We start from the raw sequence: 127,476 nt of genomic DNA, 5'->3' as shown, positions 1-127,476 counted from the left end.
CTTCCCCCCCCCCAGTCGCTCTCTCTCTTCCCCCCCCAGTCGCTCTCTCTCTTCCCCCCCCGTCGCTCTCTCTCTTCCCCCCCCGTCGCTCGCTCTCTTTCCCCCCCCAGTCGCTCTCTCTCTTCCCCCCCCAGTCGCTCTCTCTCTTTCCCCCCCCCGTCGCTCTCTCTCTTCCCCCCCGTCGCTCTCTCTCTTTCCCCCCCGTTCGCTCTCTCTTCCCCCCGTCGCTCTCTCTTCCCCCCCCAGTCGCGCTCTCTTCCCTCAGTCGCGCTCTCTTCCCCCCCCAGTCGCTCTCTCTCTTCCCCCCCAGTCGCTCTCTCTCTTCCCCCCCAAGTCGCTCTCTCTTCCCCCCCCAGTCGCTCTCTCTCTTCCCCCCCCAGTCGCTCTCTCTCTTCCCCCCCAGTCGCTCTCTCTCTTCCCCCCCAGTCGCTCTCTCTCTTCCCCCCCAGTCGCTCTCTCTCTTCCCCCCCCAGTCGCTCTCCCTCTCTTCCCCCCCGTCGCTCTCTCTCTTCCCCCCGTCGCTCTCTCTTCCCCCCCAGTCGCTCTCTCTCTTCCCCCCCAGTCGCTCTCTCTCTCTTCCCCCCCAGTCGCTCTCTCTCTCTTCCCCCCCCAGTCGCTCTCTCTCTTCCCCCCCAGTCGCTCTCTCTCTTCCCCCCCAGTCGCTCTCTCTTCCCCCCCAGTCGCTCTCTCTCTTCCCCTCCCAGTCGCTCTCTCTCTTCCCCCCCCAGTCGCTCTCTCTCTTCCCCCCCAGTCGCTCTCTCTCTTCCCCCCCAGTCGCTCTCTCTCTCTCTCTCTCTTCCAACAACATGCCCTCGAAATAGCCTCGGCACCGCCGGGGCACTCCAGCTAGTATATATACTTCTGTCTGTCTGTCATTTCCGTCTGTCTGTATTTAATAAACTCGAAAGTTATGGAGTGTACCTACACGTGTGTTACATCGCAAGAAAGCTTACGATTCCAGAACCGTCATAAGCGTATTTACTTTTCGGTCGGACTAAAATTGTTCGCTGCGTTATGCAAAAAACCTTCAAAATTAAACTCATTATCTGCTAATTAGCATTGATTGACTGACGTCAAGGTCGACCAATCCTGTGCCGTCACGATTGACCAATCCTTCAGTTCAGTCACCTGATGGTTGGCCAATCGCTGCGTCTGTGGGCGGGACTAATCGTTTTCATCTCAGGGATCTGGCAGCCATTGCCTCAAGCTAACAACCCCATTTACTTCCAGCTCAAAATCTGCTAATCCAGCTTCGAAAAAGCTAGTATCTCTTAAAAATAACATCACATTTACCAAAAACGTTTTATAAGTACTTTCACTTTCATTTTTCAAGGTATTAAAAGGTAGAAATGTTGCCCGGCGGCAGCAGATTGAGAGAGGAACACAGAGACAGGGCCCAAAAGCCTGGGACTCGATTTAAAATGTTGCCCAGCAGCAGATTCACAGAGGGACACAGAGAGGCCCCAAAGCCTGGGACTCTATTTAAACCGCCCGGCCCAAAACAGCCCTGGCAAAGCCGGGCTCCCCCAGCTAGTAGATAGATATAGATAGATAGATGGGCCGGTGAAAAAAAGCTACCTTCTAAAGCATGGACTTTAAAATCGGTTTGAATTCTATAGGGCTCGGGGCCACAAAAATCAGACACAATCTCACTCCACAATCTGGCTCAGCATGTAGTAAAACCAGGGCTAAGGTTCCTGTAACAACTGCAACTCACAGAAACATCAGAGTGCGCAAAGCATAGCACACCGAGGAATTAGAAGCAAATGCCAAAATACACCTGCCTCTGTTCCCCTCCAATGATATCCAGTTGCAGAAAGCGGGGCAGATTAACGCACAGGTCCGCGCTGAGGGGCCCCAGACTTGCGTTTTAATGGACTGGGAGGGCTGGGTGGAAGGATGTTCTTGGTGCCCAGGGCCACAAAAATTCTTAATCCGGCCCGGACATACATGCAGATTGGCAGCTTCAGGTTCTCGAACCGTTTTCAAGTGTCCAGTACAGTATTCCGCTTTTGTCGAATCATATGTCCATTCCGAATACCAACACAAATCCGGAAAGTTGATCTGCACTTATAGGGAATGCAAGATACATTTCAGAGCTGGCTTCGAGACCCAGCCCAGCTCTGAGAGGGTCACGGCGTGCAAATGGGCTCCGTTCTCAAACTTTGAGCCCTCCGATTTCTACGCAAGTCTCCAATCCTCCCATTTCTCTTCTCCGTACCTTGCCATTAACTCACTCTGAAAATAATTCCCACCCCCACAACAGCTCCCTTTGCAGGGTTTGTTGTGATATGGAGCTCCAACACTACTTAACCTGGAGCCCTCTCAAATACAGCCACACCCTCTGCAACCCTGCTACAGCAATGCAAAAGCAATTGACTGATACAAGTCAAACCATAGTTTTATTTACTTCTAATGGCAATTCGCCATTTTTTCTGCATCAATAGCAGCTCTGCCCTCGAGTGAACAGCAACCTACAAGATGGCAAACTCCATGCATCTGGCTCCAGACAGAATCTGCATTCTTGTGGGTCCCACAAGCTACTGCTCGAGCAGGTGCAAAACAAAAGCCACTATTCTAGTGACTCTCCAACAGGAGCTAATATAACCACGTACTCTCTTAGCCATGGCTCAGTGGGCAGCGCTCTCGCCTGAGTCAGAAGGTCGTGGGTTCAAGTCCCACTCCAGAGACTTGAGCACAGAATCCAGGCTGACACTTCAGTGCAGTACTGAGGAAGTGTTGCAATGTCGGAAGTGCCGTCTTTCGGATGAGACGTTAAACCGAGGATCTTGCCTAAGGAAGGCTGTACTTGGCTTAGAGGCGGTGCAACAAAGGTACACTAGCTTGATTCCTGGGATGAGAGGGTTGTCCTATGAGGAGAGATTGAGCCTATGTCCTCTGGAGTTTAGAAGAATGAGAGGTGATCTCATTGAAACATAAAATTCTGAAGGAGTTCGACAGGGTAGACACAGAGGCTGTTTCCCCTGGCTGGAGTCTAGAACTAGGGGGGCATAATCTCAGGTTAAGGGGTCAGCCATTTCAGACGAGATGAAGAGAAATTTCTTCACCAGAGGGCTGTGGATGCTCAGTCTATGAGTAAGACTGAGATCAATAGATTTTTGGGCACTAAGGTCATCAAGGGATATGGGGCTGGGGTGGGAAAGTGGAATTGATGTAGATGATCAGCCATGATCTTACTGGATGGCAGAGCAGGCTTGATGGACCATATGGCTCCTGCTCCTATTTCTTGTGTTTTTATATGATGTAAAGGATTTCATGGCGCTGTTCGAAGAGGAGCAGGGGTGTTTTCCCCGGTGTGCTGACCAATATTTACCCCTCAACCAACATCACAACAACAGATCCGAAACAGAAAATGCTGGAAAAACCACGATAGGGTTCCCCTTGTCCTCACCTTTCACCCCACCAGCCTCCACATTCAACTGATCATCCTCCACCATTTCCGCCACCTCCAACGTGATCCCGCCACCAAGCGCATCTTCCCCTCCACTCCCAGCATTCCGTAGGGACCGCTCCCTCCGAGACACCCTAGTCCACTCCTCTATGACCTCCAGCACCCCTTCCCCTTCGCCTGGCACCTTCCCGTGCAAGCGCAGGAGACAACACCTGCCCTTATACCTCCCCCCTTTCCACTGTCCAGGGCCCCAAACACCCCTTCCAGGTGAAACAGCGATTTACTTGTACTTCTTGCAATCTAGTATACTGTATTCGCTGCTCACGATGCGGTCTCCTCTACATTGGGGAGACCAAACGCAGATTGGGTGACCGCTTTGCGGAACACCTCCGTTCAGTCCGCAAGGGTGACCCCGAGCTTCCGGTCACCTGTCATTTTAAGTCACCGCCCCATTCCCACTCGGACCTTACCGTACTCGGGCTCTTGCATTGTTTCACGGAAACCCAGCGTAAGCTCGAGGAACAGCACCTCATCTTCCGATTAGGCACTTTACAGCCTTCCAGACTCAATATCGAGTTCAACAATTTCAGATCATAACCTCAGCCCCTATTACATTTTTACATATATTTTTTATCCACACCTGTGTTTTGGCCCTCCCCCCTTTTTTTCTCTCCCACATGGCAGCTGTCTCTCTTTCTGCCAGCGCATTTCACACCTAATCTAGAGCGGTCTTTTGTCTCTCCACTAGTCCTGTCACCATCTCATCTCATTTTGAATACCTCTTAATGTCTCTTCACTTCTCTTTTGTTCTCTCATCCCCATTTCCCAGCCCCCAAACTGGCCTTTTAATCGGTTTCATTTCCTGTGTTTTTTCAGTCCTAACCAAGGGTTTTGACCTGAAACGTTGACTATTTATCTCTCCACGAATGTTGCCTGGCCTGAGTTTTTCCAGCATTTTCTGTTGTTGTTTTGGATTTCCAGCATCTGCAGTATTTTGCTATCGTCACTACAACAGATTATCTGGTCATTATCACGTTGCTGTTTGTGGGATCCTGCTGTGTGCAAATTGTCTGCCACGTTTCTTACTTTACAGCAGCGCCTCCAAAAGTGCTTAATTGGCCGTGAAGCACTTTGGGATGCCCTGAGGTTGTGAAAGGCACGATATAAATGCAAGTTCTTTCTTACTTGCTTATTGCAAGAGTATAAGGGGCATCATGGCGCTCAGAGCCCGAGTCTCTGCACATGCACTGCTCCGTTGGCACTCTGCCGACAGAGAACCGCCAATCTGAAGAGGCATTCAAGAGATCAGTCTTGGGATTGGGTACTGGCAACTGCATCAGCATTTGTTTCCCGCTCCAGCGAGGCACTTTCAAAAAATTTAAAATAGCAACCAAACTTTACGGAGCTACCTGCAAAACCAGCAGGGTCACAGGGTGTTGGTGATTTGTATAATGCCACAACATTTCTGGCTGCGGGGACTTAACAGCAGGGATACCAGGGATGAGGGGCTTCAGTTATGTGGAGATACTAGAGAAACTGGGATTGTTCTCTTTAGAGCAGAGAAGGTTAAGAGAGGTGTTCAAACTCTTGAAGGGTTTTGATAGTGTTAATAAGGAGAACCTGTTTCCATGAGTAGGAGGGTTATAACCAGAGAACATAGATTTAAGGTATAAAAGCAAAATACTGCGGATGCTGGAAATCTGAAATAAAAACAGAAAATGCTGGAAATACTCAGGTCAGGCAGCATCTGTGGAAAAAGAGTCAACGTTTCTGACCCTTCGTCAGAACTGGAAAAAGTTATAGATGTAACAGATTTTTAAGCAAGTACAGGGGCAGGGAAAGCGATGAGGGGAGGAAAGAGCAAAAGGGAAGGTCTGTGATAGGATGGAAGGCAGGAGAGATTAAAAGACAAAAGAGATGATGGTGCAAGGCAAAAGAAGATGGTAATGGGACAAGTTAAGAAACAAAAGATGGGTCTAAATGAAGTGTAAATGGGAATGGCAAAATCATCAACAGCTGCCATGTGGAAAAAAATAGGGGCAGAGGTTATGTTCTGAAATTGTTGAATTCAAACTCTGAAACTGGCAATGAACCAGAGGGGCGAGGAGGAGAATTTATTTTTATGCAGCGAGTTACGGTGATCTGGAACGCACTGCCTAAAAGGGTGGTGGAAGCAGATTCCATAGTAACTTTCAAAAGGGAAATGGATAGATACTAGAAAAGGAAAAATATGCAGGGCTATGGGGTAAGAAAAGGGGAGTGGAACTAATTGAACAGCTCTTTCAAAGAGCCAGCACAGGCACGATGGACTGAAAGACTCATACAGCACAGAAGGAGGCCAAGCAACTGAGCCTCAAGGACTCTACAGGGCATTGAGTGTTTGAGAGAGAATTCCTACTAAATCATTCACTGGGCGAAAACACCAGGGCACACATCTAAGCTTACTGTAATTTGTGGATGGCATTGTCTGATACTCTGCAGGTGAGCAAATCCAGTCAACACTCAATTTAAAATTCATCCAGGCCTGCTGCACATAAACTAAATGTGAAGATTCAAAATTTCCCAGGCAACAAAACTTCACCGGTACTTCACAGTACCAGCATAGTTCAGTCCCACACCAAACAGCAAATTCAAGGAGACAAGTGCCTTTCCTTGCTGAGCATCTAGTGTGCCGGGAAGGAGCGTCAGAGAGTCCGTTCACAGATGCCCGCTCCCATGCTCATCTCAATTTTGTTCCTTTTGATGTTTCGCGAGAAAAGCACAGCAGTTGATGGCTGTCCAATAAGCCCGTGTTTCGGGCCTGACTCTTTTTACTTTGAGTTGCCTGGAGGAGAGGAATGAAGTTTTCGGTCCTGTGCAGAGGGCATGCATTTAAAACCTCAGTGGCTGCATCTTCCGAGCAAGCATAGCGTTTTAAACTGCGCGTTCAAGTCTCTGCAATGTCCGCAGTGCAGCATTTTTACCACAAAAACAACTTTGCTGTTGGGAGACAACATTTGAAAGATCAGAGCATGATGCAGTAATTTCAGTTTGCTTGGCGGTGCAGTAAACTGATCTGAGCAAAGCTCTCTAATTTGGTCTGAAGGGCAGTGCTCACTCACTCATTACCTTTGGTATGATGGGATCTTCCTGCTCATGCCTGTGCTGCTCTGGGAGGAGAGGAAGTCATCCTCATACGTAGCCACGTCTTCAGGGCTTGCTACAGATACCAGGGGCTGCAGTGTTGGCGAGCCTCTGTCAGACTCCTCCTCCAAACCTCCTGTCAACAGAAAGCACGGTGTTATAAGGGTCACGTTGAGATTTCCATCAGGCCTTTTCAAGAAACTCTCGAAACACAGGCCCTTCGCACACCACCGACTCTTCCTTCACTGCGAGGAGATAATGGCACTCAAGCCAATGAACAGGTTGGTCAGACTAACTAATCTCTCATGGTTCCAGGTCTGCCCATCACCCCCAACATCCCCCTCCCAAGCCCCTCTTTCATCAGCCCCCAGCTCTTCCCCACAGCTCGTGTCAGACCCCAGCACACTCCCCCCCCCCCCACCCGCATCAGCCCCACCCCTCCACCGCGCTCGCGTCAGCCTTCAGCCCCAGCTCCCCACCCCAGACCACCCAACCTCACTCGCGTCAGATCCAAAAGGTTCACACACCCGATTCGCTATCCAGTTACTTCTGCTGGAATCTGTGCATGTGGACACCGGTTGAGAACAGGATCCTGCTTGGCTGTGATGCCCACCACAGTCAAATAGCTGCTAACGTTCCCCTACCTAGACATGCAGAAGAACAATGAGCACCTGGCTGAGGTAGCAGAGGATACACATTCCAAACCCCGGTATGAGTCAGAAAAGGAAAATAGATCGGGGGTGGGGGGAGGAAATAGTGTACCAGTAGTGTTACAGCCACAGACATGATGAAAAACGAGTAGCCCCTTACCTTTCCCAAAGAACTGGTAACTCTTTGTAAAGATGTTAATCACACTGTGAGGGCTTCCCTTGGCTAGCTCTTCCCAAGGTGCTCGGCTCTTGCGCCCCTCTGACTGCAGTTGCAGAGGCTGGTACCTCTCTGCTTCTTTCTGAAACTCGGCAACTGGCCTGAAGGGGCTTGACGCTCCCGCACAGAAATCCTTGTCCCTTAACCGTTCTGTTAATTTGATCGGGTCCCTGTAGCTGGGCAGACCATCCTCCTCAGAGAGACTTCCTTCACTCAGCAGTGGCCCTTCGCTGATTGAGCCCCCACTAGAATTGGGGGAATTAAACTGATTCCTCTCCCTGCTGAGCTTCTGTAGGTTTTGCTCCAGGGCCTCAAGTGACCTCTTGTACGTGTTTTCCCAGCTCACTTCCTGGCACCTGTTGGCCCCTGAAGTCCTGGCCTCTGTGCCCACTGCTGCGGTGGCTTGGCACCAGGGCAGCTCGCCAAGCTTTTTATACTCGTACAGATTGCCAACTCCCGGCAGCCGATCCTCGTAGGTTGTGTGGCCCGCGTTGCCACCTCGGATTCGACGAATTCTGGGCGAAATGTCGTCCTCGCCACCGTCGCGGACAGGCGGGCTGGCGGGCTTTGCCCAGTGCCCGTCATCCCACACAGTCTGGAGCACGTCATGCTCTGAGCTCTGCCCGACTCCGTAGTTGATGCCTGCGCCCGCCAGCTTTTTGGCTTCGTTCTCGATGCGGTTGGAGAGGGAGGTCGCTGTCGCCTTCAGTGCCTCGATGCGGTCCAGTTTGCTTTTGTACGGGGCTGTGGGCTTTTGTGCCCCTGCTGTGTAGTGGTACGGCGAGGCACTGGAGGGTGGGTATTGCAGGGAAGGCACCTGCCCTTTCGATGGAGCATCCTTCCGCTTTGTTGCTGTTTCAAAATCCCTGGGCAGCAAACTTAGAGGTTCCAGGTTTAGCAGGTGCGAGAAGAGGTTGCCCCCAGGGTGAGGGTGGGCAGGCTGGCCTGCAGGGTTAAGCCGATGAGCCAACATCCAGGAGGACTCCAAACAGTCAGGTCTGGAAAAGAAAAACACCATTTCGGAAGCAAAAATTAAAGGGTCTGAACAAAGGCAAGGCTTTGATTGCTACAAGCTAGCGTGTCAGCTGTGGCTCTCCTCGGGAGTCAGAAGGTTGTGGGTTCCAGTCCCACTCCAGAGACGAACACACAATCCAGGTTGGCACTCCCAGTGCAGTAATGAGGGAGTGCTACACTGTCAGAGGTGCCGTCTTACGGATTTTCTCTGAGGTGGATGTAAAAAGATTCCACGGCACTATTCCAAGAAGAGCAGGCGAGTTCTCCCCAGTGTCCTGGCCAGTATTTATCTCGCAATCAACAGCACTAAAAAACACATCTGGTCATTATCTCATTGCTGTTTGTGGGATCTTGCATTGTGCAGATTGGCTGCCGCACTTCCTACATTACAACAGTAACTACACTTCAAAAGTACTTCATTGGCTATGAAGCGCTTTGGGACGTCCGGAGGTCGTAAAAGGCACTATATAAATGCAAGTCTTTATTTTTAGACCTGTGTTCCCAGAGTTGGCCAAAACTGAACAATGTTCACACAATCACTCCTTCAGCATGTTTTTGGGAAAGCTGCGAGAGGAAGTGGGAAAGGGGGGGGGGGGGGGGGGGGAGGGGGCAGCGAGAAAATATACAAGTGAAAGGGACTTTTGAGAAGGAAGCAGTTGCGCTTTCACTCTCCTCTATTGTGAAGAAGCTCAGACTATTGAGGAAACCACAAGCAGATCACGCTCTTCTGGTGGTAGTTCAGGTTCAGACTCTGCAGCTTATCAGTCCTAGCGGTAACCCATTTATTTCAAATGGGTTACCACGGGTGTGAAACCAACCTAGGCCCACCTGTAACTGGAGACTAGCAGCAATTTACTTAAGATGACTCTAGGGGTAAAGGCCGAAGGAAGTATGGGTGCTAATTACTTCCCCAAGGATTCCTGTGTAAACTTCTGTATTTCCTCACTGAACATGTGCAAGTCTCCAGTCACAAGAGCTGCAACAAGGCCACTACTTAACAGTGCAGAAAATTACCTAAAAATGGCAACACACCCAACCCTCCGCAACTGAACCGTAACCTTTCAAAACAATGGTGACTCATTCACCTCAGGTTTTGCTTACTCTGTGAGGAAAGTAAAAAATATAGGTCAGGAATTCTCCTCTCTCAAAGACACACTTACCTTTTACAAGGTGTGCCTTTACAGGCCATCGAGGAAGCACTTTTACTTAGCACTCACCTAGCAACCAGTTGTGACTGCTGCAGTCTTTATGGGACCTGAAGTTTGATACTTTCCCTTACTTCTGCTTTCAAAGACTAACAATTAATGCACAGGGCACAGCAAAAGTGACATTTAACAACAGAACTGCACGCGAGCTGGAGTTACAAATTTAAACAAGTCCGACGCCATTTATCGGGAACAGCCATTCATTCGTCACATCTCAAGGTTGGTGCTGTGATTGAGCGCTGAATTGTGCGTGTCAGCTGTGGTTCAGTTGGTAGCACCTTAGCCTCTGAGTCAGAAGGTTGTGGGTTCAAGTCCCACTCTACTGATTTGGACACAATCTAGACTGACACTCCAGTGCTGTCCTGAGGGAGTGCTGCACTGTCGGAGGTGCCATCTTTTGGATGAGATGTTGAACTGAGGCCCTCAGTCTGCTTTCTCAGGTGGATGTAAAAGGTCCCATGGCACTATTTCGAAAAAGAGCAGAGAAATTATCCCCAGTGTCCTGGCCAATATTCATCCCTCAATCAACATCACTAAAAGAGATGATCTGGTCATTTGTGGGAGCTTGCTGTGTGCAAATTGATTGCCGCGTTTCCTACATTACAACAGTGCTCAAAGTACAATAGCAAAATACTGCGGATGCTGGAAATCCAAAACAACAGAAAATGCTGGAAAAATTCTGCAGGCCAGGCAGCATCCATGGAGAGAGAAGACCTTTCGTCAGAACTGGAAAAAAAGCAGGAAATGGAATAGATTTTAAAGCAAGTTTAGGGGCTGGGAAAAGGGGGAGGGGATGAAAGAACAAAAGGGAAGGTCAGTGATAGGATAGAAAGCAGGAGAGATTAAGAGACATTAAGAGATATCCAAGGCAAGAGGTGGTGGTAATGGGACAGGTTAAGGAACAAAGGAAGTGCTCAGAAAGTACTTCATTGGCTGTAAAGCATTTTGGGATGGCCAGCTATATAAACACAAGTCTTTGTGTGTTTTGAAAATATACAGCCGGCTATGTTGGCCACACGCTGCTCAGTGTACAATGCAAATCATTGCTGAAAGGGAGCAACTCACTGGAACACGCAGTAACGCTTTCGATGAACACACTAAATAAATGGCATATGCGGTTTTGAAAAAAAAATCATACACAAAGATACCCTTCGTAATAGTGTTTAAAAATATATAGATTGAGAAGGGTTAGCATTGCATTCCCCAACCCAGTCTCTGAGTCAGATACAGTGAGCAAATCGCCACTTCCCCACACCAACTGCTGCCTGATAAACAGTGTCAGAATGTAGATGGGTAACAGCATAAACTTGCACTCCTGTATAACCGTTAATGTAGCAAAACGCCCAAGGCGCTCTACAGGAGTGTTACCAAACAAAATTTGACAGAGCTACAAAAGGAGATATTAGGACATGTGACCACAAGCTTGGTTGAAAAGATAGGTTTAAGTAGTGTCTCAAGGAGGAGAGAGGGGTGGAGAGGCAGAGGTTTAGGGAGGGAATTCCAGAGCTTAGGGTCTTGGCAGCTGAAGGCACGGCCGCCAATGGTTCAGTGATGATCATCAGGGATGTGCAAAAGGCCAGAATTAGAGGAGCGCAGAGATCTTGGAGGAATGTAGGGCTGGAGGAGAGTACAGATATAAGGAGGGGTGAGGCCAGAGAGAGATTTGAAAACAAGGATGAGAATTCTTAAATCGAGGACAGAGGGCCAATATCAGTCAGCAAGCACAGGAGTGATGGGCGAACGGGACTTGGTGAGAGTTTTGGATGATCTGAAGTTTAAAGGGTGCAAAGTGGGAGGCTGGCCAAGAGAGCACTCGAATAGTTAAGTCTGGAGGTGACAAAGGCATGGGAGGGCTACAGCAACAGGTGAGCCAAGGCAGAGGTGGAGACGGGCGATGTTACGGAGGGTACGAAGAACATGCAGCCACAGGTCCCTCAGCCCAAGTATGAAGATGACAGCCACGAAAGCGTAACAGGAGCCTACAAATGTACAGGAAAGATGCTGAGTACTAGAATAGGAGTCCTCCTCCACACTGTCAGGCACCATCCTGTACTCAGGTCTCAATGTTTAGCGCCCGAAGGAGGAAGTCAGCATGCTGATTCATACAGGCAAGCTGGTAACATTACAAAAAAAGTCATGTCAAAGGACTTCTATTTTGGGGCATTTATTTATACTCTTGGTATAATTCCAGTATTATATAATTATGACAGTGGTGTCTGAGCACAGCGACCGCACTTAGCTCAGATTTTAGTTTTCACTTTGCAGCCCGAACTTCCTACTGAAAATCCTTACATCACTATTTATATACAATAAACATGAAACTGACGAAAAGCCAAGCAATTGCCTTTGAACTCTTGCCAGTAAATACAGCTGCAGTGCCATTTATTGAAAGAGCAAAGGTCCTTTATGGTGCTGTGTATTGTCAAACATTGGCAGTTTCCTAGAAACAGTGTTGGAGAAATTAAGCAACGGTGTGACTAATATACAAAGGCTGGCAACTAGACATGTCCCCTAGCAGCTGAGTGAGTGAAGTCCAGAGTTTGCTAATCTCAGGCGAGGCAGCAGTTGGCCTTAGCACCCCTGGCTATTGAGTGAAAAGAGAACTAGTCGGAATTCCTGCCTCTGAACCTTGTCCAGTGACCACTGCCGCAAAGTGCAAATAAATGGGGCGGGGACACGATAAGATTCAGCTGTGACACTCCACAGGGTCAAACAGACTACCAACATCTTCAGCAGAAATTTGGGAACAGTACAGCAACCAGAAATCCTTCAAGTATAAACACAGGACATCCCCAAGCCCCCTGTCCCTCTAATTGAAAGCTAACGTGTGGGGAGTTTATTTCTCACGCCTTCTGCCTACACTTCATTTCCCACACTTGGTTCACACCGCACATTCTCGTAGGCATTTGGAACTGCTATCGTTAGGGATTGACTGCTGGCACAGAGACTTGAATAAGCACAGGTTACATGCCTGCAATGTCACCTCCAGAGATGACATGGGATATTCAATACCTGCCACATTCTCTTGGTTTGCAGACTCAGACATGCCTATAGTCATCTGTGTCTGCACTAATTGTATTCACATAAATGCCAACATTCTGTCCAGATCATATAGTTTTGTAAGCATTCAGCTGAATTATACATTACCACCGTTTGTCTGGATGCCCTCCGTAAACCTCTACGCCTCTCTACTTCTCCTACCTTTAAAATCCTCCTAAAAACCTACCTGTTTGCCCAAGCTTTTAGTCACCTATCCTAATATCTCATGAGGCTCTGTCAAATTTTGTCTGATAATGCTCCCATGAAGCGCCTTGGGATATTTTACTACTTTAAAGGCGCTATACAAATGCAAGTTGTTCATTGATTAATAATCCTTGCACATTACTTTGCTGAGAAACTTTCATTACAATGGTACAACAGAAAGTTCCCCTGCATTTACAAATGTAAAGCACTGCACAGCAGGAGAAAGAATGAGCAACCTGGCTGTACAAGTGGAACAGAATTAACAAGATGACTTCAAGAGAGACGAGTCATTTTCACTGTTTAGACCAAGTGGAGAAGCAATTACAAAAGCAAAGAAAACTTTACAGGGGTTCTGCTGAGGCTTTATAATGTACCACTCAGAGAAAAGCAAGCAGAATAAACCCAAGGGAAAAGGAGATGACCTAGGAGTAAAAGAGACAAGGCAGGAGATATGTGAAGTGGAGATGGCCATTTTGAGGGAGTTCTGGAAATAAATACCAAGGCATACGTGAGCTAGCGTTTTGATCACTGCAGTCCAAGAAAGTACAGAAAAGAGCAATGAGTCTGATGTCAGAATAAAAGTTACGAGGATGACACAAACTAGGGGTCTTCACCTCAAAGACAGGTGTCACAGAAGGGACGTTGTAGAAGGGACCTTATACTTAAGTAAACATAAAATATTTTATACCCCATAACAGCAGGCGCAAGATCAGGGAAAATTCAAGAGACACGCCGGGCGATGTTTATTTACACACAGGCTGATCAACGGCTAGAGCAGACTGCTGGCAAAGGCATGTTAAGGCCAGGGTACTGGGCTCATTCAATAAATAGGGAGTTACTGTAACAGGAAGCAGGGTGCCGAGACCAAATGGCACTATTTTATGAAATTATACAGATATGGCGAACTCAAAACATTTGGCCAGTAGGGCAAGAGAACGTTAAAATTTATTAAGTAGATATTCGTTTAGTTTTATAAATATTTGGAATAATGCAAAGTTGTAGAATTAAAGACATTAGGAATGCTCAGAAAGCAACGGAACGCTAGATGGGGTGAGCAAGAGTACTTGATGGGATGTTTCTCATCTTGACTTTTTTTCAATACATGTCTCGATTGTACATATTTATGACTTCACACTAATTATTTGAGTGGATTTACAGATGATATCCATTTGAAAAAAGACTGCGTGGCGTTCAGTTCTGGGGCAGTTTTTGCTGCCATGGGATGCATTGGTTGAAATACGCTCAGCTAGTTAAAACGTGTCTTCTTACCTGCCTGGAGGCTGCGGCGGTTCGGAGAGAGACATGTCACTGCTCGACGAGGCGCTGAGGGGCCGCTCCTGACCTTTGTTCTCTTTGTCAGATTCTCCTGAAGGTTGGTAGACTGTCCTTGGCTGAACAAGGTCAACAGAAAACATTTCTTTATTACAGAGACCAAACAGTACTGTATGTCAAAGGCCAACTCTTAATAGCATGTGGCTCATCATGTGACAAAGACTTGAACGTATCTTGCACACAACTGGTTTAGCCATCCATCGCCAGATGTGGCTGGACCACATTGAGCACCATCAGATCCTGCTCTCCTCTATCAAAACTGCTCACTACTCCAGGATCATCCTGGAATGTAAAGATAACCCCGATTTCTTTTCTCCACTACCAACCATCTCCTTAAACCCTTCTCATCTGCTCCCTCTACCCTCAACTACAAGTGCGAGGAGCTCCTGGACCAAGCCAAATGTTGCTAAGGCTCCCCCTGCCCTGGCCCCTCGGCTTTCTCTAGTTTCTCTCCCATCTCCCCTCATGCCCTCTCTGAACTCATTGAGACCCACCTCCTGCTCCATCAACCCAAACCCAACTAAACTGCTAGCCACTCAATTTTCTTTCCTGGGACCCATGTTAGCTGACATTGTAAAAGTTTCCCTTTCTGCCCCATCTCCAACCTCCCTTTCTCTACAAAGTTCTTGAACGCGTCCATCCTTCCTGCAACTCCATGCTTGAACCTCTCCAACTGAGTTTCTGTCCCTGCCACAGCACTGAAACGACCCTAATCAAAGTCACAAATGGCATCCTCTAACTGTGACCGTGGTGTTCTCTCTCCTCGTCCTCCTTGACCTCTGTCGATAAGCTTTGGAATTCCCTCCACCTCTCTCTCCTCCTTTAAGATGCTCCTTAAAACCTACCTCTTTGACCAAGGTGTCAAATTTTGCCTGATTACACTTTTGTGAAGCACCTTGGGACGTTTTTCTGCATTAAAGGCACTGTATAAATGCAAATTTTTCTTATATCAATCAGCAGCAACACAGCTGCTGAAACAACACCTCACACCTGCTGCCTGACGGCAACAAATTTAATAAAGATACATTAAATTTACACTTATCCAAAGCCTTCGACAGGATCTGGCACTGTGCACTCCTACATCTTGTTACATTGCCTTGCATGAAAACTTAGTTCATAGCTCTGTGATATCCTTTCAAATCACTGTCTGTGCTGCATTCTCCCACTTTCCACCAGCTCAGGAATCCTCCACCGCGTTCCTTTGCGACCTCTTCCACTCATCACTGTCGGCTGAATTTAAGGAGATTCTTAATTAGAGCAACATGAAACAGCACAGCTCTACGCAAAAAGAAAATGATCACCTGTCTCTCCTCCAGGGCTGGCTGGTGAGGCGGCTCATCGAACCTCGCCGGCTCAGACACGTATTTTGAGAACGTCTCCTGTAAACGTTTCTGGCACACTGGTTCCAACCTGGGCTTCGAGAAGGCTTCTTTTTGTTTCCTGTAGAGCTCTTGCAGGCGTTTGTTCTTTTGTTCCATTGCTTCCTTCTGGGCTTTCTTCTCCTCCGTCTGCCTCTTCTTCCTCTCTACCTGTTGCCGGGCTATGTATTGCCGCACCTCCTCTGCATCATAATGCCGCAACCGTTTCAGTTGCATTTCCGCACTCAGGTTGGGCTTCTCCTGCTTCCTTTTAACCGGACTCACGCTTCTCGAGGAGGCCCGGACTCCCGTGGTCTTCTTGCCATCTTCCAAACCCGCCTTTTCTTCTGGGTCTTGACGGGATACCTCGAGCTGAAGGTCGTCGAGGATCCCTCGTACTTCCGCCGGCAGCACGTGCGTATTCAGCACATCCAGCTCGTTCTGCTCCTCTTCCTTTCTCCGGTCAGTCTCTGGATGCTGCTCGGTTCTCCGCCGCTCAGAACTTCTGGGCCTCGATTTTCTGGAAGCTTCGAGCCTGGTGTCAGATTCTGCTCTTGCGGTATTTCCTGCAGAGAGGGCGCAAATGGAACCATTACCTTTAAGGGAGATGGGGAGGCAATTACTACCTTTATGAATAGGAGGTGGACAGCTTTACACAGATCACATTATTCAATCCCTGTATCACGCGCATGAGATTTTACTATGGCAACATGCTAGAAAACCATCAAAGAGCTACAGAATTAGGTCTGGCTGGGAACAATAAAGCTTAGTATAATTGAGAGGTTCAAATATCTGAGCACAAGCGTGGAGCAGAAGTGACTTTGATATGAGATTTAATTACAGCCTTTCACTCGCTCATTACCATCTGATGCAACACAACTTTTAAAGCTAAATCTATGACAGTGATAATCAGCCGCAGTGCTGAGACTGCATTGAATCAAAACAGAAGGGCTACTGCCAACATAAAATGTTGTTCCATTCAATTCACGCCATCATTTTGCTCTGTAACAAATTAGGTTTCAGACAATATCATACAACTATTACCTGGAAAAGGTAGAGCAGAAATATTTCTTGATTTAAAGTACTCCCTGTTTTACAGCAAAACAAGTACTAAAAAAAATTACTTCTTCCCCCAACCACCCCATTCATTTTCCTACTGGCAGGAGGACACAGGGTTGTGCCTCCTTTGCTGCTCTGTGACATTAGATAGGGAGTTGCTCACAGTGGTTCTAATGGAAACAACAGAGGCACTCAATCCCATAACAGCCAAACACTAATCGAAAAAAAGACAGGGACAGAATGATATGGACTCGCTACCTGTAGGGGTCCAAGGGACGCAGATTACCCATTGGGTGGTGTGGGTTATTGAGGGTCAGGCTGCTCTCAGACCAGCCTGAGGTCATGGGCATAAGAACTAGGAGCAGGAATAGGCCATACGGCCCCTCGAGCCTGCTCCACCATTCAATGAGATCATGGCTGATCTTTGACTTCAACTCCACTTTCCCACCCGATCCCCACATCCCTCGATTCTCCCAGAGTCCAAAAATCTCTCTCTCAGGCTTGAATATACTCAACGACTCAGCATCCACAACCCTCAGTGAAGAAATTCCTCCTCATCAGTCTTAAAAGGCCAACCCCACACACTTACCAACTCCAGGATGCACTGGGACACTCCATGTCATGGCATCGTAGAGGGGAATAAGCAGGGAATCAGGTCTGACCTTCAACCTTCCATTATGTTAAAACAAACCCCTCCCCACCCATCTCCAACACTTATCATCCCTTTTTAATTCATCGGAGTTGGACTGCAGGATCTTCAAACTATCAACACTGTCTAAATCTGCTCATTCTACTGACAGAAAAGTGCAACACTCCAATGAAGTAGATGACATTGGGCCATAACTTGGTGTGGCAGGGCATTTAACGCCATCTGTCGTTAGTTAGACTTGCCCTTGCAAGTATAGGTTTTTAAAGTTTTTGCACAGCAAGTTACTGGAAGTGTGAGCTAATAACAGGGGGGCAGCAAGGGAAACAGGACATCTGGGACCCGAGTGAAGAGGGAAGGAAACCATGGGTTGAGTTACAAAAGGATGGGGTTTGTTGGAATTCATGGCCTTTTTCCAATACTAAAACCCAAACAGAACTGCTTACTATTTAGAAATGTCAATAAAATGTCTTTAGTGCTGCACTAACCTAGATCTTTGCAACTTAGGGAACTGCATGTTTGTAGTACCAGACACCTGAAGTGCTAAGACTTTAACCAAGCCCTTAAATGATCAAATGCAGGCTACCTCTAACATCAAAGGCTTTGTATGTTGTTCAGAGTATTATTTTTTTTGGGGGGGGGCAGGGAAGAGAGAGAGAGGAGAATGTTGTAGAAAAGAACTTAAGGACCATAAACAATGAATTGTAGGACAGGTTGTGGCAAACAATGTTAGAGAGTCGGCATGTTGCTCATTTTGGTTCAAACTTATTTTGAATGCGTCTCAGTCCTAAAACCAAAACAGCGCTAAACAAGGTCATCTGTACCCCATGTAGGTTTATGCACTATTGACAAGGCCAATCACAGCAGTCACTGCACACGGATTAATAACCACTTAAGTATTTAGTGTTACCAGATCCGGTTCCATTTATGGGCACTGGTCAACATATTCAAGAGCATCAGCTGAGAACAGAAGGTTTGAGCATTGGTCAGCTACTCACTTGGCCTGGCATTCCTCTCTCTCCCGGCTCTTGGGCTGGGGGCTACCTCGTTTTCCTTCACCGTCTTAGGTGCAGGTCCCAGAACCATCTTCACCAACTTCTGGCCTTCACGCCAGGAGGCTGTGTTGATAACATGGGCACCTGAAAAAAAGAACGGCAGCATCTACAAATTGAACTCCTGAGAAGTCAATCTTTGAATAATTTAACAGTGACTTGGCAATCACAAACTGCTCATTCTGCAAAGTCGACACAAATCTTCATCAAAGCACATTCCCTTGGGGCAGTGCACAAATTATCAAAATCCAACTCCATAAATTGTGACAGCCAACAAGGTCCTCCCAGCAATAGATATATAACCTGAAGCTTTCTGCAGTTTCATCACATCCAACCACCTGTAAAGGCTGGTGTTTGTGAGCCAAAGACATCAGCGGGGGTATATTCAAGACAGGCTGTTTTATTTTCTTTCCAGTTTTGAAGAAGGGTTCGACCCGAAACGTCAACTCAAATTTCTCTCCACGGATGTTGCCTGACCTGCTGAGTTTTTCCAGCATTTTCTGTTGTTATAACTGAAGTTCCTGTTCCTCACAGGTATCTACCAATTCCCTCCAGCTTCTACACTCCCAAACAAGCCCTGCTACTATTCTCCCAGAAATCCTCTCTTCCCATTCCCCATCATGCTCACTGTGCCTTCACTTCAATTCCCAGTTATCCAACATCAAGGCACAGATGAGCTGAAATGTCCTTCAGTTCAATGATGCCGAAACCAAAGTCACCCTTTTCGATTCCTACCAACACCTACACGCCTCTGATTCTATTAGCTTCAGCTGTTCACTCAGGCTGACCAAGAAGCACGCAACTGCGCTAATCTGGTTCACCCTACGCTGTCACTCCTACACTATATCCAACCAGCTACCAAGATTGCATTTTTCCACCTCCAGAACACTGCCCACTTAGTCCTGTGCATCTCCCTCCTCTACCAAAACTCTAATGCATCAGCTGTGGCTCAGTGGGTAGCACTCACTTCTGAGGCAGAAATTTGTGGGTTCAAGTCCCACTTAAGGGACTTAAGGACATAATCTAGGCTGATACTCGAGTGCAATTCCGAAGGAGTGCTGCACTGGCAGAGGTGCCGTCTTTCGGATGAGACCAAGCTGAGACAGAGCCTCTCAGGTGAACGTAAACGATCCCAAGGCACTATTGGAAGCAGAGCAGGGGGGTCTCCTGGTGACCTAACCAATATTTATCCCCAACCAACATCACAAACAGATTATCTGTTTGTGGGACCTTGCTCTGTACAAATTGGCTGCCTCATTTCCTAAATTACAACAGTGACTACACTTCAAAAGTACTTATTGGCTGTGACGCACTTTGGGACATCCTGAGGTCATGAAAGGTACTATATAAATGCCAATTCTTAGAACATAAGAACATAAGAAATAGGAGCAGGAGTAGGCCAATCGGCCCCTCGAGCCTGCTCTGCCATTCAATAAGATCATGGCTGATCTGATCCTAACCGCCAATCCACTATCACAGAACCATCTCCTGAATCTAACAGAATTAGACACATGAAATAGGAGCAGGATCAGGCTACACGGCCCCTGGGCCCGCTCCGCTACCCACAGGGCCATGACCGATCCGAACCTAGACTCATGTCCAAATTCCTGCCCGCTCCCCGTAACCCTTAATTCCCTTTACTTCTAGGAAACTGTCTATTTCTGTTTTAAATTTATGTAATGAGAATCATTTTAAATGCCCTCACCAGCCTCTCCCCCGTTTATTCAGAAGTCTGTGGCCGGAATCCCCTCTCTCAGTCACCCATCATCCTTGCTCTCCCCATTCTCCATGGCACCCTGTCCCCTGGCACAATGACTTCAAGGTTCTCGTTTTCAAATCCTTCCAGTCTCCCTTTCTTCATCCAAATGATCTTCTCCAGTATTCTGTCCGTCAGCATTCTCCACCTCTCCCCAACCGCCCCCACCCCATTACTGCTCATTCTGCACAGCCACTATACCCCTACTCTTTGGAACACCCCCTCAAACCACTGTGCATTACTATCCACCTCCTTTCTTTGAAAAGCCTCCTAACCTTACAATTTTCCATTTCACCTTTCTCATCTCCTGATTGCCCTCTCAGGCCCAGATGATGGAAGCTGTCTAATTGTCAGTTGTTGATATTGGGGAATCAACAGTTCGCTCTGTGAACGGAAAGTAAGCAAATAAACCCTACGAAAGACAAAGCTATGCCAGCATCCATAACACAAAGAGACTCCAATACTTCGAGAACAAACTTGCATTTCTATAGTGTGGTAAACCACTTTTATCGTTCACTATCGTTACACTATAGTTATCACTGTTGTATTGTTATCACTGTTCTCACTGTTGTATCACTATACGAGGTCGCCTCTTGTCGCGCTGTTATACCTGGGCTGACCACCTCCGACTCCGCCCATGGCTCCACCTACCTGCCCAGGTATAAAGGTAGTCGACTGGCTGGTATTCCTCCTTGTTGGACCCGATCACCCACGAGGGTGGGCTCTGTTATTTAGTCAATAAAAACCTTTAGTTACGTTCCTAACTCGTCGCTTTTTATTGGACGAATTGATGGGTATATCAATTTTATTGACTAAATTTTAAAGATGTCTACTACTGGCCAGCCAGAAGCCCTCCCAGAAGCACAGCCACAGCAGCTTTCAGACACCGGGCTACACCAGCCGGCTTGGCTGCAAGCCCTCAAACCACCGTACCTGGATCTAAACCCACAGGCAGCAAACTCAGCCCTCAACTTCAAACACTGGCTGGACTGCTTCGAATCCTACCTGGAAGAATCCGGCGTCCCTCAGAGATCCAAACTAAGAGTTCTGAACGCCCAAGCGAGCCCGAGAGTATACGCACTCATCCAGGACACGACTACATACAAGGCCGCTATCAACCTACTGAAACAGCAGTACCGGAGCCCGGTAAATTACATGTACACCAGGCACCTCCTAAGATCCCGCCCGCAACAGCCAGGAGAGTCTGTAGCTGAATTTTTACGGGCGCTAAGAGCACTCGGCAGGAACTGTGACTTTAAAGCGGTGACGGCTGTTGAAAATACGGAAGATAATATCCGCGATGCCTTTGTGAAAGGCCTACGGTCCGACTACTCACGGCAAAGACTGCTTGAAGCTAAAGACCTCGACCTGGACAAAGCTGAAGCCCTCGCTCTCTCCCTAGAGGTGGCCCATCAGGACCAGGAGGCGTTTTCCAGGTACTGCTCGCGACCCTGGGACTCGGGCCTGACCCCTACCGCAATACCCTTCGCAGCGCCGCCCCCGGTACCTACCTCAGCGTCGGCGTCCCGGACCCGACCGGGACCGCCACCCCCGGTACCGGCTCCGACATCGGGCACCCGCGATCGGGCCGCCGGCTGCTTCTTTTGCGGCCAGGAGAAGCACCCGAGGTCGCGCTGCCCAGCCAGGAACTCTACCTGCTCAACCTGCAGGAAGAAAGGCCACTTCTCTAAGGCCTGCAGGAGCGGATCTTCAGAGGCCAGCAGTGCCTCATGCGAACTGTGGGGGCGGCCATCTTCTTTCAAGGCAACTGAGGCCAGCATCCCCACACGTGAGTCATGGGGGCGGCCATCTTTGATCAAGGCAACCGACCCCAATAGTGCCTCATGTGAGTTATGGGGGCAGCCATCTTCTTCGCCATTTTGTCCTACCTCGTGGGAGACGCCATTTTACCCACCACGCCCGACTGCCACCGGGCCCCCGGACCAGACGACCGCCTCGCCCGCAGACGACAACGACTCGCTTACCTACACACTAGCCTCCGTCACTCTGGATCAAGCCCGCCCACACCACCTGTCCAAGTCGATGATGGACATCAAAAGTAAACGGCCACGCCACGACCTGCCTGTTCGACAGCGGAAGCACGGAGAGCTTCATCCACCCAGACACGGTGAGCCACTACTCCCTCCCTGTCCTGCCAACGCGCAACCGAATCTCGATGGCATCGAGGTCCCACGCCACGGACATTAGCGGCTACTGTGTTGTGACCTTGTCGGTTAAGGGTACGGAGTATAAAAATGTTAAACTCCTCGTCCTCCCCCAGCTCTGCGCTGCCGTCCTACTAGGGCTGGACTACCAATCCCACCTCCAAAGTGTAACCCGAGCATACGGTGGACCCCTCCCCCCACTCACAGTCGACAACCAGCGAATGTTAAACCGCCCACCGCGTAACACCTGCAGCCTATCCACCCTCAAGGTGCCGCCACCTTCCCTGTTCGCTAACCTCACCCCCGACTGCAAACCCGTCGCTACCAAGAGCAGGCGGTACAGCGCTGGGGACAGAGCCTTCATTAGCTCTGAGGTGCGGCGCCTCCTGAAAGAGGGGCATTATCGAGGGGAGCAACAGCCCCTGGCGTGCCCAGGTCGTGGTCGTTAAGACCGGCGATAAAAATCGCCTGGTCATCGACTACAGCCAGACCATAAACAGATACACCCAGCTGGACGCATACCCCCTTCCCCGCATATCTGACATGGTCAATCAGATTGCACAATACCGCGTATTCTCGACCATCGACCTTAAGTCGGCCTACCACCAACTCCCTATCCACCCCGAGGACCGCCAGTACACCGCCTTCGAGGCGAATGGGCGCCTATACCACTTCCTTAGGGTCCCCTTCAGTGTCACCAACGGGGTCTCGGTCTTCCAAAGGGAGATGGACCGGATGGTTGACCAGAACGGACTGCAGGCCACATTCCCCTATCTAGATAACGTCACCATCTGCGGCCGCGACTGGCAGGACCATGACGTGAATCTGGAGAAATTCCTCCGTACGGCCCAACGGCTGAACCTCACCTACAATAAGGAGAAATGTGTGTTTAACACCTCGCGCCTTGCCATCCTTGGCTGTGTAGTAGAGAACGGACTCATCGGCCCCGACCCCGAAAGAATGCGCCCCCTCATGGAGCTACCCCTCCCCCACTGCCCTAAGGCACTTAAGAGAACCCTGGGGCTCTTCGCCTACTATGCCCAATGGGTGCCCAATTATGCGGACAAAGCCAGACCCCTCATGAAGTCCACATCCTTCCCCCTCACGGAGGAAGCGTGCGCGGCCTTCTCCCTCATCAAGGGAGACATAGCCAAGGCCACAATGCACGCAGTGGATGAGTCCATCCCCTTCCAAGTGGAGAGCGATGCATCCGACTTCGCCCTAGCCGCTACCCTTAACCAGGAGGGGAGGCCGGTGGCCTTCTTCTCAAGGACCCTACAGGGCCCCGAGATCCGACACTCGTCGGTCGAGAAGGAAGCCCAGGCAATTGTGGAGGCGGTACGGCGCTGGAGGCATTACCTGGCAGGCAAACGATTTACCCTCCTCACCGACCAACGTTCGGTTGCTTTCATGTTTAATAACAAGCTGAGGGGCAAAATCAAGAATGACAAGATCTTGAGGTGGAGAATCGAGCTATCCACCTACGATTATGATATCTTGTACCGGCCAGGTAAGCTGAACGAACCCCCTGATGCTCTTTCACAAATTACATGCGCCAGCGCGCATATTGATAGACTTCAGACCCTCCACAACGACCTCTGCCACCCCGGGGTCACCAGACTTTACCATTTCATTAAGGCCCGCAACCTGACCTACTCCATCGAGGAGGTCAGGACCATGACCAGGAACTGCCAGACCTGCGCCGAGTGCAAACCGCACTTCTATAGGCCGGACAGAGCAAGCCTGATCAAGGCCACCCGCCCCTTCGAGCGCCTGAGCATCGACTTTAAGGGGCCTCTACCGTCATCTGACCGCAATGTGTACTTCCTCAACATCGTTGATGAGTACTCCCGCTTCCCTTTTGCATTCCCCTGCCCAGACATGACCAGTACCACGGTCATCAAGTGCCTGAACGACCTCTTCGCCTTGTTCGGGTTCCCGAACTATATACATAGTGACCGGGGCTCCTCCTTCATGAGCGAGGAACTCCGTCAGTTCCTACTAGCGAGAGGTATTGCAGCAAGTAGGACCACCAGCTACAACCCCCGAGGGAACGGCCAGGTGGAAAGAGAGAACGCGACGGTATGGAAGGCCGTCCTCTTAGCCTTAAAGTCTAAGGGCCTCCCAACCTCCCGCTGGCAGGAAGTCCTCCCGACAGCGCTGCACTCCATCCGGTCACCACTTTGCACTGCCGTTAACGCCACCCCCCATGAACGAATGTTTGTTTTCCCCAGGAAGTCGACTACGGGAACCACTCTACCAACCTGGCTGACCTCTCCGGGGCCCGTCTTGCTGCGAAAGCACGTGAGGGCCCATAAAACGGACCCCCTGGTCGAGAGGGTGAACCTCCTGCACGCCAACCCCCAGTACGCCTACGTGGCTTACCCAGACGGGCGGGAGGACACTGTCTCCTTACGAGACCTCGCACCCTCGGGCACTCCGGAGACACCACCTTTACTACCCCCCCCCCCCCACCCCACCACCCCCCCAATTCCAGCCCAGGTAGACGGCATGCCGGAACCCCACGAGCCTTCGCCGACCACGCAGACACCAGCATTAACACCGGATAATGCAGCACCGCCGCTGCGACGATCGGAGAGGCTTACGAGGCCTCCGGACAGACTGACGTACCAGAACTGGTAGTACACTTCACCCCGCCAGACTCAAATCTAAACAAGGGGTGAATGTGGTAAACCACTTTTATCGTTCACTATCGTTACACTATAGTTATCACTGTTGTATTGTTCTCACTGTTGTATCACTATACGAGGTCGCCTCTTGTCGCGCTGTTATACCTGGGCTGACCACCTCCGACTCCGCCCATGGCTCCACCTACCTGCCCAGGTATAAAGGTAGTCGACTGGCTGGTATTCCTCCTTGTTGGACCCGATCACCCATGAGGGTGGGCTCTGTTATTTAGTCAATAAAAACCTTTAGTTACGTTCCTAACTCGTCGCTTTTTATTGGACGAATTGATAGGTATATCATATAGCACCTGTCACACAGAATCACAGAAACCCCACAGTGCAGATAGAGGCCATTTCGGCCCATCGAGCCTGCACCGACACATATCCCACCCGATCCCCGTAACCCCTACACCAACACATATCCCACCCTATCCCCGTAACCCCACGTATTTAATCCCCCTAACACTAAGGGTCAATTTATCATAGCCAATCAACCTAACTCATTGTTATGTAGGCAAGGGCAGCAGCTAATTTGAGCACAGCAAGGTCCAAAGAGTAGTGAGATGGATGGATTATCAGTTAATCTGTTTTTGCGTAGCGTATTGAAGGAGCAATGTTGGTCAGGACACCGGACGAACACCCCTTTTCTTCAAATAGTGCAGCGAGATCTTCTACGTCTACCTGAACAGGCAAACAGGGCCGCAGGTTAATGTTGTGTTTGACAGCTGCCATCTGCACTCCTCAGCAAAATAGTTAAGGGCCAGCCTACATTATGTGCTTATGTCCTGGGCCTGAACCAACAATCTTCTGACTCAGAGGCGAGTGTGTGTTACCGGTGAGCCAAGCAGAGACTTAATTCACCCAAGTGCAGTACCCCGACACTTGGCCCATCAATGCAGAGTTAGCCCCCAACAGTGCTCTGTCACATTTTCTCCCAAGAAACCAGGGTGTTAAATTTTGTGAACAGCAAGACCAGGAACCAGGCAGGCTGGGTTGTGCTGAGAACTGAGGTAGAGGGGCTGGCGAACGGCAGGCAGGTACAGGTTGGGGTCATTCTGCCCCACTCCACCGATTTTTTTCTGGCAAGTATAATTAGATGGGATGGGGGCAGAGGTGTCTGTAAAGAAATTCCGTGTGTGTGAAATCAGATGGTCACAGTAGGTAATTGTTAGCGAGCGTCCTACATATAATTAGCAGAGGAATGACCTAATTACTATCAATGAGTGACTGAATTGCTTGAGAAAATGATCTCCAGAGCTCAGCCCAAAAGCAAGAAGCCATTAAAAGCAGAGCCTGCTGCTTGCTTTCTTTCAGCTGTGAGGCTATTTATAGGAAGTGATGAGCCATCCATAACTAGTGTCAGGCAGTGCAGCAAATCCCCTCCCCCCACCTCTTTGCTCTCCCCAGCGGCTGCACAAAGGCAAGACATCAGAAGACTCCAGCTCACTGCTGCAGCCCTGCTATATTTAGCACACAGACTGCACGCCATGCAGGTTTGCCTGAGAGAGGTTACTTTAAGAGACCCTGTGTGACATGGAAGGAACAAACACAGGGATCAGGGGCAGCTCCCAGACGGATGCTGCTCCATACTTAACAAGTACATTAATAACCTTAATTTGAAAAAAAAACAATACTGTGCAGGTAGAGGGGTGATTTAGTATATTGCTTCCTCAATGCTCTGAAGAGCTAAGCATTAGGACACAGGTTTATACCAAATTTCCCATGCAGTGTGCTCCCAAAAGCAGCTATACTCATATTGACAGTCACCGGAGGTCAGAGAGGCTGGCATGATGGACTGAAGTCATCACTGCTGGTCCTGTGCAGCACGGTGGCATAGTGGTTAGCACTGTTGCCTCACAGCGCCAGGGACCCGGGTTCGAATCCGGCCTCGGGCGACTGTCTGTGTGGAGTTTGCACATTCTCCCCGTGTTTGCGTGGGTTTACTCCGGGTGCTCCGGTTTCCTCCCACAGTCCAAAAGATGTGCAGGTTAGGTTGATTGGCTATGATAAATTGACCCTTAGTGTTAGGGGGATTAAATACGTGGGGTTACAGGGATAGGGTGGGATATGTGTTGGTGTAGGGGTTACGGGGATCAGGTGGGATATGTGTTGGTGCAGGCTCGATGGGCCGAAATGGCTTCTATCTGCACTGTGGGGTTTCTGTGATTCTGTGATTCTGTGATTCCTACTAGGGCCGACCGCCCTCTGCACCACCCACCAGCCAGGGCCACCCGACCCACTGCCTGGGGCTACCATCCTCACCACCCGGGGCTACCATCCTCACCACCCACCTATCAGTTACACAGTTATATTGTCAAAGGCCAAGCACCATTGTTCCAACGATTTTTCATATGCCCACTAAAGCTGCTGGCAGAATCTGATGACTTAAAGCTCCATCTGAACACAATTTCCCCAACAAAGGTTCATCGGCATCTTAAATTAGACAAGTGGGCTCAGAATGAGGAACTTTCTCAAAAGAAGTTTTTAAAAGGATGTTGGTTCTGAAGAAATGGAACCTTCTCAATTGTAGGAACCCAAGTGTTAGCACCATGCAGCCAAGGTCAGGTACAGCACAGCCAAATTTAGAGCAATCGTCCCTCTGCTTTCCCTTAACAATGTGCTTCAGCCCCAATCGAAGAACGACCCCTACTGCAGCAGTGTGACATTCTTCATTTCCCACCCCAGCCCACATGGCCTAGTACTGAATTAGGGGCAGTTTTTCTACCCGTGTCCACTTGGAACTGGATACAGACTGTCCCAAATTAATTCCCTATTGAACACTTACAGCCAGCAGGCAGAAGAGGCTTTCGTATTAATCTGGGCTGGGTTTGGACCCAGATCCCAGAGGTCCATTCCTACTAGGGGGAAGGGCAGGGCAACTAAAGTCAGGGCTCCCTGGATGACGAAAGAGATAGAGAATATGATGAAGCAGAAAAAGAGTGCGTATGACAGATTTCAGGTTGCAAATACATGAGAGAATCAGGCTATATATAGAAAGGTCAGAGGAGAAGTGAAAAAGAAAATAAGAGGGGCAAAGAGAGGGTATGAGAATAGAATTTCTGACGAAAGGTCATCGACCTGAAATGTTAACTTGGTTTCTCTCTCCACAGATGCTGCCTGGCCGGCTGAGTATTTCCAGCATTGTCTGTTTTTATTTCAGATTTCCAGCATCCGCAGTATTTTGCTTTTTTATGAGAACAGACGATCCAAAAGTCTTCTATAGGCATAGAAATAGTAAAAGGGTAGCAAGAGGAGGGGTGGGGCCCATTAGGGACCAAAAAAAGAGACCTATGTGTGGAGGCAGAGGGTATAGCTGAGGTATTAAATGATTACTTTGCATCTGTCTTCACCAAGAGGATGCTGCCATAGACATAGTAAAGGAGGAGGTAATGGAGATACAGGAAACTGTGTGTTATCCAGAGGCTAACTGTCCGGAATGCTCGAGCCACCGGCAAAAATCAGGAGCCGTTTTCGTTAGGTTTTTTTTCTTCTCATTGCTTTTTTCCTCTCATTGCTTTTTTCCTCAACAGTCAAGCTCTGCAAGGTCTGCTGAAGCTGTTGCTAAGCTACAGAGACGCTTGGACTGTAAGCAACAGGGTTTGTTGACAGATACGGAGCTCTAAAGCTTCCGTATCTTTCAACATTAACGCTGGTGTGTCCGGCAGTTTTGAGGGAACGGCAACAGCTCGGTCCCGTCGGTGCCGGATAGCACAAAGTTTCCTGTGCTTGATAGGATAAAAATTGATAAAGAGGAGGTATTAGAAAGGCTGGCTGTACTTAAAGTAGATAAATCACCAGGAGCGGATGGGATGTATCCTAGGATGCTGAGGAAATTGAGGGCAGAAATCACAAAGGTACTGGCCATAATATTCCAATCCTCCTTAGATACTGGGGTGGTGCCAGAGGACTGGAGAATTGCAAATGTTACACCATTGTTCAAAAAAGGGTGTAAAGATAAACCCAGCAACTACAGGCCAGTCAGTTTAACCTCGGTAGTGGGGAAGCTTTTACAAACAGTAATCAGGGACACAATTAAAAGTCACTTAGACAAGTGTGGACTAATTAAGGGAAGCCAGCACGGATTTGTTAAAAGCAAAGTGTTTAACTAACTTGATTGAGTTCTTTGATAAGTTAACAGAGGGGGGTTGATGTGGGTAATGCAGTTGACGTAGTGTACATGGATTTCCAAAAGGCATTCGACAAAGTGCCACATAAGTGCCAGCAAAGTTGAAACCCATGGAATAAAACGGACAGTGGTAGCATGGGTACGGAATTGGCTGAGTGATAAGAAACAGGGAGTAGTGGTGAACGGTTGTTTTTCGGACTGGAGGAAGGTATACAGTGGTGTTCCCCGGGGTCGGTACACGGACCACTGCTTTTCTGGATATATATTAATGACTTGGACGTGGGTGCACAGGGCACAATTTCAAAATTTGCAGATGACACAAAACTTGTAAGTACAATGAACAGTGAGGAGGAGAGTGAACAGACTTCAGGAAGACAGAAAGGCTGGTGAAATGGGCAGACACGTGGCAGATGAAATTTAACGCAGAAAAGTGTGAAGTGATACATTTTGGTAGAAAGAATGAGGAGAGGACATGTAAACTAAATGGTGCAATCCTGAAGGGGATGCATGAACAGAGTCGTGGGGGTATGTGTGCACAAATCATTGAAGGTGGCAGGGCAGGTTGAAAAAGCAGTTAAAGGGGCTTACGGGATCCTGGACTTCATAAATAGAGGTATAGAGTACAAAAGTGTGGAAATTATGATGAACCTGTATAAAACACTGGTTCGGCCCCAACTGGAGTACTGTGTCCAATTCTGGGCACCGCACTTTAGGAAGGATGTGAAGGCCTTAGAGCAGGTGCAGAAAAGATTTACAAGAATGATTCCAGGAATGAGGGACTTCAGTTACATTGCTAGACTGGAGAAGCTGGGGTTGTTCTCCTTGGAGCAGAAGATTGAGAAGAGATTTGATAGAGGTGTTCAAAATCATGAGGGGTGTGGACAGAGTAGATAGAGAGAAACTGCTCCCATTGGCAGAAGGGTCGAAAACCAGAGGACACAGATTTAAGGTGATTGGCAAAAGAACCAAAGGCGACGTAAGAAAAAACTGTGGTTAAGATCTGGAATGCACTGCCTGAATGGATGGTGGCGGCAGATTCAATCACAGCTTTCAAAGGGGAGTTGGATAAGTATCTGAAGGAAAGAAATTTGCAGGGCTACGAGGGAAAGGGCGGGAGAGTGGAACTAGCTGAAGTGCTCTTGCAGAGAGCCGGCACGGGCTCGACGGGCCGAATGGCCTTCTTCCGTGCTGTAACCGGTCTATGATTCTATGCTGAACCCACCATACCACCCAGTCCAGAGAATAAACCTCTTTCAAACAAAAGTCTTAGACAATATAAGTAAAGCAATGGTGGATGGGTTGAAAGCATAAAGGGAAGGAATACAATGGATGCACAAACATGGCAGGTAACTTAAAAAAGGAAACAATTCTCAACGAGTATATGGATGAAATCCACAACAGAATTTTACAATGCTGCACATGCAACTCTGACTGGCTGGATAATTTAAAAGACATCTGCAAAAAAAGGATTTGCTTGTCGGAATCCCCGATAAAAAAAAATTCAAATACCATCACAATCACTCTGTGCGTGTGCCATGTGCACATGGATGTGTCTCCCTGCCAGAAGTGATCACTTGAGATCGAAATGTCAAATTTGTCTACGTTAACTGTTGTGTCACTAGAACATCAAGTGAACTGTGCAGGTAGGTGAGCAGAATGTTCACCCTTTGCCTGAACTACGAGAAACATCCAGAAGTCAGATTGCAATTGGTTGTTCCAAACGTGACTCAGAACTACACAAGGTAACAAGTTATCTCAGAGGTGTACAAACAAATTATGGAGTATTGGTTGAAGTGTGTTTTTTTTTTTTGAGCCTATTGGTGCAAATATACCATACAACCCAAGAAACAAGGCTGCCCTGAAAGGTCACGTGTCTGTATTTTAGAGCACTCGAACGTTTTATTGGAAGGATAAAGATATTAAAGGATCACACAGCAAATTGCTGCACCCACTACACGTCTTTAAAAGACTTCAATAGCAAAGAGTTGCATATCACGTGTGACTAATGCAGGCTCCTTCCTGCCTCATGCTTTAAGGTATTTATTCTATCTTTTCATATGAATTTTAATCAAGCGAAGTGTGAAATTTAAACCGGTGTCTGTTAAGTGCTTTCTAGCCGAGGTTTGTGTATGATATATAAAATATATGAAAGAGGGAGCAGATACACAATTCTATCTGAAGCCATTATAATTGAAGTGCAACAGGCATTCTGTCCTAACCGAAACTTTGAATGCCCCAGTAACTTGTGAACAATGTTCCCTTTAAGCTGCGCGGTCACGCAGTGCACGGTAGCTCCCGCGTAGCAGGCTCATTGGCTTTTAAATAGGAAAAATAACATATGCGCGGTATTTTAAAGGGGCTGCGCACCCAAAAAAAATTAAAGGGAACATTGCTTGAGAACGATAGAAAAACAAATTAAGGAACCTCTAGTGGACCATATTTATCTTATTTGTTGATTCAAATCAGGCAGGTGTCCAAGAACACAAGCTTTCAGTGAACATTAATGGCTATGGGTGGGCCATCAAAAGCTGGCTGGTACAACATTAGCAGTTCCTGGGTTGTCAATGCTCATGAACATAGAATGTGAGCACCCCCCTCCATTGTGTCTTTGATAAATCTAGCCAGGGCGCCGTGGTCAAGAGGGTCTGACATTAACGGCGTCGACCTCTGAAGAATTTGGTAGCTCCAAAGTCTGCTTCCAATGGACTGTAGTGCTCAAGAGCAAGTTCCCAAACACATGGAGAGCACTCAGGATCCTGCTGACCATGCCCGTATCGGTGACGCACAGCAAACTGAGCTTCTCGAAGTTGAAGCTCATAAAAATATATTTGCGATCGACCATGGGAGACAACAGGCTATCTTCGGTGGCCATCCTGACGATCGAGAATGACGTGGCACAAAATATTGTGAACAAAGTTTTTTTTTATTTGTTATTGTTATTTATTACATTAGTGTTTAATTTAATGTTTAGTTTATCACAGCTACAGGTAGACTACCCTTTATCCGGGCTTCTGAAAACCGAAACCCTCTAAAAACCGAAGGTTTTTTCGTTCAGCGTAAGTCGTGCGTACGACTTACGCTGAACGAAAAAACCTTCGGTTTTTAGAGGGTTCCGGTTTCGGAAGTTCGGATAAAGGGTAAGTCGTGCGCACGACCCCCCGCCGACCCCGCCGGCCCCGACAACCGCCGACCCCGCCAGCCCCGACAACCGCCGACCCCCCCACGGACCCCGCCGGCCCCGACAACCGCCGACCCTGCCAGCCCCGCCAACCGCCGACTCCCCCCCCGCGGACCCCGCCGGCCCCCGACAACCGCCGACCCCGCCGCGGACCCCGACAACCGCCGACCCCGCCAGCAGGACTTGGTGTTCTGATTTTGAATTTTGCGGATTATGCAACCCCACTAATCTCAGATCCTTTGCAGAAATGTATTTACTCACTGAGTCACTCCAATCACTTTTCATCTCTAACACTGTTTGTGATGAGGACAAGAATTTGCAAGATCAGCGTACAGTTTTGAATGCACCACGGCCTCTCGGACAGTCAATTTCTCACATCAGGCATGACGTGCACTCCAAAGCTCAAGACTAATAGGATCCACCTTCCACAAAGATTTTACATTTAAACCAGATCTCCAGGACCACGGGCAAGTCATATACTCACAGTGTGTCAGAATGCTAGATTAAAAGGAAACCAACCGCCGGCCCCGACCCCCGCCGACCCCGACTGACTTACGCTGAGCGTCAGCGTAAGTCGTGCGCACGACCCCCCGCCGCCCCACCCCGCGGACCCCCCTTCCGAAATCCGAAATTCTCCTTTATCCGAAACTCGGCTGGTCCCGAGGTTTTCGGATAAAGGATAGTCTACCTGTATAATATTTTATGACATATCGTTTATTATTTAAATTATAATTTTTTGCGATTACAGCTTTATTTCTGAAACTTTCACTGGTAGTACTACATACAGTACTTAAACTCTAAGAAAGGGCATTAAAATAAAAGTTTGCCCAGGGCACCATTTTCCCCAAGGCCGGCCCGGGATCTACACTTACAATGCTGTTCAAGCTGGGATAAAAATAACATGGTTTTGGCCTTATTTTTAGTTCACTCAGTGGAATCGGAGTTACTTCTCAGTGGTGAGGCAAAATTCCATGGAGCTGACACACATTTTAAGCTACACAAGATTCAGTTAAAAGACTCTGTAAAAGGATTAAGAATTCTGATTTATCTTGGTTTCTGAAAAGATTACAGGTATCCGTGCAAGTTACGGCTGCATTGCTTCTCCATATTGCTTCTGTGTAAATGTATGGCTCAGAAGATTACAATTTGTACTTTACTCTGATATATATGCTGTGCAAAGAGCACAAAAGTTAGTTACTGCCCTGGAACAGAAAATCTGGTTTACTCACTCGGTTTAGTGTCAGGGCTTGGCGATCGAGCTATTTTCTGCACTTTCCGCACAGGTTTAGTGATTCTCTTCTCTTTGGTTTTTTCACATACAGTTTCCTTCATCTTACTGCTCTCTGTCAAAAGTGGAAAGTAAAACAAGAGTTCACCACTGTAGGCACCATATGTGGCATATTACACTTTCATTTAACCGCAACTTAATTCAAGTAAGCTGCATAATTGGCACACAAGTATAAATTTACAATTTACAATTTAATTAGAATCAATAATTGTTTTAAAGCATCTTTTACAATCGGGATCAATTGATATTGCTCCATGAAGGCTCTGGAGGGTACAGAAGAGATTTACTAGAATGGTTCCAGGGATGAGGGGCTGCAGTGACGTGGATAGACTGGAGAGGCTGGGGTTGTTCTCCTTGGAGCAGAGAAGGCTAAGAGCAGATTTGAGAGAGGTGTTTAAAATCATGAAGGGTTTAAATCGAGTAAATAAAGAGAAACTGTTTCCAATGGCTGAAGGGTCAATAACCAGAGGGCACAAATTTAAGATGATTGGCAAAAGAACCAGAGGCGACAGAGGAAAAACTTTACGTAATGAGTGGTTAGGATTTGGAATGCACTGTCTGATAGGGCGGTGGATACAGATTCAATAGTAGCCTTCAAAAGGGAATTGGATAAATACTTGAAGGAGAAAAAAACTGCAGGGATATGGGGAAAGAGCAGGGAAGTGGAACTAACTGGATTGCTCGAAGGAGCCAGCACAGACTCGATGAGCCGAATGGCCTTCTTCCGTGCTGTACTATTCTATGATTCTATGAGACAGCTTACAATGGACCAGTGATAACAAGAGTGTAACCGGTTTGATGTAACTGTGGATGCTGAATTTTCACTGCTCCCACATATGGGCAGCTTGTAGACTCCTTAAAGACCATTTCAATCCCCTACGTGCATAAACAATAAAACTCAGCAGATTTTTAAAAATCTTCTATTGTACTTCTTTATATTACATGATTGCATCCAACAGCCAAAGCACTCCCGAATCAGTTAGTGTAATGGACTCGACCAACGCTCTGATCTGGAGGCACCAAAACCTACAAGAGGCAGTTTTGCTCGGTGCCTGATTAAAAGTGTCACCGGTGCAAAGCTGAAATAACTCTGGGCAGCTGCAGTTACCATTGGGCCATCATCATGTGACTGGCCATGGCAATCTGACCTCTGAGCCCATACAGGACAAGAATGCATGTGCAACATGGGCAGCTGCTTTAAGTGCATCTGTCTTGTCATTGCCAAATCCACCCCAGTGTAAATAGGATGACCCGGTACTATGAACTATTATACAACATTGGTGACTTTGCTGGGAGATTTGGGGAGGGGGATTTCCTACTTGCTAATATTCTCCGTCTCCCTTTCCCCCTCCAGCCAAAGATGTCAACTCAGCTGGCGTACAGTTGTACAGGTGCTAATCGTCCTCCAGTCCTCCGAGTGAGCAGGCCCTTCAACCATGAGGAACACCATAATCGTCTCCTCACTTGAAGTGCATACGTAGAAACTTCCCACTGGATAGCAATCAGCTGATTTTTTCCTGTCTAGCCCAGGGACGCCAAGGTCATTTCAAACCCCCTTCCCCCCCAGACCTTCCCAGCTAACTCAGCAAAGACCAAGGATTAAACCTGGGGCTGCCTTGTTCAGCTATGGAAACATGCTGAGCCATCAGAGGAGCCCAACTGGTGGCTTTTGATAATACTGTGGCTCGACTGCCTTAATTGAGACCTGGTGAGACTAGTTCTCCTGGACTAACAGGGCATTGCAACAGTGAATCTTTAAAGCCTCCATGTAAACTAATGATGCTTGCAGAAAAACAATGAAATTAGCACAGAAACTGCAGCCATCAAATGTTCCTTGACCCACTTTCATTCTCAAAGCCTCAGTCTAATTCCACGAGCCAATGTGTGCGTTGTTGTTGAACACGAGTTTGGAAAATGTTATTTTTAGCCTCTCCCTTAAGACTCTGATGAAAGCTGCACAAAGAAAGGAGGAATGCACAATGAACCAGAGTGTAAAATAACATGCTGAAATGTGAAGAGTTAATACAATTGTTTAAGGGAGACTGTAAGTCAAGTATTTACAGTCTATTAAAATTATAGTCTTGCATTATTTTTCCATAAATGACTTTGGTATGTTTGTTGTACGGCAGTGGGGACTCCCTCCCTGCTGGCTGCTTCCAGTGGCATGAAATTACAGGCAACATCCCCCTGACTCCAGGGCAGCTCCATTGCAAACAGTGGGGTGCAACTTCAAAGCAGCGTGACCACAGGAAGCCAAGCCACCTATTCTGAATAATGCTCCCCCAACCACACCATCTCCAGCCCCCAAGACATTGCTGCCCCCGCTAACGCAAGCAGCCGCTGAATCCAAGTGACAAACACTGACATTTCATGTCAGATGTGAGCCCATGGCTGATTTGCAGTATAACACGTACTAGACTAGTTAAGCTGCAGGATCCACTTACAGCTACTAACAAGTCCAGCTCTTACTGCAAATCACAGTCCTTACGGAAAATTGCAAAGCAGTGATGGTAACATTTCAAAATGAACGGGCAAAAATTCTGCCAACCTTAAATGGGAGTACTTAATCCAGTGTGTGAACATAAGGACATAAGAAATAGAAACAGGAGTAATTCATATGGCCCTTCAAGCCTGCGCCTCCATTCAATAAGATCATCGCTGGTCTCCGACCACTTTCCCGCCCAATCCCCATATCCCTTGATTCCCTTAGAGTTCAAAAAATGTCACCCTCCCTCTCCCCCAATGACCCCTCTCTATATCTCTTCCCCCCCCCCCCCCACACCTTACCAATGTCCCCCTTACTCCCTACCACCCACCCTAGTCCCTTCCCTGTCCACCACGCTTCAAGTGCAGTACTTCCTGCCTCTGGCACAATCTTCTAGTCAAAGTTTAACCCAGCCATATCTCAATCTGTACAATCCAGACTCAATCACACAATCATCCGCAAGAAAAGGCCTCTAATCTCCCCAGGTTGTTGTCTCCATTACACTACCCACAAAACCGTGGCATTTGTTGATCCTTCGGTGAAGAATTTGTTTTATTTGCCAGCTTAAAGCTGCGCCCAGTTGCCCTACTGCTGCACTGTAGTTTGAAGCAGTGCTCCAGATTTACTCTTGGCAGACCTTAAATCAGAAAATTTGAAAAGTCCTCTTAAAGTTGCTCACACCTTCAAAAACAATGGAAGCAGGGAGGCAGAGGAAAGCAAGAAAATAGAACAGTGAAGGAGCTGGAACAGGTAAGAGTGAAATGAAAGCTAAAATATAAAGATAGAATATCAAGCAAAAGGAATAAACCAAGTAAACACTGGTAAAGGCTTATATAGTGTTTTAGGTGTTTAAAGAAAGGAAGACTTGTATTTATAGAACGCCTTAAATGACCTCAGGATGTCCCAAAGCGCTTTACAGCCAATGAAGTACTTAGTCACTGTTGTAATGTAGGAAACTGTTTTATGCGGTTTAGGGTTAAATACGTGAGTAATTTTAGGGTTAATAATTTATTTTATCACAGTGCCCAAATGAAGAACAAAAATTGGTTGCTGCAGAAGGACAGGCGTTTACTTGAATTTTTAAGGACACTTTCACACCATGTGAGTGAGTTACCAGAGACCACCCCCCCAACCCCATCCGCCCCTTTCATCAGCTGTACGCCACAGGACAAGTAAGTCCAGCTCCAAAAATAAGGATCTATGACCACACTGGCAGTGAAAGGGAGCCATTTTCAGTTCCGTAACCATGGGGAGCCATGCTCTCGGTGGGGTTCTGTATAAAAGAGGAACCCAATGCGCCTACAAAGACAGATGCCCCAATGTGAAAGTTTGCCCACCAATTAAGATTTTTCAAAATGCATCACAAAACAGTAACCTGTGGCAAGCCAAGATACAAAGTACCAGATTTGAATAATGGTTAAAACAAATACCCTACATGAGAAACAGAATTGGACCACTCAGGATTAGGAAGCACCATTGTAACTGTAACTTTAAAACTCCAGGGGGGGGTAAAATTCGGTATCGCCCCATTTGGGGCGCCATTATCGGCCGTGCGTAAAGTTTAGCGCCTGGCGCTAATTATTGCCTCCGACAGCAAACTTGGCTTTTCTCGCCCCTGGAGGTGATTGGAGCGCCATATCGGGCGCTTCACACCTGTCTTAAGGCGCAAAGGCCGAGGAGCGAGGCGCTACCTCAGAGCGCTGGCGAAGCAAGGAAGGGCAAATCAAAATAAACCTGCAGAGTGCTGCTCAGTACTCAAAACTCCTTCACAGCGTTGAATCTCTCCAGAAGTTTCAGTCTCTCTCTCTCTCAGAATGCGTGGTGCAAAAATGTCACCAACAAAAAAAGGCAGGAAGCGGTCGCCTTTAAATAGCGCTCCCCTAGTCCGTTTCTGACAGCATAACGCTCCCCTCAACCGGTCGTTGTTAGCGGCAGGCGGTAAGGCAGGGGGCGCCACTCAATATCCTGTCTGGGGCGCTAACGGGGCATTGCGCACTTGACTGACGTCACAATCTGCTGGCGCAGGAGATCGTGGCAGTAGTGTTTAGCGCTGCCGCAAAATGTCTAGTTAATTTCGCGAGCGGCGCAAACATCACCGCACCCGGGCGCGAGTTGCTTTGCGCCCCATTCGTGCCCTCTTAAGGCGCTAACGGGAGGCGCAAACCAACTGAATTTTTCCCCCCAGGAATAATTCTGTCCAGTCTTCTTTCCAATGAAAATCATATGTAGATGATTTAACTGTCCTGACCCATTAATGAAGAACTGTTGTATGAAGTGTATGTGTGTCAGTCAACTAGTTTCAAGAAAGCACAAAAGTGGGACAGTTCCTGTGCAGAAATGGAGCAGCGAAGGGTCACTATTGTACAGATTATGAAAGAAGTTCTGTCCCTTTGCCCACCCTAGATATACAGACTCTTACTGGGGTACAATTCCATGGCACCAGCAGCCTTGCAGTGCCTTCCCAAACAACTATTTTTCTTGTATGAGCTTGGGCGGTGAATGTCAATGGGTTATTTCACTGGGGGAACAATCTTATTTTCAAACAATGCCCAGCAGGAGAATAGCGATTGGGAATAACAATCAGGAGCAGGACTCCAAAACTTTTCCCTCCAACGCCCAGAGTCACCGAGGCCAGCTGGCTGCAAAAAGTCCTCTGTGCACCGCATACCGCAGTGGTGTATCATGATTCACCAGCATGCTGACTTCTAGATCTTAGCTATTCTGTGGCAAGCAGGTGCTTCCCTGCAAGGGGGTGGGAAGAAGCAAGGGTCCCCAGGCTCTGATGTACTGCCTAGGGACCAGTGTCAGAGCCACATTGAAAAGAGGACTTGGAGCTCACCTGGGGAACACCAAGAGACCTGAAATGGGGCAATGCAAAATGAATACATCAACTAAAGTGTCGGCAGGGGCCAGAATAAAAGCTAAACACTCTGGTTTTACGATGCACAGTGGCATTCTCGACAGTTGCATTACAGGTATGTGGCTTAACGTACAGGAAAGGATTTCTCCTTTTGTTAAATGGTTTGGGGTTATTTAACCATTTCGCCATTTGTCTAAGGAAGCAATACACTATATTGATATACATTCAAAACTACCAGGGAGTGACAGAAGATCACGTGGTAAATAATAGGGCTTTTGCAATATAGCACTAAACTGATCCCTAAATTGCATATACTACACAACTAATGTTGATTTGCACATCCACTGTACACCAAGCCAGAGACTCAGAGCCACATAAGGGTGCTGCAGTCGCTGACTGAAGAGCAGGTTCGCTGATATATTACAACAGGGTTAACACCTCCAGAAACTGGGAGATGAAAACAATCACCTGTAAAAGGAAAGGACTGGACTGCTCTATGCTCCATTTACTCTGTCAGGGTCCAAAGCACAGAATTAGCAACAGGTGAAAGGTCCCCAAAATGGCCCATCGTGTAATAACACCAGCGTTGCTCCAAGCTGTACAGGCCAGACGGTTCCATGTCTACACAGAGTTACTGGATCTTAGCCAGGACTGCACTAACTGCTCTCTAATTGACCTTTGCACAGTGAAGTTAGGGAGGGGGGAAAAAAAAGCAATCAGCCGGAATTCCTGCGATACCTGCTGGAAATTGATATCTCTCTGATATCAGGTGAAGACAAGTTCACTGAAATACGTGCAAGTTACAACAAGGAAAGAGGCCATTCGGCCCAACCAGTCCACCATGTCTGTGATAACTCTCCACGTGAACAAATAATCCTAATCACATTTATCTCTCTCTCTCTACCCACCTCCCACCCCGTTCCCATATCCTTTCAACCCCTTTTCCTTCATCCACCTATCCGATCTAATCCCGAATATTGACATCGTTTCTGCCTCAACCACTAACCCTGGCAGTGAATTCCACAGCCTCAGCTCTGTGTGAAGAAGTTTCTCCTGCTCTCTGTCCTAAATCTCTTGCATTTAATCTTGTATCTATGGCCACTCATTCTTCACCCGACTACTGAAAACAGTCGGATTCTATCCATCCTGTCCCAGCCTTTCACAATTTTAAACACGTGTCATATCGGCCAGTTGTGGTAAACCACTGTTTGTATTCCTGTTTGTCCTGTTTGTATTCCACTGTGTACATGCCTGGACATGCCTCGGCTGACTCCTCCCACAGGTCCTAGTATAAAAGGTGACTGCTCCCCAGCCCTTAGTATCATGGACCGGTCGACCACGCGAGGCAGACCTCCATTCTGTTGTTAATAAAAGCCTTTAGTTACTCTTCTAACTCTCAGTCTTTTATGAGTAATTGATAGCGCATCAATTTTATTAACAACATTTTTATAATGGAGAAGATCCTCACACCAGCATGCCTGGACTTAGATCATCGGGAGGCGGACTCATCCACCAAGTTTACTCACTGGCTTAAGTGTTTCGAAAAATTCCTGACCGCCTCCGAAGCAATCAAATCGGACGAGGACAAACTGGATGTCCTGACCTCCAAAGTGAACCACCGAGTGTACTCGGTCATCCAAGACGCGACCTCGTACGCGGACGCTATCAAGCTCCTCAAGGACCAGTACACGCGCCCAGTGAACGAAGTGTACGCCAGGCACCTCCTGGGGAGTCGTAAACAACAACCTGGGGAATCGACCGTGGAATACCTTCAGGCACTGTCTGTGCTTGGCCGGGCCTGTGGTTGTAAGGATGTAAAGGCCGCCGTGTACACAGAGGAACTTATCCGGGACGCTTTTGTAGCGGGCCACAGATCCAATTACACCCGACAGCGACTGTTGGAGCAGAGTAACCTCGACCTCAACAAGGCCTCTGAACTCGCACTATCGTTGGATGCAGCCTACCGGGGCATGGATGCCTACTCCTCTGCACCGTGGACGCCGCGGGGAATGACAGCCTGGGACACGGTAGGACCGCCTCATAGCGCCGTGCCACCCCAGCCATACCCCAACAACGGCCCAACTACCGCAGCAGTGTCCCAAGGCCAGACAGCAGTGCCCCAAGGCCAGAAATGCTACTTCTGTGGCCAGGCAAAACACCCCAGAGCGCGCTGCCCGGCGAAAAACGCGATCTGCTCGGGCTGCGGGAAGAAGGGACACTACGCTAGCGTCTGCAGGGCCAAAGCCACCCCGAACCCCAGCAGCGCCGCGTGTGGGCCATGCGAGCCGCCATCTTGGACCTCCCCGGCCATGTGCGAATCACCGGTACAGCAGCCATTTTGGACACCTCCAGCCACATGGGGATCATGGACGCCGCCATCTTGGACGACAGCCGGGACGCAGCAGGCCCCCGACACCGCCTCATCTGATACCCGCAGCGACACACCGACCCCTACGCTGGCATCCGTTACACTGGACCAAGCGAGACCGCACCAACTGGCCAGTTCCACAATGGACATTAAGGTAAATGGTCACGATACAATCTGCCTTTTTGACTCTGGGAGCACGGAGAGCTTCATCCACCCCGACACGGTGCGGCGTTGCTCTCTCCCAGTCCTGCCTGCGCAACAGCGGATTTCTATGGCCTCCGAGTCCCAGTCGGCGGACATCGGCGGCTACTGCGTGGTGACACTCATAGTAGACGGGACCGTGTACGATCATTTTAAACTTCTGGTCCTGCCTGACCTCTGCGCTGCCGTCCTGCTGGGGTTAGATTTTCAGTGCCACCTTAAAAGTGTTACGATGGCGTACGGTGGACCCCTACCCCCACTCACAGTCCGCAGCCAGCAGCTTCCAAACTGCCCGCCGCGCACCAGGTGCAACCTCTCCACACTCAGAGTCACCCCCCCCCAACTGTTTGCTAACCTCACCCCCGACTGTAAGCCCATCGCCACAAAGAGCAGGCGATACAGTGCCGGGGACAGGGTTTTCATTAAAACCGAAGTGGAGCGGCTCCTGAAAGAAGGGATTATTGAGGGCAGCACCAGCCCCTGGCGAGCCCAGGTTGTGGTCGTTAAGACCGGCGAGAAGCAGCGCCTGGTCATCGACTACAGCCAGACAATAAATCGCTACACCCTGCTGGACGCCTACCCACTCCCCCGTATAGCTGATATGGTCAACCAGATCGCGCAGTACCGCGTCTTCTCGACCATTGACCTGAAATCAGCGTACCACCAGCTCCCCATCCGCCCTGAGGACCGCCAGTACACTGCCTTTGAGGCAAACGGCCGCCTCTATCACTTCCTTAGGGTTCCCTTTGGCGTCACCAAAGGGAGATGGACCGGATGGTAGATCAAAATGCGTTGCAGGCCACTTTCCCATATCTGGACAATGTGACCATCTGCGGCCGTGACTTGCAGGACCATGACGCAAACCTCGAAAAATTCCTCCGCACCGCCCAACTCCTAAACCTGACATATAACAAGGAGAAGTGCATATTCCGCACAAACCGCCTCGCCATCCTTGGCTGTGTTGTGGAACACGGAGTCATCGGCCCCGACCCCGACCGGATGCGTCCCCTTATGGAACTCCCACTGCCCCACTGCCTCAAGGCCCTGAAGAGGTGCCTAGGGTTTTTCTCCTATTACGCCCAGTGGGTCCCCTACTATGCGGACAAGGCCCGTCCGCTGATCAAGTCCACCTCTTTTCCCTTGACGGCAGAGGCCCGCTTAGCCTTCCACCGTATCAAGGAGGACATTGCCAAAGCCACCATGCACACAGTGGACGAATCCATCCCCTTCCAGGTGGAAAGCGACGCGTCTGACTTTGCCCTGGCCGCTACCCTCAATCAGGCGGGGAGACCCGTGGCCTTCTTTTCACGAACCCTCCAAGGCCCGGAGACCAGACACTCCGCTGTTGAGAAGGAGGCCCAGGCGATTGTGGAGGCTGTGCGTCATTGGAGGCACTACCTGGCCGGAAAACGATTTACCCTGCTCACTGACCAGCGTTCAGTTGCTTTTATGTTTAACAACAAGCAGAGGGGCAAAATCAAAAATGACAAGATCTTGAGGTGGAGAATCGAACTTTCCACCTACAACTACTAGATCTTGTACCGGCCCGGGAAGCTAAATGAACCCCCGGATGCGCTATCGCGTGGCACCTGCGCCAGCGCGCAGATCGATAGACTGCGGGCCCTCCACAATGACCTCTGCCACCCGGGGGTCACCAGGTTCTTCCACTTCATCAAGGCCCGCAACCTGCCTTACTCTATTGAGGAGGCCAGGACCATGACCAGGAACTGCCAAGTCTGCGCTGAGTGCAAACCGCACTTTTATAGACCAGACAGGGCCCACTGATAAAAGCCACTCGCCCCTTCGAGCGCCTGAGCGTCGATTTTAAAGGGCCTCTCCCCTCCTCCGACCGCAATGTGTACTTCCTCAATATTATTGATGAGTACTCCCGTTTCCCGTTCGCCTTCCCCTGCCCGGACATGACCAGTGCCACGGTCATTAAATGTCTGAACAACCTCTTCACCCTGTTCGGCTTCCCCAGCTATATCCATAGCGACCGGGGCTCATCGTTTATGAGCGACGAACTCCGTCAGTACCTGCTAACTAGGGGTATTGCCACAAGCAGGACCACCAGTTACAACCCCCGGGGGAACGGACAGGTGGAAAGAGAAAATGCGACAGTTTGGAAGGCCGTCCTGCTAGCCTTAAAGTCTAGGGGCCTTCCAACCTCCCGCTGGCAGGATGTGCTCCCCGATGCGCTCCACTCTATTCGGTCACTGCTCTGCACTGCCACTAACGCCACCCCTCATGAGAAAATGTTTGTCTTCCCAAGGAAGTCCACATCGGGGACATCGCTACCGCCATGGCTGACGTCCCCAGGGCCGGTCCTACTGAGAAGACACGTGAGGACCCATAAAACGGACCCCCTGGTCGAGAGGGTCGACCTCCTCCACGCCAACCCCCAGTATGCTTACATCGCATACCCGGACAGGCGGGAGGACACAGTCTCCATAAGAGACCTTGCACCCTCGGGGGCCGCAGTAACCCACTACCCACTACCACCCCCCCCCCACGATCCGATATCCAGCCCCAGCAGACGGCAGGCCTGGGCCCCGCGACCCGCTCGACATCTACGAGGACGACACGCCTGTGCCACAGCCTACGCTGGACTCGACGCCGGAAACTTCACTACCCCTGCCGTCGCCACGCAGATCACAGCGGCAGACAAGACCTCCGGAGAGACTCCAATACACTAACTTTTAATACACTTCACCCCGCCGGACTCAATTTTAAACAAGGGGTGAATGTGGTAAACCACTGTTTGTATTCCTGTTTGTCCTGTTTGTATTCCACTGTGTACATGCCTGGACATGCCTCGGCTGACTCCTCCCACAGGTCCTAGTATAAAGGTGACTGCTCCCCAGCCCTTAGTATCATGGACCGGTCGACCACGCGAGGCAGACCTCCATTCTGTTGTTAATAAAAGCCTTTAGTTACTCTTCTAACTCTCAGTCTTTTATGAGTAATTGATAGCGCATCACCAGTAATCCGCATTCTTCTGAAGATAAAAGTCCCCACTTTTTCAAGTCTTAGTATTTCTATTTCCTCAGACCTTTCTATTCCTTCCCCAGTGAATCTGCATTGTACCCTCGCTAAAGCCTCAATATCCTTCTTATAGTGTGGAGTCCAATATTGCACATAGTACTCCAACTGAGGTCTTAGGTTTAACATAGGCTCATCATTACCTCTTGGCTTTTATATTCTATACCTCGTGATAAAACCTTAAATTCCATGATCCCTTTTTTACAACCTTATCAACCCGAGGTGCTGCCTTTAATGTTTTGTGAACCTGTCCCCACCCCCAAATCCCTCTGCTCTTCACACCAAGCCTGCTTCCACTCAGAGCATAATTTGTTTTAACAAAATGCATCACCTTACAATTACTGACGTTGAATTCCACCTGCCACTTTCAAGCTCATTTTCCCTCCCATCTTATCAATATCCCTTTGCGGCTTCCTTTGGTCTTAGTAATAGTTTCAGCCAGGAGACTGCCTTCAGTCCATCTAGCTCATCTATCCACAGTATGCTCATGTACATTTCTAATAACCCCAAAACTTTTGTTGACAAGAACCTGTCCAATTCTTTTTTACAACCCATTCTTACCTCACTTATGGCAAAAGAAAGGTTTGTCTTGCATTTCCTACTTTCTTTTTATAGAATCAGAGCCATTCGGCTCAATGTGCCTGGCTGGCTCTTCAAAAATCTATCCAATTAGTCCCACACCCTGCTCTTTCCTCATAGTCCTGAAAATGTTTCCTTTTCAAGTATATACCTCTGGTTTTGACAATTATCTTAAATCTGTGTTCTCTGGTTACCGACCCTCTGAGTTCTCTATTTACTCTATCAAGGCAGTTAATAATTTGAACACATTAAATTTGCCCTTAACCTTCTCTGCTCCGAGAGCAATCCCAACTTCTCCACATAACTGTAATCCCTGGGTCACCCAACCTCACTGGGAATAAAATGGCTAAACACAGCACCTTAAAGGCAGACCCACCAGCAGGAAATGGCAAAGCTGATCCTGGACTCCTGGCAAGCCTCCCACTCCTTAAAACTTGAGCTCATCCAAAACTCTGCTGCCCATATCCCAACTTGCACCAAGCCCCATTCACCCATCACCCCTGTGCTCGCTAACCAACATTAGTTCGCTGTCTAGCAATGTCTCGATTTTAAAATTCTCATCCTTGTGTTCAAATCCCTCCGTGGCCTCGCCCCTCCCAATCTCTGTAACCTCCTTAGCCCGACAACCCTCAGAACTCTGCACTCCTCCAATTATGGCCTCTTGCTAATCACCGATTTCCTTCACCTCTCCACTGACTGCCGTGCCTCAGCTGCCTTGGCCCCACTCTCTGCAATTCCCTCCCTAAACCTCTCCGCATCGGTCTCCTCTTTAAGACACTCCTTAAAACCTTCCTCCATGACCAACCTGATCCAATATTGCCATATGTGGCTGTCAGATTTTGTCCGAGAACGCTGCTGTGAAGCAGCTTGGGTGGTTTACTACGTTAAAGGTGCTGGATAAATGCAAGCTGTTGTAGTCAGGTCAGGCACAGAAATCCCAACAACACTCTTACAGGAGCCCAATCTGAAGAAATGTATTCTGCCTGTAAACACAATAATCTCCACCTAGGTTATTTTCCTGATCAGCTGAACCATCTGAAGATAGCCAATACCAGAGAAAGTTCATCCATAGCTTGTGTTTAGGTCCCTTCTGTTCTTCATTGATGTTGGGGAGTGTAACATCTTTTGTGATCCATGTCAGTGCTGAGCTCCGACTCTACTCTACCGATGTGCTTCCGACACCATCCCAAAACCACATCACCTATTGCTGTCTACATTTTCACCATCTTGCCTTTAGCTTGAAGGGGGAGGGGACTCAAACTCACTCAGAACCCAGTCATTTCATTCAAAAACCGTAACAGTCAAAGAGTGTGTGGGCCGTCATCTCAATGTGCATTGAAATTTAACAGACTCAAATTTGACAGAACAGCACACTAACCATCAGAACTCCCCTGTTCCACCACTGCTCAAAATCTCATAATTAGAGCTAGGCCATTTAGAAGTGCTATCAGGAAGCACTTTTTGACACTAAGGAAAGTGAAAATCTGGTACACCCCCCCCCCCCCGCCGTAAGGTTGTGGATGCTGGGGGTCCATTGGAGCTTTCAAGACAGAGATTGGTTGATTTTTGTTAGGTAAGGGTATCAAGGGATATGGAACAAAGGCAGGTAAATGGAGTCGAGATACAGATTAGCCATGATCTGACTGAATGGTGAACAGGCTCTGGGGCAGAATGGTTTGCTCATGTTCCTATATTGGTAAGCAGAGGTAGTGTTTCCTACCCGCTAACTGGAGCGTGAAGTCCTGATACAGGTCTCTGCTGATATTGTGCAATTCATCCGCACGCCACACTTTGCCATCAGGAGTTCGAATTTTTGTCTCCATTGGGTTGAAACCTGGAATGAAAAAGACCAGAGGCATCAGAATGCTGAATATGAGACAATGATCTTCCTGTAGGAATACATCTCGTCCACAAACAAGGCCAGGAACATCTTGGTTTAAAAACAAAAAGACAAGTTCTCAGAAAAAGAATCAACATAACAACATCTCCCTTCTGGGTGGGGGCCTAACGCAACAGGTCTGGCTACAACACAGCTGAAAATTTAGATTTTCATCTCCAGAAAGTAGAAGAAACTTGGGATTCTTTTTCTCAAGGTAGCAGGTACAGTAGCGCAGTGGTTATGCTACTGGACTAGTAATCCAGAGGCCTGGATTTATAATCCAGAGAACATGAGTTTAAATCTCACCAGGGCAGTTTGAGAATTTGAATTCAGTTTTAAAGGTGATTAAGCTGTCGGATTGTCGTAAGAACCAAGCCGGTTCACGTAGGTCCTTTAGAGAAGAAAACCTGCCTTCCTTACCTGTTCTGGCCAAATGTGACTTCAGTCCCATACCAACGTGGTTGACTGAATATGAGACAATGATCTTTCTGCAAGAACACATCTCATCCACAAACTAGGCCTGGAACACCTTGGTTTAAAAACAAAAGCCAAGTTCTCAGAACAAGGCAAAATGTGTTTGACTAACTTGATTGACTTCTTTGACGAAGTAATGGAGAGGGTTGATGAGGGTAGTGCGGTTTGTAGGATTAATTGGATAGCTCGACCAATGAGCCGGCACAGGCACAATGGACTGAATAGCCTCCTTTTGTGCTGTATCATTCTATGATTCTTAACTGCCGTCTGAAGTGGCCGAGCAAGCCATTTATTTGTAGCAAACCGCTACAAAGAACCCACACGGACTGCAGCGGTTCAAGGCGGCTCACCACAAACTACTACGGTAGGCTAGGAATGGGCAATAAATGCCAGCCTTGTCCGCATCCCAAGAAAGGAGAAAAAACGTTTAGGGTATTTTGGGGTGGTGGGGGAAAGAGGAGATGGGGAAAAAGTTATCTCTGTGCATAGAATATTGCAATGATCTGCTCCCACCCACGTACATAAACTTTGAAAAGCACTGCTTTAGTGCAACAACCAACCACATTACTGTATAGACCTCAAGCTTAAAAAGCATATCTTGTGTATGGCAATACCTCAAAGCAGGGCGCTGCAAAACAATGAAATAGAAGAGTCTTCAATGACAAACTAAATCTCCTGAACTAATTTTTTTTTAAACTCGGAATGCAAAAACCCAGAAAGCAATTATAAAAATTTCCCAAGGGCTCGGTTAGTGTTGCATCAGATTTTGAAACACTGGTCCATCACAAATGCCGATCAACCTGTGCTACAGTTCCAGCATTTTGTTTTTATTTCCAGTTTCAAGTGTCACTAGTTTGTCTTTTTAATCTGTTTACTAGAGGTCTAGTGTTCTGCTGAAGCTCAAAGTGCAGACCATCAGATTTAAAACAAAGCGATGGGTTGCACGCTGTGACTGTACCTCAATTATTGTTACAGTGACTCCACATTCACTGGCCAAAAAAATTAGTACAGGTGTGAACTCAACCAAAAAACCTATTTTCAAATGGAGAAAGCTTGGAGGCAGCCTGCGGGAGCTCTAACATCGTGCCACAGCGGTAGGATGCAAATTTGCACCAACTGTTGCCAACGCACTTCTAATCTCAACAAGATCATTCTGTGGAAGTACTGTGTGGAGGTCACGCACTTTACTACGGTGCCCGTTGGTAGCACTCTTACCCGAGTCTGAAGGCTGTGGGTCCATGGCCCACTCCAGAGACTTGAGGCCACAATCCAGGCTGACACTCCAGTGCAGTACTGAGGGTGCGCTGCACTGTTGGAGGTGCCGTCTTTTGGATGAGACATTATACCAAGGCCCCATCTGCCCTCTCAAGTCGAAATAAAAGATCCCGTAGCACTATTTGAAAAGCAGGGGAGTTCTCCCCGGTATCCTGGCCAATATTTATTCATCAACAAACATCTCCAAAAGCAGATTATCTGGTCATTATCACATTACTGTTTGTGGGACCTTGCTGTGCACAAATTGGCTGCCGCATTTCCTACATTACAACAGTGACTACACTTCAAAAGTACTTAATTGGTTGTAAAGCTCGTTGGGATGTCCTAAGGTTGTGAAAGGTGCTAAATAAATGCAAGTCTTTATTTCTAGGTGTGGTGCAAGGGTCCCCCTGAAATTACTGGGAGACACACTGGCAGGATCCTGGGAGCAAGGCTGACTATTCCACTCATGTGCCCAAGACTTGACCCTTACACTGGGGCGGCCAGAAATTAGAAAGGAAGAAGGAAAGGAGCACAAACCATACATTCCCGGCAGTCGTACCTTTGTATGATGGAGCAGGCGGTGCTGCAGCAACTTTCCTCACTTTGGTGGTGGGAGCTGCAGTGTCTACGTTGAGCGCGACAGGCAGCTCGGAGAAGTTCAGCAGCCGGTCTCTCTCGGCAGACTCCTCTGACTGCTCCCGCTGCTTCCTGATCCGCTCCTTCAGTTTCTCCAACTTGTCGTCGTGCTGCTTCCTGCGCATGATCTCCAGTCTCTGCATCACCGACTCGGACGTGGAACTCGGGGAGGACAGCTGGGACTGCTCAGAAGGCCGATCGCTCTTTGCGTCAGACTCATAGCTCACGGGCTTGGCGTGGGGGCCTTTGGTGGTGCCACCCTTCTGCCCCAGCGTGCCTCGGCTCAGAGTTTTGTAAAGTGCATCGGAGTTGTGCAGGGCATCGAGTGCTGAGCGGTCGTTGAGATATTTCACCACAGTGTCGTCCACTGCAGTCGAACGTGTGCTATCGTCGTCCAAACAGTGGTAACTCCGGTTGTCTCGCTCATATATCATGCAGCTGGCTTCACTCTCCTTCCCTCGCACTTCACTGGAGTTCACTTCAGAAAGGAGACGCTGAGCTTCCAGCTGGCTAGCGGTCAGATAGGATGGGACTCTGACATCCACGTCCCTGATAATGGGAGACACAAATTAATATTACTCATTCTTCTCTGTACTTTTTACATCAAGTCCAGGAAACTTGGGGACTATTTCACGAAAAGATTACATAAATCACTTTTGAGTAGTGGCCAAGAACAGCAAAAATGGAAACAAATAGCATCAGCCTACATAAGAGACTACATGTCAACAGCAATTCATTGGCTGTAAAGCACTTTGGGATGTTCAGAGGACGCGAAAGATGCTACATAAATGCAAGTTCTTATTTTAGAGAAAGAATCAGTTTCCTCCAAAATGACTCTCCTTCTCTAATATTCACACTTATTTTCTCTCTTTTCCCCTCTCCAAGATGAACACAGCCTGGGGTACGGTTCCACTGCTGGCAGCAGCCTACCAGCACCTCACCCAAGTGAGGATTCTTCCTGGAAATGAACAGGCACTGAGCGTCACCAGGCCGCTCAATCCTAACCCTGTCCACACGTACCGGTTTCCCAGCTGGGATCATTGGCAAGCGATCACAAGGGGACCTGTGGCTGACGCCATCCCTTCCAGCACTGCCACCACCCTTAACCTATGGACACAGTCACCCAAGATAGGACAGACCCTCTACTCGTCTCCCAGCTGGGATCAACCAACTCAGCAGACCAGAGATCAAACCTGGAACCTTCATGCCCTGTATGGCTATGCCCCGTTACACAGTGAATTTAAAGGCTTGGCTCCATCACAGTTATTTTCATGAAATACAACTTTTGTGCATGTTTAAAATGATGTGCCTGCGATGGATGTGCAGGGCAGAAGGGAGAGTACAGCCAGCTGTACCATTACGCACAATGATATGTCATGCAGTGTGCCTCAGTGCCACAGAGTGATAAAAATCAGATCAAGAGTGCTGATGTCATTTAAACAATAGAGGGGCAGCATAATGAATCAAAACATTTCCCATTTCAGCCAGGAAAGGAGCGGGCTTCTTAGACAGAGAATGCTTGGAAGGATTGTTTGGGATCTAATGTTGAAATCCACAGCAGTTCCCTGGAGCATTAAGTTAAATACGAAAGGACACAGACACTGGTCTGTTAAGTCTGTGTGTTATATTGAGAATTACTACACAGACCACAAGAGTAAACTTTAACAGGTCTTTACTAGTTGAAGGTCAGGGCGGAACTGCCCAATAAATCATTACACAGCACTTATATACCGGTGTGGTCACCACCAGTATTACAGTATACAACAGCCAAGATAAAGTAGTGCAACCCTTAAAATAGTTCTCTTAAAGGTGGAACGGTTACATACACTACAATCCTCCCTTTTTAGGTTAACAGTATATATTCCCATTAAACATAACATCATAACATATATACACAACTTCATGTAAAAACAGTTCACAGATTCAGTCTCTCTGGAGGCTTCCTGACTCGGTCCGGATAACGCCTCGGTGGTGTAGTAGTTTTCGGTGGTGTAGTAGGTTCTTTTGGCGAGGTCGATTCGGCTTGAATGTCAGTGTCGGGTTCATCTGGTTCCAGTATCACCGGATCGGAGGTAGATACTATGGGTATCTCTGCTTCATCATTAGGCGTATAGAGTTGTGGTGTAGGTTGTCCCTTTTCGGATGACGCTATGATCTGGTCAGCATGGCGCCTTATTATGCTTTCACCAATGTCCACGGTATACATCAGCGGTCCTAGTCGTGTGCAAATAGTTCCAGGCTGCCATTTCTCGGTACGGTAGTCCCGGGCCAAAACTTGTTGACCTATCTGGAAGGTTCTAGTTGGCCTTTCATTCATGCCTTGAAATTGCCGGTTCTCTACGTCCCTTCTGATGTTTGGCTTGATCAAATCCAGCCGGCATCTTAGTCTTCTATTGAAAAACATCATGGCGGGAGTTTGGTTTGTGACCGCATGTGTTGCATTCCTGTACGCCAACAAGAAGTTATCTACCTTTTGTAGATTTATGTCTTCATTACCCATGGCCTTCTTGAAGGTCTGGACAAACCTTTCAGCTAATCCATTGGTGGCGGGATGGTATGGGGCGGACGTGTAGTGCTTAACCCCATTGTTTTTTTAAGAACTTCCTGAATTCTTCGGACACAAATTGCGGTCCATTATCAGAACAGATCTGTTCCGGCAGCCCATTCCTGGCAAATATGGTCCTTAATACTGTGATGGTTTTTCCGTGGTGGTGGAGGACATCTTTATTACCTCCGGCCACTTGGAGTGTGCATCCACCGCGATTAAGAACATTGAGTCCATAAATGGACCAGCAAAGTCGATATGTACCCTTTGTCATGGAGATGAGAGCCACTCCCATGGATGCAGAGGAGCTTGTGGTGGGGCGTTTTGGACCTTCTGGCATCCTAGACAGCTCTTGGTCATTTCTTCGATGTCTCCATCGATACCTGGCCACCACACGAACGCTCTGGCTAGGTTCTTCATTTTCACTCCACCCAGATGCCCCTCGTGAAGCTCCTTTAGCACTTTATGCTGGAGTTTGGGTGGAATCACCACTCTGGATCCACACATCAAAGTTCCTCGGCACACTGACAGCTGTTCTCTTCTTTGCGAAAATGCTGGCAACAGTGGTTCGCCATGTGCTGGCCATCCCTTCACCGTTAAATCGTAGACTCGAGAGAGAGTCGGGTCATTTCTTGTTTCCTTTTCGATCGTAGAATTTGTTACTGGTAGACATTCCACTATGGTTGAGTGGAACATCTCCACTGGGTCCACTGTCGGCGCCTCTTCTGCCGTTGGCAACGGTAGGCGTGATAAACCGTGAGCATTCCCATGCTGTTGTGATCCTTTGTATTCTATGTCATATTGGTGTGCCCCTAGGAAAAGGGACCACCTCTGTAGCCTTTGCGCTGTCATAATGGAAACGCCCTTTTTAGGGTTGAATATGGATACCAACGGCTGGTGGTCTGTCAGCAGTGTAAACTTCTGGCCCTGCAGGTAATGATTAAACTTCTTTACTCCCCACACCAGGCTGAGAGCCCCTCTATCTATCTGAGCATAGTTGCGCTCAGCGGAGGTCAATGATCTGGATGCAAATGCGACTGGCCTTTCCGAGCCATTTGGCAACTTGTGAGAGAGTACTGCTCCAATACCATAAGGAGAAGCATCACAAGCTAAACGAATAGGTAGCGTTGGGTTGAAGTGAGCCAACACTTCCTCTGAGGTGATCAATGTCTTGCTTTTGCGAAAGGCCTTCTTACAGTCCTCGCTCCACTTCCATGGTACTTCTTTCTGCAAAAGAGCATTCAGCGGGTGCAGCACCGTGGATAGATTTGGCAGAAACTTATGGTAATAGTTAATCAACCCTAGGAACGATCTCAACTGGGATACATTTTCCGGAGCGGGAGCCTTCACAACAGCTTCGATCTTGTCAGGTGACTTGTGCAGCCCCTCCTGGTCAATTACATGACCACAGTACGAGATCCGTTCCTGAAAGAACTCACATTTCTGGCGATTAACTCGAAGGCCATATTCCTTCAACCTGGTGAGCACCAGTTTCAAATTTGCAAGGTGTTCCTCATCGTCATCTCCTGTAATCAGGATATCGTCCAAGTAACATTGAGTGCTTGGAATTCCCTGTAATACCTGCTCCATGGCCCTCTGCCAAATTGCCGGAGCCGAAGCCACTCCAAAAACCAGTCTATTATATCGATACAAGCCTCTGTGCGTGCTGATTGAGAGATACTGGCACGACTCTTCCTCAACTTCCATCTGTAAGTACGCTTGCGCCAGGTCTATCTTGGTGAAGCGTTTCCCGCCAGACAATGAAGCAAAGATATCCTCAATCCGCGGAAGCGGATATTGCACCGTGTGAAGCACCGGATTAACTGTGATCTTGAAGTCTCCACAGATGCGGACCTTCCCCGGTTCCCCTGGCTTGTTACTCGATGAACTCTTCATGACGGGAATGGGCGTGGCCCACTCACTCCAGTCCACCTTAGACAGTACTCCTGAACGTTCCAGCCCTTCCAGCTCAGCTTCCACAGCAGGTCGTATCGCATACGGTACCGGTCTGGCTTTGAAAAATCTTGGGTTTGCATGTTCTGCAATCTTGATTTTTGCCTTAATTCCTCTCAGTGTTCCCAGTCCCTGTTGGAACACCTCTTTAGCCTCATCCAATATTCTGGACAATCGTTCAGGTTTGACATCTTTTTTCCCCGGAATCTACCGTTATTGCGTTTAGGGAGTGCCAGTCCATATTTATTTTTCTGATCCACTCCCGTCCCAGAAGTGGTGGACCTCCCTCAGGTAGCACATATAAGTCCATTCCTTGGTGTTCTTTGCCCTTGTGTATCACCTTGACTTTTATCTTTCTGATGGGGTATACTTTTTGCCCCGTATATGTCTGCAATACTATCTCCGTATCCCGTAGGGGAATATGTTTGAATAACTTTTTGTAATCTTGCTTATTCATGACCGTCAACGCCGATCCGGTGTCCAATTCCATCTTCACTTGGACTCCTGCTATCTGCAGTGTGACCCAGATAGTTTGTCGGTCAGCTTCCTTACTCACGTTGTGAATTCTCAGACTACCCAGTTCCTTGCTGTTGGAGTCTGAATCCGAATTCGAATTCTGTTCATCCGAACTCTTCTCAGCCACCGTATGTACCTTTCTGCACCTTTCTGCACTTTTCCTGCGGTGACTTTTTGTTGCTGGTCTTCTTTCCTGACCGGCATACTTTAGCTATGTGACCAAGCTTGCCACATTTTCTACATTCCTGGTTTTTAAACCAGCATTGGTTCTGATCGTGTGTTGTCTTTCCACAACGATAACATTTCGTTGTACCCAAAGCCATTTGATCTACGCTGAGTACCGCTGCCTTCAGCTGCATTTCCGCAGTGCCTCTCGCTGCGGCTTCGTGCGATGCTGAAATAGTGACAGCCTTATCAAGTGTAAGATCATTCTCTTCAAGTAGCCGCTTTTGTGTTCCTTCTTTCGACAACCCACACACGAATTTGTCTCTCAGTGCCTCTGTCAGGCTTTCCCCAAACTGGCAGTATTTCGCTAGCTTACGCAGTTCAATTAAATACTCCGCGTTGCTTTCCTCTTTCAGTTGCGTTCTCGCATAAAATTTAAATCGTTCCGCTAACATCAGCGGTGTGGGGTTCAAATGATTCTTCAGGACAGCAACAATTTTAGCGAAAGTCTGATCCGCCGGTTTAGCTGGTGATAGAAGATGCTTCAATAGCCCGTATGTCTTCGCACCCATTGAGTTTAGTAAGGTTAGCGCTTTATCTTCATCTGATATTTTGTTTGCCTTACAATATATCTCTATGCGTTCTACATACGTGGCCCAATCTTCCACATCGGGATCGAAATCGTTGATGTTACCACGCTTAGGCATCCTCGCGATCTTCTTGAGAAACAAAAGAATTATTTTTTTTTCTTTTACAAGATGGTGGTTTCCCGTGCTTGTCTTCTTCCTCCGCCTCCGAAAATGGCGGCTTCCCGCGTTTGCCTTTCTCCCCCGCTGGCTGTAATGGCGATTGCCGTATTGCTGCGTTCGCCCTCCAACGGTTTTCAAATCGTGCCTCCCAGCCCCTCTTGCAGTCCGGTCCTTTCCCCCCGGCTGCGGCTGAGTTCTCCACGGTTTTTTTTTTTTTTTTTTTTTTAATTTTCTCCCGCGCCTTACGCTGACCCGGTCGCTGCGCCTCGCGGCCTCGGTAGCTGCCCGGCCTTTTTCACCGGTCGCGGTCGAGCTCTCTCTCAACGCTGTTGCGTCTCCCAGCCTGCTTGCAGCCCGGTCTTTCGCACCGGCTGCGTTTGTATTCACCGCGGCTTCCGTGCCTTACGCTGCCGCAGTCTCAGCGCCTCTGGCCCCAACTTCTGTCCGGCTCTTTTCCCCGGCCGTGGTCGAGTTCTCCGCCCTTATATCCTCCGTTTTTTTTTGTTATTTTCTCCCCTACTCACAGTCAACGTGGCCGACTTGCTGCTCGTCGCTGATCAGCTTACCCACCACCGTGATAGAAGGGATGATCACTGCCTGTTGCTGATGGAAGGCTTCGTGTCAGAATTCTTCCTTTGCTCTGCAGACCCGAGTCTTTTCTCAGCAGAATGATGAGGGCAGATGCCTCCTCTCGACGTCCGTTAAACTGCCTTGGATGTATCTCTGCCGCAGGGTAAGATCGTACTCGTCGCCACTGTTAAATCTGTGTGTTATATTGAGAATTACTACACAGACCACAAGAGTAAACTTTAACAGGTCTTTACTAGTTGAAGGTCAGGGCGGAACTGCCCAATAAATCATTACACAGCACTTATATACCGGTGTGGTCACCACCGGTATTACAGTATACAGCTGCCAAGATAAAGTAGTGCAACCCTTAAAATAGTTCTCTTAAAGGTGGAACGGTTACATACACTACATGGTCCACAGCTCTATCATGGGCCAGTAGCACAGGCAACATGTAGTTGAGTCACACAAGTCAGAAAGGCCCAAGTTCAGTTATTGGTCTTTGCTGAGACTGTTCAATTCAATCAAGGTAGCAATAGGGGCATCAAGAATGGTCTAGTACCCACCCCCACCAGCCCGAGTCAGGAGATCAAAAAATATTTGCACAAGGGCACGTTAGTTAAGGAAAGGATTGAGCCTGATTGCAACGGCGCCCGATTACGCACCCCCCCACCCCATCCCCACCCAGTCGCCTGCGTGTCAACTTTCTAGGCTTACATAAGGAACTGGTGGACCGGGCAAAGCACCAAAGGGCACTCAGCAGTTGTGGAACTGCACAACACTAGGAGTCAACACCTTCACAAGAAGGGGGGAGAAGTTGGCAAAAGGAAACTGACCCTACTGCCAGAAAAGGTTTCCTTCGGTTTCTAATTTATGCCCTTTTCCTGGCCAAAATAATTTCCGTATCTGGGGCAGACACATTCGGCTAACATCTGTTCCCACCGTGAGCAGTCAGTGTGTTGCCAAAAGGTGCCACCTACATGCAGATTATTGAATCAAAGTTTCAGCTCAACTAATGCCGTGTGTTCAGCACCATGTGTTTCCATTGTATTCTGACCTGTTTAAAACTCAACTTTGTTATTCTAATCATCTGGAATGGTTATCCACATTGGATTGCACAAATTTGGACATTGTAACAATTAATTTATTTTACAAACCAAGGCTTCTACGTGTATTACTATAATACAACATTCAATAGAACCGTAAATTATAAAGCACACAATGGATTTATAGTACTCCCGGTGTGATGAGACACTTTGTACAGATCAATTTTTACAGCATCGACTCGAAGTCAATTGAACCATCCAACAAAGAGAGTTGGAGACTGAAATTGACAAATCTTGCAGAAAGCAATAATGGCCCAGAAATTCAGGTCGGGGGCTGCCCGCGGGTGCAAGCCTCCGAACTGCACTTACCTAGCGTGCCGGCCGTTGAGCTGTGGGCCCGCGTGAGATTCCGATCCTGGGCCTCCTCCAACTGCCGGCACGCAGTGCTTGCGTATCCCAGGGGCGCAGTTAGCTCGAAGCGTCCCCTGGGATCACGTGGGCCATGGAGAACTAATGGTAGCAGGGAATGCCCATTCATAAAATTGACAGGAAGAGCTATCAAAACTAAAAATACTATAAGCCCCACTAAAACTTCAAATACATTTTTTTTTTTTTTTAAATCACCTTTTTAAAATAACTATAAATTACATAAAATAACTATTTTAAACAATAATTTACATTTTGAAAAAATTAATTACATTTTCTAACAGGGCTAAAAATAAACTTACCTTTCTTTAAAGTATTTAAAAATAATAAACCTGTGGAAAAAATGTTCTAATTTTAATTCATTCACCACTTACCTTGTTAAAAGCAGGCCTTGCGCCTGCTTTTTACATGTAACTCCTGGAGACTTACCCTCCCGGAGAAACCTGGAAAAAAACCTAAGTCCCATGCACACGCGCTGCCTCTCCGGCGCACGCGTTCGACCTCTGAACCCCTTCCTTTAAGGGAACGGAAGTTCCGGCTTCCCGCGCAAGCACAGTGCATGCACGAAACCGGCACTTCCGTTGGGCCTACGGATGAGTACCTCGTGCGTCCTCACCCGTGGAGACCCGAATTTCTGGGCCATCGTGTCTGTATAAATTATTGCTTCAGTACCAAGATAAGGGTAGGCATTACATAAACATAAAGCTTCAGGTAACAGCTTTACAGAATCATAGGCATAGGAGATGGCCATTCCGGCCACTGCACATGCCGACTCTCTGAATGAGCTACCCATTTAGCCCCATTCCCTGCCCTCTCCCCATACCTTTTTAAAAAAATGTTAAGTGTTTATCCAATTCCCTGCTCAAAGATATTAGAGATACAGCTTCCATCACTTTTTCTGGTAGGGAAATCCTCTGCATAAAGAACAATTCTTCTGGGCTCTCCCTTAGTTCATTTGGAGATTCTTAGATTTATTTACCTTGAATTAACCCTCTATTTATTGACACTCAGACCAGTGGAAACAGTTCTTCCTAATTTATCTCATCAAAACCCCTCTTAATTTTGAGCAACTATCAGATCTCCTCTTAACCACTGTTCTAATGAAAAGAGCCCTGTTTCACTAGTCTCTCCTGATAACTTTAATCTCTCCTTCCTGGTATCATCATAGTGAACATTTTCTGCATCCTCTGCACAGCCTTGAAATCCTTCCTAAATTAGGGTTCCCAAAACTGGATACAACATTCAAGCAACTCCCAAGCCCCAGGTGAGCCACAAAGCCTTTCCCACAAGGACAGGAAACCAGAGGAAAGTGTCAGCTCTGGCTATTCTCATCCACCTTCCAGTCTCAGAATAATGGGTCGGCCATTTAGGACTGAGATGAGAAGTTTCTTCACTCAGAGGGTTCTGAATCTTTGGAATTCTATACCCCAGAGAGCTGTGGGTGCTCAGTTGTTGAGTGTATTCAAGACAGAGACCTATAGATTTTTGGATACTAAGGGAATCAAGGGATATGGGGATAGTGCAGGAAGGTGGAGTTGAGGTAAAGGATCAGCCATGATCTTATTGAATGGCAGAGCAGGCTCAAAGGGCCGAAGGACCTACTTCTGATCCTATTTCTTATGTTCTTAAATGGTTAAATAGCAGCATTCAGAGTGCTGACAGCAGGTCAGTTGGCCATTCCTAAATTAGGCTTGGCGGCAACATGAATGATCATACAAAAAATTTATGAGTGGGGAGAAGATATTAAACTGGCACAGTGTCAATGTACTCTACAGATTGGCACTAGATTCAGGTATTTCAGGCACCTAGGTTAATTAAGTAAGCCATACTTGCTTTCTCCCTCTGCAAACATGTTTTCAGTTTTAGCACAATGAAAAAGCATATCCTTTTTGTGATTTAACTAGTCAAATTCACCCAGATTCAGCTCACTCCTCATACCTATATGATGCTAAAGGATCTCTGAATTCTACTCGACTGCTCTTCTTAATGTTGCTTTCCAGAGTGGTAGATCTCAGGGGGCTCCGGGACGTTTTGTCCTTCCGCGATTTGCTGCGACTGCCGGACTTGACAGCTGAAGCACTGGCCGCAGGATCCTCCAGGTACCTTCCATCTGACAGGAATAGAAGATCTTTTTTAAAAAAGAAACACATCCTTTCCCCTAATCACTATCAGTGGACTTGGTTAGTCCACACGAGTTGCATTAAAAAGACTACTACAGGTAGACTACCCTTTATCCGGACTTCCGAAAACCGAAACCCTCTAAAAACCGAAGGTTTTTTCGTTCAACGTAAGTCGTGCGTACGAACGAAAAAGGGTTCCGGTTTCGGAAGTTCGGATAAAGGGTAAGTCGTGCGCACGACCCCCCGCCGACCCCCCCGGCCCCGACAACCGCCGACCCCGCCAGCCCCGACAACCGCCGACCCCCCCGGCCCCGACAACCGCCGACCCCGCCAGCCCCGACAACCGCCGGCCCCCCCGCGGACCCCGCCGGCCCCGACAACCGCCGATCCCCCCCGCCGACTTACGCTGAGCGTCAGCGTAAGTCGTGCGCACGACCCCCCGCCGACCCCCGCCGACCCACCTTCCGAAATCCGAAATTCTCCTTTATCCGAAACTCGGCTGGTCCCGAGGTTTTCGGATAAAGGATAGTCTACCTGTACTAGCATGTGTAAGCAAGGGTCTGAAGATAATTCTTCTCCCTCGCTCATCTCCTGGAATCCCATGCACTTACACAAAAAGCAATAAACTAGGTGTGGAAGGCCACGGGAAAGGGTAGGAGGTTGTTATAGGGAGGGGCGAGGCCATGGAGGGATTTGAAAACAAGGATGACAGTTTTAAAATTGAGGCATTGCTGGACCGAGAACCAATGCAAGTCAGTGAGCACAGGAGTCATGGGGCTGTGGCTGTGAGTCCCAGACCATGGAACACATCACATCAACCTGCCCACTAAGATCTGTTGTGGGAGGCACCTCATTTTTCCACTCGGCATCTCAGGAGGCCATAGAACAGATAGCCAAACTAGACATCCTATTATAAGCTGTTCCCATCATACAAACGTAGTAACATACATAGGCGATAGATTTTCTTTGAAGCTTGAAAGTTAATGCTTTGTCTTGTACACGTCGCCCGATACAAGTACATATGGTATCTCATACCTGTAGCTCCTCGGACAGTGAAAATGGGCTTGTGCTATCTTTACGCAATGTTTCGCCAAAGCCTGACAATATTAAACTGTTTGCCTGTGGTGAACCTGGTTATAAAATACATCACTAATCTAAAACCAATTGCCAGTGATTTTTCTCCATCTGTTCGAGATCCAGCACCCACATTAGCAACGACAGAAGAGGATCCCATCGTGGAGATTTAAGGCAATTTTCAGCACTCGCAGCCAATGAAAGGCAAACATTCTGAGGTGCATCATCAAAAAGAAAACTTAGAAAGAACTCAAGACAACTAAATACCACAGTGGCACATCTACAACCACCACTTGTATATATTTTCCAAGTCCCATCATTTTGACTTGCATACACAGTGGGTTTTTTTAGCCACATGGGTGAGGGATTGGAAGGCTGATCCACAAATTAACTTGATAAAAAGCAGAACTTTACCAGATTTTGTATTTTGCCTCAAGGTCAGCTCCATTATGTTTTCACTGAAGCTATTGCTCAACAGTGGCCTATACAAGATAAACAGCTACTGTAACTCCAAGTTCCAGCAAGAATTTCTTCTCTGCTGTCTTTTCACTTACCCTTCCTACTGACTTTTCTGGTAGCACTGCTCAAAGTCTTCTTAGTATCCATCACCGTGTCTAACACGGCTGTGCTGGTGGGGACAGCTTCCAGCCTGTTCTCTATGTGTCGCAGCTTGGGGTGAAAGAAAATAAATGAATGACAAGTCAAATACAAGAACTTGCGTTAAAAATAGCATCTTTCTTGTAGCAAAACATCCCAAGACACTTCCCATTTCAATGTCAGACCCAAGCAGGAATCGGAGGGGAATTAGGGGAAGTGAAGGGACGGTCAACGGGTTACATGGAGGGTCTTTGGAAGGTGGGGCGGGATTTAGGGAGATTGCACAACATAGGGATGAGACAGCAGACAGCTCGTTAAATACCACAAGGCGGTCGAGGCGGATAAAGAATAGCAATGCACCATGAGCGCAGTCACAGGATGTTGCTCGTAGCAGACTAGGGTGGTCGCACTGTACGTAGGCAGGGCGGAAGGCAGACTGAAGTCAGTCATAACTAGCATCTAAATTCTTTAGCATGATTGCCCTCAGTGCACAGGGCATCTAAAGCTTTACTTGTTGAACTGTAGCAGGTCTTCGTGTGACAGCACAAAATTAGGTCAAGGATTAAATCAATCATCACACGAATACTTCATCAATCTTCAGATTGCTAGGGGCTGATTGAAAACCAAGTCTTTTAAGCCAGAGACCAATGAGAGATTCGGCTCCCACCTCCAAAATGGATAGCGAGCCTCAGAAAGACAAGTGTTTTAAACAAAACAATTGTTGCAGTATATAAAACTAGCTGAAGTGCCCGGCGGTGCCGAGGCTTTTTCGAGGGAATGTTGTTGTTGGAAGAGAGAGAGGGGGAAGGGGGGGCGGGGGGGGGGAAGGGAGGGCGGGGGGGGGGAAGGGAGGGCGGGGGGGGGGAAGGGAGGGCGGGGGGGGGGGGAAGGGAGGGCGGGGGGGGGGGGAAGGGAGGGCGGGGGGGGGGGAAGGGAGGGCGGGGGGGGGAAGGGAGGGCGGGGGGGGGAAGGGAGGGCGGGGGGGGGGAAGGGAGGGCGGGGGGGGGGAAGGGAGGGCGGGGGGGGGGAAGGGAGGGCGGGGGGGGGGAAGGGAGGGCGGGGGGGGGGAAGGGAGGGCGGGGGGGGGAAGGGAGGCGGGGGGGGGGAAGGGAGGGCGGGGGGGGGGAAGGGAGGGCGGGGGGGGGGGAAGGGAGGGCGGGGGGGGGGAAGGGAGGGCGGGGGGGGAAGGGAGGGCGGGGGGGGGAAGGGAGGGCGGGGGGGGGAAGGGAGGGCGGGGGGGGGGAAGGGAGGGCGGGGGGGGGGAAGGGAGGGCGGGGGGGGGGAAGGGAGGGCGGGGGGGGGAAGGGAGGGCGGGGGGGGGGGAAGGGAGGGCGGGGGGGGGAAGGGAGGGCGGGGGGGGGGAAGGGAGGGCGGGGGGGGGGAAGGGAGGGCGGGGGGGGAAGGGAGGGCGGGGGGGGGGAAGGGAGGGCGGGGGGGGGGGAAGGGAGGGCGGGGGGGGGGAAGGGAGGGCGGGGGGGGGGAAGGGAGGGCGGGGGGGGGAAGGGAGGCGGGGGGGGGGAAGGGAGGGCGGGGGGGGGGGAAGGGAGGGCGGGGGGGGGGGAAGGAGGGCGGGGGGGGGGGAAGGGAGGGCGGGGGGGGGGAAGGGAGGGCGGGGGGGGGAAGGGAGGGCGGGGGGGGAAGGGAGGGCGGGGGGGGGAAGGGAGGGCGGGGGGGGAAGGGAGGGCGGGGGGGGAAGGGAGGGCGGGGGGGGGGAAGGGAGGGCGGGGGGGAAGGGAGGGCGGGGGGGGGGAAGGGAGGGCGGGGGGGGGAAGGGAGGGCGGGGGGGAAGGGAGGGCGGGGGGGAAGGAGGGCGGGGGGGAAGGGAGGGCGGGGGGAAGGGAGGGCGGGGGGGAAGGGAGGGCGGGGGGGAAGGGAGGGCGGGGGGGAAGGGAGGGCGGGGGGGAAGGGAGGGCGGGGGGGGGAAGGGAGGGCGGGGGGGGGAAGGGAGGGCGGGGGGGGGAAGGGAGGGCGGGGGGGGGAAGGGAGGGCGGGGGGGGGAGGGAGGGCGGGGGGGAAGGGAGGGCGGGGGGGGGAAGGGAGGGCGGGGGGGGGGAAGGGAGGGCGGGGGGGGGGAAGGGAGGGCGGGGGGGGGAAGGGAGGGCGGGGGGGGGGTGAAGGGAGGGCGGGGGGGGAAGGGAGGCGGGGGGGGGAAGGGAGGGCGGGGGGGGGAAGGGAGGGCGGGGGGGGGCGGGAAGGGAGGGCGGGGGGGGGAAGGGAGGGCGGGGGGGGAAGGGAGGGCGGGGGGGGGAAGGGGAGGGCGGGGGGGGGAAGGGAGGGCGGGGGGGGGAAGGGAGGGCGGGGGGGGGAAGGGAGGGCGGGGGGGGGAAGGGAGGGCGGGGGGGGGAAGGGAGGGCGGGGGGGGAAGGGAGGGCGGGGGGGGGAAGGGAGGGCGGGGGGGGGGGAAGGGAGGGCGGGGGGGGAAGGGAGGGCGGGGGGGGGAAGGGAGGGCGGGGGGGGAAGGGAGGGCGGGGGGGGAAGGGAGGGCGGGGGGGGAAGGGAGGGCGGGGGGGAAGGGAAGGGAGGGCGGGAGGGGGAAGGGAGGGCGGGGGGGAAGGGAGGGCGCACACGCGATGACAGACAGACAGACAGAAGGACAGAAGTACCGATTTATATATATATATAGAAGATATGGTATGGCTGATAGAAAAATAGTGCGAGAGAGAGAGAGAATCAGGAAGAAAACAGACTGGGTAAAACAGACTGGGCAGAATAGATGTGTTTAATCTGAAGTGCTATTTCTAGCTATAGAGATAATGTTACAGTAATAACATTACTCCTGACACCACAGTAGCTTTATTCACTGAAACTTTGATTTATTTCACTGTTTGTGTGCTGAACACATTTAAAAAGCTACAATTTTCCTGCACTTGCTAAGAGTCTAAAGATTAATTTCCAAAAGTGACCAATAACTTGTAACAATTTGATCAGACCAAACATTTCAGTTATTTGCCTAATTTTTGGCTCCCAACCAAAAGAAACGAACCCCATTTCCACTGGCCAATGCCAAGGTGAAGAGAGGCATTCTGATGCAATGGCTGTTGCATAAACCCTATTTATAAAGGCGACTCGAGTACAACGAGTAACACCGGACGAGGGGATACCCCACCTCCGGCCTGTTGGGACACCCGTCCCATGCACACGCTTTTTGGGGAAACTTTGAATTACCACAAATAAAATCTTGAGATACTTACAGCAGCTTTGGTCTGGTTGACTGTATCCCATGCTGAGACCAAATCTAAAACACAAGAGGACCGAGTTACGTTTATTGCATTTTGAATAAATTCACATGATTGGAAGAGCTTCACCCTGGACTACCAGGTAATTCCATGCATTAAAATATTTCGAAGGATTCTGTGGCGTAGGCTGAACCAGTGTTAGCAGGACGAGTGTTCATAGCATTCCCTGGGCATCTACACTCGATCGGCTACACCAACCAAAACGACTGAGATGATCGACCTCTGACTTAGTTTTACCGGGACTTCAAACCAGAGCTGCTGAGGACAATTTAGCCCTGCCAGTTTATGGGTTAAAGCAGTCACTGCATAACTTGACTTTCTTGTGTGAATGTTATGCCCACTGAGGTGAGTGATGTCAGTACTGTGCAAGAGAACAAATTCCATTTCGAATGCCCATCAACATCAAGCGCTCCCAGGTCAGATCAATAGTAAAGCGCCTTCTGCACTGCCCCGGTGAGCCTCGGCCACAAACTCAGAGTGGCATTGCTCCATTTCCCAACACTAACCATTCAGTAACAGTCGGAGTCACTCTTCCCTCTTCTAAAACAGGCTAGCCAGTCTGTTTCCACTGAACCCTAGCTAATTTTTCCACTCCCGAGCCCAGGGCCACTGCAGTTCACGCTCCGCTCACACAACTCGGCACAGACGGGACATCAAACCTGCAACTTTCCAGTCTGTACAATGTTTTTCTGTTCTTGCTAAGTTTTATTAACTGATGTCCGAGTTTTCACCACGAGTTACACATTACACTGCAGCCTCGCCACTTACTTGGTACGTCTTTGAAACTTAGAAATGGTATCACCGTATTCAATACCTTCACACACTGGCCGCACAAGAATTTCTGGATACACGACCCGGGCTTGACCACCATGGTCTCCACTATCAAGTGACCTATTGGCATTTGCTGTCTGAGCTCAAATGGAGAAGGGTCAATTTGCCGAGGTAGCTGATGGTCACTGACACCCAAGTAAACCATACCTCTGCAAGAACAAGCACCTTTGGGAGCAGGGATGTGGACAGAGCAATGCCTGGCTGGTAAACCCTCAGTCCCTGGTGACGATGTTCCTTCAAGTCGGTGAAATTCAGAGCTCACTGCTGTAACATTTCTTTGGATACATGATCTATTCTGCCGTAGTGCATTAATGACCCGACTTCCTAATCACTCACAACTGAGCGATTTGGTGAAATGAAGGTACTAAATCTAACTGATTCGTTCTGTAAATCAGCAGCAATATACCTCGCCTCGTATCCCGACTCCGCGTCTGTCCCGGGTTTAGCAGGGATGCCTCGTTAGATTTGTTGCTCCACATCTTGTCAGCTCACCTAAAACAAAAGCAAGGCAAACAAAATTAGCGTTTGCACCTCAAACTTCAACTCCCAAACTCACGATTCCTTTTTATTTCTTGCATCTGCGATGTTCATTTATGTTATGAGATTTGGTCAAACATGGTCAGTCATATTTAGCAGGTATCATTTAATGATAGCAATGTTGTGAGCTCCAGATACAATATGTTGTGTAGACAATTGAAATCTGGTTGACACACCAATCTAGTCCTACACTTTTATAGCACATCATTCCGCCCACTAGATACAGTATCTGTTCAAAGTGAACATAAGAATTAGGAGTAGGTGGATGTGAATGAATTAGGTACAGTGGGTTAGAACAGGAGTGTGTTTGGCACACATCATGACGCATCAGGAGTCACTTGTAGAGATCAAATTCACATTCCCATTAACCTGCATACAGTACATCTCAAGTTGTTGCTGCCAACAGATCTTGGTGTGATTTAGGATTTCTCAATCAATGAGGCAATGATGCCAAAGGCAGCCCTTTCCAACCCTCCAGGCTCACAAAATGCTAATTGGACAAAGAAATAAACGTGCAGAGAGAGACGAGTTCCCTGGGCTGCGAAGGTCAGATTGACAGGACGTGGGGACCATGTGGCCTGAGGGCGACAAGTTAGACACCCCAGGTTAAACCACAATTGATTTTACCTGGGACCGAGGTTCAAATCCAGCCCATGGAATACGAATCTTTTTTTTTTTTGCTGGCTACAAAGATTCCACGATAAATTTAACCCAGTTCCTCAGGGCCACAAATGCACAGCTCTCACTAAATCACTTGTCTCAAAAATCCTGCAATGGTGTGGGAAATGTTCGAGGCTAAGGGCACATTACAGGAGCAGAGTCGATGGAACTTTGTTGTGTGCAACTCGTGCTATGTATCTGGCCTAAGTGCTCAATACCAGATTGTCAAAGAGTGGAAAAGTATTTCAACATCAGCATCAATATCTCCATGAGCTCAAAATCCCAAAGATGCCCAAAAGATGTGCATCACTGCAGTGCAATACCGGCAGCCTCATCACCTATTCTATACTCCCTCAGTATGTTTTCATTAATCGTGGCCTCTCACTGACCAATATCAGGTGGTTGAAGCCAGCAGGTTTTTTTTCCCCACTGGACAAAGTTGGGCCGGTTTTCTGCATGCACTGCGCATGCGCGGGAAACCGGCACTTCCGATCCTCTGAACGAAGGGGTTCAGAGGTTGAACGCGCGCGCAGGAGAGGCTGCGCGTGCGCTTTGAACTTCGTTTTTTTTTTATATACAGATTTTCCCGGGAGGGTAAGCCTGCAGGATTTACACATTTAAAAAGCAGGCCTAAGGCCTGCTTTTTGCAAGGTAAGTGGTCAATTAATTAAAATTAAAAAAAATTTCCACAGGTTTATTATTTTTAAATACTTTAAAGCAAGGTAAGTTTATTTTTAGCCCCGTTAGAATATAAAATTATTTTTTTCAAAAATTTAAATTATTGTTTAAAATAGTTATTTAATGTAATTTATAGTTTATTTAAAAAGTGTGATTTTTTTAAAAATTTATTTGAAGGTTTACTGCTATTTTGGGGCCTGTAGTATTTATAAGTTTTGACAGGTCTTCCTGTCAATCTTATGAATGGGCTTTTCCCTCCTCCGATTGGCTGCCCATGGCTCACGTGATCTCAGGGGACGCATCGAACTAACTACGCCCCTGGGACACGCAAGCACAGCGCGCCGGCAGCTGGGCCAGGCCCCGGATTGGAATTCCACGGGGCCCTACAGCTCAACTGCCGGCGCGCAAGGTAAGTGCAGGTCGGGGGCTTACACCCGCGGGAAGCGCCCGACCCGAATTTCTGGGCCATTATATTTCACACTTTTTTTGGCAGGTATAGGTAACATGATTCTCCCCTAACTATACACCACAAATGGACAAAGATAGCAAGGGTGCTCACTCATTTAGCTCTCGGGATTGAATATTCGACACAATTTCAAAACAAAAAGTGCTGCATGGAATACTCATTTACAAAGCTGTCAATGAAGCATTCAAGTGATGCTGGACTCCATCCCACAGTACGATGCACCTCGCCGAAGAGGTAATCTCCAACACCTCTTGCTCCTCCCATCATATACCTTTCACCTACATAGCAGTATACGACCTTCAAGATAATTCTTCGTGTGTGATGTGTTCGGAATGCTCTAAGCATGTGATAATGCTCTATATAAATTCTTATCTTATCTTGAAGGATCATTTGGCTGTGCTGATGCATAACTGCTCGAATGTAAAAGACACATGCCATCACTTTTGACACAATAAAGGTCAAGTTACATCATCAAGGCATTAATTACCCTGCCTAAAATATAAAAAGGTATTCCCCCTCCAATAACTGTACCAGACTCTAAAAATGTATGCTTGTGTTTCCCGGTGAGTAATTTCTTACCACTGGCTGTATTTCAGAACACGTAACCACTTAGATATTTTGACCTTTGCTGTTCTTGAAAATAAACTCAGCTCCACGTGTTTAAATGGGTTTGAAGGTGATGTCACTCCTAACATTTCCAGGAAAGTTGGAGAATGTGTGTACCGTGCATCAACTGACAACTAATACATCGATGGTCGTGTCAGTACATTACCACACTCCTCCTGTTGGAGTGATTTAAGCCAGTTTAACCTGTGCTTCTGTAGCTCTAATTGCAGCAAAACGATGCCCGTACACAAACTTCCTTCATTCACACGACTAACGCCAACTCCCTTATCCAGACAGCAGAATCGTATATCTGTTAGACATCCACACAAGTGTCACTCTCCCTCAATCCGGACTGCATTACAGTGGCTGCATTACACTTCAAAAGTGGCCATAAAGCACTTTGGGACATCCTGAGTTTGTGAAAGGCGCTGCATAAATACAAGTCATTTCTTTCTTTACAAAAGCACTAAATGTTTCAGCACCCCAAACTGAACAGAAGTTCTACATTCAACCTACAGCCAGCATAACAATATTACACACTCAGGTCATTTTTAACATAAGTAAGTTAAGTCAACACAACGAGATCCTGGTCCCCCTACAGTGTATTGTTAACAAGCCCTGGATTCCCTATCCTGATAGTACTGTAGACCCATGAAAATAGGGCCTTTGAGTCTGCAGTCGGGGTAAGGAAGCCAGCATTAGTAATGTAAAGGCAGTGAGCTGGCTCTCTGCATTCTCCCTGTGGGGACTCTGCATAAGACTTGAGCCCAGTGCAACGAAGTCTGGTGCACAGATGTCACTCTGACATGAGGAAGTTACATACAAATTTAATAGCACTTGGGTTATTTTACTAAGACCCTGACATTCATTACACAGCTGTTAATGTGCCCATAGTTGGCCCAAGTCCCATTTCCTCCCCCTTTAGCAATATAAATATCTTAATTATGTAAATTAAATGTTAAAAGGCATCCTACTGAAGTTAGTGGAATTACTCGGTGATTTACACCCCTTTTACATTACAGAACCCCTTCCAGAATTGTGCTGGTTCTCTTGGTGCTGAATACACCCCCTTTACTCGGCACAGTATTTTCAGCAGGCATGAGCAATGAATGCACAGCTACATTCGTTTGCACAGGCACGTTTGTCTATCTGGTTGAGACCGTTTCCCAATGTCAGTACAACACAACTAAACAGGGAGTCGGATAAATAAATGACAGCAGGTGGCACAAAATCACAACACATACACGTTTCTATACAGGTTGCACCGACAGCAAGTCCAACTTCTGCTCAGACACCGAATGTCCAATACACTAGGATTTTCATCGGTGTGTCATGTCAGCTCTCCTTATATGGTGAAAACTAAGATAATACCTCCATTAGCCACCCTGGTAAAATGGTAAACACATTCCCCCAGATTTCAGTCTGGTACAACGACGCCCTTGGCACAGAAACAAAGATAATTTTAACACAAAAATTGACTTGAAACTGTTCCTGAGCTACGAAGCCGATTTGTGTCAAGGCGGGAGAAGTTTGGAGTTAGCAGCTGTAAAAGAGCCGACATCTGGCGCAAGGCTATGTTCTACGATAACTGTGGTAGCTAACTGCATTACAGATAACCGAGGTCCCACAATGGTGTTTTTTTCTAAACCGAGAAGGAAAAACATGAATCACTTTGATGGAATGTATTTGTTTGAGGCACTGGTTGAGGTGCTCTGGAATGTACTGCACGCTGCAGGTTGTTAAACATTAGCCACAACAGCCCTGCACTGACCATACAACTATAAGAATTAGCAAGACTCATCACACCAACCTTAAATACTGGAGTGACATATGCAGATTAGATATATGTCCTAAAGATTTCAATAAATCAGCAAAGGGCAGTTTATATTTGAATCAATAGAAGCTGATATTTAGATACTCTGCTGGGTTCTTTGCTGTTCACTTTACCTGTGATCTTAAGGACGGCATCAAAATGTAAAATTTACAGATGATGTGAAAATGTGTGCAAGGGTTGGCAATTCACTCACTCGTTCGTAATTGGCCACGTGCAATTCTGCAACGCAGAAAATGTTGTTTAATGAAATACTTTGAATGCATTGAGGTTCAGCACGTACAAGCACTGCCCAGTGTGGTACTGAGCGACAGACTGGGGGTGTTCTGGGTTCAATCCCCAAGCTGAGTCTCTCAGTTGGGTCAGACGAGATTGACCTCAACTTGGGCAGAAAAGGAGAACAAAATCTACCAAGACACCTCACTTCTGATCACTGTCCAGTGATCCTTGCTGCTAAGCGTGCACCTGTGCAATGGATGGGACCTGGCAGTGATCCCCTCCCCAAATTGTCTGGCAACACACTATATGGGCTCAGAAATGAAGAGTCATCACTTGGGCAAAGTACCAGTCAGGTCAGGCAGAAAAGGGAAGGAAACTAAAAAAAAAATTAAATCTTACTTCCAAGAAAATAAGAGGTTGCCAATATAAAATCTCTCAGTATGAACCTTTCCAGAATCTTCCTCTTTCTACATTAAAAACACTGTGAATGTGCTTGTAATACAGCACGTTATTTTCTTCCTATTTCTCAATTCAGTTACAGTCCGGCACTTCAAACACTAACCCTGCCACGTCATTTGATGTATAGGCAAATCTTCAATGACGCTTTGTCCACTACTAGAGAAACAGAGTCATAGGAACAGCATCACCTCCAACGCACACACTATCCTGACTTGGACATATACCGCCGCTCCTTCACCATTGCCGGCTCAATATAGTCCAACTCCCATACTGAACACCATCACCACAAGGCCTGCAGCAGTTCAAGAAGGTGGCCCATCACCACCTTATCAGGGTGTCTGGGGATAGGCAATAAATGTTGGACTTGCCAGTAACGCCCACATCCCGAGAACAATATTTTAAATACTGTAAAAGAAACAGCACTTAAGGAAACCAGTAGTTTGCTTAAAAAAATTAAAATGAAAGCTTACACCAGCTGATGGGAAGAATATTGTACACTATAGATTAAACAGCAACAGTACAATAGAGGCAAAAGATACTTTCAGCAAATGAACGCGCCTGTGTTGGTGGTTAGAGGCCTAATGCTCTCAGCCATCTTGCATTTAATCCCCTAACACAACGTATTGGCCCAGGAATTCGTGTCGGGGGCTTCCCGCGGGTGCAAGCCCCCGACCTACACTTACCTAGCGCGCCGGCAGTTGAAGCCTGGGCCTGCATGGATTTCCTGTCTGTGGCCCGGTTCAGCTCCCGGCGCGCTGTGCTTGCGTGACCCAGCGGCGCACTTAGTGTGATGTGTCGGCTGGGATCACGTGAGCACTGGGCAACCAATCGGAGGATGCAAAAGTTCATTCATGAGTTTGACAGTAAGAACTGTCAAACTCATGAAAACTCCGGGCGCCCAAAACAATACTCAAACTTGAAATAAAACTTTAAAAAACATCACACTATTTAAATGAACTATAAATAACTGTAAATAACTTTTAAACAATAATTTAAATTTTTGGAAAAAATAATTTTATAAAAAATAGAGGCTAAAAATACACTAACCTTACTGTAAAGTCTTTAAAAATAATAAACCTGTGGGAAAAAAAATTCTAATTTTAATGAATAGACCACTTACCTTTTAAAATTAAGTCCTTACGTCTGCTTTTTTAAAGTGTAAAAAGTGGAGGCCTTCACGCACGGGCAAACCTGGAAAAAAAAGGAAGTTCAACGTGCACGCACAGACTCCTGCGCACACGCGTTCGACCTCTGAACCCCTTGGTTCAGAGGATCGGAAATGCCGGTTTCCCGCGCATGCAGAAAACCGGCACTTCCATCGGTCCCACGCATGAGTACACGGTGCTTACTTGCGCGTTGGGACACTAATTTCTGGGCCATCATATCTAAGTATTCAATAATTTAACAGATGGTGGGGGGCTTAAACAGTAATACAATCAGAAGTGTTCTGGCAATGACAGAAATCACAAGCAGTTTGTCAGACACCTCCCTCCCTGGACTTGTAACACATCCAGACATCTGTTACTCTATTTATATCACCAAACCCAACTCGACTCAAAGCAGCTCCCCGTGTACAAATGAAGGGCATGAAATCACTGCTGTAGCAAAACACTCTGCAACAGATACTGTTTCAGTGCCACACAACTATCAAAAAATTATTCCTCATCCCCTGCCCCATCGGCCAAACTGTAGGAAGAGCGAATACAATAACTTGCACTTAAATAGCGCCCTTAACATAGTAAAACATCCCAAGGAGCTTCACAGGAGTATTAACAAAAAGTAGCATAAAATAGCAGGTAAAAGAGGTGGTTTTAAGGTGCATCTTAAAAGGAGAGAAAGGTAGAGAGGCAAAGAGGTTTAGGAAGGGAATTCCAGAGCTTAGGGCACAGGTAAACATAGAAACATTGAATAGGAGCAGGCCATTCAACACGATCATGGCTGATCCTCTATCTCAATACCATATTTCCCCTCTCTCCCCATACCCCTTGATGCCTTTTGTGTCTAGAAATCTATCCATCTTCTTCTTAAATATATTGGCCCAGAAATTCGGGTCGGGGGCTTCCCGCAGGTGTAAGCCCCCGGCCTGCACTTACCTAGCACGCCGGCCGTTGAGCTGTGGGCCCCCGTGGAATTCCGATCCTGGGCCTGGCCCAGCTGCCAGCGCGCAGTGCTTGCGTATCCCAGGGGCGCAGTTAGTTCGATGCGTCCCCTGGGATCACGTGGGCCACGGGGAGCCAATCGGAGCACATAATGCTCCATTCATGAGAGGAAGAGCTGTCAAAACTTATAAATACTACGGCCCCAAAACAGCAATAAATCTTCAAATACATTTTTTTTAAATGACATTTTTAAAATAAACTATAAATTACATGAAATAACTATTTTAAACAATAATTTAAAAAAAAATTTTTATTTTATTTTCTAACGGGGCTAAAAATAAACTTACCTTGCTTTAAAGTATTTAAAAATAATAAACTTGTGGAAAAAAGTTTTAATTTTAATTCACCACTTACCTTGTAAAAAGCAGGCCTTACGCCTGCTTTTTAAATGTGTAACTTCTGCAGACTTACCTTCCCGGGAAAACCTGCAAAAAAAACGAAGTTCGATGCACACGCGCAGCCTCTCCTGCGCACGCATTCGAACTCTGAACCCCTTCTTTCAGGGGAACGGAAGTGCCGGTTTACCGCGCATGCGCAGTGCATGCAGGAAACCGGCACTTCCATTGGGCTTACGGGTGAGTACCCAGTGCGTACTCACCCGTGGAAATCCAAATTTCTGGGCCAGTGACTTGGCCTCCACAGCCTTCTGTGGTAGAGAGTTCCACAGGTTCACCACCCTCAGAAGACATTTCTCATCTCAGTCCTAAATGTCCTACCCTGTACCCTGAGACTGCGGCCCCTCGTTCTGGCATAAAAATAAAACAAAAAAGGTGACTCAACCATGGCTAACAAGGGAAATTAGGGATAGCATAAGATCCAAACAGAGGACATATAAATTGGCCAGAAAAAACAGCAAACCTGAGGATTGGGAGCAGCTTACGATTCAGCAAAGGAGGACAAAGGGATTAATTAAGAGGAAAATAGGAGTATGAGAGTAAGCTTGCATGGAACATAAAAGCTGACTCTAAAAGCTTCTATAGATATGTGAAGAGAAAAAGATTGGTGAAGTCAAGCGTAGGTCCCTTGCAGTCAGAATCAGGGGAATTTAGAATGGGGAACAAAGAAATGGCAGACCAATTAAATACATACTTCAGTTCTGTCTTCACAAAGGAGGACACAAATAACCTTCTAGAGATGTCGGGGAACATAGGGTCTAATGAGGGAGGAATTGAATGAAATCAGTATTTGTAGGGAAATGGTGTTAGGGAAATTGACAGCATTGAAGGCCGATAAATCCCCAGGGCCTGATGATCTACATCTTAGGGTACTTAAAGAAGTGGCCCTAGAAAATTCTATACACTCTGGAATAGTTCCCATGGATTGGAGGGTAGCTAATGTAACCCCACTATTTAAAAAAGTGGTAGAGAGAAAACGGGGAATTATAGACCTGTAAGCCTGACATCGGTAGTGGGGAAAATGCTGGAGTCCATTATAAAAGATGTAATAGCAGAGCACTTGGAAAACAGTGACAGGATCGGACGACGTCAACATGGATTTACAAAAGGTACATCATGTTTGACTAATCTACTGGAATTTTTTGAGGATGTAACTGGTAGAATAGATAACGGAGAACCAGCAGATGTGGTGTATTTGGACTTTCAGAAGGCTTTCGATAAGGTCCCGCATAAGAGATGGGCGTGCAAAGTTAAAGCACATCGGATTGGGGGTAAGGTACTGACTTGGATAGAGAACTGGTTGGCAGACAGGAATCAGAGAGTTGGAATAAACGGGTCTTTTTCAGAGTGGCAGGGAGTGACTAGTGGGGTACCGCAGGGATCGGTGCTAGGACCCCAGCTATTCACAATATATATTAATGGTCTAGACGAGGGAACTAGATGTAATATCTCCAAGTTTGCAGACGACATAAAGCTGGGTGGGCGTATGTGCTGTGAGGAGGATGCAGAGAAACTCCAGTATGATTTGGACAGGTTGGGTGATCGGGCAGAAGCATGGCAGATGCAGTTTAATGTGGATAAATGCAAGGTTATCCACTTCAGTGGCAAAAACAGGAAGACAGATTATTATCTGAACGGCAATAGATTGGGAAAAGGGGGAAGTGCAATGAGACCTGGGTGTCCTTGTGCACCAGTCGCTGAAGATAAGCATGCAGGTGCAGCAGGCGGTTAAGGCGGCAAATGGTATGTTGGCCTTCATAGCGAGAGGATTCGAGTACAGGAACAAGGATGTCTTGCTACAGTTGTACAGGGCCTTGGTGAGACCACACCTCGAGTATTGTGTGCAGTTTTGGTCGCCTTATCTGAGGAAGGATGTCCTTGCCATGGAGGGAGTGCAGCGAAGATTCACCAGACTGATACCTGGGATCGCAGGAATGACGTATGGAGAGAGATTGGGCTTATACTCGCTGGAGTTTAGAAGAATGAGAGGGGATCTCATTGAAACTTATAAAATTCTAACAGGACTAGACAGACTAGATGTAGGAAGGATGTTCCCGATGGCAGGAGAGTCCAGAACCAGGGGTCACAGTCTAAGGAGAAGGGGTAAGCCAACTAAAATGGCAGGGGGTTGGGAACCTGAGCAGGGAGACAGAGGAAAGGGAAACAAGAATAAAAGCAAAAGATAGGAAGGAGAAAAACAAAAGTGGCAGTCAGAGAAATCAACGGTTTAAATCAAACGTGGCCACAGTAAATAATAATTCTAATAGGTCTAAGAGTGTTAAAAACAAGCCTGAAGGCTTTGTGTCTTAATGCGAGGAGCATTTGTAATAAGGTGGATGAACTGGCTGCGCAAATAGAGGTAAACGAATATGATTTGGTTGGGATTACGGAAACGTGGCTCAAGGATGGCCAAGACTGGGAACTCAACATCCAGGGGTATTCGATCTTCAGCAAAGATAGGCAAAAAGGAAAGGGAGGTGGGGTAGCATTACTGGTTAAAGAAGGGATTAATACAATTGTAATGAAGGATATTAGCTCTGATGATGTGGAATCTGTATGGGTAGAATTGAGAAATACTAAGGCGAAAAAAACATTAGTGGGAGTGGTATATAGACCTCCAAACAGTAAGGCGGAGGTTGGGGATGGCATTAAAAGGGAAATTAAAGAAGCGTGCAATAAGGGCACAGCAGTCATCATGGGTGACTTTAATCTACATATAGATTGGGCTAACCAAATTAGTAACAATACTGTGGAGGAGGAATTCCTGGAGTGTTTACGGGATGGTTTCCTGGACCAATATGTCGAGGAACCAACCAGAGATCAGGCCATCTTAGACTGGGTATTATGTAACGAGAAAGGATTAATTAGCAATCTTGTTGTACGAGGCCCCTTGGGTTGGAGCAATCATAATATGATCGAATTCTTCATTAAGATGGAGAATGAAGTAGTTGACTCAGAAACTAGGGTCCTCAATTTAAATAAAGGAAACTACGATGGTCTGAGGAGCGAGTGGGGTAGGATTGATTGGGGAATGGCACTCAAAGGGTTGACGGTGGATAGGCACTGGCAAACATTCAAAGACCGAATGGATGAACTACAGAAGTTGTTCATCCCAGTTTGGCATAAAAATAGAACAAAAAAGGTGACTCAACCGTGACTAACAAGGGAAATTAGGGGTAGCATAAGATCCAAGGAGAGGACATACAAATTGGCCAGAAAAAGCAATAATCTTGAGGATTGGGAGCAGTTTAGGATTCAACAAAGGAGGACAAAGGGATTAATTAAGAAAGGGAAAATAGAATATGAGAGTAAGCTTGCAGGGAACATAAAAACTGACTGCAAAAGCTTTTACAGATATGTGAAGAGAAAAAGATTGGTGAAGTCAAGCGTAGGTCCCTTGCAGTCAGAATCGGGGGAATTTATAATGGGGAACAAAGAAATGGCAGACCAACTAAATACATATTTTGGTTCTGTCTTCACAAAGGAGGACACAAATAACCTCCCAGAAATGCCAGGGAACATAGGGTCTGATGAAAGGGTGGAACTGAAAGAAATCAGTATTTGTAGGGAAATGGTGTTAGGAAAATTAATGGGACTGAAGGCCGATAAATCCCCAGGGCCTGATAATCTACATCCCAGGGTACTTAAGGAAGTGGCCCTAGAAATAGTAGATGCATTGCTGGTCATCTTCCAGAACTCGATAGACTCTGGAACAGTACCCATGGATTGGAGGGTAGCAAATGTTACCCCACTATTCAAAACAGGTGGCAGAGAAAAAGCGGGGAATTATAGACCGGTAAGCCTGGCATCAGTAGTGGGGAAAATGCTCGAGTCCATTATAAAAGATGTAATAGCAGAGCACTTGGAAAGCAGTGACGGGATCGGACAAAGTCAACATGGATTTACAAAAGGTAAATCATGCTTGACTAATCTACTGGAATTTTTTGAGGATGTAACTGGTAAAATAGATAAGGGAGAACCAGTGGATGTGGTGTATTTGGACTTTCAGAAGGCTTTCGATAAGGTCCCGCATAAGAGATTAGCGTGCAAAATTAAGGCACATGGGATTGGGGGCAAGGTATTGACTTGGATAGAGAACTGGTTGGCGGACAAAAAGCAAAGAGTTGGAATAAATGGGTCGTTTTCCGAGTGGCAGGCAGTGACTAGTGGGGTACCGCAAGGATCGGTCCGAGGACCCCAGCTGTTCACAATATATATTAATGATCTGGACGAGGGAATTGGATGTAATATCTCCAAATTTGCAGACGACACAAAGCTGGGTGGGAGGGTATGCTGTGAGGAGGAGGTCATGAAACTCCAGTACGATTTGAACAGGTTAGGTGATTGGGCAGAAACATGGCAAATGCACTATAATGTGGATAAATGTGAGGTTATCCACTGGTGGCAAAACAGGAAAGCAGATTATTATTTGAATGGCAATAGATTGGGAGAAGGGGAAGTGCAAAGAGACCTGGGTGTTCTTGTGCACCAGTCGCTGAAGGTAAGCATGCAGGTGCAGCAGGCGGTTAAGAAGGCAAATGGAATGTTGGCCTTCGTAGCAAGAGGGTTCGAGTACAGGAACAAGGATGTCTTGCTACAGTTGTACAGGGCCTTGGTGAGACCGCACCTTGAGTAGTGTGTGCAGTTTTGGTCGCCTTACCTGAGGAAGGACGTTCTTGCCATGGAAGGAGTGCAGCGAAGATTCACCAGGCTGATACGTGGGATGGCAGGAATGACGTATGAGGAGAGATTGTGTCGATTGGGCTTATGCTCACTAGTTTAGAAGATTGAGGGGGGGGATCTCATCGAAACCTATAAAATTCTGTCAGGCCTGGACAGACTCGATGCTGGAAGGATGTTCCCGATGGTCGGGGAGTCCAGAACCAGGGGTCATAGTCTAAGGATAAGGGGTAGGCCATTTAGGACTGAAATGAGGAGGAATTTCTTCACCCAGAGAGTGGTGAACCTGTGGAATTCTCTACCACAGAAGGCAGTTGAGGCCAATTCATTAAATATATTCAAGAAGGAGTTAAGATATATTTCTTAAGGCTAAAGGGATCAAGGGAGATGGGGAGAAAGCAGGGACAGGGTACTGAATTTGGATGATCAGCCATGATCTCATTAAATGGCAGAACAGGCTCGAGGGGCCAAATGGCCTACTCCTGCTCCTATCTTCAATGTTTCTAGACCCCCCTAGCGTGGGGAGACATCCTCCCTGCATCCAGTCTGTCTAGCCCTGTCAGAATGTTATATGTTTCAATGAGATCCCCTCTCATTCTTCTAAACACTAGTGAATACAGGCCTAGCTGACCCAATCTCTCCTCATACGACAGTCCTGCCATCCCAGGAATCAGTCTGGTGAACCGTCGCTGCACTCCCTCTATGGAAACTATATCCTTTCTTGGGTAAGGAGACCAAAACTGCACACAGTACTCCAGGTGTGGTCTCACCAAGGCCCTGTATAACTGTAGCAAGACATCCTTGCTCCTGTACTCAAATCCTCTTGCAACAAAGGCCAACATACCATTTGCCTTCCTAACTGCACCTGCCTGTTTGCTTTCCGTGACTGGTGTGCAAGGACACCCAGGTCCCTTTGTACACCAACATTTCCCAATCTATCACCATTTAAATAATACTCTGCCTTTCTGTTTTTCCTACCGAAGTGGATAACTTCAGTTATCCACATTATACTGCATCTGCCATGTATTTGCCCACTCACTCAACTTGTCTAAATCGCCTTGACGCCTCTCTGCATCCTCCTCACAACTCATAATCCCACCTAGCTTCTTGTCGTCAGTAAACTTGGAAATATTACATTTGGTTCCCTCATCCAAATCATTGATGTATATTGTGAATAGCTGGGGCCCAAGCACTGATCCTTGCGATACCCCACTAGTCACCGCCTGCCACCCCAAAAAAGACCCATTTATTCCTACTCTCTGTTTCCTGTCCGTTACCCAATTTTCAATCCATATTACCCCCAATCCCATGTGCTTTAATTTTGCACACTAACCTCTTACGTGGGACTTTATCAAAGGCCTTCTGAAAATCCAAATACACCACATCCACTGGTTCTCCCTTATCTATTCTACCAGTTACACCCTCAAAAAACTCCAGTAGGTTTGTCAAACACAATTTCCCTTTCATAAATCATGTTGACTTTGTCGAATCCCGTTGATATTTTCTAAGTGTCATGTTATCACATCCTTTATAATAGACTCTAGCATTTTCCTTGCTACTGATGTTAGGCTAACCGTTCTGTAGTTCCCCGTTTTCTCTCTCCCTCCTTTTTTAAATAGTGGGGTTACATTTGCCACCCTCCAATCTGCAGGAACTGTTCCATAATCTACAGAATTTTGGAAGATGACAACCAATGCATCCACTATTTCCATGGCTACCTCTTTTAGCACTCTGGGATGCAGATCATCAGGCCCTGGGGATTTATCGGCTTTCAGTCCCATTCATTTCTCCAGCACTTTTTTTTACTTATACTAATTTCCTGTAATTCCTCCTCACTAGACCCTTGGTTCCCGAGCATTTCTGGGAAGTTATTTGTGCCCTCTTCCGCGAAGACAGAACCAAAGTATTTCCTTGTTCCCCATTATAAATTCTCCCGTTTCTGACTGTAAGCGACCTACATTTGTTTTCACTAATTTTTTTTTTTTTTTTTTTTTAAACATACTTGTAGAAGCTTTTAGTCTGCTTTTATGTTCCTTGCAAGTTTACTCTCATACTCTATTTTCCCCTCTTAATCAATTGCTTGATCCTTTTTTCCTTGAATTCTAAACTGCTCCCAATCCTCAGGCTTGTTACTTTTTCTGGCAACTTTCTATGACTATGCTTTGGATCTAATAATATCCTTAATTTCTTTTGTTAGCCGCTTTTCCTTTTGTGTTTTTGCACCAGAAAGGAATGTATAACCGTTGCAATTCATGCATAAGTTCCTTAAATGTTAGCTATTGCCTATCCACCGTCAAGTCTTTTAATGAAGCTCCCCAATCTATCATAGCCAGGTAGCTGAAGGCACAGCCGCCAATGGTGGGGCGAAGGAAGTGTGAGATGTGCAAGAGGCCAGAATTGGAGGAACGCAGAGTCCTTGGAGGAGGTTACAGAGGTGAGGTAGGGCGAGTCCATTGAGGGATTTGAACATGGTGAGAATATTAAAGTCAAGGCACTGCTGGACCGAGTGCCAATGTAGATCAGTGAGCACAGAGGTAATGGGTGAATGAGACTTGGTGAGAGTTAGGATACGGGCAGCAGAGTTTTAGATGAGCTTAAGTTTCTGCAGGATGGAAGATGGGAGGCTGGCCAGGGGAGCATTGGAATAGCTGAGACTGGAAGGGACAAAAGCATGGATGAGGGTTTGAGCAGCAGATGGGCTGAGGCAGGAGCGGAGACGGGCACAGGCAATATTACAATGGTGAAAGTAGGTAGTCTTTGTGATAAGAGCAAATGAAGTTAAACTATATTGAATCAATTCACTGAGAATTTTATATAAATCCCAACACGTGAAAAAAAACAGGTTCATTTCAGAATCCACGCTGACTGTCCACTGCAGAGGAGAGTCACTCTGTTTTGCCACATCACCGGGGAAGGTACACAATTCGGACAAGAAAAGACAATTGAAGGAAGCATTTGCAAAGGTTCGAGCGATGTCAGCTGGCAGAGCCTGAAGCTGGATAGCTGGACACCTGGACACCCTCAGCTGGGCGCCTGGACACCCTCAGCTGGGCAGGGAAGATGGGGTTGGGCAGGAAAAGGGAGACAAACATTGAGAGATGTTTTGCTGGAGGAAAGCTTAAGTTACTTTTCATGACCTTTTTTGGGGGCTCCCATTTTGTATGCCATTCCTCGCCAACGGGGCAAACAACCCGCCTGATTTTTCCCCAATGTTGTGCTCAAATGAGCTGCCAACAGGAGTGCCACAGCAGAATGAGGAAAGGGCAGGGGAGTGGGTCTAGCTGAAGTGCTCTTGCAGAGAGCCGGCACAGGCTCGACGGGCCTTCTTCCGTGCTGTAACCATTCTATGACTCTAATGGCCTACTAACTGGCATCCACTCAACACTCACTCCAAGTGATACAACCATGGCTAGGTACAGACTCGCACCTCACCATTTTGTGACACTGAACTGCAATACATCGCACCAAGTAGATACTTGGGGTGCCTTTATACTACAACTTTAGTAAGTATTAGTGCAATGTGGTTCTCACTTCACAATGCCAAAGTGTGCAGCACATCGCCAGAAAGAAGCAGTCAAGGCTCCCTGGAAGAGGCAGTCTCACACTGCTTGGGTCGGATACTAGGAGTGCAACACCAGGATGCTCAGGGGTCCTCCATCTCTCTGGGCATTTGTTTCAATGTACCTGGAGTCAATGTATATAGAGTGTGCAGAAACTCCCACCTGTGCTCTCTAAACAGTAAAAATGTTACCTGCTGGAAGGAGTGCAAGCAGTGCTCTCCCCTGGGCAGGAGACTTGCGGTTCCAACCAGCGGTGTAAATGCCTTGCCTGGCTGGAGCTGATGTAAATGTTGAGAAAGTGCCGACACTTCAATTCTGCAGCTACTAGTCTCTCAACAGCAGCTGCAGTATAAACGCACCAAGTATCGCAGCAGAGGTCAATTTCAGGAACAGATGGGTTTGTTCAACTGTACCATTCACCCCTGCTCCATACTTCAAAGCGCCCAATGGTCTCTCAGACTGCACCTGGGGATGGGAGCAAAGATCAGCAAAGCAATTAATTACCCAAACAGATTTCAAAAATTTGGTTCCACTGCACGACCTGAATGCCTTTCTAACTTCAGGCTGACAGAGCTAGAATTTTAAAGACATTTTGCTTCCTTCCCTCTGCAACCATTTGACCCATTGTGGAGTACAGTTCCAGGAACCATCCAGTACTTTGCCCAAGCTACCATTCTTCCAAATGTCACCTAACCTCAGTTGGTAGCACTCTTACCCGAGTCACCAGGTTGTGGGTTCAAGCCCCACTCCAAGGTTGGAGCACATAATCTAGTCGACACTCCAGTGCAGCACTGCTGCTCTTTGAGATACCACCCTTCAGATAAGATGTTAAACCAAGGTCCCATCTACCTGTTCTGGTGGTGCAAGTAGATGTTAAAGATTCCATGGGACAATGTGAAGATTAGGGAGTTCTTCTGATGCGCTGGCTGACATTTCTCCCTCAACCTAAACCCACAAAATACAGATCCCATCACAGCATGTGGGATCTTCCAGTGTACAAATTGGCTGTCACGTTTGCAAAGTAGTTCATTGCACATAAGGCTCAGACATTTCTGAGATAAAGAAATAAGCATGCAAAATATTTCCAGCTCCGTGTGCTAACGACTGTCAACTAGCAGATTAAGCCCTGTGTGAATCTGCTACTGAATTAGTTCCAGAAACGTCACCTTCCAAGGCACGCACAGTGACTCAGCACTTGCAACACTATTTGTATAAATGTGACCATACCGTTCACTGTTTTCACTACCTCCTTTTTACACCAAGTCCCGTTCACCCATCACCCCTGTGCTCATTGACCTACATTGACTCCCAATTAAGCAATGCCCAGATTTTAAAATTCTCATCTTTAATCCGTCCACGGGCCTCGCCCCTCCCTATCTCTAATCTCCTCTAGCCCTACAATCCGCCCGAGATCTCTGCGCTCCGCCAATTCTGGCCTCGAACATCCCCGATTTTAATCGCTCCACCATTGGCAGCCGTGCCTTCAGCTGCCAAGGCCATAAGCTCTGGAATTCCTTCCCTAAACCTCTTCGCCTCTCTTTCCTCCTTTAAGACGCTCCTTCAAACCTACCTCTTTTGGTCACCTGCCCTAACATGATCTTGAGAGACTCGGTGTCAAATTTTGTTTTTGATAATGCAAGGCGCTATATAAATGTAAGTTGTTGTTGTTGTTAAAGAATATTGCAAATGCTGGAAGTCCGATTAAGAGAGAGCATACACGGCAGGTCTGTCAACATGTGAAAAGAGAAGGCAGGTTAATGCTTCCGAGTATAGCACTTTAACCTGTCTTCATATGTTGACAGACCCACTGTGTAATCAAAGCATTTTCGACTCTGCCTTACAATTTCGCTCAGGTACGGTGGTGCTAGTCACTCCCTTAAGTGGTCCAAGTGTCTTGCGTTCAGGAGTGTGCCCACAATTACCAAAATCTAATTATATGATTAGGGTGTAACAAAGGCCACTTTGTAATCTGAACTGGGCATTGACGCCTCGTATGCGCTTCTCCAATCTTTCTGAAAGAGGAATGAAACATTTAGTGAGCCAAGGCCAAATGTTAATTCTATAAATTGGGGGTAAATTCAAAACTAATCTGAGAAACATTATTTCAGAGAACGAGTGATGAATTTATGGAACAGGCTTCCTTGTGGAAGCATTACCATTTCATTCAAATGCAAATGAGATAGATTTCTTTCAGAAAATAATTCCCTGGAATTTGCCGTCAGCAGCGAAGAGAAGTACACTTTGCGCCAGGATTTCACGATTCTGGTGTCGAGAACTTTGGGTTTTCCGACCTTCAATTCAAATCAATGGAAGTTAGTGGGGATTCCCTTGTTCGAACTGCTGTGACGTCAACAGGCTGTCTAAGCAATCAAAACGCAGAATTTTCTCAAACAGCGAAGGAGGAAGTGAGTAAGCTCTTAAAATTCTAACTTGTTAAAAATGTTAGCGAGTAAAACAAAGATTAGGGCTCTCACATGGGGAAAAGGCAAACCTGAAATAAAGATGGGCACACTTTAAAAAAATGTTTTTGAAAAGTTTCTTAAAAATTTTAATTTTTATTAAAATTGACAAATTTCACACTGCGCAAAATTAAAATTAGTTTTCCAGGCCCCTAATATTTGTTTAACAGTAATAACGCTGTTAAAACCCCAGTTACACCTAATCTCTTTGGGTCTAACTTTCAGTGGGGAATTTAACAGCGTACTTACTGAGGAAGAGCAGCAGTTTGTCAGTTTCAATGATTTGGATGATTACACAGATTGCCAGCTCTGTTGGGGGGGGCACAGCCTGTTTCAGAGCCGTCAAGGACTGACCGCAACTTTGAGATACCAAAACCCAAAGTTGCGGTCAGTTTCAAAGACAGAATGATGGCAAACGCTGCCAGTTTACCATCATGCGAACTGCAAATTCCGGGCCAATATTTGAGACATGACGCAGTAGGTGCTTGGGCGGAGCAGGCGCTTTTGGTCCTATGGTTCCCAAAGCTCTCCACCACTAGGGGTTTTCCGCTCCTCATATCTGAGCCTGTTATAGACTCATTGATAAAGATTGATTGCCAGGATTAGTCAACAACTCTATTATCGTTGTATCAGGAAGGTAGAAGGCATCTCCATCTGAAGTTGACAGTGAGCTGCAACTTTCCACAAACTAGCTTGCCTACCTTTAGTACACACTTCACTGCCTGTAGCCAGTGGCTTTTTAAAAAAATCTTTTGCAAGTGTACTTCGCTTTAAAACACAAAAGCTCATTCCCAAATCCTTTCTGCGAAGAAACAAATGATGAAAAACTTTGGTTTATCCGGAGGTTGTATGTCCGGAAACCTCGATCTACCGGCAGAAATCAGGAGCCGTTTTGTTAGGTTTTTTTTCTTCTCGTGGCTTTTTTTTCCTCAACAGTCAGGCTCTGCAAAGTCTCTCTGAAGCTGTTGCTAAGCTACAGAGACGCTTCTAAGGTACGGCCGACTGTTTAGAAGCTGTTGCTAAGCAACAGTGTTTGTTGCCAGATACGGAGCTGCAAATCTCCGTATGCTTCAACATTAACGCTGGTATGTCCAGCAGTTTTGATAGATCGGCAACAGCTCGGTCCCGGATATAACAAAGTTTCCTGTAGTTGACACCCAGCACTTGCGGTTTTCATTCCCCCGTCGCACTTTACCAGGTTAGCCTGGGTAAGGAAGATTTATGAACTATCAATAGATGGTTTACACTGGAGAGTGGATTTAGTTCCATTAGTACTCCTCTCTGTCTGAAGTAGAATACATGCAAAACAGTGTTGAATAACTTAACTGGAGGTAAAGCAGAACAAACCAGCCTGGATTTGAATTAGACATGTAACAGACCAATTTAGATGCATATGCTCGAGAGCGGTTTTTAAACAATGCAGTATGCAAAAAGCCACCTTTTTTTTTTATAAAAAGGACACAGGTTTAAGGCATTGCTGCAGTGCACATTCGCATCACATTAACTCTATTCAAGACTTTGTATTTGAGAATGAGAGCCATATTCCAGAATGCAGACTAATGATGTTGTGTATTTTGAATGTGTATTAGCATTGTCCCACATGGGATACCATAGTGGTGATTTGCAATGCACTATGGGAAATGTAGTGCATTGAGTGAAGAAGCACATTGTAAATAAAATGGCCGTTAACTAAACTCTCCACCCCGGAGTCCTTCTTAATTGTTATATAGGTAAGGGTATAAAACCCCTTGAGGCAAAACAAAACTGGCGACGAGGACGACGGACTTGCGCATCACTTTGCACTGGAATCGGGGATGTTTAAAGTAAGAAGTGCCTGTCTTTGCTTAATGGCGCGCCCGCAGTTTAGTGCTGATGCAATCGCCTCGTAAAGGTGGCGGTTCGTGTGTTACACAAATAAGAAGGGGGAGAGTAAAGATAGTGAAACGAAGTGGAGGAAAAGGACTGTAAAAATAAAAAAAGAGTAAAAGGACTGTAAAGAAGAAGAAAAAAAGAAAACAAAATGGCTATGCTAACCGGAGCGTTTGGACCATTTGATGAAACGGCGGAGCAATGGAGTGCTTATACAGAGCGTTTCGGATTTTTCGTGACTGCAAATGGCATTAAAGATGACGTGAAAGTGGCGACGTTCCTCAGTGTGATCGGAGCAAAAACATTTGGCTTGTTACGGAGTTTGATGCGGATAAGCCCGGCGCTAAGACATATGATCAGGTTGTGGAAGTTTTGGAAACACATTTCGCACCCAAGCCGCTGCTGATTGCCGAGAGGTTCAGGTTTCACAAACAAAACCAAGGGGAGGGTGAGTCCATAGCCGAATATGTTGCAGTGCTAAAGAAGCTAACTGAGCATTGTGAGTTTGGTGAAACTCTAAATGACACTGTCCGTGATAGGTTTGTGTGTGGATTAAGTTATGAAGCAACACAGAAGCGCTTGCTCACGACTGACAAACTGACGCTCAAATCAGCAGTGGAGCTCGCTGTGTCTATGGAGTTAGCAGCTAAAGATGCACAGCTGTTGGGGGCCGCAACAAGAGTGCACAGGGTAGCAGCTACACCGGATAAGCATGCAAGGGGCGCCAGAGAGTGTTACAGATGCGGAAGGTCAGGTCATCAGCCATCTGACTGCTGGTGTAAAGACCTGACCTGTCGGAAATGTGAAAAGAAAGGACACATTGAACATGTGTGTAAAGGGCAAAGCAAACAATCCTACACAGAGACACACAAAAACAAACAAGGAAACACATCCAACTGGCGTTCTAAAAAGAAAAACCTACACATGGTGAAACAAGAACAGGAAGCCAGTGACACAGACTCTGATGGGGAGCTGAATCTCCATGTGTTAACGGTGAATGGAGGCTCATCAGGCTATGGAATCACTCCACTACTAGAGGGAATACCGGTCAAAATGGAGCTGGATACGGGGGCCGCTGTCTCCTTGATTTCAGAGAAGCTATTCAAAGAAAAACTGAACCACCTATCACTGACGCCGGCCAAGCTCATCTTAAAGACCTACACTGGGGAAACAGTCCCAATGCTGGGTAAGACGGAGGTCAAGGTGGAGCTTAATAGACAAACCGTGATGCTGCCAGTTTACGTGGTCAAGGGTGACTATCCATCCCTGATGGGCAGGCCATGGTTGGAGAAAATTCATCTGGATTGGGAAAAAGTGAATGCGGTGTCAGTCAAAGAGGCGGGGCTAGCGGCAGTGTTGACAAAGCATGCGGCTGTCTTTGACGGAGAATTGGGGAGTATGAAGGGGATTATGGTCAAACTCAAGGTGAAGTCTGACAGCCAGCCACGATTCCTGAAGGCCAGGAACGTTCCCTACGCCCTCAGACCAAAGGTGGAGGCTGACCTGGAGCGTCTGGTCAAGATAGGGGTCCTGGTGCCGGTTTCGCAGTGAGTGGGCCACGCCCGTGGTACCAGTGATGAAGGGGGATGGCGCGGTTCGCTTATGTGGAGATTTCAAAGTAACAGTGAATCCTGTGCTCTCAGCTGAACAGTACCCCCTCCCCATCATTGAAGATCTTTTCGCGGGTCTTGCAGGCGGTCAGAAATATAGCAAGATTGATCTATGCCAAGCCTACTTGAAGATGCATGTAGAAGACAACTCACAGAAGTACCTCACCATCACCACCCACAAGGGCCTCTACAAGTACTGCCGCCTATCCTTTGGTAGAACGTCAGCACCAGCATTGTTTCAGCGGAATATGGACCAGATCTTAAGCGGCATTCCAGGGGTACAATGTTACCTCGACGATATCCTTGTCACAGGAAAGGACGACAACGAGCATCTGCAGAACCTGACGAAGACACTGGGAAGACTTGAAGAATATGGCTTACGCGTTCGCAAGGACAAATGCGAATTTTTCAAGCCATCAGTGGAGTACCTAGGCCATGTCATCGACGCGGACGGCCTACACACAGCACCGTCGAAAGTGAAAGCCATTGCTGACGCTCCTGCACCTACAAATGTCGGCCAGCTGCGGTCATTCTTAGGTCTCCTGAACTATTACGGAATGTTTATTCCGCAGCTGGCATCACTGTTGAAGCCATTACATGAGTTGCTGTGTCAGGGCAAGGCCTGGGCGTGGACGAAGGAATGCGAAGCTGCATTCAAGAAAGCCAAAGCAGCTTTGACTGACCCCAGAGTGTTGACGCACTTTGACCCGTCGTTGCAGATTCAGCTGGCCTGTGACGCGTCGCCTTATGGCGTCGGCGCGGTCGTGTCCCACATCTTTCCCTCAGGTGAAGAGAAGCCGATTGCATTCGCGTCAAGGTCCCTGAGCAAGGCGGAGGTGAAATACCCGCAGATCGAAAGAGGGGCTTTGGGCATCATCTTTGGAATCAAAAAGTTCCATCACTACTTGTTCGGAAGGAAATTCACCTCGCTGACGGATCATCGTCCTCTGACATCGATCTTTGGTCCACACACAGGAATACCCTCCCTGGCAGCGTGCAAGATGCAGCGCTGGGCGCTGATGTTAAGCGCTCACAATTACAACATCAAATACCGGAGGTCAGCAGCACATGGCAATGCGGACGGATTGTCAAGACTTCCGCTGCCTGTGCCCTCTGAAGGCTGTGAGCAGAAGATTTTCTACTTTGACATGGTGAGCAACGCCCGTCACAGCCCAGCAGGTCAAGAAAGAGACCAGAGTGAACCCTACGCTATCCAAGGTGCTGGATCGGGTGATGCGAGGAGACGGATCACGGGTGTCGCGAGGAGACGGATCACGGGTGTCAGACGCACCACCTGAGCTCCTACCTTACCTGTCAAGAGGGAAGGAGTTGTCGGTCACGTCAGGATGCCTCCTTTGGGGCATGCGAGTGATCATACCACCAAAGCTGCGGAAACATGTCCTCAACGAGCTGCACTCGGGACATTGTGGTATTGTCCGGATGAAGGAGCTGGCACGAAGCTACTTCTGGTGGCCCGGTCTGGATCATGAAATTGATGTTGAAGCGAAATCATGCCCATCATGCGAGACAACCAGAGATACGCCAAGAGCGGCGCCACTGCATCCATGGGAATGGCCGGCGACACAGTGGCAACGGATCCATCTGGACTTCGCGGGACCAGTGGAAGGAGCGATGTTCCTGGTCGCGGTGGACTCCCATTCCAAATGGCCGGAGGTTGCAGTAATGTCCACTACCACTGCGGAGAAAACCATCGAGACTCAGAGAGATGTTCGGGCGATTTGGTCTGCCGGAGCAGATCGTAACCGACAATGGAACACAGTTCACATCCCAGGAGATGGAGGAGTTCCTCAAGAGCAATGGAATCCAGCACACGTTCTCCACGCCTTATCATCCATCCACGAATGGATTGGCGGAGAGATTTGTCAGAACGCTGAAACGCGCGTTGAAAGCGGCAAGAAGTGATGCTCCTCTAAAGCAGCGCCTGAATGCTTTCTTGCTGAAATACCGAAACAGAAGCAGTGGTGCACGCCAATCAGCAGGATCAAGTCGTGTCCGTAGCTGCCTTCCCATGAGTAGGTAAGCAGGAGATGCTCCAGACGTAGCATGAGGCGTTACCTATATAACAAATGTGAAGTTTATATTCAATAGCTGGGGAAAAAAACCTTCAACAGTTGTCACTCAGACTTCAGTAAGTGCAATGATGGGTGTATGAATTTGTTGTGTCCATTAGAACTGAAAGCACCAGGCTGTGTAAAGATAGATTTGGTCTTTCTGAATTTGGGCTGTGTCTGGAGAGAATATTTTGCGCTGTACAACATTACTGATGGTAGGAGCAATTTCGAGTATCTGGGCGCAAATGCGGAGGATATTCTAGGCCATCATGTTTAAATGCATGTTCCCATTGACTTGCATATAGATCAGGTTCCTGATACTAACAGATCTGTGCTTTTGATTCAGGATTTTCCAGCAATGAGCCAACACAAAAAAAATCTCTTTCTAAACCTCTAGGCCCACAAATTGCAAACAAATCAGCAAAGACATAAGCACAAACAGGACTAATTTGTCTGGGCTTTAAGAGCTGAATTATTAGAAGGATCAGTAATTCTGCCTTAAAGGGATTCAGTGCCACCTGAGCAAAATAATACTGTGTAGTACATGGTGTAACACTCCGATCCTTATAAAACACCATCTACTGACATACCATGAACAACAACCACCTTTTTTAAATTATGGGGAAGTACAGGGAAATTGGGTCTAAATGGATAGCCAAATGCCCTCCTCCTATGATGGAAAATTTGCAGTTGGCAAGCTTTCACTCTTGGAAGAGAAATTTCTCGAGACATTGCCTAAATTATACCACTACGCAACAACTTGCTGGGACAAAAATCACCACCTTTATTCACTAAGCCTCAGAACAAACAACTTACTTTGGGAAATAACCAAAAATGTGGTAATTAGCCTAGTTTAAAAAAAGTCTTGACCCAGTTTGGTAAGTGGCTCAAACAAGCTACTTCAACAAAACAGCTTTGGGAAAGTGGGAAAAGTCATGTGGAGCCCTTCAATTTCTCTCATCTGCTTGGGGTTGAATTTCTGTCGGTAATTGTTTCTATCTAGAACGGTGGTTTTCAAATACCTTGTAAATACTGACAGTCCTGGGAACCTCCTGTAAATACTGACAGACTCCCAGGGACCTGTGTAAATACTGACACTCCCAGGAACTCCTATACTGAAACACTCCAGAAGACACCCTGCAAATACTAACAAACTCCCGCGGGCCCCCTGAAAATTCTGAGAGTCCCGCAGAATCCCTGTAAATACTGACACACCCCAGAAGACACCCTGTAAATACTGAAATTCCCGGAGACCTCCTGTGAATCCTGACAACACTCGGGGACACCCTGTAAATACTGATCACACTCCCTTTCTGATTTCTGAAGGCAGTAATCAGCTACTGGGAGAATAAAACAGTACCAGATCATGATCCAAAACACATAGCAACAGAAATAATGTGCTAGTAAATCAACAAATACAGAAACTCAATGACCTCCTGGACCCATTAAAACAGACTCTAGAACAGCATCAACGAGAGTAAAATGAGAGCGCAGCATCCTAATGTGCCCACGTTTCCACAGCATGTCTGCATGGTGCCTTCCTTCCTTGGCCAAGTGGGTAAACACATAAATTGGTTGTGTTTTTTTTTTAATATTTGTTTTTGGGGTGGTGGTAATGCTGGCAAGTCAGATGTTGCCCATCCCTAGTTGCACTGAGGGCATCAAGAGTTAAACACTTAGGGGTCGATTTTCAGTGTGCCGTGAGGCGGGCTTTTAGGCGTGCGGGGGGCTAAAATCCTGAATTCGGGGGTCCCGACACCATCCCGTCCAAAACCTGCCTCCATGTAAGTTTCAAAGGAGGCAGGTACCCGCCCCGCACTGGGACCCACCGACCTGAGGCGGGAAGGGATTAGTGCCAATTAACTGCCTGTTAACAGGTAGTTAACAGGCAGTTTTTAGCCTAATCCCTATTTTGAAGGGTGTCGTGTGGGATTCCCGACGGCTCCAAACCACGCCAGGGTAGAGTCGTCTGGCAGTCGGGTTGAAGGACTTGGAGGGGTCGAGATGTCGGTGTTCAGGTGAGTGATGAGTGCATGAGTGCAAAGGTAAGTGTGTTTGGTGTGTCTAAAGTGTGTAAAGAAGTTTAAATTACCTGTACTTACTTTTACAGCCTTCCTTCCTCTAGGCTTCGGGAGTCCATCATTCAGCCGGCACAGAAAGCAGAACGGCTGCGATCTGTCAAAAGTGACAGCCTGCAGCTTTCAGTGCCGGCGAGATTTCTAACTGAGTCTGTGTAGAAGGACTCAGGTTAGAAGTAAGACTGTCAGTGTTTGACAGCTTCAAACAGCTGTGAAACACTGATATTTCATCTGTCAACACGTCTTGACAGATGAAATTTCAGTCTGTGATGTCACTTGTTGCCGGGTGGCCCTTAATTGGCCTGCTGAGCCCACTGGGCGGGCTCAACAAGGTCAATCAAGTGAAAATCGTGTGGCTTGGCCGCATCTCGATGGAGGCGGGACTACAACCCGAAAGTTGTAGTCCCGCCTCCTTCCCGACTTCTGAATGAAAATCCAGCCCTTAGTGTGGAACTGGAAACACTCGTAGGCCAGACCGGGTGAGAAAGGCAAGTTCCCTTCCCTGAAAGACATTGGTTTTAACAACAATCCAGCAGCTTTCATGGTCATTTCCTGGTGAGAGCCGACAGATTACCAGATGTATTGAATTCATGGTGGGATGTGAACTCTCTGCCTCTGGCTTGCTGGTCCAGAACCATGACTACTGGACCCAGTGTATCACTAAACTGTAGAGAAGGTCTGTGCAGAGTCAGCTGGTTTCAGTGAAGGCATCATTCAGCAGGACACTGATGGCCTCGACAACAGGGGAGGGAGACTTAACTCAAAAAAAGCAGCCATGATTCCCACAACTAATTGCTATCCAGTGACTCCTGCTGAAAAAACGCATCTGCAGAGGTAAGGATTACCTGCAGACAGCATTCCGTATCATAACAAAATTCAACTACATTGAAAAAAAAGTACCTTTTAAAAACTTTTAAAAGTGCAATGCACTGCCTGAAAGGGTGGTGGAAACAGATTCACCAGTAGCTTTCAAAGGGAATTGGATAAATATGTGAAGGGGAAAAATTTACAGGGCTATGGGGAACGAGCAGGGGTGTGGGACTAATTGGATCGCTCATTCAAAGAGCCAGCACAGGTACGATGGGCTGAACAGCCTCCTTCTGTGCTGTACCGTTCTATGATTCTGTATAAGTATTTGTACAAATTCTTGCTGAATGAGTCTCCATTCACATGGAATACATTAAGCCAGTAAACGTGTGACAACTGTGCAGCTAATAAGCCAAAAACCAAAAATACTCGCCAGCAACGTTCCCACTTAGCTGTGCATTGATCAGGATGTCCCGCACAGGCCACTCACCAGCTGTTGACACTGGAGAAGATACGCCTGCGCAGCCGCACAATTTAGGGACCAAGCACGAAAAAAAAATTAGAGGGAACATTGCTCGCCAGGGCTAGTCTTCACAAATGTCAACAGTCCACTGCAGTTCAGGATTCAGACAACCCAATCAAAAACCAATTGCAGCACTGCAGCATCCCGACCGTGGGTGGGAGGGACTCGATCAGGAAATGGCAAGTCAGAGCCACTTCCCCGCACGCTTGGCAGACCAGATCCAATTTAACATTCAGAAGGGTGCCGTTGTAAGGGCAAGAGGACGGTCATGCAACGCTGACTCGCTCAACAATGCAGCTCCGTTTTCTCCCGAAGAACTTGTGCTGAGTTAACTTATCCCAGCAGGAAGAGGCACCCTGGGCCTCGGTGTCCCGAAGCTATGGAAGGGAGGGGGGTGGCAGGGAAGATAAAACAAGTCAGCCAAGTGACTCTTGCGAGAAAGTGCACTCAAGGAACGGAGAGGGCTCTGCTGTGCAAGTTTGAATGAGCCGACAGTCACTTGGACAAGGTATCAGAATGCAGAAAACACAAGAAAATTGGGCATAATGTGACATTCCAAAGAATTAGAATCTGTTCGAGTTGGCAACGGAGTGGCATCACACAGCAAATGACTCTTCTGCTTCATTGCTGTATGTCAGTTAAATGGCACACCAGGAATAGACCCTGGGACTTCTCATGTTGGTACCGCACCACACAGGGCTTTTAGTCAGAGTCATCGGGGAAAAGCCCCTCTTTCTATCAACTTCTAAACGTGGTATCCTGCGTACAATTACTTGATATTTTCAGGTCCCATTATAAAATCATTGCATGCCTCTCCCTCATTACTTAATAGTCTTATTAAATAGAGGCATGGCAGGGCACCTCAGTGCCATGGAATGCGTCCCGTGCCATGTGGGAAATCCAGGACGCATCCTGTGTCCAGAACAACCACATGTGCAGGAAGTGTCGTCGGCTGGAAGTGGAAGAGCTCGAGCTCCGGAGCTTGAGCAGCAGCTGGCGTCACTGCGGTGCATCTGTGAGGCTGAGAGCTATGTGGATAGCACATTTCAGGAAGTGGTCACCCCGCAGCGTAAGGGTACACAGGCAGAGAGGGAATGGGTGACCAGCAGGCAGACAAGGAGGACCAGGTAGGTAGTGCAGGAGTCCAGAGTGCATCTCGCTCTCCAACCAGTAATACTGGCGAGGGCGAGGGTTCCTCTGGTGAGTACAGCCAGAGCCAAGTCCACGGCACCATAGGTGGCTCAGCTGTACAACAGGGGTGGATGGGGGGGGGGGGGGGAAAGAGGGAGGAAGATCCGGAAGGCAGTAGTGGTAGGGGATTCAATAGTTTAGGGAACAGACAGGCGTTTCTACGGCCGCAGCCACGATTCCTGGATAGTATGTTGCCTCCTTGGCGTCAGGGTCAAAGATGTCACTAAGCGACTGCAGAACATTCCGAGGGGGGAGGGTCAAGAGCTAGAGGTCGTGGTCCAATGACATACGTAGAAAAAGGGATGAGGTTCTGCGGGCAGATTTTAGGGAGCTAGGAAAGAGATTAAAAATCAGAACCTCAAAAAGGTAGTAATCTCCACAAGCTAGTGAGTATAGAAATAGGAGGATAGAACAGATGAATGTGTGGCTGGAGAAATGGCGCAGGAAGGAGGGCTTCAGATCCCTGGGACATTGGGACCGGTGGGACCTGTACAGGCCAGAGGGGTTACACCTCAACAGAGCCGGGACCAATGTTCGCGCGGGGGAAAGATTTGCTAGTGCAGTTGGGGAGGGTTTAAACTAATTTGGCAGTGGAGGTGGGCACCAGGAAGTAGCATTAGAAAAGAGAAACAAAGTATGGGAAGATACAGATAGCATTAAAGTAAGAAATAGTACAGTATTAGGTGGGATCAAACTGAGAGAATATATAAGAAGGTCGAAGATAGGTTTACAGTGCATGCGTTTGAATGCACGAAGTGTGGTAAATAAGGTTGGTGAGCTGCAGGCACAAATAGCCACATGGGAATGTGATGTCGCAGCGCTGAGAACTGGCTCAAAAAAGGGCAGGATTGGGTTTTAAATATTCCTGGATATAAGGTGTTCAGGATAGATAGGGAAGGAAAGAAATGAGGTGGGGTGGCAGTGTTGGTTAAGGAGAATATTACAGTGCTGGAGGGAGAGGACGTCTAGGAGGGGTTGAGGACAGAATCTACTTGGTTAAAGTTAAGAAAGAATAGAGCTGCCATTGCACTACTAGGTGTATTCTATTGGCCACCAATTAGTGGGAAAGATGTAGAGGAAATTGGCATAGGGTAAATAAGATCAGAGAGATGAACGAGTGGCTCAAAGATTGGTGTGGGAGAAATGGGTTTCCATTCCTGAGGCACTGGCACCAGTACTGGGATAAGAGGGAGCTGTTCCGTCGGAACGAGCTTCATTTGAACCAGGCTGGGACCAGTGTCCTGGCGAATGGAATAACTAGGGCTATAGATAGGGCTTTAAACTAAATAGTGGGGGGGAGGGATAAAAAGTCAAAGAAAAATTAGAAGGCAAAAGCGCTGGGGTAATGATAACCAGAGTGTGACAGGAAGGGACAGAGCGTATACACAAGAGTGCATCAGAAAGAGGGGTCAGAGTATAGAAAAATGGTTAAAAAAAACATTAAAAGCTCTATCTGAATGCATGCAGCATTCATAACAAGATAGATGAGTTGACAGCACAAATAGAAATAAATGGGTATGATCTGATAGCCATTACAGAGATGTGGTTGCAAGGTGACCAAGGCTGGGAACTGAATATTCAGGGGTATTTGCCATTTCCTAAGGATAGGCAGAAAGGAAAAGGAGGTGGTGTAGCTCTTAATAAGGGATGAGATCAGTGCAGTAATGAGAAATGATATTGGCCTAGAAGATCAAAACGTAGAATCGGTTTGGGTGGAGATAAGAAATAATAAGGCTAAGAAGTCACTGGTGGGAGTGGTCTACAGGCCCCCAAACAGTAGCCACACTGTGGGACAGTGTATAAATCAAGAAATAATAGAGGCTTGTAAGAAAGGTACGACTATAATCATGGGAGATTTTAATCTTCTATTGATTAGACAAAGCAAATTGGCAAAGGTAGACTTGGGGAAGATTTCTCAGAGTGTATACGGGATGGTTTCTTGGAACAATATGTTGTGGAACCAACCAGGGAGAAGACTATTTTAGATCTAGAATAAAAATATTTAATTAGAGGAATGCACATTTCAGTGGGTTGAGAACGGATCTGGCCCGGGTAAATTGGAATCAAAGATTGGCAGGCAAAACTGTAATCGAACAATGGGCTGCCTTTAAAGAAGAGATGGTTCAGGTACAGTCAAGGTATATTCCCACGAGGGGGAAAGGTAGGGCAACCAAAGCCAGAGCTCCCTGGATGACGAAAGAGAGAAAGATAAAGCAGAAAAGTATGACAGATGTCAGGTTAAGAATACAAGTGAGAATCAGGCTGAATATGGTAAGTTCAGAGGGGAAGTGAAAAAGAAAATGAGAGGGGCAATGAGAGAGTATGGGAATAGATTGGCAGCCAACATAAAAGGGAATTCAAAAGTCTTCTATAGGCATTTAAATAATAAATGGGTAGTAAGAGGAGGGGAGGGGCCAATTAGGGACCAAAAAGGAGACCTATGCATGGAGGCAGAGGGCATGGCTGAGGTACTAAATGAGTGCTTTGCAGCTGTCTTCACCAAGGAAGAAGATGCTGCCAAAGTCATACTGAAAGAGGTGGTAGTGGAGTTATTGGATGAGATAAAAATTGATAAAGGAGGTACTAGAAAGTATTGGCTGTACTTAATGTTGATAAGTCACCAGGACCGGGTGGGATGCATCCTTCGATGCTGAGGGAGGAAATCGCGGAGGTACTCGCCATAATCTTCCAATCCTCCTTGGATACGGGGGTGGTGTCAGAGGACTGGAGAATTGCAAATGTTACACCCTTGTTCAAAAAAGGGTGCAAGGATAAACTCAGAAACTACAGGACAGTCAGTTTAACCAGTAGTGGGGAAGCTTTTGGAAACGATAATCAGGGACAAAGTTAACAGTCACTTGGACAAGTGTGGATTAATTAAGGAAAGCCAGCCCAGATTTGTTAAAGGCAAATCATGTTTAACTAACTTGATCGAGTCGAAAAGGGAATTGGATAAGTACCCGAGGGAAAAATTTTTGCAGGGCTATGGGGAAAGGGCAGGTGAGTGGGACTAGCTGAAGTGCTTTGCAGAGAGCCGGCACTGGCTCAACAGGCCGAATGGCCTCCTTCTGTGACGTTACCATTCTATGATTCATCGGATATATTTTGTACCATGTTACTGAGGAGGATTTATTTAAACATGTGCCTTGTCTCAATTTTCTCATGTTGAGGATTTTAACAGACAAACAGCTGAATTACAAGACTCTGCATCAACTTATATGTAAAAAGTTCAAATTACACAATTACATGTAAGTGAGCAGGTGAACAACAATAAAGCAAATAATTTTAAGCAGGCTTCTGATGATGAGGCAGAGGGGTTTAAAAGAGGAGTTGCATTGAGGGGGCTAGATAGCTGAAAGCTGTGCCCCAGGTGCTACAGCAGAGGGAGACTGGCAATACAGAATAGACTAGTGTTGTATCCGTGTGTTAATGTAGACACGGAATGCAGGAGTTGGTTTAACAGGTGTTTACTGAACAAAGTCTGGAGGTGAACTAAAAGATACAAGACGCTATACAGGCTTATATACCCGAGTGGTCACTACCGGTATTACAGTACACAGGGGCTCTTAAAGGTACATACACTACAACTAAAGTTGGAAGACTGGAGTATTTGGGCAAGGGGGACATAGGGCTGGAGCCGTTTGCAGAGATAGGGTGGAGTGAAGCTGTGACAGAAATTGAAGGAAAGGACAATGATTTTGAAATCCATGTGCTGAGCGATCAAGAGCCAATGGAGGTCAGCAAGGTCAGAGGGTGACAGGAGTGGGATGGGATGCCAACAGTCTTCTGCAAGAGTTCGATAAAGTCAGAAGAGTAACCAATAAAATGACTTGAGATGGCAGCTGATCAAAAAATCCATGGTTTTGGTATGTCAATATTATGAACACACTCCCAGGGACGCCCTGTAAATACTGACACACTCCCGGGGACCCCCATTAAATACCGACACTCTCCTGGGGACCCCCAGTAAATACCGACACTCTCCTGGGGACCCCCAGTAAATACCAACACACTCCCGGGGACCCCCAGTAAATACTGACACGCTCCTGGCAACCTGCTGTAAATACCAACACGCTCCCGGGGACCCCTATAAATACCGACACGCTCCTGGGGACCCCCTGTAAATACTGACATGCCCCCGGGCACCCCCTGTAAATACTGACACGCCCGCCCGGGCACCCCTGTAAATACTGACGCCCCCCCCCGGGCACCCCTGTAAATACTGACATGCCCCCCGGGCACCCCTGTAAATACTGACACTCCCAGAGACCCATAGTAAATACCAACACACTCCCGGGAACTCCCAGCAAATACTGACTCTCCCGGGGACCCCCAGTAAATATTGACTCTCCCGGGGACCCCCAGTAAATACTGACACGCACCCGGGGACCCCCAAGTAAATACTGACACACTCCCGGGGACCCCATAATTACTGACACGACCCTGGGGAATCGCTGTAAATACCAGCACACACCAGGGACCCCCTGTAAACAGACATACTCCCGGGACCCCCCCAGTAAATAGATACTCCAGGAAGCACTGTTTATATACTAACACACCCCTGGGGACCCGCTGTACACACTGGCACACTCCCAGAGACCCCCAGTAAATACCAACACACTCCCGGGGAACCCCTGTAAATACTGACACTCCTGGGGACCCCCTGCAAATACTGACACGACCCCAGGCACCCCCTGTAAACACTGACACGCCCCCCCGGGCACCCCCTGTAAACACTGACACTCCTGGGGTCCCGTGTAAATACTGATACTCCTAGGACCCCCAGTAAATACTGGCACACTCCCGGGACCCCCCAATAAATACCAACGCTCCAGGAAGCACCGTTTAAATACTGACACACCCCTGGGGACCCGCTGTACACACTGGCACACTCCCAGAGACCCCCAGTAAATATTGACACTCCTGGGCACCCGCTGTAAATACTCTCTCTCCCTGGGCACCTCACCCCAAGAAGCCATTTTGTTGTGCGAGCCCAGAAGGGAATGTTAGTGAGCTATTCCACCATGGGGGTAATCACAGCAACATGGAATCCTGTTCTCATTTGACATCCAAACCCACGCACATTCCAGGAGTCGTCACTGGAAATCTGCCTGATTTTCTCCCCTCCCTGGGTCAGGGCCTCTGACTGTACCAGACTATCAAATTTGGGGATTAGAGAGTTCCAACATTCCCTTGAGTTTAGAAGATTGAGGGGTGATCTGATCAAGGTGTTTAAAATGTTGAAAGGATTTGATAGAGTCGATAAAGAGAAACTATTTCCTTTGGCGGGGAGTCCAGAACAAGGGGGCATCACCTTAAAATTACAGCTAGGTCATTTAGGAGTGAAATGAGGAAGTATTTTTCCACGCAAAGGGTAATGGAAATCTGGCACTCTCTTCCCCCAGATGGCTGTGGATGCTGGGCAAATTGAAATTTTCAAGATTGAGATTGATAGATTGAATGGCGGAGCAGGCTCGAAGGGCCTACTCCTGTTCCTATCTCTATGTTTCTATGATATGGAGCAACGGCGGGTGAAGAGAGTTGAGGTACAGATCAGCCGTGATCTAATTGAATGGCGCAGCAGGCTTGAGGGCCTGTATCAGACTAGTCGTACCATGCAACTTGCTGCCCTGTTTGGGATTAAGTCAACACAACCAGAACTATTTCAGCGCCACCAAAAAAAAGGTTTAGTCCTGTAATTTACTGTCACAGCCCATGCAGATCAATAAGAAAACAAGCTTGAAACTGGAGGTTAAATACTAACGAAATACTGTCACCAAGGAAACAAAACCTTGGGAACCTGGTTTTGCATATCCAGTATTTTGGGTTGCCGTGTAAAACAATGATCTGATTTACATTTGTGTGTCAGTCAGAAACATTCAGAAACATAGAAGATAGGAGCAGGAGTAGGCCATTCAATGCGATCATGGCTGATCATCCAAATTTAGTACCCGGTCCCTGCTTTCTCCCCATATCCCTTGATCCCTTTAGCCTTGAGAAATATATCCAACTCCTTCTTGAATATATTTAATGAATTGGCCTCTACTGCCTTCTGTGGTAGAGAATTCCACAGGTTCACCACTCTCTGGGTGAAGAAATTCCTCCTAATTTCTGTCCTAAATGGCTTACCCCTTCTCTTTAGACTGTGACCCCTGGTTCTGGACTCCCCGACCATCGGGAACATCCTTCCAGCATCTAGTCTGGCTATTCCTGTTAGAATTTTATACGTTTCGATGGGATCCCGTCTCAGAAAAATTGGACCAAACACACACAGCTTGGCGTTAATCCTCAGCACTTCCAGGACCAGAGACCATGTACAACTCTTAAAACACTTTATGGCAGATGTCCAGTTTTTTTTTTTAAACCCTCATGCTTCACTGTGTCAAAGTAACCTCGAGCATCAGACGTTACCCTCTGTTCCGAAAGAACCACCACAATCCATACACACAGCGGGAGCAACAGGCACACACTATTTTATTCATACCGCCATGGTCGACTCTCAGAACATTCTCTTCTTGCACTCTGAAACCCAGACTGGAGCAGATGACGACAAGTATTTGCTACAACATGTTAAGAATGCAGGGAGTAAGATGACAAGCAGTGTAAGACTACATTTTATGGAGTTTAGGAAAAACAAGAGGGGAAAATTCAGAGCACCACTGGCAATCGATAAAATAGATAGGTTGTGATGAAGCGACAAAGAGAAGCATCACCTCCCAGACAATAATATGCACCCCACCAGGAACACACCAGAGATGTACAAGAGCAGCACAGATATGACAACAGTATTTACTTCCGACTTTCTAGAAAACAAAAGGAGTTTTTGATTGGATAAACAGTGAGGAAACCAAAATTCTTGGAGGAAATGTGAGAGTTCCATTTGAAATCAAAGGAGATAGCGAATCCAAGAATAGCAACAGATGAAGGACAACCAGGGGTGGAGACAAGATCAGGTGACTGCGGTTTATCGGATTTGCAAGATAAATGCAACAACCATGTCTTTCAAGAATTGAACGTAACAGGATATCATTGCGCAGAAACACGGAGGAGATCCAGATGCCGAGATTCAGCCACTGCACCGCAAGACGAATGGAGGTGGTGTGCAATCTGAAGCGTGTTGATGAATGGAGGGGGAATAAGGCTGGGTGATTAGTGGAGGAAGTCATTAATATTGTAAAGAAACAGCGTGGGAAATAGGTCAGAGCCCCAAGAAACGGAAACTGATGGAGCGGGTGGAGAAACCATTAACTGCAGTACAGGTACACTGATGCTGAGAAAATACTGGATAGCCATAAACAAAGCTTTGGTGAAAAGCCGTATGATGGTAATATGTTTCGAAATGCATAAAGGGCCCAAAGGCTTTGATGTGTAAAATAGTAACAAATAAATCATCTGACAAGAACAGCGCTTTAAACTGTTAAACAGAGGCAGAAAAATGACTCGCGAAACCAGAATCTATACAGGTGATCATGGATTCCAGCCAAACTTTCAAGGTGAAGGATGATCAAAGGGAACAATGCTTCCCTTTCCACCCCGCACTGCCATCTCAGAAGTTCCCCAAGGAGCTACCCTTGGCCCATTCCCCTTCCTCATTAGTATGCTGCTCCTTGACATTACCATCCGCTCACATGGGGCCATCTTCCATACGTACACTAATGACATTCAGCTCTCCTCAACCACGCCACAGCCTCTGTGCTGGCAGACTGTTTTGCCCAACACCAGTCTTGGACAAGCCACAATTTCCTCCTGCTAAACGTTGGGAAGACTGAAGCCATTAATAGTTTGAAATATTTTTAAAAAGTGGATTTCAGTCATTTAAAAGTGGGTTATTCAGGTTGACTGATTAAAAATTCTTATTTTTTGTAATAAACCTATTTTCAGCTGTTTTAATCAAACTTCAAGTTAGCAATTTTAAATATATAAAAGGAAATTTTTTTTAAGCCTTTTTTTAAAATTACGTTTGAAAACAGTGCCCGATTGCGCTGGTTCATGGCAGATTTTGCGTTCAGTGATATGCAAATGAGTGAGCAGAAACTCAGGGAGGGGAACACTTTTCAAAACGGGCACAATTTACACCGGAATCAGCAATTGCGCCCAAAGCAGAAACTCTACCCCAGACACTGCAGACTAGGTACTGTTCGGGGATAGACAGCTTCACAGAATTACAGAGAAATTTACAATACGGAAACAGACAAGGGCCAATCAGACTGTGTTGGGGTGCAGCAGTATTCCTAATCTCATGTGCCTGCTCTGTTCCTGTTCTCTGGATGAAACTTTAATCTGAGGCCCCATCTACGAACTGAGATCCCATGGCACTATTTTGAAGATGAGCAGGGAAGTTCTCCAATATTTATCCCTCACCCAACACCACTGAAACAACAACAACTACTTCTATTTATATAGCGTCTTTAATGCAGTAAAACAGCCCAAAGCACTTCACAGGAGTGATATCAAACAAAATTTGACACCAAGCCAGAGAATTTAGGGCAATTTCCAAAAGCTTTGTCAAAGAGGTAGGTTTCAAGGAGCGTCTTAAAAGGAGGAAAGAGAGGTAGCGAGGCGGAGAGGTTTAAGCAGGGAATTCCAGAGCTCAGGGCCTTGGCAGCTGAAGACACGGCCAATGGTTGAGCGATTATAAATAACAGAAAATGCTGGAAAAACTCAGCAAGCCAGGCAACATCCATGGAGAGAGAAATAGAGTCAACGTTTCAGGTCGATATCTCAGGGGATTGCGGGGCTGGAGGAGATTACAGAGATAGGGAGAGGCGAAGCCATGGAGGGATTTGAAAACAAGGATGAGAATTTTAAAACAGATAGGAACATTGGTCTTTTTCCACTAGCAATTCCACAGCCCATCTAGTTCGCCTTCTACCATCGTGGTAGTCGCATGATACAACAACAATGGAGTTTGTTAAGTCTGTGTGTTCCAGTTGTATTAAGATTAATTACTGACACAGACTACAAGAATAAAGTTCAACAGGTCTTTACTAGTTGGAGGTCAGGACTATACTAAATACAATATCACTACACAGTACTTATATACCGGTGGTCACCACCGGTATTACGTATACAGCAGCCAGAGAAAGTAGTACATCTCTTAAGGTGGAACAGGCTTAAGTTCTCTTAAGGTGGAACAGGTTACATACACCACAGAGTTATTGACTAAGCATTACAATCATAGAAACATAGAAGATAGGAGCAGGAGTAGGCCATTCGGCCCTTCGAGCCTGCTCCGCCATTCAACGAGATCATGGCTGATCATCCAAACCCTCGCACCCGGGACCCTACACCGACAGCCATCCCACACAAGCCCTATCCCCGTAACCCCACGTATTTAGTCCCCCCTAACACTAAAGGCCAATTTTTTTATCATGGCCAATCAACCTAACCCGCACATCTTTGGACTGTGGGAGGAAACCGGAGCACCCGGAGGAAACCCACGCAAACACGGGGAGAATGTGCAAACTCCACACAGTCACCCGAGGCCGGATTTGAACCCGGGTCCCTGGCGCTGTGAGGCAACAGTGCTAACCACTATGCCACTGTGCATATTTATCTACATAAGATCCAGGCAGGAGGCGAGGAAAACTCCCAGTGGTAGACAGCTTTGGGAACCATGGCTCCAAAGTCACCTATTCCTCCCAAAATAAAGTGTCTACTGGGATTGGACACTCATCACACGTACGACCAGTGTGATAACCGCAACACTGCAGAAACCAGATGACCTGGACATTTGTCTCATTTGCTGTTTGTGGGAGCTTGTGCGCAAATCGTCTGTGGCCTTTCCTACATTACAACAGTGACTGTACTTCAAACAGGACTTCACGGGGCGGGGGGGGGGCGCATATCCTGAGGAGGTGTAAGGAATTATAGGAATGCTAATAATTCTTTGGTTCTTTCCCATCTCCCTTTACCCCCGCTTTCCTTCAGCCTCCTCTCTGGCCGCTGACAGGGTCGGTGCTTCAGTCACTGACCCCCGGGCTCCAGACTCTCAGCTCCCGGTGTCAACAGAAGTTCCTCCTGCCGGTGTACCGTGGGCTTCGGCACTGCGGAGCTTCCCCCTGGCTGAAGCCGAGTCGAGCCGGGAATGCCGGCACTTGCAGCCCCGCTTCGCTCCCACCCCGGGGCCGCCCGGTTATCTGCCTCTGTTAACCCCCGCCCGGCCACTCGCCCCGGAGACACACTCCCCGGCCTGCCAGGCCCGATTTGAGCCAGAGCCGCCGCCCTCCTCCGTTCCCCCTCCTCTTCCCGCAGGCTTACCTGCCGCCGGGTGTGTGGGTGCATGCTGCTGTCTGCCTGCCGGCCGGTCGGGTACCAAAGTTGTGACGATGCCGGCGGCGGTGACGGTTAGCAGCGCGCGCCCCGTGCCGCCATTAGCCGCTCCTGCACGCCAGCTCTCGCGAGAGTTGCGGCCCCCTGGTCCCGCTACAGCGATAGGGCTTATTCCCGTGACGTCACCACCATCCCAACCGGGCAGGCTGAGAACTGAAAGATGCCAACAGGCCAGACCTGTCACCTGGGAGGGAGGGAAGGAAGCGAGGCAGACAGAAAGTAAGAAAGCAAGACAAACAGACAAAAAGAAAGAACGACAAAGACAGAAAAGAATAAAGAAAGACAGACAGAAAGGAAGTAAGAATGACAAATAAAGACAGACAGAAAGAAACACAAAGAAAGACAGAAAGAAATAAAGGAAGTAAGATAGAAAGAAAGACAGAAAGTTAGAAAGTAAGACAGAAAGAGAGACAGAAAGAAAAACAAAGAAAGCGAGACAGAAAGAAAAAAGAGACAGAAAGAAAGAGAGACAGATAGGAAGAAAGACAGACAGAAAGTTACAAAAGTAAAATACTGCGGATGCTGGAAATCTGAAATAAAAACAAAAAGTGCTGGAAATACTCAGCAGGTCAGGCAGCATATGCGGAGAGAGAAACAGAGTTAACGTTTCTGGTCGATGACCTTTAGCTAGTTAGTTTGTAAGTTAAATTCTCCCTCGAGTGCTGACGCCTCACAATTTGAGCCGTCTCTCGGAAATTTCCTCCATGCCTTTCCACTCTGCATGGAGTGATTTCCTGTACGGGCTACTCCTGCACACTCTCCACTTCCCCGCCCTTGTCATCCGACCAGACATGCCATCTTGTCATTCAGCGGAAACGGGGGATTCCCAGTGGAGGGCTCCCTACGTGGGAGTCCCTCATGGCTCATGGGGTTGGGGGTAATATATTAGCATGAATAGAGGATTGGTTAATGGACAGAAAACAGAGAGTAGGGATAAACGGGTCATGGGATCCAGGGCAAAGTGGCAGGTTGGATCCAAAATTGGCTCAGAGGCAGGAAGCAAAGGGTAATGGTTGATGGGTGTTTTTGTGACTGGAAGGCTGTTTCCAATGGAGTTCCGCAGGGCTCAGTACTCGGTCCCTTGCTTTTTGTGGTATATATCAATGATTTAGACTTGAATGTAGGGTGCATGATAAAGAAGTTTGCAGATGATGCTAAAATCGGCTGTGTGGTTGATAATGAAGAAGAAAGCTGTAGACTGCAGGAAGATACCAATGAACTGGTCAGGTGGGCAGAACAGTGGCAAATGGAATTTAATCCAGAGAATTGTGAGGTAATGCATTTGGGGAGGGCTAACAAGGCAAGGGAATACACATTAAATGGTAGGGCACTGAGAAGTGTAGAGAAACAAAGGGACCTTGGAGTGCATGTCCACAGATCCCTGAAGGTAGCAGGCAAGGTAGATAAGGTGGTTAAGAAGACATACGGAATACTTGCCTTCATTAGCCAAGGCACAGAATACAAAAGCAGGGAGGTTATGCTTAAATTGTATCAAACACTAGTTAGGCCACAGCTAGAGTAGTGGTGTTGGTTGAGGGATAAATATTGGCTCAGGACACCAGGGAGAACTCCCCTGCTCTTTGTCGAATAGTGCCGTGGGATCTTTTACATCCACCTGAGAGGGGAGGCGGAGCCTCGGTTTAACTGGCTAGTTTGTTCCAACCATTTCCTGATCTCCTTTGTCGAACTTTCGCTCGTGTGCTGCATTCATAAAATGCAGCACAGATGTGGAGGAAGATGGGAGCAGTGCAGGACTAAAGAGCAGCCCACGAAAGGGCAACAAAAAGGGTCTAAAAGAAGAGGCAGTTATTAAATTTGAATCCACAGGCCTGTTTGGCATGGAACTCGCACAGACGGTGCGCGACGTGCCTGCTTGTCTTCATCGAAGAGATAAAATGTGGACACGTAGCATGACAACATATTGTCAATAATAATATATTTTTTTAAGTTTCTAACCGTAACTACTAGCCCGAACCTTAAATCCTAACCCAAGCTGTTAACCCTAACCACTAACCCTAACCCTTACCATTAACGCTAACCCTAACTGCTAACTCTAACCACTAACCCTAATGATAACCATTAATACTTCACCCGACATGGAGCGGTGTCAATAGTCTAGCTAACAATATGTCCCGATTTTCAGGGGACAGTCCCCAGATGAGGTACTGTGTCCTCAGGCAAACAATGTCCCCGGTTCATAATACACATCCCTAAAGTGTTCCCCCGGGCAGTGAGTGTACCCCCAGGCAGAGGGTGTACCCCTGGGGCAGTGAACATACCCCCCGGGCAGTGAGTGTACCCCCGGGCAGTGAGTGTACCCCTGGGCATTGAGTGTACCCCCTGGGCAGTGAGTCTACACCCGGGCAGTGAGTGTACCCCCCTGGGCAGTGAGTGTACCCCTGGGCAGTGAGTGTACCCCCGGGCAGTGAGTGTACCCCCGGGCAGTGAGTGTACCCCCGGGCAGTGAGTGTACCCCCGGGCAGTGAGTGTACCCCCGGGCAGTGAGTGTACCCCCAGGCAGTGTGTGTACCCCCGGGCAGTGTGTGTACCCCCGGGCAGTGTGTGTACCCCCGGGCAGTGAGTGTAAACCCCCGGGCAGTGAGTGTACCCCCAGGCAGTGAGTGTACCCCCGGGCAGTGTGTGTACCCCCGGGCAGTGTGTGTACCCCCGGGCAGTGTGTGTACCCCCGGGCAGTGAGTGTACCCCCGGGCAGTGAGTGTACCCCCGGGCAGCGAGTGTACCCCCGGGCAGCGAGTGTACCCCCGGGCAGCGAGTGTACCCCCGGGCAGCGAGTGTACCCCCGGGCAGTGAGTGTACCCCTGGGCAGTGAGTGTAACCCCGGGCAGTGTGTGTACTCACAGGCAGTGAGTGTGCCCCCCTGGGCAGTGAGTGTACCCCCTGGGCAGTGAGTGTACCCCCGGGCAGTGAGTGTACCCCCCTGGGCATTGAGTGTACCCCCCTGGGCAGTAAGTGTACACTCGGGCAGTGAGTGTACACTCAGGCAGTGAGTGTAACCCCCTGGGCAGTGTGTCCCCCCGGGCAGTGAGTGTACCCCCGGGCAGTGTGTGTACTCCCAGGCAGTGAGTGTAACCCCTGGGCAGTGAGTGTCCCCCCGGGCAGTGAGTGTCCCCCCGGCAGTGAGTGTACCCCCCTGGGCAGTGAGTGTACCCCTGGGCAGTGAGTGTGCCCCCAGGCAGTGAGTGTACCCCCGGGCAGTGAGTGTACCCCAGGGCAGTGAGTGTACCCCTGGGCAGTGAGTGTCCCCCCGGGCAGTGAGTGTACCCCCGGGCAGTGAGTGTACCCCCCTGGGCAGTGAGTGTACCCCTGGGCAGTGAGTGTACCCCAGGGCAGTGAGCGTACCCCCGGGCAGTGAGTGTACCCCCCTGGGCAGTGAGTGTACCCCTGGGCAGTGAGTGTACCCCTGGGCAGTGAGTGTACCCCTGGGCAGTGAGTGTACCCCCGGGCAGTGAGCGTACCCCCGGGCAGTGAGTGTACCCCCCTGGGCAGTGAGTGTACCCCTGGGCAGTGAGTGTACCCCCTGGGCAGTGAGTGTACCCCTGGGCAGTGAGTGTACCCCCGGGCAGTGAGTGTACCCCCCTGGGCAGTGAGCATACCCCCGGGCAGTGAGTGTACCCCCCTGGGCAGTGAGTGTACCCCTGGGCAGTGAGTGTACCCCTGGGCAGTGAGTGTACCCCTGGGCAGTGAGTGTGCCCCCGGGCAGTGAGTGTACCCCCTGGTTAGTAAGTGTACCTCCTGGGCAGTAAGTGTAACCCCGGGCAGTGAGTGTACCCCCTGGGCAGTGAGTGTCCCCCCGGGCAGTGAGTGTACCCCCTGGGCAGTGAGTGTACCCCCTGGGCAGTGAGTGCACCCCCTGGGCAGTGAGTGCACCTGCTGGGCAGTGAGTGTACCCCCTGGGCAGTGAGTGTACCCCAGGGCAGTGAGTGTACCCCCTAGGCATTGAGTGTACCCCCTGGGCAGTGAGTGTACCCCCTGGGCAGTAAGTGTACCCCAGGGCAGTGAGTGTACCCCAGGGCAGTGAGTGTACCCCCTGGGCATTGAGTGTACCCCAGGGCAGTGAGTGTATCCTGGATTGTCAGCGCCAGAAGTGCCTGGGAGCATGGCAACCGGAGCGGGTGTGGGAGAGTACGCGGGGGAGGGCCCAGTCGCAGTCACCTGCGAAAGGGGGAGGGATGATCCTAGACACAGTGGTGGGGTCAGGTGTGACCTCATTCGTTGGGGATGAGGGGTCAGGACATCAGTCGTTGGGGGTGAGGGGTCAGATGAGACCTCAGCAGCTGGGGGTGAGGGGTCAGGTGTGACTTCAGTCGTTGGGGGTGAGGGGTCAGGTGTGACCGCAGTCATTGGGGGTGAGGGGTCAGGTGTGACCGCAGTCATTGGGGGTCAGGGGTCAGGTGTGCCCTCAGTCGTTGGGGGTGAGGGGTCAGGTGTGCCCTCAGTCGTTGGGGGTGAGGGGTCAGGTGTGACCTCAGTCATTGGGGGTGAGGGGTCAGGTGTGCCCTCAGTCGTTGCGGGTGAGGGGTCAGGTGTGCCTCAGTCGTTGGGGGTGAGGGGTCAGGTGTGACCTCAGTCATTGGGGATGAGGGGTCAGGTGTGACCTCAGTCGTTGGGTGTGAGGGGTCAGGTGTGCCCTTAGTCCCCGGGAGGTGTCAGGTGGGACCTCAGTCATTGGGGTTGGGGGGTCAGGTGTGCCCTCAGTTGTTGGGGGTGAGGGGTCGGGTGTGCCCTCAGTCGTTGGGGGTGAGGGGTCCGTTGTGACCTCAGTCGTTGCGGGTGAGGGGTCAGGTGTGACCTCAGTCGTTGGGGGTGAGGGGTCAGGTGTGACCTCAGTCGTTGGGGGTGAGGGGTCAGGTGTGCCCTCAGTCGTTGGGGGTGAGGGGTCGGGTGTGCCCTCAGTCGTTGGGGATGAGGGGTCAGGTGTGCCCTCAGTCGTTGAGGGTCAGGGGTCAGGTGTGCCCTCAGTCGTTGGGGGTGAGGGGTCAGGTGTGCCCTCAGTCGCTGGGGGTGAGGGGTCAGGTGTGCCCTCAGTCCCCGGGAGGTGTCAGGTGGGACCTCAGTCATTAGGTGGGGTCAGGTGTCTGAATGCACTTCAATAGTGTGACGTCACATCCGCGATAATTATATGCACATTTGTTTTGCTTTTGTAGTGTATCTGTGCAACTGTTAAAATATAAGGTGCTAAAAAAAATTTGCTTCGCTACGCTGCACAACCTACATTTTCTGTCCTGGCTACTTTGTTGTGCTCCCACCCTGTGTGTACCCAATAAAAGATTTAGGGAAATTTCCAAGCATTGCCAGGAATGAGAAGCAATCCCACTTAAAGGGACAGTCTTGCCTGAGAGTGGATGTAAAAACTGTTAACAGTGGCACGGCAGTGTGGGACAGAGATTTCATTTGCTGCATGCTGCTGCTTTTGTCCGTGTTGCTGTGAGATTTTAAGCAGGGGGGAGGGACAGAAACTCTGAACGAGCTGTTGCTTTGACTTGTAGTTATTCGTCTCCACCAACCGACTTTAGCCCTGCAGTGGAGAAGCTCCTGGGATGGACTGGCCCTGGTCGTGTGCCCTGAGGAATCAGAGATAGGGGAGAATGTAGATTAACAACCATAGCAATGATGGGAGGAGGAAGGAAGGAAAAGCAGGACTATTTCATGCTCATGCACTGTGAGCCATCCTTCACCTCTGCCACTGCTGTCCCGCCTCAACCCAACAAGGACAATATTAGGCAAGGATTCTCCGCTCCACTCCCACTCTGACCTCTCTTTCCTCGGCCTCTTACACTGTCCCAATGAAGCTCAACGTAAGCTCGAGGAACAGCAACTCATCTTTCGATTAGGCACTTTACAGCCTTCTGGACTCAACATCGAGTTCAACAATTTCAGACCATAACCTCTGCCCCTATTTTTTTCCACATGGCAGATGATTCTGCCATTGCCACTTACACCTCATCTAGACTCATCTTTTGTTTCTTAACTTGTCCCATTACCATCCCCTTTTGACTTGCACCATCATCCCTTTTGTCTTTTAATCTCTCCTGCCTTCCACCCTATCACAGACCTTCCCTTTTGTTCTTTCCTCCCCTCCCCACTCTCCCTGCCCCTGCACTTGCTTAAAAATCTGTTACATCTCTAACTTTTTCCAGTTCTGACAAAAGGTCATCGACTTGAAACGTTGGCCCAGAAATTCGGGTCGGGGGCTTCCCGCGGGTGCAAGCCCCCGACCTGCACTTACCTTACGTGCCGGCCGTTGAGCTGTGGGCCCCCGTGGTATTCCGATCCTGGGCCTCCTCCAACTGCCGGCGCGCAGTGCTTGCGTATCCCAGGGGCGCAGTTAGTTCGATGCGTCCCCTGGGATCACATGGGCCGTGGAGAGCCAATGGTAGCAGGGAATGCTTCATTCATAAGTTTGACAAGAAGACCTGTCAAACTTATAAATACTATAAGCCCCAAAACATCACTAAATCTTCAAATAAATTTTTAAAAAACATCACATTTTTTAAATAAACTATAAATTACATGAAATAACTATTTTAAACAATAATTTAAATTTTTGAAAAATGTAATTTTATTTTCTAACGGGACTAAAAATAAACTTACCTTTCTTTAAAGTGTTTAAAAATAATAAACTTGTGGAAAAAATGTTTTAATTTTAATTAATTCACCACTTACCTTGTAAAAAGCAGGCCTTGCGACTGCATTTTACATGTCTAACTTCTGGAGACTTACCCTCCCAGGAAAACCTGCAAAAAAACCTAAGTTCAATGTGCACGCGCTGCCTCTCCTGCGCATGCATTCGACCTCTGACCTTCTTTCAGGGGAACGGAAGTGTCGGTTTCCCGCGCATGCGCAGTGCACGCAGGAAACCGGCACTTCCATTGGGCCTACGGGTGAGTACCCCGTGCGTACTCACCCGTGGAGACCCGAATTTCTGGGCCGTTAACTCTGTTTCTCTCTCCACAGATGCTGCCTGACCTGCTGAGTATTTCCAGCATTTTCTGTTTTTATTAAGGACAAGATTAGTGTCACAGGATCCCAGTTCTTCAAAGGGTTCTTTTCCCAATCTGCTCCCCTTCCTCTCTTGGCTCTTTCTGAAGTGCAGATTCACAGAGAGCGGGAGCTTGCTGCTACCTCACCTGAATGGCAGTTCTGTAGTGTGTGTCCGTGGACTACTACCCCATGGGAGGGCATCGCATCTGACAATCAGTCACTACACAGAGAGCACTTTGCAGCAGGAGTCGCTGAGCAGCAAACCGAGAGCGGGAACCCTGGCTGATTCTTCCTCCTCCCGCATCCGAGGCCAATTGTGGCACCCCCACCAGCACCCTGGCTGAGATTAACCACCTCAACTTAGCACAGAGCAGGGGGAACAAACCATGGAACCTGTAGTGTCCGAGTATAAATAATACACGGACTGCAGGAGAACAATAATAACAGGTATTTACTGAACAGAGGGTAACTTAAGACTGAAATACAGAAGCCTGCTATGGCTTTATATACAGGGGTGGTCACTGCCGGTACTGCAGTATAGAATCAGTTCTTCTCTTAAAGGTACATACACAACAATTCCTCCCCTTTTAGATAAACAGTACATAACATTCATTTAACAACTAAATAATAACTAATTACAATTACAATTTTCTCTGTACTATATACATCAACTGAAATAATCATTTATAAGTTCAGTCTTTGAGGAGGCTTCCTGATCCTGACTGGATTACGCCTTTCTCGAGTATCCTGTTCTTGCGGCGGAGTTGATTCTGGCTCATTGTCATTGGTTGGTTCGTCAGCTTCCAATACCACTGCTTCTGAGGTAGACGCAATCTGTACTTCGGGTTGATTACCAGGTGCACCTGCTCGTGGTATGGGTTTGGCTTGTTCCTGTGACTCTAGAATCTGGTCAGCATGGCGTCTCACGATGCTCTCTCCAACGTCCACTGTGTACATTAGTGGTCCCTGCTGTGTGCATATCGTTCCTGGCTGCCATTTTTCTGTTCGGTAGTCGCGGGCCAAGACTGGTTGCCCTATCTTGAAGCTCCTGGTTGGCTTCTCATTTATGTGCTGGAATTGCTTATCCTCAACATCTCGTCTTATGTTTGGTTTGAGCAAATCCAGGCGACATCTTAGCCTTCGGTTCAAGAACATTATGGCTGGAGCTTGGTTGGTGACTGCATGTGTCGCATTCCGGTAAGCAAACAAGAAATTATCCACCTTGTGTTGTAGTGGTATGTTGTCATTATGCATTGCCTTTATTGCCTTTTTAAAGGTCTGAACAAACCTCTCAGCCAATCCATTTGTGGCTGGATGATATGGGGCAGATGTGTAATACTTCACCCCATTATTCCTCAGAAACCTCTGGAAATCCTCTGACACAAACTGTGGCCCATTGTCGGAGCAAATCAGCTCTGGCAAGCCATTCCTGGCGAAGATGGTCCGTAGGACTGCAATAGTTTTCTCCGTGGTGCTGGAGGACATTTTGATGACCTCTTGCCATTTCGAATGGGCGTCCACAGCGATTAGGAACATTGAGTCCATAAATGGACCAGCAAAATCAATGTGTACCCGTTGCCATGGAGATGAGGGCCACTCCCATGGATGTAGCGGGGCCTGTGGTGGAGCGTTTCGGACCTCCTGGCATCCTGTGCATCTCTTGGTCATATCCTCGAATTCTTTATCGATTCCCGGCCACCACACAAACGCCTCCCAGATGACCCTCATGAAGCTCATTGAGCACTCTATCTCTCAACTTGGGAGGAATTACCACTCGGGATCCACACATCAAGGTCCCCCAGCACACTGACAGCTGTTCTCTCCTTGGCGAGAATGCTGGCAACAGTGAGTCGCCATGTGCTGGCCATCCCTTCACCGTCAAATCAAAGACCCGAGAGAGTGTTGGGTCATTTCGGGTTTCCTTCTCTGTACTTGAGTTTGTAACAGGTAGACATTTGACTATGGTCGCATGGAATATCTCAACAGGGTCCACTGCAGGTGCTTCCTCTACCATAGGCAATGGTAGGCGCGACCACCCATCAGCGTTTCCATGCTGTTTCGTACCCTTGTACCCTATGTCGTACTGATGTGCCCCTAGAAAAAGTGACCATCTTTGCAGCCATTGCGCCGTCATCACCGGAACGCCCTTCTTTGGGTTAAAAATGGAGACCAGGGGCTGATGATCAGTCAGTAGGGTGAATTTCTGCCCGTGCAGATAGTGATTGAACTTCTTCACCCCCCACACCAGGCTGAGGGCCTCCCTGTCAATCTGGGCGTAATTACGCTCGGCTGAGGTTAACGAGCGCGACGCAAAGGCTATTGGCCTCTCTGAACCGTCAAGGAATTTGTGTGACAGCACCGCTCTGATGCCATAGGGAGACGCATCACATGCTAACCGAATCGGTAGTGTTGGATTGTAGTGGGCCAATACTTCTTTTGAAGCGATTAGGCATTTACATTTCTGAAAGGCACGCTTACACTCATCACTCCATTTCCATGTTACTCCAGTTTGCAGCAGGGCGTTCAGTGGGTGCAGAATTGTAGATAAATTCGGCAAGAACTTATGGTAGTCGTTCACCAACCCGAGGAACGACTTCAGTTGCGACACATTTTCCGGTGTTGGAGCCTTGACTACAGCCTCAATCTTGTCCGGCGACTTATGCAGCCCTTCCTCATCAATCATGTGGCCACAATACGAGATGTGTCTCCTGAAGAACTCGCATTTGGGGCGGTTGGCTCGTAGCCCATATTCCTGTAATCTTGTGAGCACCTGCTCCAGGCTGGCAAGGTGTTCACTGTCATTTTCGCCCGTAACCAGGATGTCGTCCAAATAACACTGGGTCCCCGGGATCCCTTGCAGGACTTGTTCCATCGCCCTCTGCCAAATAGCCAGGGCTGATGCTACCCCGAATACCAGTCGATTGTACTGGTAAAGGCCTTTGTGAGTGTTTATCGTGAGGTATTTCCTAGATGCTTCTTCCACCTCCATTTGTAGATACGCTTGGGCCAGATCAATCTTTGTAAAGCGTTTCCCTCCAGATAGTGAGGCGAAAATATCTTCTATCCGTGGAAGTGGATATTGTACTGTGTGCAGGACTGAGTTCACAGTTACCTTGAAGTCCCCACAGATGCGAACCTTCTTCGGTTCCCCAGGCGTGCTGCTCACTGATTTCTTCATTACAGGAACGATGGGTGTGGCCCACTCGCTCCAGTCCACCTTGGACATCACACCCGAATGCTCCAGACTCTCCAGCTCTGCTTCAACGGCTGGGCGGATCGCGTAAGGTACCGGTCTGGCCTTAAAAAATTTGGGGTTTGCGTTATCTTCGATTTTTATCGTTGCCGTTACTCCTTTTAGAGTCCCAAGTCCTTGTTGGAACACCTCTTTCGCTTCAGTTAGAATCTTTGACAGTCGTCCAGGTGTGATGTCATCATCCTTTTTATCAGTCACAGTTAGCGCCTGAATGGAATGCCAATCCAATTGTATTTTTCGGATCCATTCACGTCCCAATAATGGTGGTCCTCCATCTCTGGTAGTATATATAGATACAGTTTCTGTGTTTCCTTGCCGCTGTATTCAACTGGCACCCTTATTTTTCCTCTGGGGTAGACTTTTTGCCCCGTGTATGTCTTCAATACAATGGACGTGTCCTTCAAGGGTATGTGTGGGAATAGCCGCTGATAGTCTCATCGATTCATGACAGTTAGGGCTGATCCTGTGTCCAATTCCATCTTTACTGGGGACCCTGCTATCATGAGGGTGACCCAAATGGTTCGGTGATCCTCCTTTGCGATCACGTTGTGTAACTTTAGACAACTTAGTCTCCTGCTCCCGGAGTCCTTATCACTCTCCTGATCTTCCGAACTACTGTCTGTCAATTTCTTTACTTTCTTGTACATTTCCTGTAGTGTTGGTTTTCTTTCCCGACCTGCAGACTCTTGCTATGTGTCCCATTTTCCCACATTGCCTGCATACTTTGTCCTTAAACCAGCAGTCCTTCTGATCATGGGTTGTTCTGCCGCAGCGATGGCACTTTTCTGCTCCATACGCCATTTCATTAGCGCTGTATTCTTGTGGTTTCTGTTGTATTTCTGCAGCTCCCCGTGCTGCTGCTTCGTAGGATACTGCCACGCTGAAAGCCTGTTCTAGCGTCAGGTCCTTTTCCGAAAGTAGTCGTTTCTGGGTTCCTTCACCCTGGAGCCCGCAGACAAACTTATCCCGTAAGGTGCCTGCCAGTCCTGCACCGAACTGGCAGTGCTTCGATAACTTGCGTAGTTCCGTAAGATAGTCAGCATTGCTCTCATCTTTGTGCTGGTTTCTTTTATGGAACTTGAATCTTTCTGCTATCAGCAGCGGTGTAGGGTTTAGATGTTCCTGTAAGGTATTAACAATCTCTTCAAAACTTTTCTCCATTGGTTTAGCTGGGGTAATTAATTTCCGCAATAGGCCGTACGTTCTCGCGCCCATCAAATTTAATAATACCGACGTCTTCTTTCCATCGGCCACCTCATTTGCCTTGCAGTTCACTTCAATTCTTTCGACATATGTGGTCCAGTCTTCTGCCTCGTTGTCGAAAGCAGTGATACTGCCACTTTTCGGCATCTTGGGTGATTTAAAATGGCGTCTCCCGCGCTTTTTCTTCTTCACCAATGGATTAAAATGGCGCCTCCCACGCTTTTCCTTCTTCCCCAATGGAATAAAATGGCGCCTCCCGCGCTTTTCCTTCTTCCCCTTGCTGCCACGCTGCTCCTAGCGTTCTGCAGGGTAATGGCGGCGACCCGCGGCTTCGGCGCGTCTCACTTTTCCTTCCCCTTGTTTTATTTTCGCTACGCTGCCCTGTTCTTGAGCACCGACCGCGCCCTGTGCGCTCCACCCTCTCTCTCTCTCTTTTCCTCCCGACGACGCTGCACGGCCCCTTTGCAGAGCCGCTCGATCGAGCTCGAGCCCGCCGCAGTCCGGAAGGGTCAGTGCACTACCTGCTACCAGCATGATTTGCTGGAACACCTTGACTGGGTAGCCAAGCCCAGCTCTCCACAGCCTCTCCTGCAACTCTCCGAACTCCGATGGATCCTTGGGCGGTTGCCCGCAGTCGACGCCTGTTGTTCTGACTTCGACCTCCAAAAGCTTCTTCTCAGGGAAAGATCCCCGTGAGGTGATGCAGTACTGCAGGTGAGTTCGAACCTGTTCGTCGCCAATGTAGTGTCCGAGTATAAATAATACACGGACTGCAGGAGAACAATAATAACAGGTATTTACTGAACAGAGGGTAACTTAAGACTGAAATACAGAAGCCTGCTATGGCTTTATATACAGGGGTGGTCACTGCCGGTACTGCAGTATAGAATCAGTTCTTCTCTTAAAGGTACATACACAACAGAACCCTCCTGCTTTGTATGGCTCAGTATCACACCCAGATGATGCATTTTGCCCACTAACCCATCAGGGGAGATTACCAAAGAGGTATCTGCAGCTACAATACCAAAACGATCTTATTGAATGACTCCTCGTGATTTTTAACTTTCAGCATTAACTGTGAGCAGATCACATACAAAAAGGCTAATGTTATCAGAAATTTACGGCACAGAAGGAGACCATTTGGCCCATCATGTCTGTGCTGGCCGAAAAAGAGCTATCCCAGCCTAATCCCACTTTCCAGCTCGTGGTCCGTAGCCCTGTAGGTTGCGGTAGTTCAAGTGCACATCCAAGTACTTTTTAAATGTGGTGATGGACTTTATCTCAAAGGAACTGGAATACAAAGGGGTGGAAGTTATGTTACAGCTGGCTGTACAGTGCCTTGCTCAGAACCCATCTGGAGCACTGCATTCAGTTTTGGGCTCCACACTTCAGGAAGGATAGGTTGGCCTTAGAGGGGGTGCAGCGCAGACTCACCAGCATCATACTGGGGCTGAGAGGGTTGAATTGTGAGGACAGGTTGCATAAACGTAGCTTGTATTTCCTTGAGTTTAGAAGGTTGAGGGTTTAAACTAATTTGGCAAGGGGTGAGGCACCAGGATGAAGCATTAGAGAGGAGATACAAGATGCACAGAGGAGTGGGAGAGACAAGCAGCATTAGAATAAAGAGCAGTTCAGAAATAGGAGGGATCAGGCGGAGTAAGTGCGAGGCAGATTAAAATAGGTTTGGAATGCATGAGCGTAAATGCACGTTGTGTGGCAAATAAGGTTGGCGAGCTGCAGGCACAAGTAGTCACATGAGAATATGTAATAGTGGCAATAACGGAGACCTGGCTCCAACAAGGGGAGCAATGGGCACTTAGTATTCCTGGCTACAATGTATTCAGGAAAGGTAGGTGCCGTAATAAAACTCACCACGCACTTGATTTGAGCATAAAGCAAGGCTTTAATCAACTTGTTTCAGAACATGGAAGTCTAGTTGTATTTCACTAGCTCCTTGTCTTACAAAATGTCCCTGGAAAGCTGGGGCCCATGCCCGAGTATTTATACTCCTTGGACGGCGCTGCCGTCCAGCGTTATTTCATAAGTAGTTTCTTGATGATGACATTTATAACATTCTTCCTGCCTAAAAGATTTGGAAGTCCGACGACTTCCTCTTAATGGATTAGGCGGACCACGAATAGCCGCAGTCTTTTAGATTTTTGTTTATGGCCAGAAGGCACGTCTCCCTGGATCGTGTCTTGGTCCCTGGGCCGCTTGATCCGTACCGGTGGATCGACAGGGCCCGTGTTGCTCTGATTGACCCGAGGGAGGCTCGGGAGATTGTGACTCCGGGTGCTGGTCCGCACAGGTGCAGAACTGGCTTTGTCCCGTTGGTTAGCCGGGGATTGACCAGCGTCCTGGCCTGGGGTGGCCATCCCATGGGGAGAGTTCGGCTCCCCGAGCGGATCCGGCGGGGCAGCCGGCAGATCCCTCAATGTCCCAGGTAGGGCGCCATCCTCGGGGGAGCGCAGAGTGTCGGCATCATCCCCGCAGGTCCCTCCATCAGTTGGGTCCGCAGAACCGGCCGGACAGGGAGCCAGGTCCCGGAGCAAAACGGTGGACTCCCGGCCATCCGGGTACTGCATGTGTGTCTACGCGGGGTTGATGTCCGTAAGTTCTACCTCGTCGACTAGAGGATCGGTTTTCGACGATTGGATGAATCTTCGGAGCAGCACGGGGCCAGGAGCTGCAAACCATGATGGTAGAGACGTCCCATGGGTGGAGTGACGCTGGAAGCTGAAGAATCGCTCGTGAGGTGTGACATTGGTAGAAGTAGAAAGCAGAGACCCGATGGAATGCAATGCGTCAGGGAGCATAGTTTCCCACTGCTGGTCTGGTAGATTGCATGATCTCCGCGCAAGACGAACAGCGTTCCAAATGATAGCGTTGTATCTCTCAACCTGTCCGTTACCAATGGGATGGTACGGTGTCGTTTTACTTGTGGCGATTCCCCGTTGGGAGAGATAACTTTTGAGTTCGCTTGACATGAAGGAGGGACCCCGATCAGAGTGGATGAAATTGGCCGTACCGCAAAGGGAAAAGACTTGATCAAGGCATTTGATCACTGTGGAAGTAAGCATATTGGGACAGGGGAAAGCAAAGGGAAAGTGTGAATATTCATCCACCATAGTCAGTAAGTAGGTGTTCCGTGTTGAGGAAGGCAATCGCCCTTTAAAGTCAATGCTGAGTCGCTGCATAGGCTGCATAGCGTGTATGAGCGAGCCATCAAACGGACGGAAGAATTGTGGTTTTAACTCTGCACAAATTTTACAGGGGGAGCACGTTCTTTTCACATCTTCCGTAGAAAATGGGAGATTTTTAGATCGTACAAAGTGCAACATACGGGTAACGCCAGGATGGCATAATTCAGTATGAAGATCCGCCAGAGTCGAAGTTGACATAGAAGAGCAGAATGCCCGCGTGAGGGTATCCGGGGCCACATTCTCTTTGCCGGGGCGATAATGTATGGTGTATCCGAAGGCAGCAATTCCATCCTCCAGTGTTGTATTTTGTTATTCTTGATCTTAGTGCGTTTCCAGTTATCCAGCATAAAGGCCACGGAGCGCTGATCGGCTATAAGTGTGAAATGGCGACGAGCGAGAAAATGACTATTTACATACCGCTTCGATGATAGCCATAGCCTCCTTCTCGACAGCAGGATAATGGAGCTTGCTACCCTGCAAAGTTCTGGACAGAAATGCAACGGGTCGACCACCTTGATTCAAGGTAGCAGAGATCGCCACATCCGATGCATCGCACTCGACCACGAAAGGAAGATTTTCATCAATGGAATGAAGCGTGGCTTTTTCCACTTGTCGCTTGAGGAGGTTGAAAGCTGAAATAGCCGTTGCCTCCAATGGAAATGAATTAGCGTGAAGCAGGGGCTGGATCTTGTCAGAGAAGTGGGGTATCCATTTCGCATAATAGGCGAACATGCCGAGTGCCCGACGAAGAGAGCCGAGATTCGTAGGGGGAGGGAGCTCCTGAAGCAGACGAAGTCGCTCCGGATCCGATTTGATGACACCGTTGCCCACCCAGTAGCCAAGGATGTTGACTGATGGTACTGATTTCACAGATTTGGACTCATTTAAGGTTAAGTTGCGACGATGGAGAACGTCAAAAAATTTCTGGAGGTTGGCATCATGCTCCTTCTGGTCATGACCAGCAATGGTGATATTATCCAGAAATGGAAAAGTGTCCGTTAAGTTCTCCTGTTTGACTAGGCTATCCATTGCCCGTTGAAAGACGGCCACCCCATTGGTGACCCCAAATGGAAGGCGACAAAACTGGTAAAGCTGACCATTGGCCTCAAAGGCAGTATACTTTTTGTCAGAGTCCTTTAACGGTACTTGATGATATGTGCTCTTTAAATCAAAAGTTGAAAATACCTTGTAGTTGGCAAGGTTATTGACCATGTCATCGATGCGTGGTAGTGGGTAGGCATCCAGGTCGGTATACTGGTTAATAGTTTGTGAGTAATTGAAGCAAAGACATTTCTTGTGTTGTTTCAGAGGATTTTTAACAATGACGACTTGAGCCCGCCAGGAAGATGAACATGGCTCAATGATACCGTCAGTTAGAAGGCGAGAGATTTCTGCCTCTATAAAGGCTCAATCATCTTGGCTGAAATGTCGTGATTTAGTGACCATGGGCTTACATCGGGGGGAACGATTGGCAAACAAGGAGGGCTCATCGAGCGAAGCCACCAAAAGTGCACAAAATGGTACTTTGGAAATAGTAAACTCTGGCTTTGACCCTCCAATCTCGAAAGTGAGTCTTTTGTGTTGTTTCTGGAAATCCTGCCCCAGGAGCACATCACTGCATAGGTTCTTGAGCACCCCGAGCCGGGTGGAGAAATAAATGCGGCCATTGAGGATAAGGTCGACAAGACAAAAGCCGGAAGAATTGGTGGTCAGTGTCGTCAGAGCCATTGCAATTTCCCTGTCCAAGGGGTAAATACGCAGTTTTAACTTACTGACAGCCCGCTCGCTAATGAAGCTGTCCGAGCTGCATGAGTCGATTAGTGCACTCAAAATGTGTCCATTTACCGAAACCTTCGTGGCGGCATGGGACAGACTTTGGGGAAAAACAGCTGTGATGGGAGGAGGGGCAGTTTTACCCTTGACAGCTGTAACCTTAGTAGTGGTTCTTGGGGGAGGAGCAGTTTTATAGATTGCAGCTGTAACCTTAGTAGTGGCTCTTGTGGGAGGAGCAGTTTTATAGATAGTAGCTGCAAAACTAACAGGAGCTCTCGACCGGTATACCTTAGAAAAGTGGCCTTTCTTAGTAACAGTGGCTCTTGACTGGCATACCTTAGAAAAGTGACCGTTTTTGCTACAATGATTGCGGGTTGCGTTAAGAGCAGGACAAAATTTCCTATAATGGAACGCACCTCCACAGAAGAAACACTTCCTTCCGGATTGCCAAGATGCCGCTAGGGCGGGGTCGTCATCAGTGTAGGTTTCTAGGGTAGGGTTGTCATCAGCTGGGTTGGAGTTATCATCCGTGAGGGCTGCTGCCTGAGGCCTATCGAAGGAGTCACTAAAAGTGATAGCAGCAGCCCGTGTACGTGGTGAAAGATAGGTATCTGCAATCCTCTTTGCTAAGTCCAGAGAACATGGCTGGTCATAGGCAGCCTGTAACTTGAGGGTTTTATTCTCCAACAGACGCTGACGTATGAAGGGAGACGCAATCCCATTAATAAAGGAATCATGAATTAACTCCACCTGGTACTGCTCAGCTGTAACACGTTAAGATTACAATCCTTGCTGAGCCTGCGAAGTTTCTGAAGGAATTCATCAAGTGATTCCCCGGGCTGTTGTCAAGTTGTGGCCAGTAGATGCCGAGCAAAAATTTCATTTGGGGACTTGACATATAGCTGCTGTAGTATTTGGATAGCGGTGTCATAGTCTACACAGTCTTTGATATAATCAAACACATGAGGGGATACATAATTCTCAAGTATCTCTAATTTATCAGGAACATTTTCACCACACACCCTGCGGAAGTTGCTGAAAGTACGATACCAGTGTTTCCATACCTTAGCAGCTGTAAGTGAATTCGGGTCCAGATCGAGACGGGCGGTGCTGAGTAGTTTCTCCATGATGGATCGATTACTTGTCTGAGTTCCCTTCTATGGTTCGAGTCGTAGCTGGCTGTTCCCGAAATCACCCAAAGCATGGAGTCATAGATACATAGAAGCATAGAAGATAGGAGCAGGAGTAGGCCATTCGGCCCCTCGAGCCTGCTCCGCCATTCAATGAGATCATGGCTGATCATCCAAATTCAGTACCCTGTCCCTGCCTTCTCTCCATATCCCTTGATCCCTTTAGCCTTAAGAAATATATGCAACTCCTTTTTGAATATATTTAATGAACTGGCCTCCACCGCCCTCTGTGGCAGAGAATTCAACAGGTTCACCACTCTCTGGGTGAAGAAATTCCTCCTCATCTCAGTCCTAAATGGCTTACCCCTTATCCTTAGACTATGACCCCTGGTTCTGGACACCCCGGCCATCGGAAACATCCTTCCTGCATCTAGTCTTTTTGTGTATGTACCTTTAAGGGAATAACTGGTTTTAGATTGCAGTACCGGCAGTGACCACCCCTGTATAAAAGGCCCTAGCAGGCTTCTGTATTTCAGTCTGACGTTGCCTCCTGTTCATTAAAGTACCTGTTAAACTGTTCTCCCGAAGTCCGTGTATTATTGAGGCGCGGACTTTACAAGTCTGTCCAGGCCTGACAGAATTTTATAGGTTTCGATGAGATCCCCTCTCAATCTTCTAAACTCCAGTGAGTATAAGCCCAATCGACACAATCTCTCCTCATGCGTCATTCCTGCCATCCCAGGTATCAGCCTGGTGAATCTTCGCTGCACTCCTTCCATGGCAAGGACGTCCTTCCTCAGATAAGGTGACCAAAACTGCACACAATACTCAAGGTGCGGTCTCACCAAGGCCCTGTACAATTGCAGCAAGACATCCTTGTTCCTGTACTCGAACCCTCTTGCTACGAAGGCCAACATACCATTTGCCTTCTTAACCGCCTGCTGCACCTGCATGCTTACCTTCAGCGACTGGTGCACAAGGACACCCAGGTCTCTTTGCATTTCCCTTCTCCCAATCTATTGCCATTCAAATAATAATCTGCCTTCCTGTTTTTGCCACCAAAGTGGATAACCTCATATTTATCCACATTATAGTGCATTTGCCATGTTTCTGCTCAATCACCCAACCTGTCCAAATCGTACTGGAGTTTCACAACATCCTCCACACAGCATACCCTCCCACCCAGCTTTGTGTCATCTGCAAATTTGGAGATATTACATCCAATTCCCTCGTCCAGATCATTAATATATATTGTGAACAACTGGGGTCCTAGGACCGATCCTTGCGGTACCCCACTAGTCACTGCCTGCCACTTGGAAAACGACCCGTTTATTCCAACTCTTTGCTTTCTATCCGTCAACCAGTTCTCTATCCAAATCAATACCTTGCCCCCAATCCCATGTGCCTTAATTTTGCATGCTAATCTCTTATGCGGGACCTTATCGAAAGCCTTCTGAAAGTCCAAATACACCACATCCATTGGGTCTCCCTTATCTATTTCACCAGTTACATCCTCAAAAAATTCCAGTAGATTAGTCAAGCATGATTTATCTTTTGTAAATCCATGTTGACTTTGTCCGATCCTGTCACTGCTTTCCAAGTGCTCTGCTATTACATCTTTTATAATGGACTCTAGCATTTTCCCCACTACCGATGTCAGGCTTACCGGTCTATAATTCCCCGCTTTTTCTCTACCACCTTTTGTGAATTGTGGGGTAACATTAGCTATTCTCCAATCCATGAGTACTGTTCCAGAGTCTATCGAGTTCTGGAAGATGACCAGCAATGCATCTACTATTTCTAGGGCCACTTCCTTAAGTACCCTAGGATGTAGATTATCAGGCCCTGGGGATTTATCGGCCTTCAGTCCCATTAATTTTCCCAACACCATTTCCCTACAAATACTGATTTCTTTCAGTTCCACCCTTTCATCAGACCCTATGTTCCCCGGCATCTCTGGGAGGTTATTTGTGTCCTCCTTTGTGAAGACAGAACCAAAATATGTATTTAGTTGGTCTGCCATTTCTTTGTTCCCCATTATAAATTCCCCTGATTCTGACTGCAAGGGACCTATGCTTGACTTCACCAATCTTTTTCTCTTCACATATCTATAAACGCTTTTACAGTCAGTTTTTATGTTCCCTGCTAGCTTACTCTCATATTCTATTTTCCCTTTCTTAATTAATCCCTTTGTCCTCCTTTGTTGAATCCTAAACTGCTCCCAATCCTCAGGATTATTGCTTTTTCTGGCCAATTTATATGTCCTCTCCTTGGATCTTATGCTATCCCTAATTTCCCTTGTTAGCCACGGTTGCGTCACTTTTTTGTTCTATTTTTATGCCAAACTGGGATGAACAAATTCTGTAGTTCATCCATTCGGTCTTTGAATGTTTGCCATTGCCTATCCACCGTCAACCCTTTGAGTGACATTCCCCAATCAATCCTACCCAACTCGCCCCTCAGTTTCCTTTATTTAAATTTAGTCTCTGAGTCAACTACTTCATTCTCCATCTTAATGAAGAATTTGATTATATTATGATCGCTCTGACCCAAGGGGCCTCGTACAAGATTGCTAATTAATCCTTCCTCGTTACATAATACCCAGTCTAAGATGGCCTGATCTCTGGTTGGTTCCTCGACATATTGGCCCAGGAAACCATCCCATAAACACTCCAGGAATTCCTCCTCCACAGTATTGTTACTAATTTGGTTAGCCCAATCTATATGTAGATTAAAGTCATCCATGATGACTGCTGTGCCCTTATTGCACACTTCTATAATTTCCCTTTTAATGCCATCCCCAACCTCTGCATTACTGTTTGGAGGTCTATATACCACTCCCACTAACCTTTTCTGCCCCTTAGTATTTCTCAATTCTACCCATACAGATTCCATATCATCAGAGCTAATATCCTTCCTTACAATTGTGTTAATCCCTTCTTTAACTAGCAATGCTACCCCACCTCCCTTTCCTTTTTGTCTATCTTTCCTGAATATCGAATACCCCTGGATGTTGTGTTCCCAGCTTTGGCCATCCTTGAGCCACGTTTCCATAATCCCAACCAAATCATATTCGTTTACCTCTATTTGCGCAGCCAATTCATCCACCTTATTACGAATGCTCCTCGCATTAAGACACAAAGCCTTCAGGCTTGTCTTTTTAACGCTCTTAGACCTATTCGAATTATTATTTACTGTGGCCACGTTTGATTTAAACCGTTGATTTCTCTGACTGCCACTTTTGTTTTTCTCCTTCCTATCTTTCGCTTTTATTCTTGTTTCCCTTTCCTCTGTCTCCCTGCTCAGTTTCCCAACCCCCTGCCATTTTAGTTTAAACCCTCCTTCAGAGCACTAGCAAACACTCCCCCTAGGACATCAGTTCCAGCCCTGCCCAGGTGCAAACCGTCCGGTTTGAACTGGTCCCACCTCCCCCAGAACCAGTTCCAATGTCCCAGGAACTTGAATCCCTCCCCATTGCACCATTCCTCTAGCCACGTATTCATCACAGAATCACAGAAACAACTGGCTGTTCACCCTCCCCTACCAAGATGTTCTGCAGCCGCTCTGAGACATCCTTGACCCTTGCACCAGTGAGGCAACACACCATCCTGGAGTCTCGTTTGCGGCCACAGAAACGCCTATCTATTCCCCTTACAATAGAATCCCCTATTACTATAGCTCTACCCCTCTTTTTCCCCCTGTCCTGTGCAGCAGAACCACCTCTGGTGCCAGGAAGTTGGCTGTTGCTGCTTTCCTCTGATAAGCCATCCCCCCCAACAGCACTCAAAGTGGTCTATCTGTTTGAGAGGGGAATGTCCACAGGGGACCCCTGCACTACCTGCCTGCGCCTAGTACTCTGCCTGTTGGTCACCCATTCCCTTTCTGCCTGTCCAACCTCTACCTGCGGTGTGTCCAACTCTGTAAACGTGCTATTCGCGACGTCCCGAGCATCGCGAATGCTCCAGTATGCATCCAATCGCAGCTCCAGTGCCGCAATGTGGTCTGTCAGTAGCTGCAGCTGGATGCACTTCTTGCACACGTAGTTGTCAGGGACACAGGAAGTGTTCCTGAGTTCCCACATATCGCAGGAGGAGCATACCACGTGGCCGGGCTGTCCTGCCATGACTTACCCTTTAATTAATTGAATTTAAATTAAATCAATCAATCCCACTAATTACACTACAGTTAAATGGTTTACCAACAGTCCCCACTACACCAGAGAGACCTTAGTAACTATAAACCACAGAGTTAAAGTTTAAAAAGAGAGAAATACTCACCAACCAATCACTTACCTGCTTTCTGGTGATGTCACACTTTAATTACTTTTTACTTCTCTCCCTCCCTCTGAGCTCGGAGACTGGTATGCCTCACCTGGTCTTGGAGCTGTTTTTAAATACTGCCGCCGCTCAGCCTCGTTCCCTCGCAGGTCCGCCCGCCTGCCGCCGCTGCTCTGAGTCGATATCAAGTTGATTAAATTGACGTAATAAAACTCACCATGCACTTGGTTTGAGCATAAAGCAAGGCTTTAATCAACTTGTTTCAGAACATGGAAGTCTAGTTGTATTGCACTAGCTCCTTGTCTTGCAGAATGTCCCTGGAAAGCTGGGGCCCACACCCGAGTACTTATGCTCCTTGGACGGCGCCACCAGCTGGCCATCCAGTGTTATTTCATAAGTAGTTTCTTGATGATGAGATTTATAACAGTAGGGAAGGAAATAAAAGAGGGGGGTGGCAGTCAACGTTGCTTGTAAATTTTTGGGGGGCCACGCGGCCCCTTTAATAGCTGCTCGGCCCATTCAAAATACTGTGCATGCGCGGTTTTCCTATTCAATAGCCGGCTGCGCGGGACCTTCAGAGTGCTGCAAGTCCACGAAGCTTAATGGGAACATTGGCGGAAATATTGATCAAAGATACTGCTACAGCACTAGAAAGGGAGGATGTACTTCAGGGTTCAAAGTCAGAATCTATTTGGTTAGAATTAAGGAACAATAGAGGAGCTATTACACTGCTGGGTGTATACTACAGGCCAGCAAATAGTGGGATGCATCCTCGGTTGCTGAGGGAAGTAAGGGTGGAAATTGCGGAGGCTCTGGCCACAATCTTCCAATCCTCCTTAGATATGGGGTTGGTGCCAGAGGACTGGAGGATTGCCAGTGTTACACCCCTGTTCAAAAAAGGAGAGGGATAAACACGGCAACTACAGGTCAGTCAGCCTAACGCCAGTGGTGGAGAGAGTTTTAGAGACATTGAGGAAAATGTTAACCCCCAAAAACAGGTGGATTTGGGTCACGTGGGATGTAAAAAAAATGTTAAATCTCAAAGCCGAAGCCAACCCACCTTGAATCCGCCCACTTCTGTTTAAATGGAGGCGGGGCGGGTGGCAGGCAACCAACCCGCTCCCAGGAGGCGGACCTCATTTAAATATTTTAATGAGGCTGCGTGCCTCAGATTTTATCTCCATTTTAAGTTTATCGCTGGCCGGCTGGGTTTGCGCCGACCTCAGGAAGCCTGGCAGCTGAAGGGAGGCGAGGACTGCTGCGTGGAAAAGGTAAGTGCCATTCCAGCACTGCTTGTGGGCCAGGAGCAGCAGGTGTGCTTCCTCCC

The 127,476-nt window shown here is 48.0% G+C and overlaps 1 protein-coding gene across 2 annotated transcripts; it reads right to left on the bottom strand.

Annotated features, from left to right (window-relative positions):
- Positions 1–6,463: 6,463 nt before the first annotated feature.
- On the bottom strand, positions 6,464–104,368 carry LOC147121711 (centrosome-associated protein 350-like). Of its 2 annotated transcripts, XM_085982156.1 has the most exons (14): positions 104,237–104,368; positions 71,694–71,764; positions 65,524–65,609; positions 64,242–64,285; positions 61,008–61,122; positions 59,198–59,369; positions 49,216–49,841; positions 46,767–46,880; positions 33,453–33,566; positions 18,258–18,398; positions 15,498–16,120; positions 14,134–14,255; positions 7,346–8,400; positions 6,464–6,671 (listed from the first exon to the last, which is right to left on the bottom strand). In XM_085982156.1, exons 3-14 carry the CDS (start codon positions 65,594–65,596, stop codon positions 6,517–6,519), a joined length of 3,354 nt encoding a protein of 1,117 aa, XP_085838282.1. In that variant the 5' UTR covers positions 65,597–65,609; positions 71,694–71,764; positions 104,237–104,368; the 3' UTR covers positions 6,464–6,516. The 2 variants fall into 2 exon arrangements, with proteins under 2 accessions (XP_085838282.1, XP_085838281.1); XM_085982155.1 differs by lacking the exon at positions 71,694–71,764.
- Positions 104,369–127,476: the final 23,108 nt, after the last annotated feature.

Source organism: Somniosus microcephalus, chromosome 3, assembly GCF_052327205.1.
Source record: "Somniosus microcephalus isolate GS21.2 chromosome 3, FLI_Smic_1.0, whole genome shotgun sequence".
Lineage (NCBI taxonomy): Eukaryota > Metazoa > Chordata > Chondrichthyes > Squaliformes > Somniosidae > Somniosus > Somniosus microcephalus.
This window is presented reverse-complemented; position numbering and strand designations above follow the sequence as displayed.

What these genes read in the sequence shown, in the direction of transcription:
- LOC147121711 (XM_085982156.1), bottom strand. Translation starts at nt 65,596, where the DNA reads ATGTGGAGCAACAAATCTAACGAGGCATCCCTGCTAAACCCGGGACAG. An exon ending in GAGTCGGGATACGAGGCGAG is followed by an intron (nt 64,286 to 65,523) that starts GTATATTGCTGC and finishes CTTGTGTTTTAG; the next exon opens with ATTTGGTCTCAGCATGGGAT. An exon ending in AAGCCCTGACACTAAACCGA is followed by an intron (nt 18,399 to 33,452) that starts GTGAGTAAACCA and finishes TCTTTTTTTCAG; the next exon opens with GTGCCCATGTTATCAACACA.